The sequence below is a fragment of the Macrotis lagotis genome, chromosome X (assembly GCF_037893015.1).
Source record: "Macrotis lagotis isolate mMagLag1 chromosome X, bilby.v1.9.chrom.fasta, whole genome shotgun sequence".
NCBI classification, from domain to species: domain Eukaryota; kingdom Metazoa; phylum Chordata; class Mammalia; order Peramelemorphia; family Peramelidae; genus Macrotis; species Macrotis lagotis.
The window spans coordinates 85,981,550-86,125,728 of NC_133666.1; the positions used below are offsets into that span (position 1 = coordinate 85,981,550).

Consider the following 144,179-nt stretch of genomic DNA (forward strand, 5'->3'; position numbering starts at 1 on the left):
CTGTACCACCTAGCTGTCTGCATTCTGAGAAATTTGAAAAATCAGGATGAATATTTTGCCTGGGAGACCAATCCAATTTAATTTCTATTCTATATTCATATGTTACTTTCAAATAATAGAACTAAAAGATTCTGGTGACAGGACTGTTGAGTTTTGGGCAAGCCAAGAAAATGCCTCCAAACTTAAAACACTTGCATGCATTTTCTTGGCTGTTATTCCCTGTAGGTCCTCCTTTTTCAAGGCCATTATTGATATTACTATGAAGGAAAGATAGTTTATAGAATGTTTAAGTTACAAAAGGAAATTCTAGCATACTAAGGACAAAAGTTAGTTTTACACATTTCTATGTAGGTAAGATGTATATGCGTTATAACAAATATCCAATAAAAAGCCAAAAAGACCAACCTTAACAGTCCATAGAAGGCTATGAATTAGAATCCAAAATATTGCTTCATAGTAGCTCCTTAGAACACTGAATATTTGGGCAGCTTATGTCTCTTAAATTTGCCATGTGGGGTTTTTGAAATAGGGGATCCTTGTCACAGGATTCAGATTAATAGTGAATAGTTTAGGGGCAGCTAGGTGGTGCAGTGGAAAGAGCAACAGCCCTGGAGTCAGAAGAACCGTAGTTCAATTTTGCCCTCAGACACTTAATAATTACCTAGCTCTGTGGCCTTGGGCAAGTCACTTAACCCCATTTGCCTTGCAAAAACTTTAAAAAAATGAGTGAATAACTGAGTACCTGAAGAAAAGTTGAGGATGGCTTGTGAAAAATGAAATGTATGGCATTTGAAGGAAATTTGGAATTCAGGATCATGAGGTGTATTAGGCTTTAGAATCTGCAAGGTCAGAATCGTCAGGGTCTATAGAAAAGAGAGCGGGCGATGTATGGAATCTGGGAATGGACCTTTTCAGAAACAGGAAGATTGGACCACACATAGTGTCAGGTGTGAGAGTAGCCCTGGAAATAAAAATGAGAGTTAATAGTGGTCACAGAAGAGGAAACCTCAGAGAAAAGAGAGCCCTCAGGTCAGAAAAGGTAGAATCTTTTAGTTTCTAGGGAAATACTACATATTATAGATGGTTTCAGGAAAAAGAAATCATCTGCTGGGGAAGGGATCTTTGAACAGAAAACCTCAGAAATATTAGATATGGTATGGCTCATGCATTATAGAATGTATTAGTTTGAAGGAAATTTGGAATTCAGCATCATCAGTTATAGAAGTGGAAAGTTTGTAATTGGGAGGACTTGAGAAGACACAGTGGAACCATATCTATGGTCTGGAAAGGGAATTTTTGAAAACAGCAGGATTTGAGAACATGGAGTACCAGGTCTGGGAGCTGCCATGGGAACAAAAGTGAAGGAACTAACCATGTCATTAAAAAATCAACAGGGGAGAAAAAGTCAGATTTTGCAGTGTTTTGCAAAACAGGATATGTAGCAGGTGGGAGGATTCAAAATACTTTACTCATCTTCTGAAAAAGGGGTCTTAGAAAGGAAAGTATCTGAAATGGGAAAGAATTATTTTTATCTGTATGTGTATGTGGCTCAAAATTGGGACCAGGTTTCACTAATGTAAAAAAAAATAAGTATGCAGATTTATCCAAGGAGATCATTCAGTAATTCCAATATTGTGCATCAGTGAAGGTCCTTAGAAAACTGAATGTCTAGGATTCTAATTATCCTAATAGAAGAAAAGGTTATAGTCTAGTCAAGCACACAGAATTTCCCAGTATTTAAGAAAGTCCTACCTTTGAATAAAAAACACTTAGGAATGGATTGTGAAGTGAGAATTCTTAAGCAGTTGTTTGACTTGGAAACCTAGATTATCTGAACTTCATGGACATAAGCAATCCTGAATTGATCATGACTATCGTCCTTAAATAATCAATCATAGGGGCAGCTACATGGCATAGTGCATAAAGCACCAGCCCTGGAGTCAGGAGTACCTGGGTTCAAATCCGATCTCAGACACTTAATAATTACCTAGCTGTTTGGCCTTAAGCAAGCCACTTAACCCTGTTTGCTTTGCAAAAATCTAAAAAAAATTAATCATAGAATCCTGAGATGGATGAGTCAAAAGGTGGTTGATTTTCTGAACATCATTTTTTGACTATAATAAAATACTTTAGGCACATTAGGGATATCTAAGCAAATTAGAGAAAAAACCAAATACAAAAAATAAAGGCCTGGTCGTTAGATAAAGGGAGATTTTTAGGGGTAAAAAGGGGAAAAATTACCTAAAGAAATAGGTGTCAACAAGATATACTTTCAGATCTAGGAGGTCCATCAGGAAAAGAAGAAAGACTGAAAAGAGACTGTAGAAGAAGGAATGCAGATAACCAGGCTGGAACAGTAAATTTCGGGATTGGAGTGGTTCCCAATTTTCCAGATGTCACAACTTTTGAGAATCTAAAATGATCTGCTGTGGAATGACCCTTCAACTACTAATGATAAAAATGTTATCCATTTATTATTTTAATTGATATTTTATTCTATTTTAACAATAGCATGTTAAGAAAGATTTTTAACATTCATCTGTTTGCATATTTAAAAGTTGCACATTTTTCTACCACCTTCCCTTGCCACCCTCCTCCCCTTAGAAGCAGTATAGTGACTGTTTTGTCTGTTCATTTGTGTTTAACAGTTTTATATATTAGCCATTTGGTGATATTTAACATTTTGTTAAATAATATGTAGCACACTAAACACCTAGAAAAGAAACTGGTTAGATTTAAACTTAAAAATAATCAATTAAGAAAAGGCAAACTTACAAATTCCTGGATGCTCTGGCTTTAGAATCTGAAATTCCATAATCTTAATGCCTTGGGTACTGTGGATTCTCATGACCTGTCAAGCATTTATGTTGTTAGAGTCCTAGAGCTGAGTATAATGAGTTTCTTGGCCAGTCCATAAGACGTGTTGGCAAATTCAGTTAGAAGGGGAAAAACAGATAATCTATGATATGTGTGATGACTGGTGGTCCTTTAGTTGTGCTATTAAGTCTTAATAATGGAGATTGTTGAATCTGCCAGGCCACAATTGACAAGCCCTAGACAAGATACAAGGGGAGATGTACTGTGTCAGGGAAGAGTCATTTTCATAAATAGCAAGATTTGTGCACACAGAGTTTCAGGCTTGGGAATTGCTATGGAAATGAAAATGAGAGAGCTAACAGTGCACATAAAAGAGAGAACCTCAGAGTAAAGAGAGCCCTTTGGGCAGAAAATATCAGTTTTGCAGCATCCTGGAGAACAGGAAGGGTTTAGAGAATGGAAATTATGAGTTTGGGAAGTAGCCTTCCAGGTGAACTATTTAACACACACACATACACAGGCACATATAATTGTTTATGTATTTATATGTATATATGTATGTGCTTATGGATATATGTATATGTATATATGTATTTGTTTGCATATATACATATATTTATGCATATATATAAACAGTTAAGTTTGATACATATATATATATATTCTGTTCAGTCAAACTATTGATGATTTTTTAGTAATTGAAAAAATTTAGAAGGTTGATTTATTTTGGAAGATAATTTTTATTCCAATAAAATTTTTTGGACAATGGTGATATATAAGAAAAATAAAGAATCTAAAATAAAATAAACAATAAATTTCTTCCATATTCAACCAGATATTTTGAAGCTTTCAAAGAAGATAATCAAAAGTAGATCAAATAAGATAATCAAAGGTAGATTACTGTCAGCATTTTGGATAGTCAATCATACACACTAAATCCATAATCCCTGTACAGGTAAACAAATGCAGTTTTATGTATTGCATCATTTAGTAAAGAGTTTTGCTTATATGATTTTTTTTTAAAATGACAATCTAGAATTTGTCAAAAGGAAAATTTTGTATCTGAGATAAAGACTTATATTTTGCAATCATATTTTTAGGACCCATGAATCTCTTAATCTAAATAAGGAAAAATAAATATATTGTCTTAACCCAACTAAGGAAAAATTATTTTAATTTATTTTAATATTATATTGATTAATGTAATCATATTAATATAATAATTTCATATTACACTAATTTATTTTAAATTTACTTTCATCCATTTGTACATGTATGTTTCCAAGTTACAAAGTTTAACTCCACCCTCCCTTCCCAACACCTCCCCTCAGTTGGGAGCTGCCAGGTTAGCATTTTACATATAGATTTTGCTAAACAGATTTGAAAATTAGTAGTTTTTAGTATGAGGAATTAGGATTAAGGGAGATACAGAAGAGATAATTTTTATAAAGGATTCATCAGATTCAGTAGTGGTGTTGTGGGATTTTTTTTTCGTTTGTTTTTCTTCCTCTGTTTAGGAATAATATAGTTCATAATCTGTCAAATAGAGTTGTCTTAGCTCTATACACTGCCGAGGGGTTGCTTTCATCAAGGTTATTCATCTCATAATGTTTATGTGTAAATAGTTCTCTTGGCTGTACTCCCTTCATTCAACATCAGATCCTGTAAGTCATTCCATGCTTCTCTAGAGTCTAACTGTTTATTGTTTCTTATAGAACAATAATATTCCATAGTATTCAAGTAACATAGTATGTTCGACCATTCCCCAATTGATGGACATCCCCTAAATTTCCAATTCTTTGCCACTTCAAAAATGACTGCTATGAATATTTTGGAATATGTAGAACTTTTGCCAATTTTTGCAATTTCTTCTGGATATAGTCCTAGAATTGGAATTGCTGAGTCAAAGAGTATGAACAGTTTTGTTCTTCTTTTGGCATAGTTCCATATTGCTCTCCAAAAAGGTTGGATTCATTCATAACTCCACAAGCAATGCCTCAATGTCCTAGTCCTCCCACAACCTCTCCTACATTTATCATCAACCCTTTTTCTCATCTTGGCTAATCAAATAGATGTGAAATGAGACCTCGTTGCTGTTTTAATTTGACTTTCCCTAATCAATAGTGATTTGGAACATTTTTTCAGCTGCTTATATATATAGCTTTAATTTCTTCATTTGAAAACTATCTGTTGATATCCTTTGACTACCAATTGGGGAATGACTTGTAACCTTTTAAATTTTATGCAATTCTCTATATGGTTTAGAAATGAGACCTTTAGTACACCTCCGCATTGTGAAGATGGTTTCCCAGCTTTCCACTTTTCTTCCAATGTTGGGAGTATTGATTTTATTAGTGAAGAAATCCTTTTTAATTCATTATAATCAAAATCATTCATTTTGCATTTTATAATGTGCTCAAATTCTTGTTTGGTCATAAATTTATCCCTTTTCCATAGATCAGATAGATAAGATTTTTTTTGTTCTATTAATTTATCTATGGTATTGCTCTTTATGTCTAAATCCTTTACCCATTTTGACCTTATTTTGGTAGAGGGTGTGAGAGGTGGATCTATGCCTAGTTTTTGCCAAACTGTTTTCCAGTTTTGCCAATAATTTTTTAACAAATAGTGAGTTCTTATCCAAGAGGTTGATGTCAAAATAGTAAATTGCTGTAGTCCTTTACTGGAATTTATTTTGAACCTATCCTAATCCACTGATCCATGATTCTGTTTCTTAACCAGTACGAGACAGTTGTGATGACTGCTGCTTTATGGTATAGTTTTAGATCTGGTAGAGCTACGATACCTTCCTTTACATTTTTTTTCATCAGCTACCTTGCTATTATTTCCCTTTTGTTGCTCCACATAAATTTTGTTACTATTTGTTCTAGCTCACTTGCTCTGGACCCAGCTCTGGACCTTGGCCACCTATGGGTTAGGAGACGCCTGGGGGTGTGAACCCGCCCACATGGGTGCTGGGAACGCCCCAGTAACAGGAGTGGCTCCGCCCATGAGGGCGGAACAGGGGAGGAGCTCGGGGGAGGAGGAGAAGACTATATAAGGGATGGGACTGGGGAAGAGAAGAGCCATTTTTTGCTGCTATGTAAGCAATAAAGACCTGCTTGTTAGACTGCAACCGGGTGTTCTGTCCAGTTATTGCCCTCCTTCCCCAAAGGAGGGTCCGTGCGTCCGAAGACCGTTGGGTCCGTGATGTCCGAAGACCGGGGAAAGGTATGTATCCAGGCGAAGGCTCGGGATAGGTCCCCGAGCAGCTGGCGCTCGAACAGGGACCAAGGGAATTTCCGCCTGGCCTCCCTTAACAGGGAGAAGAGCTGGACAGCCTCAGATTAACTTGAGATTAATCTGGGACGAAGTTATGGGGCAGGGAATGGGTTTTCCCCTGATTAGACCTGAAGAAAAGGCAGTTCTAGCTTGTCAGTTATATAAATGAGGCAAGCGGCATCAATTTAAGCCACATATTAAGCAGTGCCGTGAATTTGTAGATAAGGTGTGGGGGTTCTCCCCTTGGTTAGAACATTCAGGGATTACCAAAGAGAACTGGGAGACAGTTGGGCAACAGTTGGCTTCTTTTGATGAGTCATGCCCTGGAATCCTAACTGACCAGGACTTCTCCTTTTATTCTCTCATAAATTCAATGTTACAGGGGGGTCCTCGTCCCTGTGGGCGAGAAACAATTGGCACACAAGTGGGAGAATCATTAGGAGAATCTTCTGAGGAGGAGGGTTGTAATAATCCTCCTCTGATTTATCCTTGGGCAGAACTTAGAGAAACTTATAAGAAACATAATAAATATGGAGTTGGGGAAGAAGAAGGAGGAAGTAGCTATTTGGAGGACAGAGCAAGAGCTAGGAAGAATAGGGAGGAAGTTAGAATCAGGGTTGTGGCGCAGCAGAAATTAAGACCCAGGACTGTGGCGCAGCAAACATTGAGAAAGGAGGAAGTGTTTAGGCCACACCCACAGGCAGAGACAGATGAGGAAGAAGTCTCCACCTCTCTGTCTGCTATGACTCTGAAACACCGAGCCAGTTTCACCTTTGGCTCTTCTAGAGGTCCTGCTCCAGAAAGTCTCATAGCACGCAGTCTTAAAGTGGCTGCTGAAGAAGGGGAAATTGTAGATTGGGAAGATTGGGGTATTACTCCAACTCTTTGTCCTGTTTTTGATGATGGCCAGGGTGGCAATCGCTGTCATGAGCCAGTTCCTTTTAAAGTACTGAAAGAGCTCAAGGAAGCTGTTGCCAAGTACGGCCCCTCTTCACCATATGTGAATCATTTATTAACTAATGCCACTGCTGCATGGCCCTGGATCCCTTATGATTGGCAAGAGGTTGCTGGTGCAGTGCTCACCCCAGGACAAGCAGTTACTTTTACTGCCCTTGTAAAGAGAGAGGCAGAACAGTATATAGAGGAGAGAGGTATCACCAACCCTGATGAGGCTTATGAGATGATTACAGGGACAGGAAGATGGAAAAGACCTAGAGACCAAATACATTTACATTATGGTATTCGCAGCTATCCAACTCTGCCATGTCAGAGCCTTTGGGAAGCTAGAAGCCCAAGGGGCAGAAAGGGAGAAACTTATTGGTCTTAAACAACGAGCCAATGAAACCCCTACAGATTTTATCAGCAGGGTACAAGAAACAGTCGTACGTGTTTTAGGACACGCAGCTGGTTCCAAACTGCTTATTCCGCAGTTGGTGAAAGAGGGTCTTCGCCCTGAATATCAACAGCTCTTGACTGGTTTGGGCGCTAATCCCTCCATAAGTGATATAATCGAGCGCCTCTTAGAGGCCCCCCCAAAAGTAGAGAACACCAAGCCATGGCGATAGCCATAGCTCAGGGGATTAGTGAAGGCATTAAACAACGAAAGGGCGTTTGTTTTAATTGTGGAAAAGAAGGGCATTTTAAGGCACAGTGTCGTGCAGGTCAAAAGAGGGGCAATAAACAGCCCACCTGCTATTTCTGTGGAAAAGGTGGACATATGGCAAAGTTCTGTAGATCTAAGAAAACATTGGTTCCGGGAAACGGGAGGAGGGGCCCTCCCCGTGGGGGCCCCGACACCAGAGCCTATCCGATTACAGTAGCCTCAGAGATGCCCATGGGGCCAGACCCGGAACCAAAAGGGTTGCAGGAGCGATATCAGAGGGGACTACAGAACGAGAGGATCTAGGTCAAACTATTCTAACAGTTGCTGAGCAGGGAAAGGAAGAGGATTCATTAATAATCACCCCCTGGAGTACTGCCTCTATAGAAGTGGTCCCGGCCACATTTCCCCGACTAATAGTGGGTGCTACAGGATATTCTCCTGTACTTGTCCACACCCAACTACTGCCATCTGGTGACACTACTGTATACCTTACCAACCCACACTGCTACCCAGTAACACTTCCCCCTGGCATGGCTATTGGCCGAGGAATATCTTTGCCATGGATTGAATGTGAGATTGTCCCACAAGTAAATTGGTGCACTGAAGTCCGATTACAATGGCCTATTATACAGATAAATATAGAAGGTAAATTAGTGTCAGGAATGATCGACACTGGAGCTGATGTCTCTGTTATTGATTCAGCACAGTGGGATCCCTCTTGGCCACTTATGTCATCTACCACCCCTATTTTGGGGGTGGGAGGCCATCAAGGGGCTAGAAAAGCAGAACATCATTTAAGATGGAGTTATGAAGGACAAAGTGGTTTTATTCGTCCCTTAAAGATTACAGGACTAGGCTCTGCCCTGTGGGGTAGAGATTTGTTACATCAGTTACAATTGTATCTTACCACCCCTGAACATTTGGCAACAAACTCCTAGGGGCTACTGTTATGGTGAGCTGCCCCAAAGATTACTTGGAGGAGGGATAACCCTGTGTGGGTGGAACAGTGGCCCCTTTCTACGGAGAAGCTCACCGCATTAAAAGATATAGTTAAGGAATTATTGTTACAACACAGAATTGAGCCTACCACCAACCCTTATAATTCTCCAGTATTTGTAATAAAAAAGAAAGCTGGCACCTGGAGAATGCTTATTGACTTACGGGCGGTGAATAAAAGAATGGTCCCTATGGGCCCGCTACAGATGGGTCTTCCTTCTCCTGCCTTTATACCTAGAGAATTTGTTATAAAGATAATAGATATCAAGGATTGTTTTTATAGCATTCCCCTTCACCCTGAGGATAGGGATAAATTTGCATTCTTGGTACCATCAAAAAATTTTCAAAGCCCGTCAATCAGGTATCAGTTTACTGTATTACCTCAGGGAATGGCCAATAGTCCAACTATGTGTCAAGCATATGTTGCAGCTATTGTTCACCCGCTGCGCAGTAAGTACCCCAAGGCCATCATAATCCATTATATGGATGATATTCTCATGGCTACTAAGCAAGCCACGGAGCTAGAAGAATTAACAAAAGAAATGCTCCTTTCCTTGAGTAAATATGGGCTTCAAGTGGCTCCTCATAAGATACAAGATACTAGCCCTTATCAATACCTTGGTCACACCCTTAGTGAAGGGAGGGCATCTAGAATACCCCCAAAGGTGAATTTAGAGAAATGTAGTACCCTTAATGATTTCCAGAAACTTATTGGTTCCATACAATGGATACGTTCTACAGTTCCTATTCCTGATGATTTGATGTATCCTCTTTATGATATCCTGAAAGGAGATTCCACATTGACCTCCCCCCGGTATTGGACCCCAGAAGCCAAAGAGGCCATGACACAGATTTTGTCCAGGTGTCATGAGTCTATAGTTCAATTTGATCCTGAGCAACCTATATTTGCTACCATTTTAAATCAAAGGTCACATATTGGTTGTCTCTATCAAAAGCAAGGTGTCATAGAATGGCAATATTTCCAGAGAAGTAAAAGAAGCATGCCTTGTAAATTTACGATGCTGGCCAATTTATTCCTAGCTATGTCTGATCATTGTCTTTGTATGTTTGGAAAATATCCTGTTTTAAATATTTCTGCTTCTGAAGGTGCTCTTCGTTATTTTATTGACTCTAACCCTGAATGGGCTGCCCTACTCACTTCATGTGATGTCATCAATCTTCCATTACCCCCAAAGCTGCGTGGATGGGACAGTCTTCCATTACAACCCCCACCACGAATTATTTCCCCTACCCCTGTTGATGGACCAAATGTGTTCACAGACGCCACCAAAAATAAACGGGCAGCCTTTTACGTCCCACAAAAGCAAATATTGTGGGTTTTTACCACTGAGTATACCTCAGCCCAGAAAAATGAACTCCTTGCTGTTACACGTGCTCTTGCTTATCTTGCCAACATGCCTGTTAATCTTATCACTGACAGTCTATATTGTGCTACAGCACTTCGAGAACTCCCTACAGCTTTTATCAATCCTTGTGTTAGTACTATTGCTTCTTTGTTAGCAGACCTTCAAAATCTTCTCCTCTCTCGTCATTGTCCTGTGTTTGTGCTGCATGTCCGTTCCCATGTCTCTACTATTGGGACCATCTACAGTGGTAATGATACGGTAGATCGAGCATTGCTATGCCCTTTACTTTCAGAAGCCCATCAGGCACATGATAAGTACCATCTTTCAGCTCGTTCTCTTCGTCATCTGTATGGCATCATTAAAGATCAAGCCAGGGATATAGTGAAACGATGCCTTGGCTGTGCTCCATTTCGTCCCCCACCCATTGATTGTGCTATTAATCCCCACGGAGACCGTCCTAATGCTTTATGGCAGAAGGATGTTACCCACTATGGGAAAACCCTTATTCATGTCTCCATAGACACCTTTTCTAATTTTGTCATGGCGTCAAATCAACCTGGTGAGGCAGCCCGCCATGTTATAGCACATCTTTTAATCTGTTTTTCCACTTGTGGAGTTCCTACAGCCATAAAAACAGATAATGGCCCTGCATATTCTTCCAAGGCGTTTGCAAACTTTTGTCAAGAATTTTCCATTTTACACAAAACTGGAATTCCATACAATCCCACTGGTCAGGCCATAGTTGAACGTGCTAACCGCACCCTTAAAACCCTCCTCATTAAACAAAAAGGGGAGTCAGTGGTCATGGCCGCCTTATATATACACAATTAGCACAGGCCGTATACACCATGAATTTTCTTCAATTGAGAGATGATGGTACCTCCCCAGCTTTGCGTTTTTTCGCAGGAACTTCACGAACACTCCACACACACTCAACTAGCCATCCCTCTCCCTGCCCAATAGGCAACCGAGTACTGTGGAAAAGCCCAGATGGCCAATGGCATGGCCCAGGCTCGGTAATTATAAATGGACAAGGGTATCTTTGTATTCAACCAGATCCAAATCCGGATGGCAAAGAAAAGGAGAAACCAGTCTGGGCTCCAACCAAGTGGGTCAGAGACTTCAGAGAAGATAAAAATAAGGAAGAGAAGACGGAGATGGAGAGGAGAGCGACACCCAAGGAAAGAAAAGAGAATGAAGACCTTAACTCTTGCCCTCCTTGCCCTGAGTCTGCTACCCGGGACACAAGCTCTCAACAGTAAATGGTATAATCTTACTGAGTCACATAGAGTGCAGGAAGATCAACAAGGTGCATGGTTCTGGGACACGACACCTCCATTTAAGATAAAAGGGAATGCCACCAAGCTAGTAGGGGACACTGAACACCAAGATATACAGAACGTACAGGAAACTGAGATAACTAAGTACAATTTTACAGTATATGCTTCTAATCCACCGATATGTCTTTATACAGACACCATACTCTCGGATGATACAAGCTTAGATAACACATGTATCAAATTAGAAAGTAAACTTTTTTCATCCTTTTTTTCATCATACACAAGAACTGAAGAATCATATCACCCGTCTAAACATAACCATGTTATCCATCCCACATTCCCTGAATTGCACCCAAGAAACATCACAGGCATACATGCAGCTTGCCTCTTATTATAATGGTACAGTGTCTTTCACTGCCTGCCCTGAAGGAGATGGAGATACCTGGGTTCCAATACATGCTTGCTCTACTGGGGTTCCAACATGTGGCCCTACAATATACGATTCTTCTGTGCACCTACGATTTTGGGATTATATCTCCTCTACGAAGAAATACAAACAAATAGCAGCTCCTGCACCAGTTGCCTTTCCCCTGGGGACTGCCCATCCACATTTGTGGCGATTGGGTCTACCATTTGCACCAATAAATGCTTCCATCCGCATATTCCCCTGTAAACAAGGTACATCCTGCTCAGATTTTACATTTGGAACATGGCGTACTATTTTTGGCAATTTGAATTCGACCTGCCATGATACTCAAGGACATACTGACAAGTTATGTTATCGATTCATAGCTGAGACTCGTGCACCTCCCGACTATGCTTTCCTCCTTTGTCATACCAAAAACGCATCCATTGAAAAACATGATCAACAACATGCAGGTCTTCAACCTTACCGCATTTCTTGTCCTAATGCCATAGTCACTGACACTTTAACTTCTCGGCATCATGGTCGTGCAATATTTATCTTGAAATGCCAAAAATATCAACTTGTACCGGTAAAAGCTAACAACCATGGGCACAACATCCTATAGATGAGTTGTGGAATGAACTTCGTGGGAATCTTCCTTCAATTCCATTGCAAAAGCGTGAGGTGATTGATCTTGCTTTCAATATCATAAACTTTGCTTTCTCACTTTATGAGGAATTCCGAATTCAGGATCTTTACCAACGACAAGGATATTTGGCATCTGTATTGCAGAACTTCTTGGCCCAGCAATCATCCATGTGGACCACCCAAAATCATATAAATTGGGCACTTCAAAAGGAAATAGATGCTTTGGCCCCTGTAGTAGTTTACATTGGGAATGAGCTTGCTTACCATGAATTGATAACCCAAATTCCTTGTCACTATAGATATAAACCATTGTGTGTCACTCCATTACAGGTAAATCTTACCAACTCTTCTTTTGTTGGTTCATGGCTTCGGATACAGGCTGCATTACAGGGTGCACTACTATCTCATAATGCTTCATCAGACATTCATCAGTTAGCCTTATTGCTTCAAGAACTGAGAAATATTTCGACTGATTTTTCGAATCATCAAACTGCTGCCTTTAATATTGCTAATTATCTCAAGCATTGACAATTTTTACAGTGGTTATTCAGCTGGATAGGTCCTGTTGCCATATTATTTCTCCTTTGTATTTTTGGCCCCTGCTTGATACGGTTTTTAATATCCCTAATGAAGACTGCCTTGATCAACATCAAGGCAGATACCATGTCTCTTATTCATCGCACTCCTCGTTCAGCACCAATATAAATATTTATTATCCACCATTTTGCATCTCCTCTTTCCTGGTGAAAGCGACTGCAGGCAGCGCTTTCTCTAAGGATTGAGGCCTTCTGCCAGAACTGCCCTATGTTACTGCAAAATAGAAAGAAGAATGCACATCACCAGTGCTTGTACTTATAACTACATTTTTTGTGTGCTAGAATAGTTAAAATTATATTTTATAGAGTTATTTAAGAATACATTCAAATTTTAAATTAATTGGTTACTTAAAAATTCTTAATAAATTTATATAAGAGGTTGCTCAAGACATTCTAATTGATTCTAAAAGTTATTTTTTCTTGACTGGTCTTAATTGGTTCATTAAAAAACATAATAATATGTGTAGTTAAACTTCAATGAGACATTTTCACATCTCTCTACTGGCCTGGAGGGATAGGAAAATGTTCCTATATTCTGGGATTGATGCCGGCCAGGGCATCAATCACAGCTTGGTTAAAAATGATTGTTTTCTGTGAGTTCATACATATGTCTGTGTATGTATGCTTAATTCAGATCTGAAATAATTTTATTATTATAGGATATTAAGACTATGATTATTTCTATCCTGCCTCTTTTGCTACATATGCTTGCTGCAAAAATATGCTATCAAAGGCTGATCCTCGTGCTCTTCTCCAGAATCCCAGAGAACGACCAAAGATGGACACTACCCCTGTCTAAACAAAAAGGGGGAATTGCTCTGGACCCAGCTCTGGACCTTGGCCACCTATGGGTTAGGAGATGCCTGGGGGTGTGAACCCGCCCACATGGGTGCTGGGAACGCCCCAGTAACAGGAGTGGCTCCGCCCATGAGGGAGGAACAGGGGAGGAGCTCGGGGGAGGAGCAGAAGACTATATAAGGGATGGGACTGGGGAAGAGGAGAGCCATTTTTTGCTGCTATGTAAGCAATAAAGACCTGCTTGTTAGACTGCAACCGGGTGTTCTGTCCAGTTATTGCCCTCCTTCCCCAAAGGAGGGTCCGTGCATCCGAAGACCGACGGGTCCGTGACGTCCGAAGACCGGGGAAAGGTATGTATCCAGGCGAAGGCTCGGGATAGGTCCCCGAGCACTCACTGATGTAGTTTTTTTAGTAGTTTGATTGGTATGGCAATGACTGAATAAGTAATTTAATTTGAGTAGAATTGCCATTTTTATTGTATTAGGTTGACATAACCATAGGCATTTGTCATTGTTCCAATTATATAGAACTGACTTTATTTGGGTGAAGAGAGCTTAACAATTATGGTCATACAATTTTGGGATTTGTCTGGGGAGGTAGATTCCTAGGTATTTAGTGCTATTTACAGTTAATTTAAATGGAATTTCTCTTTCTATCTTTTGTTCTTGGGCTTTGTTGTTCATATATAGAAATGCTGATGAATTATGTGGGGTTTATTATATATGCTGCTACTTTGATGAATTTCTTAATTGTTTCAAGGAGTTTTTTACATGATTTTCTTGGGTTCTCTAGGAATACCATAAAATCATCTTCAAAGAGTGAAAGTTTTGCTTCCTTATTACCTATTCTGATTCCTTCAGTTTCTTTTTCTTCTCTTATTGCTACTGCTAGAGTTTCTAATACTATATTGACTATTAATGGGGATAGCAGGCATCCTTTTTTCATCCATTAATTTAATGGAAACACTACAAATTTATTCCCATTAAATATAATATTTGTTGATGTTTTAGATAGCTAATATTTTTTATTTTAAGGAAAACTCCATTTATTGCAATACTTTCTAGTGTTTTTAAAAGGAATAGATGTTGCATTTATCAAAGACTTTTTCAGTATCTATTGAGATTATCATATAGTTAGTGTTGCTTGTACTGCTGATATGTTTAATTATTTTGAGTGGTTTCCTAATGTTGAACCAAACCTGCCTGCCTGATCCAACATGACCATGGTGTATTATCCTGGTAATAACTTGCTGTAGTCTCATTGCAAAAATTTCATTTAACATTTTTTCATCAATATTCATTAGGTAGATTTGTCTATAATTTTCTTTTTCTGTTTTTGTTCTTCATGGTTCAGGTATCAGCACCATGTTGGTGTCATAAAAGGAGGTTGGTAGAACTCCTTCCTCTTCTACTTTTTAAAAATAATTTATGTAGAGTAAGAATTAATTGTTCCTTAATGTTTGGTATAGTTCACTTGTAAATCCATCTGGACCTGGAGACATTTTGTTAGGGAGTTTATTGATGGTTTCTTCAGTTTCTTTTTCTGAAATGAGGTTATTTAAGTAATTTATTTCCTCTTCTGTTAATCTACTCTGCATTCAGAATCCATAGGTTCTTCTCTGGAGGTGGATGTCATTTTGTTTAACAGGTCTCTCAGGATAGTCCTTGATCACTGAACTGTTGAGAGAAGTTGCTTCTATAATAGTTGATAACATCACAATGTTGCTGTTAATGTGTACAATGTAATATCTTGGTTCAACTCAAGCATTATCAATTCATGCAAGTCTTTTCATGCCTTTATTTTTGGTTAATTTTTCCCCTCATATGAAAAGGTAATTTATATTATATGAAAAGGTAATTTTCATCATTCATCCATGTGCAAGTTGGTCAGTTCTACATTTTCTCACCACTCTGTCATCCTTCTGCCATCCCCATAAAACTCAACAATGTGGTTGTAGATGTACATTGTTTTCAAGGTATAGCCATAACAGTCATGTGGTGAAAGAGGAATTAGAACTAAGGGAAAAACAGCCAAGAGAAAGAAAGAAAAGTTATCCAATTCACATTTATAGTTATGATCACTGACTCTGCATTTCCCTCCATGCTCTCTTTCCCTATTCATGCTTTTCTCTTTTCTTTTCCCTTATTCCTCCTTATCAGTGTTTTGTTTCTGATTGCTGCCTCTAAATTAGCCCTTTTATTCTATCAGTTCTTTTTCACATTCCAATTTCTTTTCTTTTTAAAATTAACTTTTTACCCTCCCTTTTATCTGTCCCATCTTTTCCTTTCTTTCCCATTACTCCCTATTTTTAAGTTTTAAAAACCATTTAGGAATGCATGTATACTCTACTATTCCTTTACTATAATATGTACTCTGTGCTTCATTATGTGGTGTTATTTATTCCCTAATGCTTTTGTCTCCTTGAATAATCCTCTTTTCCATGTCTGAATTTCTGTCTTGTACTCATGCCTTCTATCAAAGCATATTCCTTTTTTTAATTATTATTTTTTCTTTAAGAGAGACTTTAATTATTTTGAGTTTTAAATTTTTCCCCTATTCTTGCTTCCCCTCCCAGAGAAGGCAGTCTGTTAGTCTTTACATTGTTTCCATAGTAGACATTGATCTAAGTTGAATGTGATTCAGAGAGATATCATATCCTTAATGTAGAAAAATAAAGCATAAGAGATAGCAAAATTACATAATAAGATAAAGCTATTTTTTTCTAAATTGAAGGTAATAGTCTTTGGTCTTTGTTCAAACCCCACAATTCCTTCTTTGCATGCAGATAAGCATATTCATTTTATCTATCCTGATAGAAGTATATTTCTCAAGGTTTGATTGATTAATAACTTTCATCACATCTAAATCATAATCAGTGACACAGCTGTCCATGTAACTTCCCCTCAACTGTACCATTAGAAATAAAATTCTCAAGACCCATAAACATTATCAAATTTTAATCATTATATAATCATGTCCTCTTTCCATGTACCCTCCTTCTAACTGTCCAATAGAAATACAAACCTCAAGATTTCAATGTGTGATCATAGCACTGTCAAATTGTACCCACACTCTCTAAGTAAGTTCCTTTTAACTCTCCTAAGGGAAATACACTTTTTCAAGAGTCACAGCTATTCTCTATTCTTGTAGGAATATAGACAGTTTAGTCCTATTGACTAATGTTTTTCTTCTCTCTGTATAGATTTTTACATATCTCTTCAGTCTTGAATTTGAAGATCAATTTTGTTGATCTTTTTATAAGGTAAATTTGAAAGTCCTCTGTTTCATTGAAAATCTATAAGATTTAATGAACAAGATGCTCTCAGTAAAAAAAAAATAAATTTAAATGAGCAGATGCAATGGGAAATGTACTATATACAGCAATATCAATGTTTTGGGATGATCATCTGTGAAGGACTTACTTTTTCTCCACAATGCTGTGACTCAAGACAACTCTGAAGGACTTATGATAAAGATTACCATTCATCTCAAAGACAGAACTGATGATCAATGAATACAGACTGAGGCATGCTTTTTTATGCTTTATTTTTCTTGAAATTTATCTTTTGGGGAGGAAGAAATGTTTAATTTTACATGACACTGTGGTTATGATTTTGTTGAGTACATTTATACCTACATCTAATAAGGTACTTTTTCAATGAATGGATTTGGATTGTGAGGGAGAGAATTCTGAACTCAAGTTTTTAAAGGTGATTGAAACTTGTTTTGGCTTGTAACCTGGGGAAAAAAGGAAAATAGAATCTAAAAGAATCTCCTGAGAAATGGACTTCAAATGGCAAATATCCTAGAATCCATAACTTATTTTAGAGATATTCTGAGCTGGCAATAATATTTTTATACATGAAATTAAAAAATGCATGGTTTGCTAAGCACTTAGAAGAGAAATTGGTTAGTTTCAGAACCTTTCTTTTGATAAGATTCTTTTAATAATGAACCAATAAAAAGCACACATGTTGTTTCTAGATCCAAGTAGCTTTTGACTTTAGATTTTTAAATCCCAACTTCTTGGGTCCTTGACTATTTTGGATTCCCAAGACCTGGCAAGCATTAGAGTGAATCTGAGAACAATTTATTTCCTAGTTAGGGCATAAGTCCTGCCCTGCTCTGTCCAGGTAATCTGTGGAATGTCTTGTGACCCATAACTTGTGCTAGCTTGAAAAGAAATTGAAATTAAGTTTTATCAGCTAGCTGAGGCTATTGAATTTGCCAGGTCAGAATTGTCAGGACCTTAAGAAGAGAGAAAGGCAGAAGGACAGGGTATGGGAAGGGACATTTTCAGAAACAGGAAGATTTTTGCACTCAAAATATCAGGCCTCAGAGTTGTCATGGAGATGAAAATGAGAGAGCTAGCAGTGTCCATAGAAGAATGAACATCATAGCAAAAAGAATCCTTTGGGCAGAAATCATTAAATTTTGTGGTGTCCTGGAAAATAGGATCAGAAATCATTTGGATGGCAGAGGGTCTCCCAGTAGAAAATCTTGCAACTCAAAATAATTTATTTTCATATATAATATATATACATACATACATATATATATATATAATTTGTGAGAACAAATATTGTCTAATTTTGGTACTAATTTTAAAAACAGTAGGTAGAATTTTTTTGAAGATCAATTACTTTTTCTAATATCATTTTAATTTGACATATGTGATGGATAAGAAAAATAAAGAACCTAAAACAAAACAATAGAAAAAAATACCTTCTGTTTTCAATGAACTTTTAAAGAACTTAAGGAAATTACTGTTAATATTTTGGATAACCAATCACCATCTCCCAAAATCAATATCCCCAATATGGCTAAAGAAATGTAATTCCAAATACTTTTTTCCTTTAGCAAAGAATTCTGTTTCTATGAATATTAATAAAAATGACAATCTAAAATTTTTACAGTAAAGAATCAAGTTTAGGACAAAGTGCTTACAAGTGAGAAGACTTCTGTTTTAAAATCACCATGTCTTTAAGATCCAAGTCTGTTCTAATAATAATCTATTAATTAATAAAAATGACCCCCTGATTCAATTCAGCATATTTAACTATAGAGAAAAATGCTATTTGATTGTCCTAGCAGCACTCAAGAATAAGGGTTCAAGTGGCCTTAATGTAGTAATTTTGGAAATTGTTGATCACATGATCATATAATGACTGCTTAAGAAGATAAATTCTTTCTCTGAGAATACCAAGAGGGAGGGGAAACTTAAGCTGGAATACAGGATCATGGATGTCACTTAGAACCCAGAACATCTGACAGAACTGGACTGCGCATTCTAGAATGTAGGGATATTTAAGGTCCTCAATTTTGGAATATCAGTATTGAGAGTCACTAGAACAGAGCAAGTTGGAGGTGAGGGAGAGTGGATAAAGTACTGGCTCTGGGGTCATCAGAACTTGAGTTCAAATGCAACCTCAGACAATTATTAGAAATGTGATTCACCCTGATTGAGCACAAAATAAAACTATGCAAAACAAAATAATTTATAGGCATAGAATACAATTTTTAAAAGAGTCATATTTTGCTCAACAGAGTATCAGGCCTGAGAGCAATCATGGAAAAAAGGAGAAAAGTAGAAGTATTTGGAAGAAGCTAGATTAGAGGTGGTAGAAACTAAATGGACACACCTGTATTAACTTTAAAGCTTCCATATATCAAACAGAGGATGATCCTGAGAAAATCAATGATGTAGCCTGGAATGGTCCTTAGATTGGAACATAGCATTAATTTTATGATTGATGATCATTTTTACTCATACATAAAATATTGATCTCTTTGAAGGACATGAAGAATGGAGGCAATTTTAGATTTTTTCTCTTTTTTTCTTCATTTTTTAGATGAATTAATTTCTTTCTTCATTTTTTGTTGCACTTTTGTCTACCATTCTTCGTCCCCTCCTCTCTTCCATTCAAAGCAAAAAGTCTGATGAAATGTGTAGATGTTATTTTAAATAATGGGTGGATCAAACAGCAAATAATATAAATGATCAATAATTATATCCAAGAAAATGATAATATCAAGACATCTTACCAAACTTCATGGGATGCAACCAAGGCAGTTTTGAGGGGAAACTTTAAAATCTCTAAATGCCTATATGAATAAAATAGAGAAAGAAGAGCTCAGTGAATTGGGTATGCAACTAAAAAAAGCTAGAAAAAGAATGAATTAATCATCCCCAATTAAATACCAAATTATAAATTCAGAAAACCAAGGGAGAGATTAATAAAATTGAAAGCAAGAAAAATATTGACCTGATCTCATAAATAAAACTAAGAGTTGGTTTTATGAAAAAGTCAATAAAATAGACAAACCTTTATTTAATCTGATTTAAAAAAAACAGACAGAAGATAACCAAATTACCAGTATCAAAAATGAAAAGGGTGAACTAATGACCAAAAGAGGTGGAAATTGAAGAGATAATTCAGAGCTACTTGGCCAAACTGTATGCCAATATGTGAAATGGATAAATATTTACAAAAATACAAAATTCCCAGATTAACAGAAGAGGAAATAAATTACTTACATAACCCCATTTCAGAAAAAGAAATTGAAGAAACCATCAATAAAATCCCTAAGAAAAAAGTCTACAGATCCAGATGGATTTAGAAGTGAATTCTACCAAACATTCAAGGAGAAATTAATTCCTATTCTATATAGAGTATTTTTCAAAATGTTAGAGGATAGAGTTCTGCCAAACTCCTTTTATGACACCAACTGGTGCTGATACCTAAAACAGAAAGAATCAAAAACAAAGAAAATTATAAAACAATCTCCCTAATGAATATTGATGCAAAAAATCTGAATTAAAATTTTAGCAATGAGACTACAGCAAGTTATTACCAGGATAATACACCATGATCAGGTTGGATTTATATCAGGAAGGCGGGGATGTTTCAACAGTGAAAAAACATATCAATAGAAAAACCAACTGAAATCATATCTCAATAGATGCTGAAAAAGCCTTTGATTAATACAACATCCATTCCTTTTAAAAACACTAGAAAGTTTAGGAGTAAATGGAATTTTCCTTAAAAATATTGAATAGTATCTATCTAAAAACCATCAACAAATAATTATATTTGATCAGAATAATGTCAGAGTATTTTCAATAAAATCAGGAGTGAAACAAAGATGCCACCATTACTATCCAATATAGTATTAGAAATGCTAGCAGAAGCAATAAAAGAAGAAAAAGAAATTAAAGGAATCAGCATTGATAATGAGGAAGTAAAACATTTACTCTTTGCAGATGATATGATGGTATACCTAGAGAATCTGTGAAAATCATCTAAACAAATCCTTGAAACAATTAACAAATTCAACAAGGTGTCAGGATATAAAATAAACCCACATAAATCATCAACATTTCGATATATGAAGAATAAAACTCAAGAGCAAGAGATAGAAAGAGAAATTCAATTTAAAATAACTATAGACAACTTTAAATTCCTGGGAATCTCCCTCCTAAGACAAATGCAGAAACTGAATGAACACAATTATAAAGCACTCCTCACCCAAATAAAGTCAGATCTAAATAATTTGGAAAATGTCAAATCTCATGTTTGGATTGAGCTAATATAATAAAAATGACAATTCTACTCAGAAGGATTGAGAATTGACAATGAGGAAGCAAAACGTTTACTCTTTGCAGGTGATATGATGGTATCTCAAGAGAACCTGTGAAAATCATTTAAAAAATACTTGAAACAATGAAAAAATTCATTAAAGTAGAAGGATATGAAATTAATCCACATAAATCATCAGTATTTCTATATATGTATAACAAAGCCCAAGAGCAAGAGAAATTCCATTTAAAATAACTAGAGACAACATTAAATTCCTGGTAATCTCCCTCCTGTTTGTGAAGATTCTTTCTCAGCTTTCTGCTTTTTCTTCTAATTTTAGCAACATTGATTTTATTAGTGCAAAACCTTTTTAACTTAATATAGTCAAAATCACTTATTTTGCATTTTATAATCTGCCCTAATTCCTGTTTGGTCTTAAATTTATCCCTTTTCCATAGATCAGATAGAGTATTTTTAGGCTTATTAATTTATCTTTATGCAGAAACTGTGTGAACACAATTATAAAGCACTCTTCTCCCAAAAAAAGTCAGTTCTAAATAATTGGAAAAATGTCAATGCTCATGTTTGGTCAAGCTAATATAATAAAAATGACAATTCTACCCAAATTAAATGGCTTATTCAGTCAGTGCCATACCAATCAAACTACGAAATAACTACTTTACCAAACTAGAAAAAATCGCAACAAAATTCATCTGGAGCAACAAAATGGCAAGCATAGCAATGGAACTGATAAAAAAATGTAAAGGTACATGGCCTAGCTCTATGAGATCTAAGACTATACTATAAAGTAGTAAATATCAACACTTCTTGGTACTCTGGTATTGGTTAAGAAATAGAATAATGGATCAGAGAATGTGGGAGAGGTTTAAAAGATCTGCACTAAATGACTACAGCAATCTTCTATTTGACAAACCCAAAGACATCAGCCTCTGGGATAAGAACTCACCATTTGAAAAAAATTGTAGGGAAAAGTGGAAAATGGTATGGTAAAAACTAGGCATAGATCCCCATCTCACACTGTATACCAAAATAAGGTCAAAATTGAGTAGAAGATTTAGACATAAAGAGCAATACCAAAGATAAATTAATAGACCAAAAAATACTCTGTCTATCTGATGTATGGAAAAGGGATAAATTTATGACCAAACAGGAATTAGGGCAGATTATAAAATGCAAAATAAGTGATTTTGACTATATTAAGGTAAAAAGCTTTTGCACTTATAAAAGCAATGCTGTCAAAGTTAGAAGAAAAGCAAAAAGTTGAGAAACAATCTTCACAAACAGGAGTTTTGATAAACATCTCATTTCTATAATATATAGAGATTTGCATCAAATGTATAATAACACAAATCATTCCCCCATTCATAATTGATGAAAGGATATGAACAGACAGTTTTCAAATGAAGAAATTAAAGTTATACATAACATATGAAAAAATGCTCCAAATCACTACTGATTAGAGAAATGCAAATTAAAACAATAAGGTATCATCTCATACCTATTAGATTAGCCACCATGAAAAATGGGAAGATGATCAGTGTTGGAGAGGTTGTGGGAGGATTAGGACATTGATGCATTGCTGGTGGAGTTTTGAATAGATTGAACCTTTCTGGAGAGCAATATGGAACTATGTATAAAGAACAATTATATTAGTCATACTCTTTGACCCAGAAATTCCAATTATAAGTCTATATCCAGAAGAAATTTTTAAAAATGGGAAAAGTTTTTATGGTCCAAAATATCCATAGCAGCGCTTTTTATTGTGGCAAAAAATTGGAAATTGAGGGGCTGTCCATCAATTGGGGAATGGCTAAAAAAGTTATGGTACATAAATATTATGGAATACTATTGTTATATAAGAAACCATAAATTGTCAGCTCTATGGAAGCATGGAATAATATATGGGTTCCGATGCTGAGAGAAGGGAGTAGATCCAAGAGAACAACGTATACATCAACAGCAACAATATGAGATGAATAAACTTGTTGGAAGCAGCTCCTCCCAGCAGCCCAGAGAGCTAGGACAGCTGTATTTGACTGGTTATGGACTAAATTATCCCTAACCAGAGGAAGAAAAGCAAAACAAAAGTAAAACACACAGAAAAAACAGAAACCCTTCCAAATCTGATGAACTTTATAAAAATATCTTTTATGTATTTCCTTCCCTTAATCTTAATTCCTCATGCCAAAAATTACTAATTTGTAATCAAGTTTTAAAAAATATGTATGTAAAATGCTAACCTGACAGTTCCCTGCTGAGGGGGAGGGAGGTGGACAGGGAGGGTGGAGGAAAATTTTGAAACTTGGAAATATACATGTATATTTGATTGAAAATAAATAAATTATTAAAAAGAAATTTGTAGATGTACATTTGTTTGTAACATTTTTACTTGTTAATCATTTTGTGTAAGAGGCATTTGGACTAAGGGAAATGAAAGAAACCCACAAAGGAAAAGAATAAGAAAAAGTTTTTGAGAATGTGAACATAGTATAAATTCAGATTCTGTAAATTTCCATGCCTTTTTTAATTTAGTGAAGAAAGATACTGATATGAAGATTTATTCTATTGAATGTAGGGTCTCATCCTCCCATGCCCCACAAGAAAAATTATAATATGAGTGATGAACTTTATGTTTTAAAATCAGGATTTCTGTAATATAAAAACAGGATATCCTGTTCAATGTCATAAAAATGATAACAACTGTTTAAAAATTAAAAAAATACTTTATAGTTCATTGAATAGTAAAACTTTAAAATAGATAATGTCCTAACTTGGAAGGGCCTTAGAACATTGAAGATTTTGGCTTTCAGGGTGGCTAGGTTGCTCAGTGGATAGAGCACCAGTCCTGGAGTCAGGAGTACCTGAGTTCATATCTGGTCTCAGACATTTAATAATTACCTAGCTGTGTGGCCTTGGACAAGCCACTTAACCCCATTGCCTTGAAAAAACCTTAAAAACAGATTATGGCTTTCACTTATATTTCAGGGAGCTATGCTGGAGGTGACGGAGTTTAAATTCTAGAATTTTCTTGTTCAGAATCAATTCCTCTTTCTGCAGGTCCTGATTTTGTATGGAAAGTGAAGTCAAAGTAGTAGATCAAGGAAGACCCTTACAACCTTGCAGATATAAGCTAGAAGGAAATAGTTAACCCAGGATCATGAAGAAGATGAAGTGAGGAAGCCAGAAAATCAGTTACTAGAAGAAAGAGAGAAGTTGTTCTAAGGGTAATAAAGGAAATTAACAGAAGCAGTGGAATTTGACCACAGAGAATATCAGCAATTAGAAGAGCCATGGTGAAGAGAATGAGAGGGGCAGGAGAACATGGGGAAGGGTATTATTGGAGACAGATGACATCTCTTAGAAGAGCAAAGGACAGAACATGAAGTGTCCTGGAAACTACTGAATGGGACATTGGAAATGACTCTAAGATTAGGCATATTCTATAAATAGTCCTGATAGGGAAAAATCTCAACTATGCCAAGAATTGATTTTCATCTGTAGTCTTAACTCATTAGAAAGTAAGGAGATATAATCAGTGAATACTTATAGTAAACTATTCAGGCTATTAAGTGGGAAGTCAAATACTGAAACTAAAGCTTCAATACTTTGGTGACTCACTGAGAATATGGGACTCATTGGTAAAGACTGATATTGGGAAAGACTGAAGTAAAAAGCAGATAATAGAGGAAGAGATGAATATATAGTATAATGGAACCAATGAAAAGAACTTGAACAGACTTTGATAGAGAGTTGAGGATAGAAGGGAAGTCACTGGAAATACTATTGCCTAAGCTGTCCAGAAGATTGAGAGAAGAGTAAATGATGAAAAAAGAATAAATACTCTTAGTAAGTTCAAATACTGGATATCACAACTTAACTTAGAAAATAATAGCATGGTACATTTATCATCTGATATCATTCAATGATTTAAGTATAAATTATATATTCATAGTTCATTAATAAAGCAAAGAGCAAAAAAAAAATAGAAGAAATCAGGTTAAAAACTGTGAACCAAATTGAAATAGATCTGCTAATAAGTTTTGGTGGCATTATTGTGTATTTTTTGCCTAGCAGAAAACAAAATACAAAAAACAAATTTCACAAAATGTGGACATGAGAACAGATGCAATTGAATGTATTCTTCTGTGAATACTCAGAAAAATTGGCTTAATAAAATATTTTGTGACATAAATGGTGTTAATCATAGAGAACACATTATGCAAAAAATGTTTATTTTGAACACTTCATCTCACTGGTATGACCCAAATATGATGTGAAAATTATTCAATTATTCAAAAATTGAAATAAATCTTAGCACTAATTAAGAATGATATAGTTTATAACCAAAAACATCGTATCTTAGCAAGTCCCTTTAGCCCTCATGGCTTATGATTTCTGGTACATTTAAGGCAGAAATATTGTAATCAGTAGAAAGCAGAGATACAGAATGTCTGGACTAGCAGTCAAATCATCCCTCAAAATACAGCATTGGGGACTGCCAAGGAAAATCAAAAAATGTTATCATTGAGGGTACTATGTCAAAGTCTTTGTGTGGGTCAAGGTACATTTGAAGAAAAGATCATACAAATATAGATATCCACATCCCTTTATTTCCATAACTAAGGAGGAAAATGAAAACAGACTAAGGACTAAATAGAACCATGGATTTGTATAGCAAATTAGCATATATGAAGTGTGTGTGCACTGTATTAGTTACGCAATGAAACAAAGAAAAATCCTAAAAGGTACAAGGTGGATACAGCCTTCAAATGCAAAATATCAGTTCTTGGTGGTCCCTTTAGACAACTGAAGATCTTTGCTTCCTAAATATTTAAATGGTATGGGGGCTGGGGGGGGCGAGGACATAGGTATGAGAATGGAGAATATACTATCGAAGAGTCTATGTCTAAATGTCCATCTATTGAGTGTATAACTTTGAAAGAATATTTAAAGAGGAATGCCTTATGAAATATAGAATATATGAACTCAAAGGAAATTTTAACCTAGGATCATCAGCTGGATGAGCTTGCAGAATCTTCCAAGCTAGAGAAAGGCATAGAAGTCATAGAGAAGAAAAAGGGGGGAGATGTTCAATATCTAGGAATGTAGATTTTCAGATATAGAAAGGCTTGGGCACAGAGTGCCAGGCTGGGGGGGTGCAATAGAATTGAAAATGAGAGAATTTTAACTGTTCATACAAGACAAGACGTCATAGCAAAGAGAGCCCTTAGGACAGTAAAGGTCAGATCTAGCAATGTCCAGTTTATGCTATAATGAGTAGTTGAAAGAACAGAAATTAACTGCTGAGAAAGGACCTTCCAATACAAAATATTATATACATTTCAAGGATTTCTTCATATATATTATTAGCAAACAAAATATTATTTTCCATTTCTAGATAATGAAAAGAAGAGGATTCATTTGCATTTAAATCCCTCATTTCTTTCAATTACATAGAATTAATTCTTGGGAAACTTTTCTTGTCTTTTTTTTTTGCTAGGCAATAGGGTTCAGAGACTTGCCCAGGGTCACACAATGAAGTAAATATCATTGTCTGAGGAAAGATTTGAATTCAGTTTCTCCTGACAAGATATCTCATCTTCTCTCCAGTGTGCCACCTAGTTGCTCTCTTGTGAATCATAAAAAGAAAAAATAAACACTTCTCTTACTACATGTGTAAATATGTTTAGTGAAAGCACATCATTTTTTCGGGTTATATAAGAATTTCTCTGATAAGATAAAAAAATAACACTTTGAAACAAATGAAAGCCAATGACTGATATGATGGTGTCTGTCCTTCTTTCTCAAAGTATACCATCAGCGATGATTCCATGATAAGCATATGCATTCGATTTGAGTCGGGAGGGGGATTGTGCTAAGTCACCGATCTCATTTACTCCTCCAGTGCCATCTGGAACCAGTGATCAGATACAAATCAGGATAACTAGAGAAAGCCCTGAATGCCAGTCAATCAGGGTTAAGTGACTTGCTAGTGAGTACCAAGTGTCTGAGACTGGATACAAATTCCTGTCCTCCTGACTCCGAGGCCAGTGCTGTATCCACGGTGGATTTTCCTTATTCAAGACTGTTATTTGTTTCTTATGATGAATTGAGCAATGCCACCAACGAAGGAGTCAAAAATCAGTTATTTTGGACTTGAACAACTCAGGAATGACCCTGGAGGTGTAAAAGTTCAGAATTATATTTATGATTTCCAAGCTTGGAAAACTGACAGATTAAAATATCTGGAGAGACAGTATCCTCTTCATTTAACCTGGGCAACTTATATTTTTGTAAATATTATTCCATTTTACTTAGCTTGACAAATTTATTGGCATAGAGTTCGGCAAAGTAATTCTGAATTATTACTTTAATTTCCTCCTCATTGTTGGTAAGTTCACTATTTTCATTTATAATGCTAGCAATTTGGTTTTCTTCTTCCTTTGTAAAATCAAATTGACAAGAGGTTTATCAATTTTATTTTTTTATAAAAACAATTCTTTTTTTGCTATTTCAATAGTTTTTTTGCTTTTGCTTTTATTAATTTCACTTTTAATTTTTAGAATTTCTAATTTGTTATTTAATTGGGGGTTTTTAATTTCATCTTTCTCTAATTTTTAGTTGCCTATTTAGTTCATTGATTTCTTCTTTCTCTAATTTATTCACATAAGCATTTAAAGATATATTATTTCTCCTGACAGCCACTTTGATTGAATCCCATAGATCTGAGTTTGTTTAATTATTATCATCAACTAGGATGAAATCATTAATTCTTTCTATAATTTGTTGTTTGATCCACTAATTTTTAAAAAAACCTAAGGTTATTTAATTTCCAATTAGTTTGGGGTCTATATCTCATGGGCCCAATATTGCATATGATTTTTATTGTATTATGGACTGAGAAAGATGTATTCAATATTTCTGCCTTTCTGCAATTGTTCATTGGGATTTTATGCCCTAGTACAAGGTCATTTTTTGTGTAAGTGCCATGTACTGCAGAAAAAAGTATATTCCTTTCTATCCCCATTCAATTTCCTCTATAAGTCTATCAAATCTAGGTTTTCTAACAATCTATTTACCTCCTTAACTTCCTTCTTGTTTAATTTATGATTAGATTTATTGAAATCTAAGAGTGGGAAGTTGAGGTCTCCCACTAGAAGTGTTTTTCTGCCTATGTGTTCCTGTAACTCTTTCAACTTCTCTAAGAATTTGGATGCTATACTATTGAGTTCATACATATTTAGTATTGAAATTACTTTATTGTCTCTAATACCTTTTAGGAGGATGTAGATTCCAAACTTATCTCCTTTAATGATATCTAATTTTGCAGCTCATTTGTCTGAGAGAAGGATTGCTAGGCCTGCTTTTTTTCACATCAGTTGAAGCAAAATATATTTTGCTCCAGCCTTTTACCTTTACTCTATATGCATCTTTCTGCTTCAAATGAGTTTCTTGTAAGCAGCATATTATAGGATTCTGTTTTTTTAATCCACTCTGCTTTTCATTTACATTTTAAGGGAGAGGTCCCCCTATTCACATTCAAAGTTATAATTACTAACCCTTTATTGCTCAACATGCTATCTTCCCTCTGTTTGTTTTTTTCCCTTTTTTCCCCTTTAGCCCTGTTCCCCAGCATTTTGTTTCTGAATACCACCCCCTTCAGTGTGTTTGGCCTTCCATATCAACCCCTCCTTTCTTTTCCCTTTCCCTCTTCCTCTTCTTCCCTTATTTCCTTCTGTTTGTTCCCCTTTTTCTCCCACTCCCTGTCCCCTCCCTCCCCTTTTCCCCTTTTGATACTTGAAAGGTAAGATAAGTTTCTTAACTTACCTCAGTGTTTGTGTAAGTTAACTTTAAGCCAAGTCTGATGAGAGGAAGATTCAAGTGGATTTCAGTACCTCCCTTCTTCCCCTCTATTGAAATAGGTTTTTGTACCTCTTAATGTAATGAGATTTACCACATTCAATCTCCTATATCTGCCCATCTCCTTACTGTCCCTCTTTTTAAAGAGGTATTGTTTTTAAATCATTCTAACTGATTCACAGAAAATTCATGAATGCCCATCACTTCAGGCTAAATATATTCTGTCTAGTAAAGCTACAGTTCTCAAGAATTATGTTAATTTTTCTTCCAAGAGCAGATATAGTCAGTTTCACCTTATTGAATAGCAGTGTTTTAAACCTTTTAAGATGTCTCTTGAGCTGTTTGATGCACAAATTTTCTGATAAACTCTATTTTTTTCATCATGATATGTTGGAAATCTCCCATTTTGTTACATGTCCATCTTTTCCCTTGGAAGAAAAGGCTCAGCTTTGCCAGACAGTGAATTCTTGACTGCATTCCAAGCTCATTTGCTCTTTGCAATATCTCATTCCAAACCCTTTCATCCCTTAATGTTGATGTAACTAGCTCTGGTGCATTACTTACTGTAGCTCATTGGTATCAAATGTTTTTCTTTCTGACTGCTTGCAGGATTTTCTCTTTTATCTGATAGTTCTGGAATTTGCCCACAACATTCTTCAGTGTTTTCATTTTAGGATGTCTTTCCAGACAGGAATGATGTATTTTTTTGATAACTCTTTTGCCCTCTCATTCCATGATATCAGGGCAATTTTCCATCACTAAATCCTGTAATATTAAATACAGGCTTTTTTCCTCTTTAGTGTTTTCAGGAAGACCCATAATTCTCAGGTTGTCCCTTACCAATAGGTTCTCAATTTCAGTGCTTTTGCTCATGTGGTATTTTACTTTCCTTCTGTTGTTTCAATTTTCTGGTTTTGATTAACTGATTCTCGCTGTCTCATCAAGTCATTAGTTTCCACATACTCCATTCTTTTTTTGAAAAGAATTTTCTTCATTTACCTTTTTGCAACTCCTTTTGCAATTGGGGAATTCTATTTTTGAAAGAGTTTTCCATTTCACCAATTGGGGTTTTGAGAGAATTGTTTTTTTTGCATTTGTCCAATTGTATTTTGCACTGATTTCTTTTTTCTTTTTCAACTTGTTAATGTTCTTTCCCAAATTTTCCAATTGATTTTTAAACTCTTTCCTGATCTTCAAGGGAGTGATTTTGTACTGGAGACCAGATCATATTCTCTTCAGAGGTTCTAGGTATCTCTGAGTTAGGGTCTTTTCCTTCTAGGAATTTTTCTATGGACCCTCCTTTGTACTGGCCTTTCTTCATTTTCTTAAGACCTTGTATTTGGGCAGGGCTCATTGACTGAATAATTGGTGTTGAGATTCCTAGAGGCATTACTCACTGGGTTTAGTAATTCCAAGTGGGTTGACCCTGTTGGTTCCTTTCTTTGGAGTGTCTGTGACCTTGATTTGAGTCCTTCTCTCTTGGCCTGGAGGGGATGGTTGAAGCTGTTGAATGTAATTGCTCTCCCTATTCACAGTTGAGGGAGGTCTGCTGCTCACACCTGAGCCTGGGGCAGAGATTGTCTGTAATTGTGTTTGTCTGGGAAGAGGCTTCAGCCAAAATGAACTTATGGACTCTGAGTTCCTCCAGACCCTATGGTCCCAGGTATTGATGTCTGCAACTCTCCTGTACTAGAATTTGCCTTCTGGTCCTGCTGATAAGCTCCACAACCAATGTCTCTGCTCCCCAGTTGTCCCATAAGTCCATGATTGATCAGGGCAATCCCTCTTTCAGCCTCTTAGGCTCTCGCCCTGTCCTGTGCTCCCAGCAGAGTCTGCCCTCTGAGCCTGGGCTCACCGACGATCCCAGAAGACAAAGCTTGAGGTAGATGTTCTTCTCTTAGCATCTCTTTCTGTGTTTTGTCAATCAAATTTCTGTTAAGAGGTTTGTTTCATATTATATAAGAGGGAAAATCAGGAGACTTTAGCACAATGCCTGTCTTCTCCCTGCCATCTTCCCAAAAATGTCATCTTTAGTTATAACAAAATAGTATTTCATTTTAATCACATAAAACAACTTTTTTCAACTGTTCCCCAATGGATGGACATTCCCTTAATTTACATTTCATTGCTCTCAGAAAAGAGTCATTATAAGTACCAGAGATATACAGGTATTCTTGCGCTATCATGGAATCATTGGCAGACCAGTGAACCATAACTTAAATATCTACAGAACTAGAAGTATGTGGGAAAATTTTCTGATAAGGAAGTCCATGGACTTCAAAGGATACATACAGTAAATTTAACCAGGGAAGCTATGCAGCTGGGATCCATCTGAATTGTCATGTCTGAGATAAGTTTTATTATGAAAGTCTGGATTGGGGTGGCTAGGTGGATTGGGATGGCTAGGTGGCGCAGTGCATAGAGCACTGGACATGGAGTCAGCAGTACCTGAGTTCAAATCTGGCCTCAGACCCTTAATAATTACCTAGATGTGTGGCCTTGGGCAAGCCACTTAACCCCATTTGCCTTGCAAAAATCTAAAAAACAAGTCTGGATATTCAACAATAAAATCAAGAGATGACTTTCATGACATTATTGTATGTGTGTGTGTGTGTGTGTGTGTGTGTGTGTGTGTGTGTGTGATTTGTCTCTTCATCCTGGCCCTCAATTAATGTTCAGATGAATACCTCAGTTGTTGTGGGTTATAACTGGTGCTGAAACAGAGGAGGACCTGGAGGGGAATTATTCTTGAAAGGAAAGACACTGTCTGGATATCCTGAAAGTGAGAGAGTGCACTACAAGACAGCAGGTATTGGGGATATATATACAGAGAGTATTAATATGGCACAGGGACAATCTAAGGATAGAGGATATTATTTAAGAGAACTAAAGCAGATGGTCAAAGAAAGAGGTTTGTTGATAACAACAAAGCAAAAGGAAGAATTTATTAAATGTGTACAAAATGGTTGTTCATGCTTTCCAGAAGGAGGAGTGCTGAAAAATGGGAGAATGTGGAAAGATAGATGAGCAAACATTTTTGACAGGAAGGTCAGGAGACATTTCTTTTAGGAGTCTTTTCATTGTTCAATATTTAAAAAACCTGTATGACCACCTTGAGATTTTCTTTTGGCTCAGATTATATTAAAAGTTGATGTAGATGTTCAAACTATTCAGCAGGAATATAAGAGTAAAAAAGAAAAAGAGGAAGAAGAATGGTGCCCTTTACCCCCAACGTCACTTCCTTCTAACCTTAACATCCCACTTTCTACTCCATTATGGTCTAAAGAAGAAAGTGCTTACAAAGATAAGGGGCATATGAATGTTGTTGAAAACACTGCTCAAAAAGTAGTGGATGAAGGAGAGAAGATTCCATAGGACATGAAAGAGTTATTGTTCTCCTTTCCCATATTTGAGAGACATGATCCAAAGAATCCAGGGAATGTTTCTAGAGAATATGATAATCTTAAGGAATTAAAATCAGTAACAAACATGTAAGGCAATACTAGCTCATTTGTTTTAACTGTGATAGAAATATTAGCCAGACAAACATTAGCCCCAGAAAATTGAACTACAATAGCAAAAACTGCTCTTACACTAGAAGATGATTTAATATGGAAAACTAATTTTTTTGAGAATTGTACTAAAATAAATGAAGCAGAAGGGTTAGGAATAACATTTGAAATGCTCACTGGCACTGGTCCATAGGCAAGAGTAAATAAAGAAATTGGGTATAGCTTACAAGCATACCAACAATTAGCCATTGCTGCAAAACAGGCATGGCTGAAACTACATGAAAAGTAAAGAAGCAATACTTCATCTACAAAAATAAAATAAGGAGCTAATGAAGATTTTGCACAAATGCTTGCTAGGCTGCAACAGGCAGTTCAAAAGAATGTGAGAGATCAGACAGTTTGCTTGCTTATGGCTCATTTATGTCAAGGAATTAAGAAAAAGGACTAGCTAAGAGAGAGTGAAGACTTGGCAAAATGAATAAACAAATAAACAAATAAGTAAGTAAAAATAAAAACAAATGTTAAAAAGGAAATTTATTTGAAGTTGTAGAAATAGATCAAGAGACATTGAGCATTCACAGATGAGAAAGGAATGTGTTAAATAAACAATCACAAAAGAAATGTTATTTGACATTGAGAAAGCTTTGAGGAAGTAAAATCCAGAAAGACAAGAGAAGCAGGTCCATTCTTAAATATGGAAAATAATGAGTCAATTGAGTATTTTAAAATAGAAGACTCCTTCTCCCCCCCAAAATGATTTCAAGATGTCCCCTTAAAAAGAAGTCATTTGGTTTACTCTAGGTGAAGAGGCACAGGGGATATTCCAATTAGACTGAGGGATTTTTGAGTGACTGTTTGCCTTCTGAAAAGTTATACCAGCTAAAATAAAGAAGTGTTAAATATCAAAACCTTTGAATGGAAAAATGTATTGTGAGAAATGATATGTTCTCTGGATTTTTCCTCTGGTTTGTTGGAAATTTGTCACCTTTAGGGGTGTTTGTTTTTGTTTTCTATCGGGAGTGGGTATTGGAGATTTGTTCCAAGAAAGTACATGTTTATCTAGCACCCTGTGTAGCATTTAGGGGACCCTCTAGTGTGAGATCAAGGTGGAGTTTGGGGACCTCTGGTTTGAAATGCTTTGACTCCGTTCATGTGTTTGTTTTAAATTAAAGGCAGAGGGAAGCTCTCTGCTGTCTCTGCATGGTGAGGCCTGTTGTCATGTTTCTATGTTATGACTGGCCAATCTTCTTTCTAGTTTCTCTTTTCAAAATTGGATCTTTTTTTTTTTTAAATCTCACAATTTTGTGCCCCAGGACAGATTTTCCAAATTTTAGCAAATTTAGCCAGGGAAGTTATGCAGCTGGGTTTCATCTGACTTGTCATGACTGACGTAAGTTTTGTTATAAAAATATGGATATTTAACAATAAAGTTAAGAGATGACTTTCATGATATTAAGTGTTCATGTCATTTGTCTCTTCAACGTTCCTCTCAATCAATGTTCAGATGCACACCTGAGTTGTTGCAAGTGATATTTATGTATATAGGACTTTTTCCTTCATATTTCATATCTCTTCTGCAATATAGATCTGGTAGTGGCATTGATAGGCCAAAGAATATGTCTTGTTTTAGAGCCCTTGAACTTTACCAAATTCTATAGAATTGTTGAATCATTTCCAACTCTACCAACCATTAATTAATGTGCAATTTTTCTTATATCCCATCCCATTCCTCAAAATTGTTGCAACTCATATTTGTGCTGCCAATATTGAGTTATAAGATTTTAAAATGTTTTAAATGGTTAGCATTGATATTCTCATTGGAAAACTGCCCATATCTTTTGATCATTTATCAATTGGGAAATAGTTCATAGTTCTATGACTTTGTTCTCTATAATTGATAAGTGAAGACTTGATCAGAGAAACATTTTTCAATATTTTTCCCACATTTGCTTTGGTAACTATATTTCCCTTCATTCTATTTCCCCACAGTCATTTATTCTATTCTCTCTCCTTTAATATTTTTGCACAACAGAAGTTTTTTTTTAATCTGACTACCTCCTTCCACAATCTTCCCTCCTTTCTATTACCTACCTATCCACCCCCTTTCTCCTATCCCTTTCTTCTCGTACTTTCTCTGGGGTAAGATAGATTTCTAGAAGAGGATGCTGTAAAGCTAATGTGTTCCCAGAGCTTTTCCCTACAAAATATATATGAAGCCTCTGAACTGACATTCAAGCTACAGATCCCACAAAGAAGAGAGAAGATCCAAAGAAGGTTTTCCTGTTAGACATCATGGAGAGCCTTCAGTGAATGTCTGTCTTTGGGGGAAAGGGGGAAGCAAAGCCCAGGAGATGAGAAGGGAAAAGCAGTAGAAGGCTTTTAGTCACAGTGCAGTCCAGGTCCCAGGAGCTTGACAACAGAAAAGGGCCCAGCAAATAGATAGCAATCCAGCAGGGAGGATCCCAAACAATTTCTGAACCCTGGAAAAACCAGGGCAGAAGGCAGGATTGAGTTAGTAACAAACCACTGCTAAGTCAGAAGTAGGACACAAAGGAGGAAATAAACCTCTGCAAAGGTAAGGCCTGGACTACCTAGGCAACATCTTAGCCAACAACAAGCCAGGGATCAGATCCCAGTCCCAGGGAAAAAAAAAAAAACTTGGATCTACTTCCTCTTCCCACTCATAACCCAGGAGCAGAGCTAAGACTACAAAGATGAGCAGAAAAGCTAAAGGAGCACTCATCATAGAAAACCACTTTGTAGATAAAGATGATAACAATGTCATGTCAGAAGAAGAAGTCAGTGAAAAATCACACGCAGTGGAAGTCTTACAACAGTCTATGAATTGGAATCAAATCCAAAAGCCCATAGTAGAGCTTAAAAAAGAATTAATAAAACCAAAGAAAAGAAGAAGTAAAATGGAAAAAAGAAATGAGAGTTATCCAGGAAAATTATGAAAAATTGCCTAGAGAATTCAATACCTTTAAAAAGAACACACAAAAGATAACTGAAGAAAATAAAACTCTAAAAATTAGAATTTAGCAAAGAGAAGCCATGAATCTAGGAGACTACAAGATTCCATCAAACAGAAAAAAATTGAAGAAAACATAAAGTACGTTTAGGGAAAGTGAACAATCTGGAAAATAGTTCTAGGAAAGATAATATATGAATAACTGGACTATTAGATCAATAAAAGAATCTCATCATTCAGTAAATTATTAGGGAAAATTGTCCAAATCTGCTCTCCTTTAATATTTTCCCTCAACAGAATATAACAATTGAAAGAAAACACAGAAACCCTCCAAAAGGAGACCCCAGGATAAAAACTCCAAGGGCTGTTACAGTCATATTCCAGAAGTCTCAAATAAAGGAGAAAATGCTGCAAGCAGCACAAAAGAAACAATTTAAATACAAAAGAAGCACAATCAGGCTCATATAGGACCTATCAACCTCAACAATGTAGGACTGGAGGACCCAGAACACCATATATCAGAGGGCAAAGGATTTAGGATTATAATCAAGAATTTACCACTCTACAAAATTCAGCATATAATGTCAGAGGAAAAGATGGATGTTCAACGAAATAGAGGATTTCCATAATTTCCTTACACAAAGACCAAACTGAACAGAGAATTCAATTGCCAAACACACAACTAAATAATTCATAAAAAAGCGAAATGAAAAGGGAAAAAATGTAAATCAAGGACATGGAATTGTATGGAACCTTGAAAAGGATTATATAACATTTCCAACTATTTGGAATTTTATATCTTTTAGAATAATTAAAGTGTCAAATGTAATTGAAGAGATTATATTTAGAAGACATGGGTATAGCTGGCTCTTGTCTCTCCATTGAACAGTTCCAAGCTGACATCACTATGTTTGAGAAAGTCCTGATGAAAAACATGAGTGTTAACTCTAAACTCAAGTTTCACATTATCATTTCACTCACTTTAATTCTGCTGTGCTGTCAAATCTTAACACTTTCTCTGATGAGGGCATCAAAAACTGGCAGTCCTGAGTCAGAGTCTCCCATAATTTACAGTCAATTGTAAAGTTCTCAAGTGAGACCTTTTCCACCTCCTAGTGCTCAGAGCCCTTTAAGGTTCTTATGCTTAAATAAATCAGGGTTTGAGTTAATCCCTACTTCACTTAACAAGGGAATAATTACCCTAAGTGCAGAGAGGGGAATGAAATGTAAGAGAACATAGGCTTGGGGTAAGGGGTACACGTAGTTCATGAAATGATTAGATGTTCAATGATACATAAGCTCATGAGGATTGCCTGTCCTTGGAAGATACTTGAAAAGGGGGTAACGAAAAAAATGATTATAATTTGGTGTAATTCAAGACTCTTGAACAGTGTACCTTTAAAGAGACAGAAGAGCAGAAGGTACTTAGTGATTTTGAGGCAATGCTGCTTATCAATAAAACAATTAATCAATCTGTGATGGTACTTTGATAATACATTGAGATTATCAAGTAATCAATTATCAATTGATTAAGGTGTGATTGATGATATATGATTAATAATACTTGAGTGATAAATAGTAACAGGTAAAGAGGGACAAAGATTTACAATATTAGAGGGAAAGAAGGGAGGGTATGAACACTAAGTAAATGTTATTCAATAGCTTTTGTTGAGAGGCAATAAAGATGTATTCTAACTTAGATTTAAAAAATCTATCCTACTCTACAGGGAAATGGGAGCAGAGGCAAGGGAAGTGAAAGATAAGTAAGAACTGACTGATAAAAGGGAAGGCAAAGGCATAAGTAAAAGTAAATGGAAAGTTAAATTTTAAAAATAAAATTAAATTGGAAAGGGAGTAAAACTTTGGTGAGGAAGAATAAGAGGAAAGTAAAGAGAAAAATTCAAAGGTGAATAATAGCCTGGAAGGAAATATAGAATTAGTAAACTTTTTTTAGGTTTTTTTTGCAAGGCAATGGAGTTAAGTGACTTACCCAAGGCCACACAACTAGGTAATTAGAAAGTGTCTGAGGCCAGATTTGAACTCAGGTACTCCTGACTCCAAGGCTGGTCACCTAGCCTCCCTGAATTAGTAATCTTAACTGTAAATGTGAATTGAATGAATTGTCCCATAAAATGGAATATGGTTGAATAGATTAAAAACCATAAACTTACAATATATTGTTTGCAAGAAATACATTTGAAGTAGAGAGTTTCATACAGGGTAAAGATAAATGGATGGAGCAAAAATACTATGCTTCAACTGAAGTAAAAAAAAATCAGGGATAACAATCCTGATCTCAGATAAAGCAAAAGCAAAAATAGATCTCACTAGAAAGGAAAATGTATGTCCTTAAAAGGCACCATAGGTCATGGAGTTATATCATTATAGAGCATGTATGCACCTAGTGGTATAACATATAAATTACTAGAGGAAAAGTTGAATGAATTACAAGGAGACATAGATATCAAAGTTTAATAATTGGGGACCTCAACCTCCCTCTCTCAGAACTAGATAAATCTAAACACAAAATAAGCAAGGAAGACAAGTAGGTGAATGAAATCCTAGAAAACTTAGATATGAAAGATCTGGCACCTGTCCCAACAACCAAACATGTGCTAGAGCATAAAAACCTCTCAATCAAATGCAGAAAGACAGAAATAATAAATGAATAATATTCAGACCATGATAAAAGAAAAATTGCATGCAGAAAAAGGTCAGGAAAGAGAGGTTAAAACCTAACTGGAAACTAAATAAATTAAATTTAAATAATGAGTGGATCAAACAACAAATCACAGAAATAATAAATAATTATATCCAAGAAAATGATACTAGTGAGACATCATACCAATATTTATGGGATGCAGTCAAGGTAGTTTTGAGGAGATACTTTATATCTTTAAATGCTTATATGCGAGAAAGAAATGATCAATGAATTGCATTTGCAACTAAAAAAAAGTTTTAAAAAGAGCAAATTAAAGATCCTCAGGGGTGCCTAGGTGGCACAGCAGATAGAGCACTGGCCTTGGAGTCAGGAGCACCTGAGTTCAAATCCTGCCTCAGACACTTAATAATTACCTAGGTGTCTGGCCTTGGGCAAGACACTTAATCCCATTGCCTTGAACAATCTTAAAAAAAATTAAAGATCCTCAATTAAATACCAAATTTGAAATTCTGAAAATAAAGGGAGAGATTAATAAAATTGGAAGCAAGGAAACCATTGCTGTAATAAATAAAACTAAGATTTGGTTTAATGGAAAAAGTCAATAAAATAGATGAACAAAAATGTACATCAAATAATGAAAAAAGAAAGAAGCGAAATAAATTACCAGTATCAAAAATGAAAATGGTGAACTAACTATGAATGATACAGAAATTAAAGGGATATTTTTGAGCTAATTTAGCAAACTGTATGCCAATAAACTTGATAACCTGAATAAAAATGGGAGAGCATTTGAAAAAAATACCTGAGTTCAGATCCAACCTCAAACACTTAGTGATTACCTGACCATGTGGCCTTGGGCAGGTCACATAGCTTCATTATCTTGCAAAAAACCCTTAAAATAAATAGTAGAAGAAGGAGTTCTACCAAATTCCTTTTTTTGACACTAACATGGTGCTGATATCTAAACCAGGAAAAACAAAAACAGTCAAAGAAAAATATAGTCCAATTTCCATAGTTAATATTGAGGCAAAACTCTTAAACAAAATTTTAGCAGTGATATTACAGTAAGTTATTACTAGGAAAATACACCCTGATCAGGTAGGATTTATGCTAGGTAGTCAGGGATGGTGCAATATTAGGAAAACACGCAACATAATTGAACATATCAAAAGCAAAACCAAGAGAAATCTTGTGATTATTTCAATAGATGCTGAAAAATCCATTGATAAAATACAACATCCAATTCTGTTAAAAACACTACAAAGTTTAGGAATAAGTGGAGTTTTCCTTAAAATAATAAGTAGTATCTATCTAAAACCATAAACAAATATAATATGCAATGGGGATAAACTTGGATCATTTCCAATAAGATCATGGGTGAAACAAGGTTGCCCATTATCATTGTTACTATTCAATATAGTTTTAGAAATGTTAGTTCTATCAATAAGGGAAGAAAAAGAAATTGAAGGAATCAGAATTGGCAATGAGGAAACAAAGCTTTCACCCTATGCAGATGATATGATGGTATAATTAGAGAAGTCAAATTAGTCATCTGAAAAGCTATTTGAAATAATTAACAACTTCAGAAAAGTTGCAAGATATAAAATAAACCCATATAAATCATCAGCATCTCTACATATGAACAACAATGTCCAAAACAAGAGATAGAAAGAGCAATTCCATTTAAAGAAAATGTAGACAACATGAAATACTTGGCAATCCACCTTCCAAGACAAATTTGGAAACTGTATGGACACAATTTTAAACCACTTTTCTCCCAAATAAATACAGATCTAAATAATTAGAAAATGTCAACTGTTCATGGATAAGTCAAGCTATTATAATAAAAATGACAATTCTACCCATGTTAAATTGCTTATACAGTGCCATGCCAATCAAACTACTAAATGATTATTTTACTGAACTAGGAAAAAATAGTAACAAAATTCACCTGTGGCAACAAAAGATCAACAATAGTAAGGAAACTGATAAAAAAAAAATTAAAGGAAAGTGGCCTCACTCTACCAGATCTAAAACTATACTATAAGGCAGAAATCATGAAAATTGTCTGGTACTGGTTGAGAAAGATGATGGTGTGGGGGAAGGAATTCCCAGAAACTCGTCTCATCAAAAAAACTCCAAAACTCATCAAATTATAATTCTAACCAAAGTTTAGAGAGGCAGTAATACAATTTCCCAGTCTAAGACAACTTAGTAGCTTCACAGGAAAGGTCTGTTTCACTGGGCCAGAACAAACCAAATCCAACTTTCCAGGAACAGCCTGCAAGGTTGCCTGGGTCCCTGGGGGCACCTGTGGTAGAGAGGACAGTTTCCAGAGCTCTTGGTCCAAGGATGACTGGGGATGGCTTAAAGGGAAAATGAGAGAACTCTGCAACACCAGAGTGAGCGAAGAGCCCAGGTCAGTGCCAGGCCCAGAGTAACCTTGCAGTGGGAATTCTTCAGTGGTTAATGATGCAGTAGGAATCTGTGGAGTCACTCAGCACTTCCAGAGCACTTAGCCCACAGACAATAAGGGTTGGGGAGAGACTGCAGAGGTTTCTTTGATATCCCTGGGATAGTTTGCCTACACTAAGTACCAGGTCACAGTCTATCATGCTACCCCACATTGCCATAGAGGAACAGGAAACCTCCTCAAGCTCCAGGGCAGATAGGAGAACCTATGATCATCCACAGTCTAGAGCACAGACAAAATAATGATCAGAGCCTCTCATAAGACCTTGGAGTAATTAAGGTCCCTGTGGGGTGTCCGCAAAACCCCCAATGTCTTGGGAGTGTGTTAAATCAGTTGTGTGCTGAAGAAATAAACAAACAACAGAAAAATAAGAACCTGACCAAAATTACTTGGGTCCCATGGAGGATCAAAATACACACTCAGAAGATGACAAAGGAAAGCCTTCTGTATCCAAAGCCTCCAAGAGAAATAGGAAATGGACTCAGGTTATGGATGAGTTCAGAAAAGACTTGGAAAACAAAGTAAGGGAAATAGAGGAATAATTGGGAAGAGAAATGAGAGTGATGTAGGTAATCATGAAAACCAAGTAAGTAATTTAGTGAAAGAAGTACCAAACAATACTGAATAAAATAACATGTTACAAACCAGTTTAGACCAAATGAAAAAAGTAACCCAAAAGGAAAATGAGGACAAGAAAGCTTTAAAAAGCAGAATTGGCCAGCTGGAAAAGGAGATAAAAAGGCTCTCTGAAGAAAATAAATCCTTCACATGTAAAATGGAGGTAAACTGATGATTTTGCAAGAAAGCAAGAAACAATAAAACAATACCAAAAGAATGAAAAATTAGAAGAAAATGTGAAATAACTCATTAGGAAAACAACAGACCTAGAAAACAGATCCAGAAAAGATAATTCAAAAATTATTGGGCTACCTGAAAGTCATGATCGTAAAAAGAGCTTGAACTTCAGTTTTAAAGAAATTCTCCAGGAAAATTGTCCTGAGATCCTAGAAGCAGAAGATAAAATAGAAATTGAGAGAATCCACTTATCACCTCCTAAAGAGATCACATGGAAAGTTTGAAAGTCCCCTGGCTTAATTAAAATAACATCTTTTGCCCTGTAATTAGATGCATAGTTTTGCTGGGTAATCAATTCTCAGTTGTAAACCAAGCTCTTTTGCCTTCCTGAAATGTCATACTACAAGCCCTACAAGCCCTTAATGTAGACACAGCCAATTCTTATGTAATCTTGACTGTAGAACCATGATAGTTGAATTGTTTGTTTCTGGCACCATGTAATATTTTCTCTTTGCCTTGGGATTTTGAAATTTGACTGTAATATTCATGGGAGTTTTTCTTTTGTGATCAATAAAAAATTAAAAATAATATTTCTATACCCAATTATGCTTTTTATTCCTTCTCTGAGACAATTCCAATGAAACTAAGGCTCACTTGCCTCCCATTTGCCTGCAAAAACTTTTTCTTGCCACTTTTATGCAAAATAATTTACCCTATTCTACCATCCTTTTCCCCTTTCTCCAGTACATTTCTCTCTTATTCATTTACTTGATCTTTTTAATATATTATCCCTTTAAATTCAGCTCCCAGAATTCAGGAGTAAGAAGCAAAATGTCTGGCCCAGTGGTTGTAATGGCAGTTTTAAGACTTCTCAGTCAGTAAAAGTATGTCACACCAGTGGAGCACAGTCCACCGTGGGCCTCAGCAGACCCAATACCAAGAGACCAAAAGTAAGACTGGGAGACAATGAGTCGACATAGTCACCTGATTCTGGAGCTCTCAAGAAACAGACAGTAAGGGCATCAGAAGGAGATTACATGAGTCACTTTTCTATCACTGTGGCAGTACTCTGTTCCTTTATTCATACTCAAATCTGGGTCACAATCTGGAGAGGAGGAGAAGCACAATAGAGTTTATTTCTGAATCAGAGCAGGGACACTCCTCACAGTTCCAGGGCATAAAGGATTGATTTTGATCACCAACAAACTAGAGCACAGACCAGGTGAATGGTACAAACCTCTGCATTGAGCATAATAACTGGGAAGAAATGAAAACTTCAAGAATTCTAGTAGTTCTGAAAACAACTGCAAAAACCATCAAAAGCTATCTTAACAAAGAGTTAAAATCAAGTCATAGATAGGTGAAATGAACAAGCAACAGAAGGGAAAAAATCCAACTAGAGACATTTATTATGGTCATTTGGAAGGTCAAAATACACAGTCAGAGGAATATAACAAAGTCAAAGCTTCTATAGCCAAACTCACAAGAAATATATGAATTGCGCTCAGACTATGGAAGAGCTCAAAAATGATTTTGAAAATCAAGTAAGGGATGTAGAGAAAAAATTGGGAAGAGAAGTGAGAATGATGTGGGAAAATCATGAAAATAGAGTTAGCAGCTTGGTAAAGGAGATAAAAAAAATACTGAAGACAGTAACATCTTAAAAACGATACTGGATCAACTGGAAAAAGAGGTCCAAAAAGCCAGGAAAGAGAACAATGCATTAAAAAGCACAATTGGCAAAATAAAAAAAAAAGATACAAAAACTCACTAAAATAATCATTCCCCTAAATATAGAATGAAGCAAAGGGAATACAACAACATTATGAAAAAAATCAAGAAGCAATAACATCAAACCAAAAGAATTAAAAACTAGAAGAAAATGTGAAATACCTCATTGGAAAAAAAAAAAAAACAACAACCCTGGAAAACAAATGCAGGAGAGATAAGTTAAAAATTATTGGATTATCTCAAAGTCAAAATCAATTGAGGAGCCTAAACATCATTTTCAAGATATAATTAAGGACAATTGCATTGATTTTTCAGAAGCATATGGTAAAATAGACATTGAAAGAATCCACTGATCATTTCCTGAACAAGGTACCAAAATGAAAACTGCCAAGCCTATTATAGTCAAATTTCAAAACACTCAAGTCAAGGAGAATATATTGCAAGTAGTCAGAAAGATACAAATCAAATATTGTAGAGCCACAGTCAAGATGACAAAAGATTTTACAGCTCCTAGATTAAGGGACTATAGGACTTGGAACAGGTTATTCTGCAAGGCAGTAGATCTTGGATTATAATCAAGTATCAACCACCATGTAAAATTGAACATACCTTTCAGGGAAAGACATGGAAATAAGTGACTATCAAACTGTCCTGATGAAATGACCAGAGGTGAACAGAAAATTTGATATTCAAATAAAAGACTCAAGTGAAGAATAAAAAGGTAATTAATTGCTTGTATTCCTGCATAGGATGATTATACTGGTAACTCAAATGAATTTTCTAATTTATTAGGGCAGTTCAAAGAGACATGTATGAGCAAGGTAGGAGTTGAATTGGAACAGGCAATATATTCAAAATATTAAGTTAATGGATGCAAGAAGAATTTCCTGTGAGAAGGGAAAGGGGAGGTAGAAATGGGTAAATTAAGTCACATAAAATATACAAGAAAAAACTTTTACAGTGGAATGAAAATGGGGAGATTTGAGGGGAAATGAGTGCACCATACTCTCATTGGAATTAGCTCAGAGAGGAGATAACATTACATATTCAAATGGGATAGAAATCTGTCTTACAATAGAGGAAAGTTGGAGAGGAAAGGTTTGGGAGAAAGAGGTCAGAATAAGGGGAGTAGGAGATACAAGGGAAGGAAAATTGTGGGAGGGAGTACTAAGATGCAAAACCTTTTGAGGAGGTAATGGGTGAAAGCAGAAAGAGAGTAGAGTTAATGAGTTTGGGTAAGTAGAATGGAGGGAAATGCAGTAAGAAATAATAACTGGAAAAAACATTGAAAGAAATTTGTCTGATAATGACTTCATTTCTCAAAAATAAAGAACTGAATCAAATTTATTAAAAAAAGAACCATTGACCAATAAATGATCAAAAGTTATTAAGAGTTTACAAATGTGGTTATTAATGCTTTCAATAGTCATATTAAAAATATGCTACCTCAATATTGACAGGAGAAATGTGGGTTGAAATAATTCTGAAGTTATTAGCTTATCTTTATTGGATTGGTTAATAGGATAGAAAGAGGAAATGACAAATGTTCAAGGGGATGTAGTAAAAGATTAAACATTAATGCACTGTTGGAGGACCTGTAAAAAGGTTAAAAAATTTTGAAGCACAATTTGTAACTATGCCCAAACGGCTACAAAACAAAGACTACCCTTTGACCCAGCAATGCCAGTAACAGGTCTTTAGTCCAGAAGAAATGAAAAGTAGGGAGAAAAAGGACCTATCTGTATAAACACATTCACCAGTAGATAAATAATCAAGAGATATGAACAGTTTCAAGATGAGGTTATCAATGGTCATGTTAAAAATATCCTAATTCACTATTGACAGGAGAAATGTGCATTGAATCAATCCTATGGATATTATCATATCATTGTTGGATTGGCTAGAAATGATAGGAAGAGAAAATGATAAATGTCTGAGGGGATATAGGAAAAAATGAGATGTTAATGCACTATTGAAGGAGTTGTGAAAAGATTGAAGAGTTCTGTAGAGCAATTTGGTACTAAGCCCAGAGTGCTATAAGACAAAGATTACCCTTTGACCAGCAATGCCAGTGACGGTTCTATATTCCAGAAGACATGAAAAGCAGGAAGAAAAAGGATCCATTTGTACAAAGATATTTATAGCATCACTTTTCTGGTGGAAAGGAACTTGAGTTTGAGGAGATGCTCATCAGTCAGGAAATGACTGAACAAATTGTGGTATATGATTAAGATAAAATGTTATTCTTTTATAAGAAATGATGAACAAGTTGCTCTCAGGGAAAAAAAACTCAAATGAGCAGATGCAATAGGAAATGTATTATATACAAAATAAGAGCAATGTGGTAGATTGATCAGCTATGAATGGTTTTCGTTTTATCCTCAATTCTGTGACTTAAAATGACGCTGAAGGATTTATGATAAAGAATACTATCAAAGACAGAGTTGATGGTGTCTGAATACAGATTGAATCATGTTTTTTTCCACTTAATGTTTTTGAGGTTTCTTTTTTGGGGGAGAAGTTCTATTTTCTTTTACATGACTACTGTGGCAATGATTTTCATGACTACACATTTTTAATCTATATCAAATAACTTTCCTTCTCAATGAGGGGAAATGGGTTGGGAAGGAGGGCGAGAATTCAGAACTAGATATTTTAAAAAGTGAATGTTGAAACTTGTTTTTACATGTAATGAGGGAAAAAGAAAAGGAAAAAATGGAATATAAAATGATCTCCCAAGGAATTTCCTTCAAATGTTAAATGTCTTAAAATACATGGTTTACTTTAAATATATTCTGAATGGTCAATAATATTTTTCCACTTGCAATTAAATAATGTTTAGCATACCAAGTACTCAGAAGAGAAATTAGGTAGTTTCAAATATTTTCATGTGATAAGATCCATTCTATAATGATCCAATAAAAAAGCAAAAACTTTGCTTCTAGATACTAGGAAGATCTGACCTTAGAAAGCAAAATCCTAACCCTTGGAACCTTGACTAATTTGGATTTCCAGGACTTGGCAAGCATCTATATTGTGGGGTCCTGGAACTGAGAACACTGAATTTCCTAGCTAGGGCAAAAGTCCTGACTCAGAAGGTCCAGATTTGGGGTGAAAAATTTAGATAACCAATGATATGTAGGATGGTTTGTGGCCCATAGTTGGTACTAGCTTGAAAGGAATCTGGAATTAAGGGTTATCAGCTATTTAAGACTACTGAATCTACCAGGCCAGAATTGTGAGGACCTAGATAGGAGAGAAGGGGAAATGGATGAGGTCTGGAAAGGGCCATTTTCAGAAACAAGAAGATTTGGGCAAAGAGTTTCAGGCCTGAGAGGTGCCATGGTGAAGAAAATGAGACAGGTGTCAGTGCTCATAGAAGAGGGGATCTCAGAGTAAAGAGAGTCCTTGGGCAGAAGATGTTAGATTTTGTAGTGTCCTGAGAAACAGGATCTGTTATTGGTGGGGGGCATAAAAAGAATAGAAATCATCTGTGTGGGAAAGGATGTCCCAGTGAAAAATCTTAAAAATCACCAGAATTAATTTTCATATGTAAAAATGATGTACTTCCCCAAATATTGATCATTTTTATTGCTAATTTTAAAAACACTAAGCAGATTTTTTATATATCATTCAATTATTCCAGTATCATTTTTAATTGGCATCGGGGGTATATAAGAAAAATAATAAAAACAATTAAAACAAAACAAAACCAAATGTCCTTTTTTCTTCAACAGGATTTTTAAAGGATTTAGTGAAATTATTGTTAATGTTTCAGACAGTCAGTGTCCCACTCCCAGAAATCAATAAGTTCTACATAGTTAAAGAAATGCAATTCCATATATTTCTTTCTTTAGTAAAGAATGTTGTTTTTTATAGATATTAAAAAATGACAATGTAGAAATTTTTTACAGAGTTTACTATTTAGCTTATAATGGATATTACTTCAAATTTAAATCATCATTTTTAAGACTCATGTATACTTTAATCAAAATCCAATTAAAAATAAAAATAATACTTTGAATCAAATTACCATAATATGACTTTAGAAACAAAAATGTTGTGTCTTGTACTGTCCTGAGAACACTCAACATTCAGAGTAAGAAAATAAATTCTTCCTCTGAATTTACCAGGTGGGAGTGAAAATTTAAGCCAGAGTATAGGATCATGGAGGTCCTTTAGAACCTAGAGGAATTGATGGTGCTAGACTAGACATTCTAGAATGTGAGGCTTTTTTTAAGGCTCTCAACTTTGGAAGATGAGTATTGAGAGAAATGAGAATAGAGAAAATGGGAAATGAGGGAAAGTGGAGAAAGTACTGGCCCCAAACCCAGCAGGATTTGAATTCAAAGGTGACCTTTGTTATTAGCTGTGTTAATGTAGGGAATTACAGACATAGGAGATGTGATTAGAAACAAAGTTTGTGGAAGGAAAAATATTTTCTGTGCCTATCTGGGGAACTCTGATGATAATTTGTCAGGATGGGAGTGACCTTGGCTTGCTCCCCTTCTTCCAGCTTCTGTTCCCCTTCCTACAACTTCCAGTTTTCAGCTACCTGACCTTGATGGTTCAAGTTTTCACTGGTATAACAGGAAATGACATGTTGGACTTAGAGGTCACATACCTTGGGACAGGAAGGACCAGCACATAGCTTGCCTATTGGAGAATACCTGAGTAAGATGCTACACCACTCTCCAAGCACCACCCTCGTCCAAACCACTATAGAAGTGCATTTAAGGGGCAGCTAGGTGGCGTAGTGGATAGAGCACTGGCTCTGGAGTCAGGAGTCCCTGAGTTCAAATCTGGCCCCACACACTTAATAATTATCTAGCTGTGTGGCCTTGGGGAAGCCACTTAACCCCATTGCCTTGCAACAAAACCTAAAAAAAAGTGCATTTAAGAGAAGCACTGCCCCTTTTTTGCTGTCTTCCTCACCCTCCCTTCACACTGCTAGGATGACTTGTTCTCTCACTTTCTTAGGCCATGTGCTCCCGCCTAGGCTTGCTGGAGAACCTGGCTCCCTATGCCACGTAGCCAGAGTAGACCAGACCTTATGGTTCTCTGTCCTTTCTCTCTCTTGATCTCTGACTCAAACCTCACCCAGCCTGTCCTCAATTAGCTTGTTGCTTCTCCAGAATGAGAAAAGGTTTTAATCTGTACACTTTGTAGGTCTGTATAATAAATCATAAGAAGTTTTAAATCCCAGAGATGTGCATGAATTCTTTTCCCATTCAAAACTCTCTATCTTAAATTTGATGACACCAAATGCATGAAACTATGTGACCCTGGCTAAATCACTTCTCCCTGATTGCCTCCAAAACTAAACAAAACAAAACAAAAGTGTAAGATAATTTATAGACTGAGAATGTAATTTTATCAAGAGTTATATTTTACTCGACAGAAATTCAGGTTGGAGACTAGCCACTGAGAAAAGAAGAGAAGTAGAAATATATAGAAGAAGATAGATCAGAGCTGGTAGAACCTAAAAGGACAGACCTGCAGTATACTAAGAACTTCATATACCAAACCTAGGAGAGTCCTGAGAAGATCAACCACATGACCTGGAAGGACCCTAGAATCATACATATCACTAATTAAAGACTGATAATCATTTATATACTTAAAATATCGGTCAGTTTGAAGAATATCAAGATTGAAGTCAATTTTAGATTTTTATTTATTTATTTTTTAAAATAAATTCATTTCTTTTTTTTATTGATATGTAAGGATAGCTTTCAACAATCATTGTTTCATTATTTAAATGTTGCACAATTTTCTACTATACTCCCTTTATTCCAAGCTTTCCTTGGCAGCAAACAGTCTGGTAAATGTTGTAGATGCATATTTTTTTGTTTTATATATTTACATGTTAGTGATTTTATAAAAGAAGAATAAGGACTAAGGGAAAAGAAATAAAATCATGAGAGAGCAAGGGAAAATATAAGAGAAGTTTTAAAACCATAAACATAACATTCATTCAGATTTTGAGGGGATTTATTTACATACTTTTCCCTATTTCTTAAAGAAAGCTACTGATATTAAGATTTATTCTATTGCATTTTGGGTCTTTTCATCAAAGGCACCCACCCAAAAGAAGTTCAGATGTAAATAGAACTGATAAGGGGTAAACTTTATGTTTCAAAAACAGGATGTTTATAATGATCCTGTACATAGTAATCATAATGATAACAACTTTTTTTAAAATTAAAAAGTAGCTTAGAAATCATTGTACAGTAAAACATTAAAACTAACTATGTCAGGACTTTGACGGTCCTTCAAATACTGACTATCTAGGGTTCCACTTATATTTCAGGGAGTTATGTTGGAGGTGAATGAAAGCTTAGATTCTAGAATTCTTTTGTCTGGAATCAGTACCTCTTTCTGGAGTTCATGATTTTGAATGGAAAGTCAAGTCCAAGGATTAGAACAAGGAAGACCCTTACAACCTAGAATATTTAGACTAACAGGAAATACTGTCCCAGAATCCTGATGGAGATGAAGTATAGGAGTCTGAAAGGCAGTTACTAGAAGAGGGAGAGAAGTTATTCTGAGGGTGATAAAGGAAATTGTCAGAAGCAGGGGGATTTGTCCCCAGAGAATAAGAGGAATTAGAAGAGTTATGGAAAAGAATAAGAGAGGTAGCAGAACATGGGGAAGGGGGTGAGTAGTAAAGACAGACGTAATCTCTTACAAGAACAAATGTCAGAACTTGAAGTGTTCTGGAAACTATTGTATGGGATATTGGGGATGACTCCAAGAAGATTAGTTATCTTCTCAAAATGGTCCTGGAAGAGTAAAATCTCAACCATGCCAAGGACAGATTTTCATCTTTAATCTTAAAATCATTTAATAGCAAGAAAATCAAGTTGCTGAATACTGATAGAAAAGAATTCATGCTATTAACTGGAACGTCAATATTGAAAGTACAGCTAATACTCTGAACATACAATGACAAGACAGGTTCCATTGGTAAAGAAAGACACTGTTACTGGGAAAGATTGAAGGCAAAACAAAAGGTGTTGGTAGAGAAAGAACTGGATAGATAGGGTAATGGGAACAACAGAAAGAATTTGCACAGACTTTGAGAGTTGAGAACAGAAGCGAAGACTCTAGAAGAGTCAGACAAGAAAGAATGACTGAACACCAACAAATATTCTTAGTGAGCTCAAATTTTGGTTATGTCTTCTTAATTTAAGTAATAACAAGATAATACATTTATCATGTGAGAATATTTAGTGATTCCAATTTAAATTATATTTTGATCATACATTAAGGATAGAAAGTGTAAAAAATAAATGGGAAAAGTCACATTAAAATATTTAACCACATTGAAATATATCTCTCAAAATGTGTTAGTGAGATTATAGTGTATTTTTACCTAGTGGGAGAAAAAGTAAATTCCACAAAATTGTGGACATGAGGATAATTGGAATTGTATGCACTCCATTCTGAATAGTCCTAATAAAAGTGACTCAAATATTTCATGAGAAAATGGTGTTAAACAAAGAGTACTTGTTAAGGCAATAAACATTGTCAGAAAAAAGAGGGTTCTAGCACAGAACATGATGTGACCATGGACAGGAAGAATGAACATTTTGAAGAGTTATCAGAGCAGAGAGTGACCTGAGACTTGAAAGGGCAGATCCTGTACATCCTGAAAATCAGCAATTTTGATCGAGCACATTCTCTGAAAACAGAAATGATTAGCTCTTAATGGATCTTGACTGGGAGATATCATAAAGGGTCAAGATGTGTTCTCAGATATATTTGTAGTTGGCAAAGACATGAAGCAGTTGCTGGTCAATTTAAAAAAAATACATGAGGAAGGTAGATTTTTCTTATGAGATAAAAGTTAAATTCCAATGTAATGTTTATTATTCATTGGTGGTGATAGAAAAAGAAAAAAAAATATCCTGCATCCTTAATCTCAGAGCCTTAAGAATAATGTGAAAACTCCTATCATTTAAAGTCACCCAAATGAACATCTACAATCCTCAAATATTTGTATGGTAAAAACAATACAATTCTCTGTCAGTGCTTCAGTAATAAACACGCCTCTTAATAGTAGTATTTTTTGATAAAAAATATCAATATTTGAAATCATTGAGACATGGAGTTATATATATGTATATATATATATATATATATATATATATATATATATATATATAAAGGATAAAGATTTCAGTTTACAGGTAAAACTCTAATATGTTGCTAAAATAAACATAATGACTAAAATGTAAGAAAATATACACAAACCTCTCAGATGTGCTACTCTAAATCTGAGAATCTGATATTTGTGAAGGTCCTTAGGTAAATGAATATCTGTGCTACCAGGTCTAATGAAGTAATGAAACTGATGGTGAGCAAGAACTTTGAATACAAAATTTCTCTGCATGTTCCACCTCTGAGAGGAACAATCAATAAATTATTGTGAAACCAGATTTTTTGAACAGTTCTTACTTAGAACCCAGAATAGAAAAAGTTTGATAGAATTATATAATCTTGAATAGGGCAGCTAGGTGGCATTGTGGGTATAGCACTGACCTTGAAGTCAGGAGAACAGGAGTTTGAGTCCAGCCTCAGAAATTTGACTTTTACTAGTCATGTAACCTTAGGCAAGTAACATAACCCTGATTGCTTTGCATCCAGGGCCATCTTCAATCATTCTGATTCATATCTGGCTACTGGAGGAGAAAGTGAGGCTGGTGACTTAGCACAACTCCTCCTCACTTAAATCCAGTTTGTGAGCTTGATATGGCATCAATTCCTTGATGTTGTGGTCTTCTTCAAAATGGAAGGACAGACATTCTTATTAAAATCTAGATGATGCTATAGTAACAGGAATGTCAGCTGGGGGACTGACTGGAAGAGATATACTGAAAGATGTTCAGAGGCATATCAGGATAATTGTCTAAAAAATGGAATTTTAAAACTGACAATGTCAGGTCTGACAGAAGAAGAGAAGAAGAGATTGAGGAGAACCTTTACAAGCAGGTATTCAGGAAAGAGCCCCAATGGTCATGACTAGAGTGTCCCCAAGTGTTCCATATGTCATAGCTGGGAGTCATCTAAGGACATACATCATCTGCCCAGGAGTGCACCTTCTAATGTAACATGTCGTCAATTATATTAATTTCATCAATTACAGGGATTACTATGATACTAGCTATTCTAGGGTCATAAAGAAATGAGAATTTAGAATTTCTGGATGATATCAATCATTTATTTAGATTCAGTTTATATTTCAAACTTTTTAAATCAAAAAAAGAAATTCACATCTTCCTCCACAAAGACAGATTAGTTTGAGGAAATTACTGACAATTTTTTGGTTAACTTTAAAATCTGCAGACATGGTAATAAAAAAGCCCTGGAAACAAAGGAAATTAGTTGATCATTCTTTTATAAAGAATATCTGAATATATAATATTCTTGGAAAACAACAATATAAAGACCCCTAAGTGTTAATTCTCACAGTTTTATAGCAAACATAATATATTCCGATCATGATATTTTCAAGTTATTATTTACAGAGTTAAAAAAATTCACTTAAAAATTCTATAAAATAGCTTCATAGATCAAAGCATGGTACTTCTTGAGAACCCAAAATGGTGCATCTTGGAAATGTCTTTAGCACCTGGAATGACTGGAATTTCAGTTTCCATTCAAGGACAACTGTGAGTTGGCATTACTAATTTACAAGGTAAGCCTATGTCCCAACTCTTTGGAGTGGAGTCATGAGAGCAAAGAAAAATTTTATGGTGCAAAAGGTCAGATTATTGAATGGGAGACAAACCACTTAATGTGATAGATGGAAGCCCTCAGTAAATATGAATTAGAATTTGCTCTGATAAGTGACCTTATAATGAAAAATATAACAAGTGGCAAAGATTTAATTTCATGTATGTGCTAAGTGAGTCATTATATTGTTCATTTGTAGGTAATTTCAAAAACAAAAATAATGAAGATTATGCCAAGGTATCAATATTTTTCTTCAATTTAATTAATATTTGATAGTAAAGAAGCTTTGAATAAAATTGCCTATCCACAAGTACACAACTAAAAGAATCTGGTGAAAGTCTAACTGAACAAATTTTGACAATTAAACAAATGTTATTCCCTGGAGGTCTTCTTTTGGTCAAGAATGATATTGACATTATTTTTTATAAATATTGTAATTATATTAATAAAATATTAGGGATCATTGCAAGGACTAAAAATAATAACAATGGGATCAGTCAGGTGATGCAGTGGATAGAGCACTAGCCCTGGAGTCAGGAGGACCTGAGTTCAAACCTGGCCTCAGACAATTAATACTTATTTATCAGTTTGATTTTGGAAAAGCCACTTAGCACCACTGCCTTGAAAAACCAAAAAAGAAAAAGGAAAATAGTAACAATGAAACCTCAAAGTGACACTTTTCAAAGGCCTGAGAAAATTGAAATCAAAAATATTTACTGTTGGATTTTGGAAGAATAATTATATTTTAGTGGAAGTTTATATACACAGGCTTCACTAGAATTTTAAATAACAGTATTCATTTTATGAAACTAATTTTTCCCTCTGAATTTGAAAATGCAAAATAATTTGGGGTTAAAATTTAGTTTTAAAAGTTTTTAAATAGTTTTTTCATATTTATGAGAATGAATTAAAATGAATAGGATATATGCAAAAATCTTTGGACTTAGTGTCTGAAACACTGGGGTCAAGGAACATGGAAAGAAAATGTCAGCCACACCATTTTGTGTCAAGGGTCAGTCCCTAAGAGAGATTTAAACATATCTTTGGTGACCTTTGTCACCAGAAATGTGCATGTATTCTTGTTCATTAAATGGATTTGTTGGCTCACCAGCAAACCCTGACCTAAAACATATGTGGGGCCAGAGGTGTTTGGGAAGCTTTCTGATAAGGAAGTTTACAGACTTGGAAGGATAAATATCATAAATTTAATCAGGGAAGCTATGCAGCTGGGGTTTTTTTGATTTGTCATGTCTGAGATATGTTTTATGATAGAAGTCTGAGAATTCAAGAATAAAGTGAAGGGAGATTGTTTCATGACCTTAAGTGTTGGTGTTTTCTGTTCATGAGACATTTCCTTCAACCTGGCTCTTAAGTAAATGCCAGATCCGCACCAGAGCTATCACGGGTGATAACTTTGTTGCCATTAAATTAAGTAAAATGAATGCAGAACAAGTTTCAGGAAATAAAGTGAAGGTGTAGCAGGCTAAAGACTAAGATATGTGGGTTCGTTGATGAAATTAACATATATAAAATACATCTTTACTGTAATAATTATGCAAAAAAGAGAAAGAAATATCCTAAAAGAACCCAGGAGGATAAAGCCTTCAAATGTAAAATATCAGCTCTTAGTAGTCCCTTTGAGAATTGACCTTATTTGCTTCCCACAATATTTCAATGACATATGTTGGAGGGGTCATAGAGCTGAGAATAAAGAATATACTAGCTAAAAGATAATTCCTGTGTCTAAATGTTCATATACTGACTATGTAGTTTTGAAATAATATTAGAAGAGGAATGCCTCATGGAAAATAGAATTTATGAACTCAAAGGAAATTTTAATTCAGGATCATCAGTTGGAAGAGACAGCAGAATCTGCCAGGTCGGGATGGTGAGAACCTAGAAAAAGGAGATGGGGAGATGTGTGGGATCTGGGAAGGGACATTTTCAGAAACAGCAGGATTTGAGCACACAGAATGTCAGACTTGGGATTTGTCAGGGAGATGCAAAAGATAAAATTTAAAGTGACCTTAGAAGAGATGACCTGAGAACAAAGCGAGTCCTTAGGGCAGGAAAAGGTAGGTCTTTGCAGTGTCCAGGAAAGCAGCATATGCCATAGGATGAGTGGTTCAGAGAACAGATATCATTGCTGGAGAAGTGGCCTTCCGATACAAAATGTTGTATATTTCAAGGTTTTTTTTTAAAACATATGCTTAGTAAACAAAACAATATTTTCCATTTCTAGTTATGTAAAGAAAAGAAGAGGATTTAGAATTTATGGATGAAATCCTTAATTTATTTATTTGCTTAGAATTAAAATCTTGTGCAACTTAAAAAGAGAAATCAAATACATCTTCTATTGTGCATGCAAAAGTATTTGCAAATATAATTAAATATACTTAAATGATCCTCACATAAGGTAATATGCCATCAGCCTGCAACAAATGCAATCCCATGAAGATCATTTTCTACTAAAGATGGCTTCTGATTTGATTATTATTGATAATGAGTATAGATGAATTTTGAAAAAAGCAAGAAATCTGTTAAATCTTGAAGCCTTTTGAGAGAGAAAACAACTATTTCTAGATCCTGTATCTGTCAGTTATTAGATACAGTGCAATATAAATATATTATAAGGAACTTTAAAAATCAGCATTATGGATCAGATTTTGGCATATCTTTGGAAATCAAAATGTCATGCATTTGAAGGTCCTCCCCACCCTGGATACCTAAACTTTCATTTCCCATTTAAGGGTGATTGCTGGAGGCATGTGAAAATTAGCATATTGCATTTAGAACTAAGAATTACTTCTACTTTGAGGGGGATATATGAGCAAAGCAATCTTAGAACACAAAAGATCATACTTGTGAATGTGCTACAAATCACTTTATACAATAGTTTGAAGTTCTTTGAGAATATGGATTAGAATCTGCTCTGGTAGATGTCTTGGACTGGAAACTCCATAAATATCAAAGAATCCTTTTCTTTTTATTTCTTTCTTTTTATTTTTGCAAAGCAATTGGGTTAAGTGATGCCCAAAGTCACACAGCCGGTTAATTGTTAGGTGTCTGAATCCACATTAGAACTCAAGTCCTCCTGACTCCAGGGTCAGTGCTTTATTCACTGCACCACCTAGATGACCCTGAAGATTTCTTTTCATATATTTTCAAGAAGAGCCAAAATATTGGTTTTCTAGTAACTTTCAAATTAGGGGTAAAGATTATGCCTAGGAGATCAATCCCTTATTCGATTTCCATTTCCATTTTGTCATAGGGATGCTGCTAAACAATTTTTCCTTTCAAACAAAAATGTCTTATGAAAGTACTGTAGAGCTTTGAGTAAGCCCTTAAGTCAGAAATGGACAAATTCAAAAGCCTTGGACCCCAAAGTAATTTTCTCTAGGTTCTCTGTGTTCAAAATTGCTAATTATAATACGGATAATGGGGAAGTAGGAGACACCACAATGGTGAAAAACACACAACTGATCCCAGAGGTGTAAGGACCCAGACTTTTTTCAATTCACAAGTCTGTGAAGTTCACAGATTAAACTTTTTCAGGAGTGACAGTATGTTACTTAAGGACAGGCAGAATTGCAAAAGCTTAGATGAGAATACCTGAGGGGAAAAAAGGGAAAACATTCTACCAAATAAGTAAAGCATGAAGGAGAAAGTGGGCCAAACTGTTATAGTCTTGCCTACTTCCTGTACAAGGAAGAATCAGGAAAAAAGAGAGTTTCTTTTATTATTTTACTGTACCTGCTTGGGTTTAGTTATATACTTTGGAAGACTGAGAATCAGGAAGCTGTAGGAGCAGTGGAAGAATGCTTCCAGGTTGCTCTTATCTTGGTTAATTTACATTTACTAATGGAATTGCACTGAACAATTGAAGGGGATTTACATCTGAGAGGGCCTTATGCTGAACAATTTGGTTCAGATGAAGCCCTCAGACAACATCAGAATGGCACTAATAATATTTTCTTAATATTAAAAACACTAGACAGATATTTCTCTTTCAACTTTGCTATGAAGCAGAGTAAGTACAGAGTATGCTTGAGTTACAAAAGGAAATTCTAATATACTAAGGACTTAGAAAAAAAACAGGTTAGTTTTGCATATTTTTATATAGATAAGATGTTTGTGTATTGTAATAAGTATCCAATAAAAACCAAAAGGGCCAACCCTTAAAAGCCATGGGATAGTATAACCTGGGAATCCAAATTATCTGCTCTTGGTAGCCCCTTGTCACACTGACTATTAGGGCAGTTTATGAATCCTTTCAAGACTTTATTTTGCAAAGCTTCTGCAGCTTAGATGGAATTTCCCAAATAGGTCATATTCATGTCCTATAGCTAAGGATCCAGATTAGAAGTGAATAACTGAGTACTCAAAAAAAATGGGGATGGCTTGTGGAAAATAAAATGTATGAGTATGTAGGAAATTTAGAATTCAATATAATGAGATGTATTCTGCTATAAAATCTACACAACCAGAATCTTCATGGCCATTCAGAGAGAGAGAGATATACAGGGACTAGGAATGGACATTTTCAGAAACAGGAGGATTTTCTCACATAGATCTAAGGGAGCTACCATGAAGAACAAAACAAAACAGTTAGTATTCACAGAAGATGGAACCTCAGAGAAAAGAGAGCCCTTAAGTCATAAATGGTCAGATCTTACATTATATATGAAAATGCCATATGTTATTTGTGTTGGGGTTCAGGGAACAGAAATTGTCTGCTGGAGAAGGGGTCTTTGAGCTGAAAAGCTCCTAAATATTAGATGAAGGAAATCTCTTGCAATATAGAATGTATGAACTTGAAGGAAATTTGGAATTCAGCATTATGAGCTATAAAAGTTGCAAATTTAAAATTGGAAGAAGTGGAGAAGAGACAGTGAAACTATATGCATAGTCTGGAAATGGAAATTTCATGAAACAGCAGGATTTGAGAACATGGAGTGTCAGACCTTGGTGTTGTCATGGGGATGAAACTGAGAGAACTAACAGTGTCATTAGAAAAACAACAGGGAAGAAAATGTCAGATATTGCTATGTCTTGGAGATCAGGGTATATGACAGGAGGGAAGATTCAAAATACATTATTCATCTGCTTTGGAAAGGGACTTAGCATCAAAAATGGCAAGATTTGTTTTCATATTAATTCAGTGTAGGATGAAATGGAGACTGATTTTTACTAATTTAATCAGTGATGATTCTGTAAATTCATTATTATATTTATTTTACATCAGTGATTTAAAAAAATTAAAAGAGAAATCAGAAAATCCTGAAAACCAAAACCTTTTTAATCAACCATAATTATAAAGGTTTTGATGAGACTACTGTCATTTTTTTGGTTAATTGAAATTATCCATAAACCCACTTCTTCTGTATAACTAACAAAATGTAGTTCCATGTATTTCTTTCTTAGTAAAGACTTATTTTTGTTACAATTAGTAAAAATGAAAATCAAGTGAGTTTGGACAAAAAGCAAAGATGCTCACTTTAGAGAAGTTATTAGGGAACCGACATTTTTCTCAAAATCATATTTTTAAGACTCATGTACATTTAATCATAATTAAGTGAATAAAAATAAGAAAGAATACCTTGAACTGATTTAGTATGATATGACTTTAAAACTTAAAAATATAATGTCTTGGATGGTTCCTAGAACACTCACAATTTAGATTTCTCATTTGCCTTCATGCAGCAATGTTGGAATTTGTTGAGACCATGGATACAGGGTGTCTGAGCTAAGTGTTCAGTTTTGCCTCTGAATGTATCAATAGGGATTGGAAACTGAAGCCAGATTATATGATCATGGAGCACATTTAGAACCTGTAATATGTGATACTGATGGGCATCTCTAGTCTAGAATCTGGGCTTTTTTTAGGCTACAGTCTCTGAAATTTCAGTATGGAGAGACACTAAACCAGAGAAGGAGGGATGGATAGAGTATTGGCACTAAAGTGAGGAGGAAATAGTGTTCAAATGAGGCAGTTATTCAAATGAATCCTCAGTCACTTACAACATGTGGAATCCTGGACAAGTCAAATGCAGTGTGTTTTTATCAAAAAAAGTGGCATTTTAGTCCCTAGAAGCTCAGGCCATGTTCAAGAGGAAGGAAGTAGGAGAATGTGAATGTTAATAATAATCATGTGAATTGTAATAATTATAATAATATATAAAATGTGATATTTATGATTCATTGGAGGGTGTGGCCTTAGAGACCAAATATCAGAACTTAGAAGTTCTTTGAAGGACTTCCTGTCTGAGTTTCCAGCTATATTACAAGTAGAAATGGCTGAAGTAATTGAGAAATTAGACTCTAGGATATTCAAGGTCCGGGTCAGTTCCAATTTCCAGAGGTTGTGAATTTGAATAGAATGTAAGACCAACAGATAAAACTGGTAAAGAAACAAGGAACATAGAATAACTGAGCTAGAAGGAAATGTGATCATAGAATCCTGAAGCAGGAGAAATGGAGAATTATTGGGACTTACTAGGACAGAGAAGGGATTATTCCAGGGCCAATATAAACTTTGTCAAATGCAGTGTGTTTTTACTACACAGAATAACAGGAAGTGGAGGAGTCATGAAGAAGAGAATAATTGAGGGTAGGAGAACATTGAGAAGGAGGGACATTAGAGATAGAGGAGATCTCTCAGAGCACCAAATGTCAGAACTTAGAGTGTCAAAATCATCCATTTTATATTCTATAATGTGCTTTATTTCATGTTTGGTCATAACTTCTTCCCATGTCCATAGATCTGACAGAGAATTTCTTGATCTGTTAACTGGTCCATGGTATCAGGGTGTGAGACGTGGGGCTATGCCTAATTTTTGCCATTCTTTCTTTCATTTATCCAAACAACTTTTGTCAAATACTGAGTTCATAGTCCAGAAGCTAATGTCTTTGAGTTTATCAAACAGTATATTACTATAGTCGTTTACTATTGTTTCTATTTTTAACCTATCCTAGTCCATTGGTCCTTTATTCTACTTCTTAAGCAATACCAGAGAGTTTTGATGACTGTCGCATTATAGCATAGTTTTAGATCTAGTCGATCTAGGCCACCTTGCTTTGCACTTTTTTCCCATCACTTTCCTTGATATTCTTGGCTTTTCATTGTTCCATATGAATTTTGTTGTTATTTTTCTAGCCCCCTAAGATAGGTAGTTTGATTGGCATGGCACTAAATAAGCAATTTAATTTTGATAGAATTGTCATTTCTATTATATTATTTCAAGCCTACCATAACCCATTTACATTTTTTAATATGTTTGGATCTGACTTCATTTGTATGAAAAATGTTTTCTAATTATTTTTATACATTTTCTGGGTTTGTTTTGGAAGGTAGATTCACAAGTATTTTTAAGTTGTCTGAAGTTATTTAAATGACATTTCTCTTTCTATCTGTTGCTCTTGGACTTGGTTTCTCATAAACAGAAAAGTTGATGCTTTATGTGGGTTTATTTTATATCTTGCTACTTTGCTGAATTTGCTAATGTGATTCAAGTAGGTTTTTTTTTGGTGATTTTCTAGGGTTCTCTAAGTATACCAACATATCTTCAAAGAGTGACAATTATGCTTCCTCATTACCAATTTTAATCCCTTCAATTTCTTTTTTCTTCTCTAATTACTAAAGTTAAAATCTATAATACAATATTGAATAGTAATGGTGATAATAGTCATTCATGTTTAATCCTTCAGCTTATTGTAAATACCCCTAGATTATCCCCATAACACAAAACATTTCTGATGGTTTTAGATAGACACTACTTACTATTATAAGGAAAACTCCATTTATTACTATATTCTTTAGTATTTTTTATAGGAATGGATGTTGTATTTTGTCAGACATAATTATGTCTACCATAGGTCTATCAAATCTAAGTTTTGTTTTGTCATTTTTAGCAACCAAAATATTATTTTTTAAAATTTGAATACTTTATTTATTTGCATCTCCAAATACTTATAATAATAATTTTTAACAATCTTGTTTTGCAAGGATTTGAGTTTTTCAGTTTTTTTCTCACTTCCTTCCCTCCCCCCTCCCTTGACAGAAAGCAATCTGAGATAAACTGTATATTTATAACCACCTGAACATAGCTCAATATTGAACAGGTTGTGAGAGAGAATAAGATGAAAATGAAAGAAAGAAAAATTAGAAAGAAAAATTGGCCTAACATATAAGACAACTTTTAAAGATTGAAGATAATAATAAAGTATGAACTTCATTCAGACTTCACAGTCCCTTCACTGGATATGGATGGTAATTTCCAACACAAGTCTTATAAAATTTTCTTTGATTATTATACTGCTGAAATGAAAAAGTCCACATCATGGCTGATTATCACCCCTTGTTGTTGTTAAGGTGTATAATGTCCTTAGGGTTTTGTTTATTTCACTCAGTATCAATTCATGCAAGTCTTTTCAAACTTTTCTGAAATCCCATCTCTCATTATTTCTTCTAGAACAATAGTGTTCCAAAGCATACATATACCACAGTTTGCTTAGACATTCCCCAAATGATGGCTATCCCCTCAATTTCCAGTTTCCAATTCTTTGCCACTACAAAAAGAGTTGCCATGAATATTTTTGTTTATGTGGGACATTAACCTTTTTTCATGATCTCTTCAGACACTGTAGTGGTTTTGTTGGATCAAAAGGTTTTATTTGCCTTTTGAGCATAATTCCAAATTGCTCTCCAGAAAGTTTGGATCAATTCACAACTCCACCAAAAAGGCATTAGTAATTGATCATTATCCCTTCTGGTCAGGGTGACAATGTAAGAGGTATGAGGTGGTACCTCTGAAATATTTTAATTTGTATTTTTTAATTAATAATGATTTAGAGAAATTTCTCATATAACTATTAATAGCTTTGGTTTCTTTGCCTAAGAAGTGTCTTTCCATATCCTTTGAACATTTATCAATTGGGAAATTCATTTTTTATAAATTTTAAACAGTTCACTATACATTTCAGAAATAAGTCCTTCTTTTTTCAGAAGCACCAGTTGTAAAAATTGCTTCCCAAGTTACTACACTCCTTTTAATATTAGTTGCAGTGGTTCTATTGATGTAAAATCTTATTAATTTAATGCAATCAAAATTATCCAGTTTGTTTTGTATAATTTCTTTATTTCTTTTTTGGTCATAAGTTTTTCACCTTTCCATAAATCTGACCAATGAACTATTCCTTGTTCTCCTAATTGTTTTATAATATTATCTTTTACTTCTAAATCCTGCACTCATTTCAACCTCATCTTGCTATAGGATGTGAGATGTTGATCTATGCTTAGTTTTTCCATGTTAGTTTTTTCCAGTTTTCCCTGTAATTTTGGAAAAATAAAGAGTTCTTATGCCAGAAGGTAATCTTTGTCTTTGTCAATTATTAGATTACTATAGTCATTTACTATTGCTTCTTTTGTGTCTATCTTAATCTACTGGTTCATTACTTTATTTCTTAACCAGTCCAAGACAGTTTAACTTTTAGTTAAGTTTTAGCATAGTTTTTAGTCACTTTCTAGCATAGTTTTAGATCTGATACAACTAGACCACCTTGTATTGACCATGAATTAGGCATAAAAACCTCATAATCAAATGCAGAAAGGCAGAAGTTTTGAATGCATCCTTTTCAGATCATGATGCAATAAAAATCAAGTCTAATAAGGGATCATAAAGAAATGGACCTAAAACTAATTGGGACCTAAATAACCTAATTTTAAAGAATGAGTGGATCAAACAACAAATCATCAAAAGCATGATTTCTTCCATGAAATGGGATGATTTTCAGTGATTTTCTAGGGTTCTCTAAGTATACCAACATATCTGCAAAGAGTGAAAGTTATGCTTCCTCATTACCAATTTTACTCCCTTCAATCAAAACTTATGCTAAAGCAGCATGTCTAAATGCTTACGTGAGTAAAATAGGGAAATAGATCAATGAACTGAGCATGCAACTAAATAATTTAGGGAAGAACAAATTAAATATTCCCCAATTCAATAACACATTAGAAATTTTGAAAATTAAAAAGTGAAATTAATAAAATTGAAAGCAAGAAAACTATTGAACTAATAAATAAAATCAAGAGTTGTTTTTATGAAAAAAACAACAGAATACGTAAAACTTTGCTAAATTTTATTTAAAAAAAGAAAGAAGAAAACCAAATTACTAATATCAAAAATGAAAAAATGAATTCCTCACTATTGAGGAATTAAAGCAATAATTTGGAACTATTTTACCCATCTGTATGCCAATAAAATTGATAGTCTAAGTGAAATGGATGAATATTTACAAAATAAAATTGCCTAAGTTAAATGAAGAGGTAATTAAATACCCAAATAACCTTATCTCAGAAAAAGCAATTCAACTAGCCACCAATGAATTCCCTAAGAAAATATCTCCAGTGCCAGATGGATTCATAAATGAACTCTACTTAATATTCAAAGAACAAATGCTTCCAATTATATGTAAACTATGTGAAAAAATTGGTGGAAAAGGAGATCTACCAACTTCCTTCTGTGTCACCAATATGGTGCTGATAACTAAACCAGGAAGAGTCAAAACAGAGAAAGAAATTTATAGATCAGTTTCCCTAATAAATATGGATGCGAACATTTTAAGTAAAATATTAGTAAAGCAATTACAGCAAATTATCACCAGGACCAAACACTACGATCAAGCAGGATTTATACCAGGAAATTTACATTGGTTAAATATCAGGAATACTATCAGAATAATTGAACACATCAATAACGAACCTAATAGAAATCATATGATTATCTCAATAGATGCTGAGAAAGCTTTTTGACAAAATACAGCACCCATTCCCACTAAGAACTAGGAATAAATGGAATGTTCCTTAAAATGATAAACAGTATCTTTCTGAAATCAAGTAAATGCATCATATGTAGTGGAGATAAGCTAGAAGCATTCCCAATAAGATCAGGGGTGAAATACGGATGTCTGTTTTCACCAGTACTATTCAATATTGTATTTGAAGTGTTACCTTTAACAATAAGAGAAGGTATCAGAATCAATAATGAAGAAACAAAACTCTCACTCTTTGCAGATGATATGATGATATACCTAGAGAACCCCAGAAAATCCTCAAAAAAGCTACTGGAAACTATTAGAAACTTTAGCAAAGTAGTAGAATATAAAATAAACTTATAAATATTCAACATGTCTATATATTACTAACAAGATACAACATCAGCAAGAGATAGAAAGAGAAATTCTATTTAAAATAACTACATACCACATAAAATACTTGGGAATCTACCTTCCAAGGCGGACTCAGAAACTTTTTGAAAACAGCTATAAAAGACTTTTCACGCAAGTAAAATAATATCTAAATAACAAGACAAATGTTAATTGTTCATGGGTAGACTGAGATGATAAAATAGAAGTGACAATTCTACCTAAATTAAATTACATATTTAGTGTCATACTAATCAAACTTCCAAAAATTTACTTTCTCGAACTAGATATAATATTAACTAAATTCATATGGAAGAAAAAAGGATCAAGAATATGAAGGGAAATAATTTCAAACTTGGACAAGACACAGCAGTTCTGAAATTATATTCTAAAGTATCAGTTATAAAAACTTTTTAGTACTGGCTAATAAATAGAGTAATGCATCAGTGGAATAAATTAGGTGCAAAAGAGATAGCAGTAAATGACTATAGTATTTACTGTTTCAGAAACACAAAAATTCAAACATCTGAGATAAATATTCACTTCATGATAAAAACTGATGGGAAAACTGGAAGATTTTATGGTAGAAACTTGATATAGACTTATACCAATATAAGGTTGAAATGGGTGCAGGCTTTAGACATAAAAGGTAATATTATAAGTGAATTAGATCTATGACAAGGGGAATAAGTTTACTACCAAAGAAGATATATAGAACATAGTTAAAATCAAACCAGATAATTTTGATTACATCAAATGTAAATTTTCTAAGATGCTATATGCCTTCTTAACTTCTTGTTTATTTTATAGCTAGATTTATCTAGTTCTAATAAAGGGAGCTTGAGTTCCCTCACTCTTATAGTTTTCATATCTATATCTCCTTGTAATTCTTCCAGTTTCTCCTCTGAAATTGGATGCTATGCCACTAGGTTCATGTATATTTAATAATGATATAGTTTCATTGCCTATGGGGCCTTTTGAGAAGAACAAGTTTTTTCCTCTTATAATTTTACCTTTTTTCATTTTTCATTTATTGTTTTAATTCATATGCCATATACACATGTATATTTTTAAGTTGCAAAATTTCTTTTCACCATCCCTTCAGCAGCAAGCAATCAGGTTCCATTGTTCATACATATTTTTGATAAACATGTTTACAGATTAGTTATTTTCAGTATGAGGAATCAGCATTAGGGGAAAGAGATACATAAAAGTGTGTGTTTGTGTGTGTGTGTGTGTGTGTGTGTGTGTGTGTGTGTGTGTGCTCTGTTTTGTTTTGTTTTGTTTTATTTTTCTTCCTCTGAGGAGGATAACATTGTCCATGGCCAGTCTAATACAGTTGTCCTAGCTCTCTGAACTGCTTAGATCTATTTAATGAGATCTATTTTTGCTTTTTCTTTGTCTGAGATCAGGATCATTACCCCTAATGTTTTTCCTTCTACTGAAGCAAATTATATTTTGCTCCAAACATTTACCTTTACCACGTGTGTATCTCTCTACTTCAGATGTGTTTCTTGTAAACAACATATTGTAGGATTCTGGTTTTTAATCCAATCTGCTAAACTCTTTTGTTTTATGGGAGCATTTATCCCATTCAGATTTACAGTTTAGGTTACTATTTCTATATTTCCCTACATGCTATCTCTCCCCATTTATACTTTTCCCTTTCCTCTTATTCCTCCTCAACAATGTTTTGTTCCCTTTCCCGTTTAGATTTTCTTTTAAATTTTAACTCTAAGTTTACTCTCATTCATACTGTCACCTTCTCATTCATCAATCCTTTCTTCTCTTTTCTTTCCCTTTTCCTTCTTTCTTCCCTGTAGGGTAGGATTGATTTTTAAATCTAATTAGGAATGTAAGTTATTCACTATCTGTGCCAAATCTATTGAGTAGGATTAACTCAATGTTCACCCTCTCCCTTCATTCTCTTTACTAAAGTAGGTCTTTGTGCCTCTTCACCTATCCACCTAACCTTCTCCTTTTTTCCATTTTTATTATTTTAACCCTGTCTTGTACTTACATCCCCTTAGTCAAAATATTTTACTTTTGTTTGACTTGAGAGAAATTCTATTCTCAAAGATTGATTACTTGATTGTCCTATTAGAAATACACTTCTCAAGAGTCATAAGTCACATAAAATTATAATTGCTTATACCTACTCCCTTTCCAGTATTCTTTATGAACACACAATTCTCATGAGCCAATGCACAATGCAAAGTCAAATCACGTGAACCATTCACAACCCCCCTCCCAACTATACTACCTCCAAATGTAGCATTCTGAGCTTGAATTGGTCTAATCAGACATAGTCTGACACACTGTAAATTGTCTCAAACATATTGATGTCATTTTGGTCTTCTTCAATAGAAGGACACGAACCAACCAAACTCATATTCTCTAAGTACAGTCTCTTCAACAATGTTTAACCTGTTAACTATCCTAAGAGAAATACAATTCTCAAGAGTTTCAAGTATTATCTTCCCTTATAGGGTTTGTTCACTTTAATGTTCTTGACAAACATTTGACTTCTTTTCTTCTCTTTCTGTTTACCTTTTAATTCATCTCTTGTGTCTTGTATTTGGAGATCTAATTCTCTGTTCAGATCTGGTCTTTTTATCAGGAAATTTTGGAAGTCCTTTATTTCATTAAGCATCCATCTTTTCCCTTGACAGAATATGCTGAGTTTCGCAGGGTTGTAAGTTCTTGATTGTAATCTAAGAAAGGTAATCTAGCTTTACCAGATCTAAAACTTTGCTATAAAGCATCAGTCAACAAAACTGCCTGCTACTGGTTAATAAATAGAGTAATAGATCAGTGGATTAGCATAGGTACAAAAGGAACAGTATTAAATGACTATAGTAAAATATTATTTGACAAACCCCAAAGCATTAGCTTCTGGGATAAGAACTCACTTTTCAACAAAAACTGCTGGGAAAACTGGAAAACAGTATGGTAAAAACTAGGCATAGCCCCACATCTCACACCCTTTAACAAAATAAGTTCAAAATGGGTGCAGGATTTAACCAGAAAAGGTGAAACCCTAGACAGATTAATAGATAAAGAAATTCTGTCTGTCAGTTATATAAAAAGGGGAGAAATTTATGACCAAACATCCAGAGGAAGTAAACAAAACAAAAAGCAAACTACAGAATTTGAATGAACCCTTTCATTCAACTTTTTAAAATTTCTCTTATGTTTTTCCATCCTATTCTTTTCCTTTTATCCTAATTCCTCATATAGAAAATGTAGACATATTAAACACAAATGTACATTCACAGTATTCTCCTTTAGACTGCTTATTGCTGAGGGGAGGAGAGTGAGAAGGCTGGGTGGAAGAAAATTTTGACATAAATATCCATTCTTGAACAGGTCTTTGACTTGGAAGTTAGAATATGATTTTGTTGAAAATATGTACATTCCTGAATTGGTTGTGATTATAATCTTGAACTAGGCAATCCTTGAATCCTGAGGCAGAACAATGAAAGGGTTGATTTTTTGAATATTATTTATTCATTCCATTAAAATGCCTATTGAACTGCAGGGATAGCTGAGAAAAACAAAGAAGAAAAGTCAAGTATAAACTAGACTTGGTACTGAGAAAATGGGAGATATCTCATTTAAGAGTTACAGAGGATAATTCTTCAAAGAAATAGAGTGGACTTTGCAGTAGAGATACTTTTAGATAAGGAAGGACAGACTGAGGCAAGATTCTAGAAGGAATGCAGATGACCAAGACAAAACAACAAATATCAGGACAGAAATGTTACCCAATTTCCAGATGCTAGACTATGGTGGCTTTGAGAATTTACATGATCTCCTGGAATGGTCTATAAAAATTAAATGACCTAAAATCCATAGATTACTTAAGATATTCTGAGATGGCAATAATATTTTTCCACTTGCATTTAAATAATGCGTAGCATGCTAAGCACTTATAAGATAATTGGTTTGTTTTAAAACTTTGTTTGTAATAAGACCTTTTAATAATGACCTAATAAAACAAGTTAAAAATGTTGCTTATAGATTCTAGTGATGTTAGAAAAATACCTCCCAAGGAAAGGGGGAACTTATAGACAAGTTTCCCTTTGGGTAAAAAAAAACAAACTACCCATTCTGACTTAGATTTTATTTCACAAGTTGCATAAAGATTTACAGGTTATTACAAAGTGTACATATTTAGTTGTTAAAGTTCAAAAAGGTTGATAGCAAGACAATAGAGGATAGAATCAACCATACTATTGATGTTTGTCCTTTATTTTCTAAGAAGACCCCTGACATCAGGGAGGTGAGGCTATGACAAGTATATGAATTTGATTTGAGTGACGTGGAGCGGGTCTCAATGTCTCCCCTTGAGTCATCTAGGTCCAATGTCCAGATAAGGATCAGCACAACTGAAGATGGGCCTGCAGGAGAGGCAATTAGGGTTAAGTAACTTGCCCAAAGTCACACAGCTATTAAGTGTCCTAGGTCAGATTTGAACTCAGGTCCTTCTTTTTTATGGTTTATTTATTTTCATATCATTGCAATAATCTTGTTGTGAAAGTAAACATAAACCCCACTCCCCTAAAAATGATAGAGAAATCTAAAGAAAAATGAAGTGAGAGGAAAAAGTCTCCTTCAGTCTGTGTTCAGTTTCCATCTGCTCTTTCTCTGGGATGAGTTGCCTTCTTTATCATAAATTCATCAGAGAAGTTGCTTCAATATCTCTTCCCACAATCACTATTACTAGATGTATTTCACACCTTCCTATTCCTCCCCACTATCATTTATTCTATACTCTCTTTCCTTTCACCTTGTCCCTCCTCAGTATCTGTATCTGTATCTATCTGTATCTGTATCTGACTACCTCCTCTTACGATATTCTCTCTCTTCTATCACCTACTTTCCCCTTTCTCCCCCTTTCTCCCCCTATCCTATTCCTTTCCTCTCCTATTTTCCTCTAGGATAAGATATATATCTATACTCTATTGAGTGTGTAAGTAATTTATTTAGCTAGCCATTTCTGATGAGAATGAAAGCTCATTCTTAGCCACTCACCTTCCCCCCCTTCCACTCCATCACCAAAGCTTTTTCTAGACTGTTTTATGTGAAATGTCTTAGTCCATTCTACCTCTTTCCCTCTCTCCCTGTATTTTTCTTTATCAGCCAATGATGGTATCTTTATACTACATTATAGCATTATATTCACCTCCCTCCTATGCCTTGTCTATATATGTTCCTTCTAACAACTCTTATAAATGAGAAGGTTCAAATACTTCTCACCAAGATGGTGGAGAGAAACTAGGCATTGTTTTAAGTTCTCCATCTTTTCCCCCAAAAGAAGTTGTTCAGATTTGCTAGATAATTGATTCTTGTTTGTAAACCAAGCTCTTTTCCCTTCCAGAATATTATATTCCAAGTCTTAAGGGCTCTTCATGTAAAGGCTACTAAGTCTTGTGCTGTCCTGACTCAAGCACCACAGTAATTGAGTTGTTACTTTCTGGATGCTTGTAATATTTTCTCCTTGACTTGGGAGTTCTGGAATTTTGCTATGATATTCCTTGGAGTTTTAATTTTAGCATCTCTTTCAGAAGGTGATCAGTGGATTCTCTCAATTTCTATTTTACCCTCTGCTTCTAGAATCTCAGGGCAATTTACCTGGAGAATTTATTTTAAAATGAAGTCTGGGCTCTTTTACTGGTCATGACTTTCAGGAAGCCCAATAATTTTTAAATTGTCTCTTTTGGATCCATTTTCTAGGTCAATACTTTTCCCAATGAAGTATTTAGCATTTTCTTCTAATTTTTTGTTATTTTGGTATTGCTTTATTGTTTTTTATTTCTTGCAAAGTCATCAGCTTCATTTATCTCCATCTTGCATTTGAAGGAGTTATTTTCTTCAAAGGACTTTCTTATCTCCTTTTCCAGCTGTCTGGTTCTACCTTTTAATTAATTCTTCTGCACATTTGTATTTTGGATTGCTTTGTTCCAATTGGTTTAAACTTGTTTTTAACATGCTATTTTCTTCAATATTTTTTGTGTTTCTTTACCAAGCTGCTGACTTGATTTTATTGTTTTGTCTGCATCTCTCCCATTTTACTTCCCAATTTTTTCCTCTACCTCCTTTATTTGCTTTTCAAAGTGTTTTCTAAGCTTATTCATATCTTCAGCCCATTTCCTATTTCTTTTTGAGGCTTTGGATATAGAAACTTCAACTTTGTCAACTTCTGAGTGGATAGTTTGATCCTCCATGGGAAAAAAAGAAATTTTCTATGGTCAGGTTCTTCTTTTTCTGTTGTTTTCTTGTTTTCTCAGCCTATGACTGATTTACTGCACTTCCAAGGATTTGGGGTTTTGGGAGACACCACACAGGGCCTATAATATTTCCAAGGGCTTATGAAAGGCTCTGACTGCTCTCCTGTTCTCTGCTCTGGTCTGTGGATGACCACAATCACTCCCCTCTGTCCTGTAGCTATGAGGAGGTTTCCTGCTCCTCTATGGTAGTATGGGGACCAGACTGTGATCTGGATATGAGTGTGGGCAAAAAGTAGAGGCCTGCCCCTGGGAGAGCAGAGAGACCTCTACAGTCTCTCCCCTCTTCCCCTTACCATCTATGGATTGAGTGCCCTGGAAGTGCTGAGTGGCTCTGAAAATTCTCCCCTCAGTTCCCCACCTCAGGGCTGGTCTGAGGCCATTGCTGGCCAGGGCTCTTCTCTCACTCTGGTGCAGCAGAGTTCTCTCACCACTTCTTCAAGCTGTCCCAGGAGATCCCTGGGTCAAGAGGTCTGGAAACTGCCCCTCTGCCATGCCATGGACCCACATGCTCCCAGGGACCGAGGTGCCTTGTGGTCTGTTCCTGGGAGGGTGGAGCAGGTTTGCTTTGGCCTAACTGTACTGCAGCTCTTTCCAGCTCCCATTGGGGTGAAACAGACCTTTTCCCTTATCTTCTGAGTTGTTTTGGATGGGGTAATTATATCACTCAGTCTTTCTTTGGTTTCTTCCCCTCTACATTTTGGCTAGAATCATAATTTTATGGCTTAGGGAGTTTTGGAGGGACAAGTTTCTGGTAATTCATCCCTTCATGTTGTGATCTTGGCTCTGCCCCTTCTCAGATCTTTCTGACTCCAGAATTAGTGCTCTAATATTATAGGGAGTCTGGACCACCTCCTGTGCAGGGAAGAGTTGGGGGGAGAGAATCAAGGATTGACTCACTTGTACAGATAAGACTGAGATCCAGAATGGTGGAGGACGGAGGAAAGGAGATGGGCTGACATTGCTTTATATTATCTATTTAAAAAGGGAGTTTCATTGAACAAAGAAGAGACAGTTAGTATTTACATTTGAGAAGGGAATTACATTGAACAATGGAGCAGGAATCAAAGGCCCTTAGAAAATATCAGACAAGCATAATTGCTTAATATTAAGACTAGACAATTATTTCTCCTTTAACACTAGGAGGTCTGGCTTTAGAATCCAAAGTCTCAGCCCCTTGGGGCTTTTTTTGATTCCCAGCACTTGGCAGGTATCTATGTTATTGGATTTCTAGAACTAAAAACATTGAATTTCCTAGCTAAGGCATAAGTCCTACCTTAAAAGGCATAGGGAACCTATGATACGGCTTGTTGCCCATAGAGTATACTAGCTTGAAAAAACAATTTGGAATTAAATGTTATCACATGACTGAGAATGTCGAATCTGTCACACCTATCCTCAGGGGAGAGAAAAGAGAAGGAGAGATGGATGAGGCCTGGGAAGGAATATTTTAAGGAATTAGAGAATTTGAGTAAAGAGAGGGTCAGATATGGGAGTTGCCATGGAGATAAGAGTAAGAGAGCAGGCAGTGCCCATAGAAGAGCTCATTGCAAAGAGAGCATTTGGGGAGGAAAAAAGTCAGATTTTATTGTGTCCTAGAAAACAGGATATATTATTGTTCTAGGTTATAAATAGAATAGAATTCATATGTTTGGGACAGGACCTCCCAGAAGAAAATCTTCCTGTTGCCTGGTGCTACCAATTAAGATTTAAGGGTTCTCACAAGTGAAAAAATTAACTTATAGGCCTGGAGCTGAATGTTTAGGATTTATTACATAAGCTTGGAATGTTTACAGATTAAAACCTTTTCTTCTCCTGGAGGAACAACAGGCATCTTGAAAGCAGGATTGAATAACAAAAGGATAGGCAAAGTTTGAGAGAGAGACAGCCAGGAAAAGCTGTCTGGGGTCAAGGCTGGAGTGAGTCTATGCACCATGAGCTGATTTTAGACCACATTTTTATAGTCTTTGGGTACTGAAGAGTCTGGAGACCAAAGGTGAAGGAAAAATCCCTTCCTCTGTGACTGAAACCAGATAAAAGGTTGGAAACTGGGGAGTTGGGAATGTAGAGATGCTACAAATTTTACATTTAACAATGAATTAATAGGAATCAATTTACATCACAAGAGCAGATAACATTTTTACAAAGTTTAACAATATAAAGGATTAGAAATTCTGCTTTCAACTACAAATCTCCTATATGCATGACTTCTTGCATCAAATTTTCATATCTCCCTGCATCATATAGGCACAAATATTGGCCACATTTTACTAATTTTGAAAACAAGTTAGAATTTTTATAGATCATTCAGTTTTCAAAATAATTTTATTTGGTTTTGGTGAAGTATAAGAAAAATAGTGAAATTAAAAACAAAACAATACCAAAAAACCCTTCGATCTTCAACCAGAAGATTAACAGATTTTGGTGAAATTATTGTTAATGTTTTGAATATCCAACCTCCCACTTCCAAAATCAATAAACCCTACACAGCTAAAGAAATGCAGTTCCATATATTTCTTTCTTTCTTATTTTTAATTGCTATTTTATTTTTCCAAATAGATTTTTATAAATCTTTTTCAACATGAATCTATATGCATATATATTTTTAATTTTCATAATTTACTCCCACCCCACCTTCTTGTTCCCCTTCTTTCAACTTCCAACAGTCAGTAAGCACATGTTTACAGATAATCATTTTTGGTGTGAGGAATTAGGATTAAGGGAAGGAAGTACATAAAAGAATTTTTTTGAAAAGTGAATGAAGTGTTCATCAGACCCTGAAGGTGTTTTGTTTGTTTATTTGTTTGTTTTGTTTCCCTCTGCTTTTCTTCCTCAAGATGAGGATAGCATTGGCATTAGAATATCTAATAGCATTGTTCTAGCTCTCTGAACTTCTGAGAAGAGCTGCATCCATCAAGGTTGTTCAACTCACAATGTTGTAGAATGTTCTCTTAGTTCTACTCCTTTTGCTCAGCAACATATCCTGTAATTCATTCTGTGTTTTTCTAGAGTCCCACCATTTAAGTTTTCTTATAGAAAAATAATATTCTATAATATTCATATACCATAACTTGTTCAACCATTCCCCAATTGATGGGTATCTCATCAATTTCCAATTCTTTGTCACTACAAAAAGAGCTGCTATGAATATTTTGGAACATTTGGAATTTTCCCCATTTTTTATAATTTCTTCTGGATATAGATCTGCTTTAGAAATTGCTGGGTTAAAGGGTATGATCAGTTTTACTGTTCTTTGGGCATAGTTCCATATTGCTCTCCAGGATGGCTGGTTCAGTTCACAAAACCACAAACAATGCATTAAAGTCCCCATCCTCCCACAAACTTTCTAACATTGATCATTTTCCCTTTTTGTCATCTTAGCCAATCTGATAGGTGTGAGGTGATACCTCAGTTATTTTAATTTATATTTCTCTAATTAATAATGTTTGGCACATTTTTTCATAAGATTATATATAGCTATAATTTCTTTATTTGAACACCATCTCTTTATATCCTTTGACCACTTATCAATTGGGAAATGACTTATAACCTTATAAATTTGATGCAGCTATTTTTACATTTTAGAAATGAGACCTTTATCAGAAACCCTAGTTGTGAAGATTGTTTCCCAGTTTTCTGCTTTCTTTTTAATTTTAGCAGCATTGATTATATTAATGCAAAATCTTTTAAATTTAATATAATCAAAATCATTCATTTTGCATTTTATAACGTACTCTAATTCTTGCTTTGTCATAAATTTCTCCCCTTTCCATAGATCTGATAGAGTATTTCTTGGTCTATAAATTTATCTACAGCATTGCACTATATGTCTAAATCTTGTACTTATTTTTACCTTATATTGGTATATGGTATGAGATGTGTCTAATTTTTCCCATACTATTTTCTAGTTTTCCCAACACTTTTTGTCAAATAGTGAGGTTGATGTCTTTAGGTTTGTCAAACAGTAGATTGCTGAAGTCATTTACTATTATTTCTTTTGAACCTATCGTAATCCACTGTTGCATTACTCTATTTCTTAACTAGTACCAGGAATTTTTGATGACCTCTGCTTTATAGCATTGTTTTAGATCTGGTAGAGCTAGGTCACCTTCTTTTACATTGTTTTTCTTCAGTTCCTTTGATGTTCATGACCTTTTGTTGCTCCAGAGGAATTTTTATTATTTTTCTACCTTTGTAAAATAATTATTTGGTAGTTTGGTTGGAATGGTACTGAATTAGTAATTTAATTTGGGAAGAATTATTATATTAACTCTATCCAACCATGAACAATTGACATTTTATCGATTGTTTAGAACTCACTTTAGGTGAGAAATGCTTTGTAATTGTGCTTATACAATATCTGAGTTTGCCTTGCGAGCTAGATTCCCAAGTATTTAATGTTGTCTACAGTTACTTTAAAAGGAATTTCTCTTGCTATCTCTTGATCTTGGGTTTTGTTGGTCATCTATAGAAATGCTGTTGATTTATGTGGATTTAGTTTACATCCTACTATTTTGCTGAATTTGTTAATTGTTTCAAGTAGTTTTTAGATTATTTTCTCAGGTTCTCTAAATATACCATTATATCATCTGCAAAGCATGAAAACTTTGATTCTTTATTGCTGATTCTGATTCCTTCAATTTCTTTTTCTTCTCATTTCTAAAGCAAACTTTTTGAATACTATATTTAATAGTAATGGTAATGATTGGCATCATTGTTTCTCCCCTAATCTTACTAGAAATGCTCCTATTTTATCCCCATTACACGTAATATTTGGTGATAGTTTTAGATACTCTTTATTTTAAAGAAAACTCCATTTATTCCTATGCTTTCTGGTGTTTTTAGTAGGAATAGATGCATTTTATCAAAGATTTTTTCAGCATCTATTGAGATAATCATATGATTTCTGTTGGTTTTGCAATTTATATGTTCAATTATGTTGAATATTTTCCTAACATTGAACCAACCCTGCCTACCTGGTGTAAATACTACTTGACCATGGTATATCATCCTAGTAATAATTTACTGTAATCTTATTCCTAAAATTTTATTTAAAATTTTTGCATTAATGTTCATTAGAGAGATTGCTCTATAGTTTTCTTTGTTTTTTTTTCCTGCTTTAGATATCAGCAACATAATGGTGCCAGAAAAGGAATTTGGCAGAACTACTCTTATTTTTAATTTTTTATTTATTTTTATGAACATTTTATTTGTTTTCCAATTGTATAAAATCATAAATTACACCCATCATTTTTTTCAAGGCTCTGAATTCTACAATTCCCCCCTTCCCTCCTCCCCCACAGAAGGTTGTCTGACACTCTCTAAATTGTTTCCATGCCATACATTGACGTAAATTGAATGTTATAAGTGTAAACATAAGAATAAACATAAACCCCCTCCCCCAAGGAAGATGGAAAACCTCAAGAATAGAGAGAGAGAAAAAAAAATTGTACTTCAGTCTGTGTTCAGATTCCAATGGCTGTATCTCTGGGGTGAGTTCCTTTCTTTATCATAAATCCACCAGAGAAGTTGCTTCAATATTTTTCCCTCAGTTGCTATTACTAGCTGTACCTCCACTCTATTCCTCCCCATCTCATTTATTCTATTCTTTCTCTCCTTTCATCCAGGCCCTGTCCAAAACCATGTTGCATCTGAGTACCCTCTTCCTTGATCTTTCCTCTCTTCTGTCACCTATTTCCCCCTTCCCTCCCCCCATTTCCCCTCATCCTGTCCCTTTCCTCCAATCATTCTCCCTGGCAAGAAAGATTTCCTCATCCTATTAAGTGTGTATGCCATTTCCTCCTTGAGCCATTTCTGATGAGAATGAAGGCTCACTCATTCCCACTTGCCTCCCCCCACCACTGAAAAAGGGTTTTTTTGATGCTTATGTGAAATCTCTCAGCTTCTTCTTCATCTCCTTTTCCATCCTTCCAGTACTTTCCCCCATCACCCATTGACTCCATCCCTTTACTACATCATACCATTATATCCCACTGCTTCCTTTGTCCTGTCTATATATGCTCCTTCTAACAACTCTTATAAATGAGAAAGTTCATATGAGTTCTCATTCTCTTCATCCCATGTAGGAATACAAACAGTTCAACATCATCAAGTTCCTCATAGTTAGTCCCTCTCTTCCACTCCCTCTATGGTTCACCAGAGTCCTGTACTTGGAGATCAAACTTTCTGTTCAGCTCTGCTCATCTCATTAGGAAAGTTTGAATGTCCCCTGTTTCATTGAAGAATCTATCTTTTCCCCTGAAAGAGGATGTTCAGTTTTGCTGGGTAATTGATTCTCGGGTTGTAAACCAAGATCTTTTGCCTTCTGGAATATGATATTCTAATCCCTACGAGCCCTTAATGTAGATGCTGCCAGATCTTGTTTAATCCTGACTATGGAGCCTCAGTAGATGATTTGTCTGTTTCTGGCAGCTTTTAGAATTTTCTCTTTGATTTGGGAGTTTTGGAACTTGGCTATAATATTCCTGGAAGTTTTTCTTTTGAGATCCCTTTCAGGGGGTGACCAATGCATTCTCTCAATTTCTATTTTACCCTCAGCTTCTAGAATCTCAGGGCAATTTTGCTGTATCATTTCTTGAAAATTGAAGTTTAGGCTCTTTTCCTGGCCATGGCTACCAGATAGTCCAATAATTTTTTTTTAGGTTTTTGCAAGGCAAATGGGGTTAAGTGGCTTGCCCAAGGCCACATAGCTAGGTAATTATTAATTGTCTGAGACCAGATTTGAACCCAGGTACTCCTGACTCCAGGGCCGGTTTTTATCCACTACACCACCTAGCCGCCCCCAGTTCAATAATTTTCAAATTATTTCTTCTGGATTTATTTTCAACGTCTGTTGTTTTTCCAGTGAGATATTTCACATTTTCTTCTAATTTTTGGCTTTTTTTGGAAGAGTTTTATTTCTTCCTGATTTCTTGCAAAGTCATCAGCTTCCTTTAGTTTCATTTTGCATTTGAAAGAATTACTTTCTTCAGAAAGCATTTTTATCTCCTTTTCCAGCTGGCCAATTCTGCTTTTTAAGGCATTCTTCTCCTCATTTGCCTTTTGTTTTGCTTTTTCCATTAGGCCTAACCTGGTTTTTAACATATTATTTTCTTCAGTATTTTTTTTTTTGTATTTCTTTCACCAAGCTTTTGATTTGATTTTCATGATTCTTCTGCATTGCTCTCATTTCTCCTCCCAATTTTTCCTCCACCTCCCTGAATTGCTATTCAAAGTCTTTTTTGAGCTCATCTACAGTCTGAGCCCATTTTCTATTTCTCTTGGAGGTTTATTCCTATTTTTAAAAACAGATTATGTTGAATAGGAACTAATTTTTCCTTAAATGTTTGATAGAATAACTTGTAAATCCATCTGAATCTGGAATCTTTTTCCAAGGGCATTTATGGATGCTTTATTCAATTTCTTTTTCTAAAATGGGATTATTTAAATATTTTATTTCCTCTTCTGTTAATCTGGGCAGTTTGTATCTTTTGTAGATATGCATCTATTTCACTCAGTTTATCAAATTTATTTGCATTCAGTTTGGCAAGTAGTTCCAAATTATCTCAATTTTCTCCTTGGTGGTGGTTAGTTCACCCTTTTCATTTTTGATACCGGTAATTTGGTTATTTTCTTTCTTTTTTTTTTTAGGTTTTTGCAAGGCAAATGGGGTTAAGTGGCTTACCCAAGGCCACACAGCTAGGTAATTATTAAGTATCTGAGACCGAATTTGAACCCAGGTACTCCTGACTCTTTTCTTTCTTTTTTTAATCAGACTGACTAAAGGTTTATCTAATTTATTGGTTAAATTTTATTTATTAGCTCAATAGTTTTCATACTTTCAAATTTATTAATCTCTCGCTTGATTTTCAGAATTTGTAATTTGTTATTTAATTGGGGATCTTCAATCTATTGTTTTCTAGCTTTCTTTTAGTTGCATACTCAATTCATTGATCTCCTCTTTCCTCTATTTTATTCATATAAGCATTTAGTGATATAAAATTTTCCCTCAAAACTGCCTTCGCTGCATCCCATAAAGTTTGATAGATGTCTCATTGTTATCATTTTCTTGGATAAAGTATTCATTATTTCTACTATTTGCTATTTGATTATTTAAAATTAATTATTTAATTCCTAATTAATCTTTGATTTATCTTTCCACGACCCTTTATTACATGTGACTTTTATTGCGTCATGATCTGAAAAGTATGCATTTATTTATGTCTTTCTTCATTTGATTATGAGGTTTTCATATATTCATTTCTTTAGTATAGAATCTTGTTTTCATAAATATTAATAAAAATAAAATCTAGAATTTTTTTGACAGGAATATGTTCTAAATATAAGGAGTTTATGAGGAAGAAGACTTACATTTCAAAACCACCATATTTTTAAGTCTCATATATATTGTAATCCTAATCCAATTAAGAAAAATCAAAAATAATACATTGACCCAATTAAACATAATATCACTTTAGCAACAAGAATATCATGTCTTCAATGGTCCTAAGAACAATAACAGTTGAGGCTTCCAGGTGGCATTGGTGAATGCTCTTGATCAGCATGGTATATAATGTTTGAGCAAGAAGAGAAACCTTTCCTCTAAATGTAAAAGGAAGGAATGGAAATGTAATCCAGAATATGGAATCATGGAGACCATTTAGAACTGTATACTCAAGAATGTAGGTCCATTTTAGGCTCTTAATTTTGCAACATTCATTTTGAGAGAAATGAAAAGAGAAAATGTGATACGTGGGGCAATGAATAAAGTACTGGTCATGGATTTCAGCAGGACCTGAATTCAAATATGGTCTCAGATATTTATTAGCTGTGTGACCTTGGGCAAGTCACTTCACCCCAATTGTCTCCAAAAGAAATGAAACAAATAAAAACCTGCTAAATAATTTTTAGACTGAAAATTCAATTTATCAAAATATTGGTAAATTCCCAACAGAATGTCATGAATGACTAAAATATGTTCTTACATATATCCATAGTTGACATGTATATGGAACTGCTGTAGACAAATTAAAAAATGAGAGAAAGGTGGATTTTTTTCTTATGCAATACAGGTATAATTCAAATTTAAGGTTCAGTAATCATTGGCGGCACTAGAAAAAAATCTGACATCCTTCTTTTCAGAGGCTTAAGAATAATGACCACCCAAATTAAAACTTGCAATCCTTAAATATTTGTACAGGAAAAGAGTACAATTCTCTGCCAACATTTCATTGATTAAAAAACACTTCATGACTGTAATATTTTTGATATTGAATAATCAGCATTTCAGGTCCTTACTGCATGTAGTTATGCATAAAGGGGAAAGACTTCTGTTTGGAAAACGATAAATAGGAAAGACTCTGGTATGTTGTTTAAATAATTATTAAAAGAAATGTAAAGCAAATAAACACAAGCAGATTTCAGAAGAGAGTTTCTCCAGATATGAGAATCTGATATCTGTGCAGATCTTTAGGAGAACGAATACCTATCCTTCCAGGTTTAAGAAAAACAACCAAATTGATGGTGAGCAAGAGTACAGAATACAGAATTTCCACCTATGTCCCACTTAACTCATTGTGAAAGCAGATTTCTTGTTCTTTGACTTAGAACTTATAATATCTGTGTTTGATGGAAATGTAAAATCTAGAATCCTGAACTGGATGATACTAAAGAAATAGGATTGTCAGCTGGAGGACTGACTGGAAGGTATAGACTAGGATATATTGAGGCTGATCAAGGAAATTGAAGAAATGAAATTTTAGGGAAAAAAAAAGTCAGGTGTGGGAGGAAGCTTGGAGAAGCCAAAGAATGATTGAAGAGAGTCTTTGAAAAAGAGACTCAAGCATGAACTCCAAAGGAAAGAACTAATGTGACCTCCAATATTCCATAAAACATAGCTGTGAAATATCTGAGGACATATATTATCTTCCCCGAATTGGATCTTCAAATGCAAAATGCCATCAATTATCATGATTACAATAATATCATATATTTCATGCTAAAATAATATATACATAAAATATATTTTATGGTATATAATACATTTTATACCATAGTATTAAATATTTTAATGAGATATTATTATATCATGCATGTCAAAAATATTTTCCAATTCTACAGACATAAAGAAGCAAGGAGAACTTGGAATTTTTGAATGAGATCAATAATTTAGATCAATTTACTTTGTATTCCATGCTTGTTAAAGTAAAACAAAAATTCATATCTTCCACCAAAAAGACAAAATTTTTGAGGAAATGACTGAGAATTTTTTTGCTAGTTAAAAAATCTTTAGACATGGTCATAGAAAAGGCAAGGTAAATGCAATTTGGTGAAGATTTTTCATTTATAATGAATGCCACTTATGTGAATACTTTACATAATGAATATAGAATATTTTTGAACAACAAAAACACTTGATGTTAATTCTCAGCATCTCACAATAAACAATACTAATAAATCCAGATAATGATATTTATAAGTTGTTATGTATAATATAATATAAATTCATTAAAAAACTATAAAATAACTTTATAGACCAAAGTATGGTGTTTCATTGTAACCCAAAATGTTGCATTTTGAAATGTCTTTAGCACCTTGAGTGAATGGGCTTTCAGTTACCATTCAAGTACACTTGAGTGTTGGCATAACTAGTTTCCAAGCTGGGCCTGTGTCTTCTCTCTGAATGTCCCTATTTTGAGTGGAGACATGAGAGCAAACAAAATTTTATGATGCAAAATGTAAGACCTTTGAATGGAAGAAAAACCTCTCTTTATTATAACTGGAAGTCCTCTGGGAACATGAATTATAAGTTGCTCTAGAAGGATGCTGATAATGGAAATTATCATAAATGACAAAGATTTATTTTCATATATATTTAAGTGAACAACCATATGGTCCAGTGGTAGGTAATTTCAATAATGAAAAGGACAGAGATTTTGAAAAGATTATCAATCCTTTCCTGCAATTTCATTAATATTCTGTAGAAGAAATACTTAGAAACAAATCAGCCATTGAAAATGACTCATCTAAAAAACTGAGGTCAAAATATTATTTTTTGGCAAACCAAATAACACTCCTGACTTAAAGCATTTAGACACCAAAATAAATGTGATTCCCTGGACGTCTTCTTTTGGCCGAGAATGCTTTTGATATTACTTTCCCCCCATATCATATTGTTATGTTGTTAACAATTCATTTATTTCACTTGGAAAAAAATTGAACATAACAGTGAAACAACAAAGTGACATACTCCAAAGACCTGAGAAAAGTGTAAACAAGTAATTATCTGTTTGATTTTTGAATAAAAAGTATATTCAATTGGAACTTTATATATACAAGTTTCATTAGGAATATTACATAATGATCTTCCTTCTCTGAATCAATTTTTCCTTCTGAAATAGAAAATGAAAAACATTTTGAGGCTATAAATGAGTTTTTAAAAGTTATAAATATGGATAATTTAGCAATTTAGAACAAAAGAGAATAAATTAAAATGAATAGTAGACATGCTCTTGGTCTTTATCTAGAAAACACTGTGTATTGGAATATATTATATTGGAAGAAATAGTACAGACATTCACATTGCTTTTTTTTGATACTGCTATTAAGGAAAATGAAAGCAGAACAAATATAGGCAATAGATGAAGGTTTAGCATGCTAAGATCTAAAAAAATTTTGTAAATTCACATTATAAAATACTTGTTTACCATAATAATTATGAAATAAATAAGAAAAGGAATAATCTTGAAAGACCCCAGGAGTATATAAGCTTGAAATGTAAAATATCAATTTCTAGTAGGCCCTAGGAGAACTGAACATCCTTTTTTCCCAGGACCTTTCAATGATCTATGTTGGAGGGGTCCTAGAGCTGAGAAAAGAGAATGTCCTACCTAAGGGATAAGTCTTGTGACTAACTGTTCTGATACTGAGTTTATACTTTTGACAGAATGTTAGAAGAGAAATGGTTCAAGGAATATAGAATATATGAGTATAAAAGAAAGTTTAAATTTAGTATTATCAGCTAGATTAGACAACAGAATCTTCCAGGCCAAAATTGGGAGGACCTATAGTGGGGGGGGGGAATGTATGGGATTTGAAAATAGGCATTTTCAGAAACAGAAAGATTTGAGCACAGAGAGGGTCAGAACTGTGAATTACCCTGGAGAAAAAAAAAAAAAAACTTAAGGTGGGGAGTGTTTGCAAAAGAGAGAAGCTCAGAGAAAAGACAGCCCTTAGGCCAGAGAACATCATTATCTTCCAGTGTCTAGGGGAAACACTATGGGTTAAAGGTTCAGGGAACAGTAATCACTTGTGGAGGAAGGGTCTTTGAACACAAAACCTCAGAAATATTAGATGAGGCATGACTCATGTAATATAGAATGTATGAGCTTGAAGGAAATTTGGTATTCAACATCAGGTATAGAAGTGGCAAGTTAAAAGTTGGGAAGACTACAGAAGAGAAAGAGGGACCATTTACTTGTTCTGGAAATGGAAATTTTGAAAGAAAGCAGGTTTTAAAAACTGGGAATGTCAGATCTGAGAGTTGTCATGGAGACAAAAGTGAGGAAACTAATCATGTCATTAGAAAAACAACAAGGGAGAAAATGTCAGATCTTGGACTTTCTTGGAAAACAGGATATGCAGCATGTATGGGGATTCAAAATACTTTGATTATCTGTTGAAGAAAATACCTTTGAGTGGAAAACATCCAAAATGGCAAGGATTAATTTACATATATATATATATATATATATATATATATATGTATGTATATATAGTAGGCCCAAAGTGGTGCCAGTTTTAACTGATTTTTTAAAAAAGAAAAACATCAATTTATCTAAGGAGATCATTCAGTAATTCCGATATAGTTTTTATTTTGTATCAGTGATTTATTAAAAAAAACCTCAAGTCAAGTACCTATTCTAAAAAACTATATTTCCAGAAGAATTTGCTGAGATAAATTTCATTTTTTTTGGTTACAAAAACCTCAGAAACCCAAGAACCCTGCATACTTAAACAAAAGCAGTTTCATGTATTTCTTTCTTTAGGAAAGGCCTCATGTTGTTGTTATTATTAATAAAAACAAATATCATGTAATTTTGGACAAAACCAACATGGCTCAATATAGAGAAGCTATTAGGGAAATAAATTTCATTTCAATATCAGATTGTTAAGACCAATATATATTTTGGTCATAATCAAGTTAATTTAAAAAAAGCATGCCTTGACCTATTTTAGTATGACATGACTTTTAAAATAAAACATGTCATGTTTTGGATGGTCCTTAGAACATTCAGAGGTAATCTTTCAATTTACTCTTCATGAGGGAGTATTGGACATTGCTGATAACATGTATTCAGAATGTCTGAATTACAATCTCAACACTGCCTCTGAATGTACCAATAAGAGAGAGGTAGTAGCATTTGGATGAATCTATATCAAAGTGAAGAGAACTCTTAGAATATAAAGTTCTGTCTAGGAATGTCTTAAAGATTTCCCTGTGTCAAATATGGGAGGGCCCATTAATTCTGTAGTCTGGAAGGGGTCTCACAATGGAAATTATCATTAATTCAAGGATTTGTGTTCACATATATTGTTGGCTAAATCATTGGTCAGCTTTGAAGGAAAAGAAGAAACAAGAAATGTTTGATTTTTCATAAAAGATCAGTCTTTTATTCAGTTTTAATGAATATTATTTATAAAAACTCACATATTTAAACAAAAAAGAATATGATTAAAGTGCTATGCATTTTTTCATAACCATACATTGGCTTCTTACTTATACCATGTATATGCATTCAATCTTTTGTAATCAGAGGTGAGGCTCAGCTCAGTCTCACTTGTCACTCCTTCACCACTTCTTCCTTTAACTGTACATTATGATCAGGGAGAGCAATTGCTTGAGGTTTTGAGGGAAACTTGTTTTTCATGATATTTTATTTTATATTTCCAATTATATGCAAAGATAGCTTTCAATTTTCATTCTTTTGTAAGCTTTTGAGTTTCACAAAGAAGTATTTTTCTACCATACTTCTTTTCAATCCTCTTTTCATGGAAGCGAATAAACCAACATAGGTTGTCCATGTACAATAGTGTTTAACACATTTTGATATTTTTCATGTTGTGAAAAAATAATCAAAACTAAAGGGGAAAACATGAAAAAGGGAGAAGAAGAAGATTTAAATTGAGTATATAGTTCGCTTTTTTCTGCATACAGAGTCCACCATTTTTTTCAACATTCATCCATTTTCAGGTTCAGGACTTCCATATTTTTCTACTACTTTCCCTTCCTTGCCCCCTCTCCGTGGCAAAGAAGAATCTGATCTATATTGTACATGTATAGTCATGTTTAATATATTTCCATATTAGTCAGGTTGTAAAAGAGGAATTAGAACTAAGGGGGAAAACATGAGAACGAAAGAAAAAACTAAAAGAAGCTTTGAAAAGGGAATAACATATGCATTGATCTGAACTCAGAGTCCATAGATTTTCCTCTGGGTGTGAATGGCATTTTCATGACATGTCCTTAAGTATTTTCCTTGATCATTAAAGAAATGAGAAGAGCTGAGTCTATCACATAGTTGATCATGTCACAGTGTTGCTCTCAATGTGTGCAATGTTCCCCTGGGTCTGCACAAATCGCTCAGTATCAATTCATGCAAATATATGCTAGAATGAACAGCAATGTTCTGACATTCATATTTCATAATTTTTTTTCACCATTCTCCAGTTGATGAGCTTCCAATGAGGAAACCTTTGAATCCAGAAATTTAAGCTTGTTTCGATTGTGAGATCTCTAATGTCATTTTTCAGAGACTAGAAGTAGAAGGGTGGGAGTTGTTCAGGAGTTGAGCATGTACATAATCAGAACTGTGCTGTTCAAATGAACTCATAAGAGAAACTTAACCCACCACCAACAATAAAGGAACAAATATAAGTAGACTGTTAATTTATATATGAGAATTTCATCTCTATGAAGGTCCTTAGAAAACTGAATGTGTAGGTTTCTAATTATCCTGAAAGTAGACAAGTTGGTGGTAGTCTAAGTTAAGAACACAATTTTTCCCAGTATGTAAGTAATTCCTACATTTGAATAGAACACCTCAGAATGGGTTGTGAAACCAGAATACTTAAACAGGTCTTTGACTTGGAACATAAAATATCTGAGCTTCATGGAAATACACAATCCTGAACAAATCATGACTGTCATGCTGAAACAGTTAATCATGGAATCCTGAGATGAATGAGCCAAAAGATGAATGAACATCATTTCTTGATTCCAATAAAATACTTATTGGGCATTAGGTATATCTAAGTAAAACAGATTTCTTTCTTTCAGGAGGAGGGGGAGGGCAGGGAGGGATGGAGAAAAATGTAAAACTCAAAACCTTGCAAGAAAAATGATTGGGAAAAATTATCATCGTGTGTATAAAAACTATATATACAAATATAAAAATAAAAGAAATTTATCTTACCTGGTAGGAAGGTAGGAGAAGAAAGGGATGGGAGAAAGGGGGTAGAGTATAATTGATAGTAGGAAGGGAAAATTGTGGGAGGAGGTAGTGAGATGAAAAACACTTTTGAGGAGGGAAAGTGTGAAAGGAAAGAAACAATGGAATAATTGAGTATGGGGGAATAGGATGGAGGAAAATACAGTTAGCAATACTAAATATGGGAAAAACATATTAGAGACAAGTTTATCTGATAAAGAACCCATTTCTCAAACACAGAACGGAGTCAGATTTATAAAAAAAATAAGAGTCATTCCACAACTGATAATTGGTAAAAAGATATGAACAGTTTTCTGAAGAGATTATCAATGCTATCTATTTAAATCATTTTTCAAATGTCCTGAATCACTGTTGACAGGAGAAATGCAAAGGGGGACAATTTTGAAGTACTACCTTATACCTACTGGACTGATTAATAGGACAGAAAAATAAAATGACAAATATTGGTTAGGAGATAGGAGAAATGAGACATTAAGACATTGTTAGAGGAATTGTGAAAAGAATTAAAAAATTCTGTAGAACATTTTGGAACTATGCCAAAAGTGTTATACAACAAGGTCTGTCCTTTGACTTTACAATGTCACTACCAGGCCTATATTTCAGAAAAGAAGAAAAAGAAGAAGAAAAAAGACCTATATGCATAAAGATATTTATAACAGCTCTTTTTTTTTCTGGTAACAAAGAACTGGTCATTTGAGGGGATGCCCATGAATTGGGAAATGGCTGAACAAATTGTTTTATGTGATTAAGATGAAATTCTATTTGGTAAGAAGTGATGAACAGATGCTCTCAGTAAAAGAAAAAAACTTCCATGAGGAGATGCAATGGGGAATGTACTATATACAAAGTAACAGCAATTTGGACTTGCTCTGAATAGTCTTGGGCTCCTTCATTGCTTTCTCCCACTCTTTCCCTTTGAACTCTTCGATGACGATGCTTTGCACACTGCCTTCATCCAGGCAATAGGGAGCGATTCCATAACCATCAGGGCTGGACAAGTGTATAGAAACTCTGCACCCCACAGCTCTTGCAGAATATGTGCTGGGCCTTGTGAGTGTTGAAGGTGTACGTGGTGATGTTCTCAGCACCCTTCAGAAACTTGAATAGAAAAGCTGGAATGATGAAGTGTCGGTTCTGTTTCTTTTTTGCAGATGCTACAGTTGCAGTCAAAAACAGGCTGATCAGCCAAAGCACAGATTTCAAAACGAATCACACCACAATGGCAGCCTCCAGTTCGTTTCACCAGTCCTTGGTATTCTAAGATGTCCAGGAGGAGTTTGGCCACCCCCTCGCAAGTCAGGCTCTGGTGCTTTTTACCCAGCGTTCCCGCTTTGCCCCGAGCTCCAGGGGGAAGCTCCCCAGGGGGGAACGACACCTTGGCAGCCTTGGCAGGGCCGGAGCCCCTGCCCCCCCCACCCCCGCTCTCTGAGCTCAGCCTCTCCCAGGCTCCCGCTGGAAAAGATTTTTCAAAACCAAAGAAGAGAGTAAGAAGAAAAATGGGAAAAATGAGAATCATTCAGGAGAATTATGAAAAAAACTGAATGAAGAAAATATCTTTAAAAGTAAAAATGGTCAATTGGCAAGGGACACAACACATCAAAAAGAAAAATTAACCAATTGGAAAAGGAATGAACTCATCAAAAAGTAAAATTAATGAATTAGAAAAGGACACACAAAAAGGGAATGAAGAAAATAAATCCCCCAAAATAGAATTGGACAAGTGAAAAATAAAAACTCTATGGGAAAAGATATTCAGGAAGAGATGATTTATGCATTGTGGTCTGCCTGAACATCACAATCAGAAAAAGAACCTTGACAATAACTTGCAGGAAAGAGACCCCCTAATAAAAACTCCAAGGAATATTATAGCAAAATTTCAGAATTCGCACCTCAAAGAGAAGATACTGTAAACAGTGAAAAAGAAGCAATTTAATTTCCAAGGAGTCATAGTCAGGATCACACAGGATTTATTAACATTAAAAGATCAGAAGGTCTGGAATATGATATTCTAGAGGCTAAAGAAGTTTGAATTACAACCAAGAATCCACCGATATGCAATATTCTGCATATTCTCTCAGGGAAAGAGATGGATTTTAAAGGAAATAGAATTTTCCAACTTACATGATAAAAACAACAGAACTGAACAGAAAATTTGATCTTCAAATATAAGACTCAACAGATGTGTAAAAATTTCTATAGAAAGGGGAAAAATGTTGGTTAATAAGACTAAATTATCTTATATCCCTACATGGGTAGAGAATACCAATAACTTTTAAAAATCACATTTCTCTTAGCAGAGTTAAAAGGAACATAATTAGAGGGTATGGAAAAGTTAAAGGGAGGATAAAAGGAAATTAGGTGTTGGTATATATTGATGATAATTTGATGATGCTTATGGGTCTTGTGAATGGTATTTCTCATGGGATAGTAGAGGGGAGAATACTTAGACAGAGGGTGTCACGGATTATGAAGTGACAAAGCTTATAAATCAATCAATCACTTAATCCTTGATAATTGTACTTCTATCAGGAAAGATAAAAGAAGTATGCTTTGACAGAGAGTGTGGGTACAAGACAGATATCAAACAATTAAGACATGGAAAAGAGGATTGTACCAGGAGAAGAAGTCATTAGAGGATAAAGAACAACACATGATGAGGCACAAAGGACTTATAGGGACAGAAGAATAACATTCCTTTCTAATTGGGTTCAAAGATTGGCAGGAATGATCTAGTACATTATGATTAGTAAGGACCAGCAGTGCTGTCCAGGGTACACCAAAGCAAATGAGCCCCTACAATCCAGGTGAAGGAAGCAAGATGACTGGGTCATTGGTAGCCATGGTGTTTGCCAGACCTCTCAGTCCATAAAATATCAAGGACAACTTGAAAGGTCAGCAGGAAAAATCTGTCAGATCAGAGTGAGAGTAGAGCACAGTTCAGCACAGGCTTCAGCAGTGTAGACCCAACCCTAGTTGACCAGGAGCAGACCTCAGGAGTCACTTCTGGTGCTCTCAATTGATGAAAGGTACAGAGGTTGCAGGAGATTGTAGAGCTCTCTTTGCTATTACTGAAGCAGAACTCTGCTGCTTTGCCCATACTCAGATCAGGGTCAAAGTTTGGGGCCCCAGTCTTAGGAAAAGGTTTGGAAGAACAAAGGATCTTAAAGCCTTGGTAGAGTAGCCTCCTTCTCAAAGTTCCATGGAAGAGAGGAGTTCTTATGGTCACCATAAGATCTTGGAGGAAGATCATGGACTTGAGGTCCATAGAGGTACCTCTGAAAATAGCTACAAAAACCCTCAAAAGCTTGGAATAGTGTATAGAGAGCTAGCTTCACAGAGTTAAAATCAGTTCATGAACTGGGGAAAAGGGCAAGCCAAAGAAGAAAAAAAAATCTGATCACAGACTATTACTTTGACCATATGGAAGATCAAAATGCACACTAAGAACATAACAAAGTAATAGCTTGGGTCAGCCCCAGTAGAGCAGGAGCAGACTTCAAGACAACTAAGTCAGCAGAGGTAGCTGATTTAAATGCTCTCAGCCCACCAATAGTAAGGGAATCAGAAGGAGATTATAGGGATCACTTTGCTATCACTGAGGTAGGACACTTTTGCTTTGTGCACATTCAGATCTGGGTCACAGTCTGAGACCTCAGTTCCAGAAAGAGGAGAAGAAGCATAACAGAGATTACTGCAGTAGCAGAGCAGGGGGCCTCCTCACAGTTCTGGAGCAGAAAGGAGTATTTATGGTCACTCACAGACCACAGCACAGGCCAGGAGAGTGGTATAAACCTCTTCTTAGGTCATAAGACTTTGGAAGTCTGAAACCTTGAAAGTCCATCCAAGTACTTCTGAAAACAATTGCAAAACCCTCAAAACTTGGGATTGTGCATTATCCAACCTGGAAGCAGAGTGTCACGATAACAAAGATTTAAAATCAGTTCATAGACAGTGGAAATGAGCAAACAAAAGAATTAAAATCTGACTATAGACCCTTACTATGATCATATGGATGATCAAAATACACACTTAGATGAAGAAAACAAAGCCTAAGTTTTTACAACCCAAGAATCAAATAAAAATTTGAATTGGGATTACACTATAGAAAAGCTCAAAAAAGGATTTTGAAATTCAAATAATGGAGACAGAGAAAAAAATTTGGAAAAGAAATGAGAGCAAAGCTGGATAATCATGAAATTGGAGTTAGCAGGAGATATAAAAAATTACTGGAGAAAATAACTTCTTAAAAATGATACTGGGTTAAATTGTAAAAAATGTTTAAAAAGCCAATGATTATAATTGCTAAAAAAAACCAGAATTGGCCAAATGGAAAAAAGATGCAAAAGCTTACTTTAATGAGGTTTTGAGGGAAACTTGTTTAAGAAAATAATTTCTTAAATAGAAGAATGGAGAAGAGGAAAGCTGATGATTGTGAGAAATTAAGAAATAATAAAATGAAACCATAAAAATGATGAATTTGAAATAAATGTGAAATATCTCTTTGCAAATACAACTGATTTGGAAAACAGATCCAGAAGAGCTAATTTTACAATAATTTGACTAACCTAAAGCCATGACAAAAAAGAGCTTAGATGTCATTTTTCAAGGAATTATTAAGGATAACTTTCCTGGTATTCTAGAAGCATATGTTAAAATAGAAAAACGAAAGAATCCACCAATTACCTCCTACAAAGATCCCCAAATGAAAATTGTCAATAATATTATGGCCAAATTTCAGAACTCTCAATCCAGGAAAAAATATTGCAAGCAGCCATAAAGAAACAATTCAAATATTGTAGAGGTACAATCAGGATGTCACAAAATTTAGCAATTTCTACATTAAGGCATTGTGGAACTTGGAATAGGATATTCTGGAAGGCAAAAGAGGTTGAATTACAAGCAAGAATCAAACTATCCAACAAAACTGAACATGCTCTTTCAAGGGAAAAGATGGACATTCAATGAAATAGGAGACCTTTCAAAATGACCAGGGCTCAACAGAAAATTTGGTATTCAAATACAAGACTCAAACGGAGCAGATATGTATTCTGAACTGCTTTTATTCCTGCAAGAGAAGATGACACTGAAAACTCATAAGATTCTCTCATTTATTAGGGCAGTTAGTTGAATTTGAAAAGGAAATATATTAAAATGATTGAGTTAATTTATGGGATAAGAATGTCCTAGGAGCTAAATGGAAAGAGGGAGGTATAATGGGTAAGTTATTTCACATAAAAGAGTCAAGAAAGAGTTTTTTATGCAGTAGGGTGGAAGTGGGGGGGTAAGCTGAAGGGGAATGAGTGAACATTATTCTCACTGGAATTAGTTCATAGAGGGAAGAACATTTGTACTCAATGGTGTATAGATAGCTAATTCTAGAGAGAAGTAGCAGAGGAAAGGGTTAGGATGAAGGGGGTGAGGGAAGAGGGGAAATTGATAGAAAGGAGGGAAAAGTTGGGGAGGGAGTAGTGAGATGCAAAATACTTTTGAGGAATAGAGAGAGAGAATGCAATAAATGGGGGTTGGGGAATATGGTGGAGGGAAAGAAAGTTAACAATAGCAAATTTGGGAAGAAATATTGAAACGAATTTCACTGATAAAAAATCATTTCTCATATATGACAAGCTAAGTCAAATTTATGAAAAGTAAGAGTTATTTCCCCAATTGATACGTGAACAAAAGATGTGAACAGTTTTCAATTGAGGTTATCAAGATAAGGAAGATGAGGAACAGTGGATAAAGTACTAGCCCTGGGGTCCAGCAGCACTTGAGTTCAAATGTGGCATCAGACAATTATTAGCTGTGATACTCTAGCTAAGTCACTTCACCCTGATTACCTTCAAAACAAAGCAAAACAAACAAAACTGCAAGATTATTTACAAGCTGAGAATATGATTTATCAAGAGTCATATTTTACTCAACAGAATTTCAATCCTGAGAGTAGTCATGGAGAAAAGATGGAGAAAAGTAGGAGTACTTATAAGGAGCTAGATAAGAGTTGGGAAAACATAAAAGGGCAGACCTACAGAATTCTAAAAAATTTCATATCTCAAACATGAGAGGGCCCTGAGAATATCAATCATGTGACCTGGAAGGGTCTTTGGGATGGAACATATCTTAATTAAAGATCTGGTGATCATTTATAATCTTACCTAAAATTTGTCAGTTTGAAATATATGAAGAATAAAATCAATTTTAGATTTTTACATATTTATTTATTTTAAAAAAATTCATTCTTTATTTTTTTCAACTACATGTAAGGTAAATGTTCAACAATCATTTTTTATATTATATATTTTTCAACCACTCTTCCTTCCTTCCCCGCCTCCCTTTGATGGCAAATACTGGGGTAAAAATTTTAGATGCATATTTCTGTTTAATATATTTACATATCAGTCATTTTGAGTAACAGGTACTAGAACTAATAAAATAGAAAGAAAACCATGAGTTAGGAAGGAAAACCATAGGAGAATTTTTTTTAAACAGTGAACATTGTATACATTCAGATTCTGTGGGGTTATTCCCTATGCCTTTTGATATTTGCTAAAGAAAGCTACTGATACTAGGATTTATTATTTTGAATGTGGTCTTTCCCCCATAGCCCCCCCCCCATAAAGATGTGATATAATGAGCATTGATGAGGGATAAACTCAATGTTTAAAAATAAGGACATCTGTAATGCTCCTGTGCTTTGCAATAATAATAACATTTTTTTAAAAAAATTAAAACTTACCTTATAGCATCAGAGCAGATAATGTCAGGACTTGAAAGGTCCTTTGAACAACTAATATTTAGGCTTCCAATTAAATTTCAGGGTGCTATGCTGGAGTGGCCAAGAGCTTAGATTCTAGAATTCTCTTGTTCTGGACTTCATGATTTTCAATGGAAAGTGAAGTCCAAGGATTAGATCAAGGAAGACCATTAGAACCTAGAATATCTAAGCTAGAAAGAAATTCTGACCCAGAATCCTGAAGGAGATGAAGTTTAGAAGTCAGAAAGGCAGTTGCTAGGAGAGAGAGAAGTTGTTCTGATGGTGATAAAGGAAATAGTCAGAAGCCAGGGGATTTGACCACAGAGAATAAGAAAACTTAGAGGAGTCATGGGAAGAGAATTAGAGAAGTAGGAGAACATGGGGAAAGGGATATTAGAGATTGATGTAATCTCTTAGAAAAAAACTTGAATTATTCTGGAAACCATTGTATGGGATACTGGGGATGGCCCCAAAAAGATCAGTCATCTCCTCTAAATAGTCCTGAGAGTAGAAAATTCTTAATCATGTCAAGGATAGATTTTTATCTCTAGTCTTAATTCATTAGGAAGCAAGAAGATCAAATCAGTGAAACTGGAAAGTAACTGGCAAGTCAAAAACTGAAAGTAAAGCTTAAATACTTTGGCCACAGATCGAGAAGATGGTACTCATTGTAAAAGACATTGTTACTGGGAAAGATTGAAAGCAAAGCAAAAACAGATGGCAGAGGAAAAGATGAATAGATAGGATAAAGAAAGCTATGAAAAGAACTTGAATACACTATGACAATGTTAAGGAAGGCACTGGAATTTCTATGTCCTTCCTGTCCAGAAGAGTCAGATTAGAATGAATGACTGAACAATTGCATATATTGTTAGTGGGCTCAAATATTAGATATCTCTGCTTAATTTATACAACAACAAGATGATACTTTTATCATCTGAGATCATTCAATGATTCTGGTCTAAATACTATATTGATCATGCATTAAGGATGAAAAAAGCAAAAAATTTCGAAAAAACCCACATTTAAAAACATTTAACCATATTGAAAATATCTTCCAAAACGTTTTGGTGAGAATATTGTGTATTTTTTGTCTAGTGGAAAAAACAAAACAAAAACAACAAGCAAATTCCACAAATGGGGACATGAGAACCAGCGCAATTGCATGAATTCCTTTTTGAACAGTCACAATAAAAGTGACTCAAGAAAATTTTTCATAAGAAAAATGGTGTTAATTGTAATGAAATTGTTAAAAAAATGTTTATTTTGAAAACATCATCACATTGGTATGACCAAAATACATTGTGAAAATCAGCTATACAAAATTAAAATAATACTTAGACCCAATAAGAATGAGATGGTTAAAACTAAAAACACAATATCTTAGATGGTCTCTAGAGCCCAAATGACTGATGCTTCCAGGTACCTTTAATGTGAGAATATGGTGAACATTAGAAAGCAGAGGTAAAGGAGACCTGAGCTGGCAGTCAAATCATCCATCAAATATACCAACAGGAAGTGGAAAGTAAAGTCAGAATATGTGCACATTGAGGTCACCTGGAACCTAGTCTTTATGTACTTGATCAAAACTTTGGATCAAGAATCCTGAAAGTGATTTACTATGTTTCACAGTTAAGATGAACCCGAAGTGTTTTATTGGTTTAGAAAAGACATTGTCAAAAACCAGAAGGGTTTTAGTCCAGAGCATCATGTGACCATGGTCAAGAGAATGAAAGAGGGAAAAGAGCATTTTGAAGAGATATCAGAGCAGAGAGTGTCCTGAGACTTGGAAGGGCAGATCCTGTACATTCTTAAAAGCACCAGCTGTGATTGTGTTCTTTCCCTGAGAACAGAAATGATTAGCTCTTAATGGACCTTGGAATGAGAAATGTCATAAAAGGTCAAGATGTGTTCTCAGATATATTTTTAGTTGCCACAGATATGAAGCTATTGTAAGTCAATTCCAAACATGAGATAAAATCGAAATTCCAGTGTAAAGGTTGATATTCATTGTTCTTAATGGAAAAAGAAAATCTCTGACATCCTTACCCTCAGATTCTTAAGAGCAATATGAAAATCATATCAATTCTATCCACCCAAATTAATAGCTATTCTCAAATATTTGTACAGGAAAAAAAAACATTGCAATTCTCTGCCAGGGCTCCATTTATATCTGAAGGCAGTAATTTTGATAATAAATATCTAAGGTCATTACAACATGGAGTTATATATAAGGAAAAGGCTTCTGTTTGAAACCAGTATATAGGTAAAATTCTAGTATGTCAAAATAAAAATATTAACTGAAATATAAGCAAATAAATACAAAAAGAAATCATAGAGATGTTCCTCTAGATTTGAGAATCTGATATATGTATAGTTCCTTAGAAAAATGAATATCTGCTCTTCAAAGTCTAATGAAAGTCACCAAATTGATGGTGGGCATGATCTCAGAATGCAGAATTTCCCTGCATGCCCTACCTCTGAGCGTAACAATCAGTAACTCATTGTGAAACTGGATTTCTTGAACAGTTCTTCTTACTTAGAACCTCAAGTAGATGAGTTTGATAGAAATATGCAATCTAGAATCCTGATCTAGATGATGTGGTAGAAACAGCAATGTCAATTGGTCGCTGACTGGAAGAGACCAATTGGGAGATATTAAGAGACTGATAAGGAAAACTGTGCAAAAAATGGAACTTTAGAAATCAGATCTGGGAGGAGAAGAGGATAGATTGAAGAGAACATTTAGAAACAGGGATTCTGGAGAGAACTCCAAAGGTCAGGACTAGAGTGAGCCACCAATGTTCCACATGTCATAGCTGTGAGAGATCTGAGGAAATAGATCATCTGACCTGGAATGGAACTTCTAATGCAAAATGTCATCAATTATAATGATTCTCATAATGCAATTTATTAGAAATTGATGTTTTATAAATATATGTGTATATATGTATGTATATATATTAATATAGTAAGGTATTAGTTATGTATTACTATATCTTTTTTTTTACGTTTTTGCTAGGCAATGGGGTTAAGCAGCTTGCCCAAGGCCACACAGCTAGGCAATTATTAAGTGTCTGAGACTGGATTTGAACCAAGGTACTCCTGACTCCAGGGCCGGCACTTTATCCACTGCACCACCTAGCTGCCCATTAATATATCTTCTTGAGCAAAATTATTTTGCAATTCTAGGGTCATAAAGAAATGAGAATTTAGACTTTGTGGATGAGATCAATCATTTATTTCAACTCACTTTATATTTCTTCCTCATTAAAGTAAAAAAAAAAAAGAAATTCATATCTTCAACCACAAAGACAAAGGTTTGTGGAAACTACTGATAAGTTTTTGGCTGGCTAAAAAATAATCAGAAATGGTAATACAAAAACCCTAGAAGTAAATTTAATTTGATGAAGATTTTTACTTTATATTGAATATAATTTTGTGATTACTCTGGGTAATAAATGCAGAACATTTTTGAATAGCAACACAAAATAACCAACAAAACCCTTGGTGTTAATTTGCAAACCCTCATCATAAACAATACTAATATATCCTGATAATATGTATGTATGTACAGGGTAATAAAAACCCATTTAAAAAACTTTTTAAAATTAACTTTATAGATCAAAGCATGGTGTTTCTTTGGAATTCAAAATGTTCCATCTTGGAATGTATTTAATACCTTGTAGGGCTGGACTTTCAGTTCCCATTAAAGGACACTTGAGTGATGACATATCTAATTTCCAAGTTGAGTCTATGTCCCAACTCTGAATATACTTCTTTGGAGTGGACACATGAGAGCAAAGAAAAACTTTATGATGCAGAAGTTCAAACCTTTGAATGGAGGACAAATCAGTCAATGTGATAGCTATAAACACTCAGGAAACATGAATTAGAATTTGCTGTGGTAAGGGCCTTTTAATGAAAAATATCATAAGCAACAAAGATTCAGTTTCACATATGTTCTATGTTAGCTACCATATTGTCCAGTTGTACACAATTCCAAAAACTGAAAGGATGGAGATTTTGCTGAGGATATCAGTCTTTTTCCCACAATTTAAATAATATTACATTGCAGAGGTGCTTTGAAACAAATCATCTTTTCACAACAAACCAACTAAAAGCATGAGGTGAAAACATTATTTTTGGCAAACAATAAAACAGAAACACTCCTGACTGAAATCTCTTTGACATCTAAAGAAATGTTATTACTTGAAGTCCTTCTTTTGGTCAAGAATGCTTTTGATATTATTTTTAAAAACTATTAGTTATATTGATAACAGAAATTAGGTACAATTGCAAGAAATTAAAATTAACACTGAAGTCTCAAAACTGTACTCTCCAAAGCCCTGAGAAAATTACAAGTAAAAATAGTAGCTATTGGATTTTGAAAGAAAAAGCACATTAAATTTGATCTTTATACAAGTTTCATTAAGAATTTTATATAACAATATTATTTCTATGAAAGTAATTTTTCTCTCAGAAAATGTAAAATAGTTTATGGCTATATTTGAGTTTTAGAAGTTTATAAATGTGCAGAATTTTTAAAAATCTTGAAAAAAATGAGGATAGATTAAAAAGAATAGTATATATTCACAGATCTTTGGACTTTTTTGGTCTGGGAATGGACATTTTCAGAACCAGGAGGATTTAAGGACACAGAGGTTCAGGCCTGTGAGTTGCCATGGAGACAAAATGAGAGAAATTGAAGTGACCATAGAAAAGAGGACCTCAGAGCAAAGAGAGCCTCTAGAACAAAAAAAAGGTCAGATTTTGCAATGTCCAGGAAAGCACTATATGCTATAGGATGAGTCGTTCAAAGAAGAGAAATCATTGCTGGAGAAGTGACCTTCTAATACAGTTATATATGTCAAGGATTTCTTTAAATATATACTTACTAAGCAAAGTAATATTTTCAATTTCTATGTAAGAAAAGAAAAGAAGCAGATTTAGAACTTATGGATGAAATTCATCATTTATTACAACGACTTAGAATTAAATCCTAAGGGGGAAAAACACATCTACCATGCATGAATATCATGCATGAATATCTAGTAAGTTTGGACAAAAAAGCAAAAATGCTTAGTATGGAGAAGTTATTTGGAAAATGACATTTATTTCAAAATCATCATATTTTAAGACCCATGTACATTTTAGTCATAATAAAGTAAATTCCAAATCAAAAGAATACCTTGACCTAATTTAGTAAAATATGACTTTAAAAATTAAAAGAAAAATTATGTCTTGGTTAGGGAAATGTTGGAAGTTGTTTATATCATTGATACAGGGTGTTTGAGTTACATATCCAGTCCTGCCTTTGACTGTACCAATAGGGAATGAAGCCAGGTGAAGCCACATTATATTTTCATGGAGGGCAATTAGAATCTAAAACAATTGATATTGATGGATATCTGTATATTGAAATCTGGGCCATTTTTTTTAGGTTGAAACCTGGGCTGTTTTTTCAGGTTGAAACATCTAGAATGTTAGCATAGAAAGACACTTAACCAGAAAAGGAAGGAGTTGTGAGGCACAAAAGTAAGGAGGATATAGTGTTCAAATGAGGACAGTTGCTCAAATAAGACCTCAGACACTTACAAGTTGTGGTACTCTGAGCAAGTCCTATCACACTGATATCTCTGATAAAATGAAAATATTCAGAGATGGAGAATGCAATTTATCCAAGCAATTGGATTTTTTGTCCACAGAAATTTATACCTAAGATTAGGCATAGAGAAGGGAGAACAGTAGCTTCATTTGGATGGAGCTACAGCAGAGCAAAGAGAATTCTTAAAACAACATGGTTCAGTCCTGGAGTATCTTGAAAAATTAACTGTATCGAATATGGAAGGGTCTTGAGATCATTAATTCTGTGGTCTAGAAGGGGTCTCATAATGGAAAATATCATTAATTCAAGGATTTATATTCACATATAATTTTAACTAAAATATAGGCCAGTTTTGAAGGAAATGAACAAGGCAATTTTAGACTTTTCACAGCAGATCAGACTTTTATTCAGTTATGATTTATAATATCTTAAAAAAACATTCATATTTAGACACAATGCAAAAAGATGTACAAGGAACTCTAAATTTTTGACTATCCCCCAGAATCCACTGACTATTATAATCTGTACATCAAAGCAAATACAATACCATGCTCTTTTTTATTTGGGAAAAATTGATATTTATATAAGATTTTCCCCCCACAACAATCATGTAAAAACACTAGGACTAGGTAGCTAGGTGATGCAGTGCATAGTGCACTGGCCTGGAGTTAGGAGGACCTGAGTTCAAATATGACCTCAGATACTTAATAATTACCTAGTTGTGTGACTTTGGGCAAGTCACTTAACTCCTTTGCCTACAAAAAACAAAAAAAAAACACTAGGAATGATAAGGGACAAGACTTTTGATTCAAAATCAGGATATTAATAATGATCCTGTGAATTGAAGTAATCATGATATAACATATAAAAATGTTTTATTTTATATATATATATATATATGAATGAAACCTTACCTAGCTATATGACCTTAGGCAAGTTACTTAACTGCATTGTCTTGGAAAAAATGTAAAAACCATAGGGATCATGGGAAGTTGTGGCCTTAGAAACAAATGTCAGAACTTGAAAGGTCTTAAAAGGACTTCCTATCTGGGTTTCCACTTATATTTCATGTAGTAGGTGTGAAGTAACTGAGAACTTAGAAACTAAGATATTCAAGGTCAGGATCAGTTTCTCTTTCTGGCAGTTGTGATTTTGAATGGAGAATTAGACCAATGGATTCAACTAAGAAAGACAAATGGAAATATCTGAGCTAGAAGGAAAGATTGACTGCAGATTCCTGAAGCAGAAGAGGTGTAGACTTACCAAACTTATTTGGACTTCCCAGAAAAGAAAGAAAAGGATTGTTTTGGGCCTAATAAAGAAACAGTCAGAAGCAGTGCATTTAATCACACAGAATGAAAGGAGGGAGAGGAGCCATGTAGAAGAGAATGATTGACAGTCGGAGAACATTGAAGAAGAGGAATATAAGAGAAAAAGAATACCTCTTAGAGTAGCAATGTCAGAACTTAGAGTGTCCTAAAAACTATTAATCATTTGCTCTGGTATGGGCCTGAGAGTGGAAAGTCTCACTCATGCAAAGAATTGATATTTATCTCTAATTTTAGTTCATTGGATGAGTAGATCAAACCAGTCAGTACTCAAAGAAGTTAATTATGGATATATACTGGAAGATCAAATATTCAAGTAAAAGCTTCAAAACTTTGGTCACTTACTGAGAACATGGGACTCATCAGTAAAGATCCAGATATTGCAAAAGATTGAAGACAAAAGCAAAAGCAGATAGCGAAAGAAGTGGTGGATTGAAAGTATCATGGGACCAGCAAACATAACTCTGACAGACTCTGAGTGAATGAAAAGGCTAACAAGGAATGTCCTGGCATGCTTGGGTCATGGAGTTACAACAAATTAAATAGGACAAGACAATTGAACGACAACAAGTATTTTCAGTAGGCTTTAGTTTTTGGGACATCTAATTTAAAAAATAAGAAGGTAGATATTTCAGTTGATGTGATTCAATTATACCAATATTAAATATATTTTTTCATAGGTGATGCATATTAGAAACAAAATACAAAGAGTGAAAGCAGGAAAACACCACAGATAGATATATAGAAATCAGATGCTAAGAAATTTAGATGTGATTACTGTGCATATTTTGCACAGTCAAAAATAAAAATAACAAATAAACCAAATCCCGCAAAGCTTCAGCACCACAAAAGAAGCAACTGTATTTCTACCTTACTTTAGTAAAAACCTTTGTTTCCATAACTATTAAAAGTTTATCTTCAGCAATCTTTGATACAAAAGTAGATAATCAGTATGGTGAGCTTTATTGAAAAACTCTTCCATTTGGATTTCATCATATTGTCAAATCAAAGTACACTATAATAATGATCCAATTAATAATATAAAATTTTGAATTGTCCAGGTACCTTTCATGTAGGAGTTTGGGAAGCAGTGGAAATTAGTAATTGAGAAGATTTTAACTTAGAATTAAGTTCTGCTTCTAAATGTCCCAATGGGAACTTGAAGGAGAAACCAGAATAGTGGATCAAGGAGAGTACTGGAACCAAGATAATCTGGGCTTGATGGAAACTTTTAATCCTGAATACTAAGCTTCATTGATCTGTGGAATCTATAATGACATGGTTCAGGACCAAAAGTGGGAGAGTGAGAGATGTTCAGGAATTGAGAAGGGAAATTGCAAGCAATAGATGGGTTTTATCTCACTGCATTGTATAGTCACAGTGAAGAGATGGAAGTAGATAAATTAAGTCTAAGAAAGGAGTCGATAAATTTTAAAACTTTATGTTAACATTCATGTGCATTGTAATGCTTATCCAATATTAAAGTAAAAAAAGTTGATATGGATGACAGATGGGTCATAAAAATTTAAAATATTAACCTTTTGAATATTGACTCTCTCTGGGATTCTTGGTAACTTTCAAAAACCTATGTCATAGGGGTCCTGGTACTGAGAATACAGAATGTTCTAGCTAGAGGATAAGTCCCACTTCAGATGATCCAGATTTCCAACAAATGCATTAGAGAATCTATGGGATGTTCAATGACTTATGGCAAAGCAGAAGTACAAGCTTGATGGATATTTGGAATCATCAGCTGGATGAGATTATAGAATCTGCAAGGCCAAAATTGTGAGAAACTAAAGAAGAGATTTGGGGAGATAGAGGGTCTTGGAGGGACATTTTCAGAAACTGAAGGGCTTGAGCACAGAATGCCAGGTCTGGGAAATTCCATACAAATGAAAATAAATAAACATTATGAAAACCCTTTTTTTCTTTAACCTCATTTTTCAGAGTTTAATAATATTACTGTCAATTATTGGCTACACACCTACACAAATACAATTCCATGTATTTCTTGTTTAATAAATACTGCAGTTTCTATTACTATTAATTTAAATGAATATCATATTTTTTAATAGAATCCAAGATGTGAATTAAGGAGAAGACATTATAGGGAGCATTTCTATTTTAAAATAATCACATCGATAAGCCATATCTACTTTATAATATTAATTAAATTAATAAATGTAAATAAAATAATCTGACCCAATAAAAAGTGATGTGGAATTTTTAAAAAAAGATCCTATTTTGGATGGTCCATAGATCAAAAAATGTTAAGGGTACTAAGCATTTTTCGTGTTGGAATGCTGGAAATAGCTTATAGCAGAGACAGAGAATGTCTGAGCTAAAAGTTATAACCTGTCTATGACTGTACCATTGTAAAAAGGAACAAGAAGCTAAGGGTATGAGATCTTAGAGGGCACCTTGAAGCAAGACTATATGACTTGATGGAAGCTTTGACTCCAGAATACTGAGCTTGATTCTCCTATGAATTTTTGTGATAGTAAAATAAAAATAGATGTTGCTTTCTTTATGAAATGAAATACATGATTAGCTTTGATATCTACATAAGATATGAAAAACTGAGGTCTATATCTTATAGAGAAACAACTGGGGAGGATGAAGAAAAAAATTACAAAGTGAATTGATGTATAATCAGAAGCATGAAGTGAGGAATGTAGGTTTACAGGATGTATAACAAGTTAATTTATGTCTGACTGAATAAAAGGAATCCTCTATAAGCAAGTAGATAAACTTGCAACAGAAAAGCAAAAGATCATAGAATTGGCATACTGGGTGAATTAGTGAATAAACTGTCACTAATCCAAGTGTCAGATTCATATCTCTATGTTATATTTCAAGGACCTTGTTATCAATTGTGAGGAAGGAGGGGTTTGACAAGGAATTGGGACCCACATGGGGAGAAAATTGGATTCTTCAGATAGGTCTTTGTCCTCTGCAATACCTAGCCAATTGGAGAGATGGAAGGGACTTGTGTCTCTAGAAAGGAGATGAAAGGTTATGATTTTGTGACTCAACTGAGTCCATTTCTTTTTGGGGGGATACCCATTCTTAAGAGTATTTCAATAAAGGATACTCTTTGCTTCACAAATGATTGTTCTGAGTTCTTTGTAAGGAGCTTATTTCCTACAAATGGGGGGCTCTCTGGATCCAGACATCTTGAGTAAGGGGATCATCACCAAAGAAAGGAAGTCACAACCCACTGCTTTCAATGGTTCTGTGTATTGCCAGTGGGTGTCCCTGCTTCAAGAGTGTTAAAGTCTACTAGGACCACATTAAATAATCCAGCTGTAAATGAACACATAACTAAGGGAAGAAAAAAAGGAAGTAATAATATTTGTGCACAAAATCAAAGATAAGACCAGAGAACTAACGAGTATTATTTGGATGGTTAACAACAAGATAGGAAAGGTGGACGAACAAGCATTATCTGGCTGGTTAAGAATCTTGCAGGGATTTGGGACTGGGCGTTTGTGTCTGAGGACAAGACCATGAGGAGTCTTTTACCAAAAAAAAAAAAAAAAGCAGGATGGGGATGAAGAATTCAGAGCTGGGGAATTTGGGGATAGTGCCAGCTGAACTAGGAAAAAGAAGAAAGAGAAAATTCATAAGATAGGAGGATGAAGTGAAGAATCATTGAAGGGATGACTGAGCTGGGTTTGACTGGTGTGTTTCAGGTAAAATCTAAGTTGCTACTCTCCACCAATTTTAGCTTCCTAGTTTTCCAGGTTCCTGAGACTGGAGAATTTTCTGTCCCCCTTGTCTTTCTCTTCTTTTCCTAAGGTAAAATTAGATTAAACCTTAAACTTTGTGAACATGGGCAGAGAAGAGAGAGAATCCACCCATTCCACGGGAAGGGAAGAAAAGTAAGCTTTTTTTTTTCTTCCTTTCAGATCTGTAGCTCTGAGCTTTGCTGGGTTTGGGTGTGTAGGGAAGACTTTTCCCTTCCACCTGTCTCTGTGTCTCCCTTCCTACCTCAGATTTGGGAGTGGGTTGCAGGAGCTCAATTTAGTCTTCCCACTCTGGGGAAGTCTATTACATTTCAGCCTGGACAGCTATTCCTCCTTATTCTTCTGTGCTAGAAGCTAGGGTTTTATGAGTTGCCGTTTCGCAAAGTTAAAATGCTTTTTAACTGAAAAAAATGGGCAGTGAAGTGTAAAATTCTTGAAAGTATTTGGAAATGTTTGGTTCCTGGGTTGTGAGTAGTTTAAGGGGTTAAATATATATTTATTGGTTGATGATTTTATCTTATCTTTTAAAGGGAATATTTTAATTGTGGCAAATTAAGAGAAAGATGTGGGTGCTATGAGAAGTAAATACACACATTGGTAGTATGGTTTATAAAGCTGTACAAGCAAAGTTTCAATAAATCATTGGATCTGATTGAAGAATAATATGTACTAAAGTTTTCTCTGAACTATAAGAAAGGCATATGTGGGAAAAAAAGAGGAGATGGTTTTTGGGTATGTGAAAAAGCTATGAGGAAGTGAAAAATTATGAGAGAAAAAGTTATGTAATCTTTCTAGGATCATGGAATTCAGAATTGAACTGAATTAAATTGGGCTTAGTTGTGATCATTGTGGTAAAATTAAATCTCTAGTACTGAATTATCTGGGAAATAATGAATCCCAGAAATACTGGAAGCTTGAAAGAAGTTAAGTTCAATTTTGAAACTAACGCTCTGTGTTTGAATTTAGGTGTGATTTTGACTTGTCCTGGTTTCTATCCTTTTATTCTTGTAGACTTTTAAGAGACTGATGTGAAATTGATAATGAGGTGTATATTATCATCTCATCTTAAGATTTTAGGGTCTAGATCATGCTAGACTATTGATTCTCAGCAAGATATAGTCGAAAGAAGGTTTATGTAGTCAGTCTGTTAGTCTGTAAGTCTGTAGTCAGATCGTTTAAGAAAAATAATGCTAGTAAAGGTTTGCAAATAGTTGGGTAACAAGGTGCGATTTTTTTAAACTGTTCTTGTGAAGAAGAGAGGAATATTATTTATCAGGAGTTAAGGATAGTATTTAGATCAGGAATAATGTGAAACAGCAGAAATTCATTTGAAGATCTCTTAAGGAGAATAGGATGAATTGAAAACAAAGACGAGAATCTAATTCTCATTTATGGACTAGTCTGTGGATGTGGCAGGAACTTAGATAAGGAAGGGCATCTACAACTGTGCAGGGGCAAGTAGGAATTTTCTCAGGATTGTGTCTTAGAAATTCTTTACTCTTGTATCCTCTCTCAGGATTAAGCTCTAACACCAAATTATAGTTATCCCTATCAGAGCTATCTAGAATGTGAGACTTGGCATTAGGGAAATTTACATACCAAACAAAGAAAGGACATTTAGCTTATTATTCTGGATGGAGAAAACAAAGACTCATATTTTTAAGTCATATGACTATGAGATGATGGCATGAAAGCAACTGAACATTTTATTATCTCTTCAATTGAATGACTCCATATGAGCTGATCCTCTGTGTAACTGGAAAAACCTTAAGTTGAGGAGGTATTCAAGTTCATATAATGAATATTTTTGATTATGATATAAAATTAAATATTGGTAAGTATAACAGCAAGAATTAGTAATAGAAAATCTCAAATAAACTAAACATTTGTGGATTTAAAATTGTGGTGTTGATCACAAAAATCTGTATCTGGCCCTAAAGTTATGACCCCTTATTGGTTTTTGGCAGATCAAACTTAAATGACTTAATTTCAAAGAAATTAAAACAGTCTAGTTTTCTCAGGATATCCAGGGTGGTGTACCAATTTGTGTATTTCTATAGAAGCAAAGGCTGCTGCATATATCTTAGAAGCTCCGTAGTGAAATTAGGGGGATAAGAGACTTGAAACTCTATGAAATGAAAAATCCTTCTCCCTGCCAGTTTAAAAAGAATAAAATGCTAAATTGAAATTTAGTAACATTTATGCTATCTTTCTATTATTCTTTTAATTAAATTGAGACCATATCTATAAGTTTAGATGAACATTTAATTAAATTTATGCTTACTAATTTTGGTAATCTTAATTAACTTAATTGCTAATGAATGGGTTAATCATGTGATGTCACTTTTAAAGTCAGTACTTGAAAAAAATTTAATCTAAAGTTATGGGTTTATATGAAAAAAATGTAAATTTGTTAACATACGTTAATTGGGAGTAGAATGGAAAATCTAACAGTGTTTCAATAGTATCCATTTTGTCAGATTCTGGCAAAATCCTTGCACAGAATGGGCAGTAATTATGCATTTTAAATTGTCAAACTTATTTCATCTGACAATATACTTATATAAGTAGAGGTGCAAATATGGAATTATTTTTAGTGCCAAAGAAAAACTGTATTTGAATAAATGTTAAGGTCTTGGGAAACTTGGTCATTTGTAATAAGAGAAACTTAGTTATGGAAAAAAACAACAATAACTAATAGATTTTATTGACTGAAACAGATAGGTTTCCTGTCTTAAACCAACAGACCCTTCTTTTTTTAAGCACCCTTGAGTTCAAGGAAAGTAGTACTTAGATGTTGTTTGGTCATTGGAATTTATAGCATGTCAAGAAATTCAGGAAATGTATGTAAAATACTTAAAATAATTTTATACTTACTTAAGGTTGATTGATTCCAGTTTTAAAGACTTATTTTTCCTTTAAGTTTAAAAAATAAGATGTATTATTTTACAAATTCCTAATCAATGGATTGTTCAAGGTTTTGGGATTGTCCTTTTAACAGAAGGAGCATTTGTTGTTGTTTTAAAGATTTTATTTATTTTCAGTTTTATAATTGTTCCCTTAATCATACTTCCTACCCCTCCACTCTCCCACAGACAACAATTTGCCAGTCTTTACATTGCTTCCATGGTATACAGTTATCCAAATTGAATGTGATGAAAGAGAGAACATTTCCTTAAGGAAGAAACATAAAGTTTGAGAGATAGCAAGATCAGACAATAAGCTATCAGGTTTTTTTTTTTCTAAATTGAAGGTAATAGTCCTTGGCCTTTGTTCAAACTCCACAGTTCTTTCTCTGGAAACAGATGGTGTTCTCCATTGCAGACAGCCCCACATTGTCCCTGATTGTTGCACTGATAGAATGGGCAAGTCCATCAAGATTGATCATAACCCCAATGTTGCTGTTAGGATGTACAATGTTACTCTGGTTCTGCTCATCTCACTCAGCATCAGTTCATGAAAATCCTTCCAGCCTTCCCTGAATTCCAAACCCTCCTGGTTTCTAATAGAACAATAGTGTTCCATGACATACATATACCACAGTTTGCTATGCCATTCCCCCATAGAAGGACATTTACTTAATTTCCAACTCTTTACCACCACAAACAGGACTGTTAAGGATATTTTTGTGCAAATGATATTTTTACTTTTTTTCATCATTTCTACAGGGTATAAACACAGTAGTGGTATTACAAGACCAAAGGGTATGCACATTTTTGTTGCCCTTTGGGCATAGTTCCAGACTGCTCTCCAGAAAGTTTGGATGAGTTCACAGCTCCATCAACAATGTATTAATGTCCCAGATTTCCCACAACCATTCCAACAATGATCATTGTCCTTTCTGGTCATATTGGCAATTGCGAGAGGTGTAAGGTAGTACCTCAGATATGCTTTAATTTGCATTTCTGTAATAAGTAATGATTTAGAATGATTTTTCCTATGATTACAGATTGCTATGATCTCCACACCATTAAATTGCCTTTGCATAACCTTTGACCATTTTGGGAACTGTCAATTGAGGAATGGCTTCTTTTATTTAATTTGAGTCAGTTATCTGTGTATTTTAGAAATGAGTCCTTTGTCAGAAATAAAAGTTGCAAAGATTGTTTTCCATTTCACTACATTTCTTTTGATCTTGGTAACAGTGGTTGTCTGTGAAAAAGCTTTTTAATTTAATGTAATCAAAATCATTTAGTTTGCTTTTAGTGATGTTCTCCATCTCTTCCTTAGTCATAAACTGCTTCCCTTTCTATAGATCTGACAAGTCAACCAATCCTTGATCTTAAAGTTTGCTTATAATATTGTTTGTTATGTCTAAATCACGTATCCATTTAAATCTTATCTTGGCATAGGTTGTGAGGTGTTAATCTAATCTAAGTTTCTTCCATGCTAAACTTCCAATTTTCCCAGAAATTTTTACCAAAGAGAGAATTTTTATCCCAATAGCTGGACTCTTTGCGTTTATCAAACAGCAGATTACTATAATTTTTACCTGCTATTACACCTAGTCTATTCCACTGGTCCACCACTCTATTTCTTAGTCAATACCAGACAGTTTTTATGACTAATACTTTATAATATAATTTTAGATAAGATAGGGCTAAGCCCCCTTCTTTTGCACTTCTTTTCATTAAATCCCTAGAAATTCATGAATTTTATTTATCCATATGAATTTACTTATCATTTATTCTAACTCACTAAAGGATTTTTTTGGAATTTTGATTGGTAGGACACCAAAGAGGTAGTTTAGTTTTGGTAGAAGTGTCATTTTTATTATATTAGCTCGGCCTGTCCATGAGCAATTGATGTTTGTCCAGTTATTGAAAACTGATTTAATTTGTGTGAGAAGTGTTTTATAATTGTTTTCAAATAGTTTCTGAGTCTATCTTGGCAAATATACTCCCAGGTATTTTAAATTGTCTGAGGTTACTTTGAATGGGATTTCTCTTTCTAGCTCTTCCTGCTGTATCTTGCTAGTCATATAATGAAAAGCTGAGGATTTATGAGGGTTTATTTTACAACCTGCAACTTTGTTAAAATTGCTAATTGTTTCCAGTACTTTTTTGGTTGTTTTCTTGGGATTCTCTAGGTATACCATCATGTCATCTGCAAAGAATGAGAGTTTTTTCTCTTCCTTCCCAATTCTAATTCCTTCAATTTATTTTTCTTCTCTTATTGCTGAAGCTAATATTTCTAATACAATGTTGAATAGTATTAGTGAAAGTGGGTATCCTTGTTTCACCCATGATCTTACTGGGAATGCCTCTAGCCACTCTCTATTGAATATAATGCTTGTTGATGGTTTAAGATAGATACTGCTAATTATTTTAAGGAACAGTTCATTTATTCCTACACTCTCTAGTGTTTTTAATAGGAATGGGTGCTGTACTTTGTCAAAAGCTTTTTAAGCATGTATTGATAAGATCATATAATTTCTGCTAGGTTTGTTGTTGATATAATTGATGATACTAACAGTTTTCCTAATACTGAACCAACCCTACATTCCTGGGAAAAATCCTACTTGATCATAATGTATTATCCCAGTGATAACATGTTGTAATCATTTTGCTAAGATTTTATTTAAATTTTTGCATCTATATTCATCAGGGAGATACATCTATAATTTTCTTTTTCTGTTTTAACTCTTCCTGGGTTAGGTATCAGCACCATATTGGTGTTATAGAAAGGGTTAGGCAGAGTTCTGTCTTTCCCTACTTGTTCAAAGAATTAATATAGAATTGGAACCAATTGGTCCTTAAATGTTTGGTAGAATTCACTTGTGAAACCATCAGGCCCTGGAGGTTTTTTATAAGGGAGTTCAATAATGGCTTGTTGAATAGCTTTTTCTGAGATAGGGTTGTTTAGGTATTTAAACTCCTCTTCATTTAACCTGAGTAACTTATATTTTTGTAAATATTTGTCCATTTCACATGGATTGTCAAATTTATAGGCATAGAGTTGGTCAAAATAATTCTGAATTATTACTTTAATTTCCTCCTCATTGGTGGTGAGTTCACCTTTTTCATTTCTGATCCTAGCAATTTGGTTTTCTTTCTGTTTTTCAATCAAATTGACTGGAGGTTTATCAATTTTATTGTTTTTTCCATAACACCAACTCTTGGATTTATTTATTAATTCAATTTTTTTTTGCTTTTGATTTCATACATTTCTCCTTTAATTTTTAGAATTTCTAATTTGGTATTTAACAGGGGGGTTTTACTTTGTTCTTTCTCGACTTTTTTTAGTTGCATATTTAGTTCATTGAATTCCTCTTTCTCTAATTTATTCATATAAGCATTTAAAGATAGAATGTAGCCCCTGACAGCTTCTTTGAGTGAGTCCCATAGGTTTTAGTATGTTGTTTCATTATTGTCATTATCTAGGATAAAATATTTAATTCTTTCTATAATTTTTTTGTTTGATCCACCCATTCTTTAAAATGAGCTTATTCAGTTTCCAATTAGTTCTGGCTCTATATCTCCCTGACCCAATATAGCATATGGTTTTTATTGCATTACAATCTGAGAAAGATGTATTCACTACTTTTGCCTTTATGTAAATGATTATTAGGTTTTCATGCCCTAGTATGTGGTCAATTTTTATGTAAGTGCCATGTACTGCAGAAAAAAGGTATATTCCTTTCTATCCCCTTTCAATTTCCTCCATAAGTCTATCATATCTAGGTTTTCTAACAATCTACATTCTAACAATTTACATCTTTAACTTCTTTCTTGTTTATTTTATGATTCAATTTATGTAACTCTGAGAGAAGGAGGTTGAAGTCTTTGACTTCCTGTAGTTCTTTCTGCTTCTCTTCTAAAAATTTGGATACTATCCAATTGGGTGCATACATATCTGGCATAGAAATCATTTCATTGTCTATATCATTTTAGGAGGATATGGTTTCCTCCTTTATCTCTTTTAACACTGTCTATTTTTGCAGCTGCTTTGTCTGAGATAAGGACTGCTAGCCCTGCTTTTTTTTTTTTTTACTGCAGCTGAAGCAAAATATATTTTGATCAAACCTTTTTCCTTTACTTTATATGTATCTTTCTGCTTCAAATGAGTTTCTTGAAAGCAGCATATTGTAGGATTCTGGTTTTTAATCCACTCTGCCATATGTTTACCTTTTAAGGGAGAGTTCATCCCCTTCAAATTCAAAGTTTTAATTACTAACTCTTTATTATCTTCCATGCTATCTTAACTCTGTATGTATGTATGTATATCCCCACCCCCTGCTTTATCCATAATCCCCAGTATTTTGTTTCTGAATACCACAAACTTCAATGTGTTTGGCCTTCTATGTCCACTCCTCCCCTTTCTTTCCCTTTCCCTTTTCCCCTTTTCCCTTCTATTCCTTTTGTTAGTTGCTTTTTTTTCTCTCTCCCTGTTTCCATCACCCCCTCCCCTTTTCTGCTTTTGATACTTGAAAGGTAAGATGTTTTTCAAGTTAACTGAGTGTGTGTGTGTGTAATTTACCTTTAAGCCAAGTCTGATTAGAGGAAGATTCATGTGTTTCTCATCTCCTTCCTTCTTCCCCTCTATTTCAATTGGTCTTTTTTACTTCTTTTTTTTTCACTGTTTGAGGAATTTTTATTAAAGCAATAATTTTATAATCCAAATTACATTTCCTTGCTCAGCTATCAGTTCTGTTATCTAAAACATTGGTGATATTCTGAGCTTTTCCACAGTAAAGAATTACAAAATTAAAGAATGGAATGCTTTAAATTTTTGTACTGTGCTGAAAATTCTTTCCCCCCCGTGTCTATAAAACATTAATTTGTTTTTATATATTTTACTATTTTGGGTTTTTTTTTTGTTTTTTCTTGTTTTTTGTTTTTAAATCAATAAGTAAGCTAGGACTAGCATTAATTTTTGCTAGACCTGGCATTTGCTCGGTACATCAGGTTCAAAGTTTCCTTTCCTTTTTTTTATTCATTTTATATTTTGCAATGTTTTTTCACAATATTTAAGTTTTTCAATGTTTAGATATTTTTCTTCTGTGAATCAGAGGTTCCATTTCATGGTCCCTGATCTTTTCTTTTAAACAGTTGGAATGCCAGTGGCACTGTTAACTGCTTTCTGGGCAGCTTCTTTAGCTTGGTGAGCTTGCAGTACAGCTACAGCTTCATCAACCTTAGAGTGGAAAGACTCAGGAGACTCAAGCATATGAAGAAGCTCAGAGTTGTCAATTTCTTAATTTTACTTCTTAATGTAATGAGATTTACCACCATTCAATTCCCTCCCTTCTCCATCTCCTTCCTGTCCCCCTTTTTAAGGAGGAAGTGTTTTTAAATCATTCTATTTAAGTCAAAGAAAATCCTGAGTATCCATCACTTCTGGCTAAGTATATTCTTTCTAATAGAGTTTCAATTCTTTTTTTTTAGGTTTTTACAAGGCAAATGGAGTTAAGTGGCTTGCCCAAGGCCACTATGCAATTATTAAGTGTCTGAGGCTGGATTTGAACTCAGGTACTCCTGACTCGAGGGCTCTATCCACTGCATTACCTAGCCTCCCTAGAGTTACAATTCTTGAGAGTTATTAGAGACTTTCTCCGAAGTAGGGATATAGCCTGTTTCATCCCATTGCGTAGTAGTGTCATGGCTAAATCATGAGTGTACATCATTTCTGATTAAGTATATTCTCTCTGTTATAGCTACAAATTTCAAGAGCTATGAGAATCTTTTCCCCATGCTGGGATATAGCCAGTTTCATCTTATTGGATAGTAGTTTTTTTCTACACCCCCTTTTTTACCTTTTTATGTGTCTCTTGAACCTCCTGTTTGATGTTCAGATTTTCTATTTACCTCAGGTGTTTTCATCAGGAATTGTTGGAAGTCGTCCATTTCATTAAATGTCCAAATTTTTCCCTGAAAGAGAAGGCTCGGTATTGCTGCATAGTGGATTCTTGGCTGCATTCCAAGTTCTATTGCTCTTTGTAATATTTCATCCCAGGTCCTTCAATCCCTTAATGTTGATGCAAGTAGGTCCTACACAATCCTTACTCTAGCTCCTTGGTATTTAAACTGTTTCTTTGTTACTGCTTGCAGGATTTTCTCTTTTATCTGACAGTTCTGGAATTTGGCCACAATATTCCTTGGTGTTTACATTTTAGGAACTCTTTCTGTATAGGATCAATACATTCTTTCAATAATTATTTTGTCCTCTGGTTCCATGATATCAGGGAAATTTTCTTTCACTAAATCCTGTAATATGAGGTGTAGCTGCTTTTTTCTCTTCAATGTTTTCAGGAAGGCCTATAATTCTCATCTTGTCCCTTCTCCAGTGGTTGTCAAATGAGGTGTGTTATATTTGTCTTCTATCAATAGTGGGCTCTATCTTGGGGTGAGGTAATCACTCTCTCCATTGTCACCTGAGGTGGTTCTGCTGCTAGGCCTTAGCCTGGGCCAGAGGTAACCTGTAATTGTGTTTGTTCTGAAAAGAGACTTCAGAACTCTGAGTTCCTCCTGACCAGAGGGGCTCAGGGATTGATGTCTGCTATTCTCCTGCTCAGGAACTCTCCCTCTGGCCCTGACCTGAGGGTCAGTGCCAATACCAATGGCTCTGTTCTCTAGTTGACCCAAGTCCGCTCAGTTGACCAGGCTTTAACCCCACTGCTGATCAAGTCAGTTGTGTTCTCAGGTCTTCAGGCTCCCAGGCTCCAACCCCATCACTAATCAGGCTAATCCACACCTTATCCAGGCTCCCAAGCTCTCACTGGTCCTGTACTCCCAGTAGAGTCCACCCCTCTGTGCCCAGACTTACACATAATCTTGGAAGACAGAGCTTGAGGTAAATGTTTTTCTTCTGACTTTTCTTTCTAGGTTTTGCTGATTGGATTTTTGTTACGAAGTTTATTTATAAGGGAAGATAAGGAGACTTTAGAACTGTGCCTTTCTTCTCTTGGTCATCTTGGCCAGAACTCCATTTGTTGTTTTTAAGAAAGAAAAACATTCTCAGAAGAGAAATGATTTGTAAAAGTATTTATATAATAATAGTACCTACTAAAATTTTAAACCTGTAAGTTAATTCATTATAATAATGTGACAGCACTACTTATATTTAATATGGAACAGTTTTTATTTTTAAGATTACTTTTTGTTAAAGCATTTAAATTGAAAGTAGAAAGGATCTTGATGTTCTGATCTGTTTGATCTATGGCATAAATAATAGTTGCAGTAGGATTTTGAAATTATCATATTATAAATTGAAATTCCTGAAGAATTTTATTTTCTATTTGAGTAAAATAAGCTTATGAAACAAAAATGTAAAAAATATTAACTTACATTTTTAGCCTTAGTTAAGAAATCCTTTTTGTGATTTATTTTAAGAGAATAATATTTCAGTATGGAAACTATGTTTAGTGAAGGTTAATAATTTATTTTGTCATCTTTGAAGCCACTAAGTTTGTGGAGTTTTTCACTGTTTGTTAATGGCAAACTCAGAATGACTATAGTTAGAATGTTGATGACATATCCTGCCCTCAAGATGTTTTTAAAAGTCCAGGAGGAGGCAACAATTAAACAGACATTATTGGAAAAGTTTGAAGGGCCTTGAAGAATATCTGGGCAATTTAAAAATGCCCAATAATAATCCCCAGTATAATCCCCAGAAAGGTTACTTAGATATTGAGAATTTTTATCATTTGTGTTATCAACTTTTATAACTGCCTTAACTTCCCTTTACTTTATTTAATATTCAGAGATATGGTACATACAATTATTTGGTTATCTCTTGTTAAAATATAAGCTATTTGAGGTTATTCTCATAATTTCGAAGCCTGAAATCAGCAATTGATTACTCTAGAGGGATAATGAAGGGAAGTATCAAAGGTCATGATCCCTTTCACAGGGATCCCTGAAATTTCTAAGCAAGGTACTGAACTTACTTCAGATTGATATGCTTATGTATAATATATCATATTTCCCCATTTATAAGATGCACCTTTTTTCAGAAAACTTCAGGTCTAAAAACTGAGAATGCCTTATACAGTGGTTGTAGATTTTTTTACTTGCATTTCCTGCTTTTTTGTATGTGTTTTTGCTCTCATTAGTATAGATTTTTTACTTGTATTTCCTGCTTTTTCATGACTGTTGTCTTTGCACTCACTGTTTCATGTTTGTTCACAATATATTAGTTTATGTTTTATCATGTTCTGCCTAAAAATAGCTTAGAAAAGGTTTTTGTATAGTGCTGAATTCAAGTTAAAAGTGAACCAGTTTGCAAAAGTGAATGTAAATCGTGTGGTTGAATGTCAGTTTGGTCCTTCTCCAACTGAGAATACTATCTGAGATGGGTTAGAGGAAGAGGAAGCCCTCCTGAATACAATCAGGCAGAAGAAGGCCACAAGAGGCAAGTTTACCAGCTAGCCTGAGTTAGAGAGAATCTAAGAGATGGATTAAAGAGCAAAGGGCAATTGGAATTCCTATATCCACAGAGATGATTCAGCATAAGGCAAGAAGAATTGCTGATGAAAAAGAAATTACTGATTTCAAAGGAGGACACAATATGAGCTTCAGGTTTGGGAAATGGAGTGGACTAAGCATGAGTACATGCATCAGACTTACCCAAAAGATTCCTAAAAGCTTTGAGCAGGACATCCTTGAATTTCATGATGAATAAACCTCGAAATTCAATACCTTTATATAATATTTTGTTGTCAAATTCCAGGTCCCAAAATTAAGGTATGTCTTATACATGGGGAAATATGGTACTAATGAAAATATTATGTTTAGTAAACCTGGTCATTCCAACTACTGTTATTCTACATTTGAAATTAATAACACATGTTAAAAATTTAAAGTTATCTCAAATTTTCTGATGGTTTGAAAGAATTCTGAATGTGATGGTTTTTAATTTAACCAGAGTTAATAATTAAACTCTCCTACTTTATAAAGAGTTATTTTTTGAAAAAATTATCTAGTGCTATATGCAAATTGAGATTATGATGGTTATACATCTTAAATCTGTTGATGTTTTCTTTGAAATAAAATCACCTGTGTGAAATGAAAGAATATGTACACATGCATACATGTATATGTATATATATATGTATGCATATATAATTTTAGATTTTTCTTTGATAATGTCCTGATTTTTTGATGTGAGATTATAGTTGGTATTTAGTTAATACAAATGAATTCACTTTAAAATTTAAGATCTGATGGTACTGTTGAATTGGCCTTCCATACTGTGTCTTACACCAGACACAATAAGCAAAGGAAATGCTATTGAGTCAATGTTCTTCTGAGGTGAGAAAATCCAATGGAGGTTTGAGGACTACAGGTGACACGATCATTGGGATAGAAGCTGAAAGGATGTTTTTTCAGTGTGGTCTGAGATCATATCCTTTCTGACTCAGTTTCCCAAAGGTGACATTTGGAAAATTTCCCACCTAGCAGATTTAAAGTTTGGCTCAAGGCATTTGGCTACCCAGTTGACCTATGCCTGGAAACTGACCTTTAAAATTATATATATATATATATATATATATATATATATATACACATATATATATACATATATATGTATATGAATATACATATAGATGTATGTGTATATATATATGTATGTACATATATATAAATTGGCATTTAAAATTATAATTATACATACATTTATTTATTTATATGAAAGAATTTTTCTTTGATGTCCCTGATTGCTATAGATAACTGCTATAATCAAGCCAGGTGGTAAGTTTTGTGATGTCAAGATATGATTTGGCATAATAACAATTTCAAATTCTGTTGTAAGGAAAGGAATGTGAGTTAAGTAATTATATTAGGAAGATAATCTATGGTATATTTAGAAATATTTGGAACAGAAAATTTTATTTTAGTTAAAGATGTTTGAGTCATTATTTTAATAATAGCAAAAGGGTAAGACTGTTTTATTTGTAAATCATTTAGTAGACACTTTTTTCTCTGCAATGATTCAGAAATGTATATGTTACAGTTTCAAGTTAACTGATAATTTTCAGTGAATTCATTTTTGCAGTGAAACAATTATGGAAGTTCATTTTGCTAGAGTGGAGAAGCATGCTCCAAATGGATGATTAAAAGAAATAAAATAAAACAAAACTAAGTTACTTCCTATTTGTAATTAAATTTTCTGTGTATATTAGCATGACAGTGCACAAGTCAGAATTGCCATGATCTAAAAAGGTCCAAGATTTTATTTTCTAGTGATGAAAATATGAGTTTTAATCTTATTAAAATGTTAAGAAGTTCTACAACAGAAAAGAGGAAATCTACAAGGCATTTGACCTGTACAAAACTTTTTGGGAGCAGACTCTAAAGGTATAGGAGATGTCTCTAGAAAAAAAGAAAATTGGATGAAGTGGAGGGAAGATGGCAGAGTGTAGGCAGGAAATCCCAGGAGGTCTCCCTTAGACCACTCCAAAGCCTTCAAATGCCTTTAAACAATGACATTAACCAACTTCTAGAGTGGTAGAACTCACCAAAAGCCTGAATGAAACAATTTTCAGTCCAAGACAACTTGAAAGATTCATGGAGAAGTTTGGTTACACTGGGGTTAGAAAGGGTTGCAGCACAGCAATATGGGAAGAAACAAGCTGCAGTCATTCAGGAACTTTACCTGCGGTGTTCCTGGCAGCCATGGGACTGTCAAGGATGACTTGCTCTGCAAAACCAAAGTTTGTGCCAAGACCAGTGCAGCACAAGCCTTGTTGCAGCTCAGGCCCCAGGAATCAGAAACAGGTGTGCGGAATCACCCGAAAGCTGTTTCCAGAGCACTCAGCCCATGGACAGGAAGGGAGAAGGAGACTGAAGAGGTCTAGAGTGTGTTCTCTGCTGCTTTATTCACATTCAGATTCCAGTCTCAGAAAGGAGAGCTTTACTATGAGCAGAACCAGAAAAACATTGTACACCATAATAGCAACATGGAGTTGATGATCAAACTTGATGGGACTGCTCATTCTATCAGTGCAACAATCAGACAATTTTGGGCTATCTGTGATGGAAAATACCATCTGTATCCAGAGAATGAATTGTGGAGTTTGAACAAAGTCCAAAGACTATTACCTATAATTTAAAAAAAAAACTGTTATCTTATTATGTAATTTTGCTATCTTTTATACTTTATTTTTGTTTCTTAAGGATGTGATTTCTCTCTCATCACATGCAACTTAGATCAGTGTATACCAAGGAAACAATATAAAGACTAACAGACTGTCTTCTGTGGGGGGTGGGGGTAGGGAAGCATGATTAGGGGAAAATTGTAAAACTCAAAATAAATAAAATACTTCTTTTAAAGAAAGGACAGCTTCACTGCCTAGTGGAACAGAGCTCATCTTTGCAAGTCCAAGACAGAGGAGAGTGCTTGTGTGTATCCACAGATCAGAACACAGGTCAGGAGAGCAATCAGAGGTACTCATAAGATCCCAGGAGGGGGTGACCTGAAAACAACTGCAAAGACTCTCAAAAGCTTTGGGACACTGTACCATCCAACCTGGAAGCAGAGCAGCACTTTAACAAGAGTTAAAATCAACTTCCAACCAAGATGGAGGAGAGAAGGCAGGCATTGAGCTAAGGTCTCCTGGCTTCCTTCAGAACTAATATGAATCATACCTCTTAACAGAGATTTATTCTCCAAAGCCCAGAAAGAAAAGATAGGAAAAGAGACATAATAACACCCCCCCACCCCCAGACTCAGGTATAGGGAGCAGAGCTCCCTCAGATGAATAAGATTAATTACCTAGCCCCAGAGCTCAGCCCACAGTTTCACCCCCACTTCCAGGCTTAGGGTGTAGGCCTCAAATCAAGGTTACAGACACTCCAGAGACAGCACCAGGCACCCCCCTACTGGTTGACCCCCTTGGAGTTACTAAACACAGTGAGCAAATCCTCTAGGATTTTCAAAACCAAAGATGTGTGAACCAGTCCCTCGGCCTACACAAGAACTTAGGAAAATGAAAAAAAAAGCCAGCAGAAAGGACGGTCCATAGAAAACTACCCTGAAGTCAAAGATCCTAACTCAGAGAGATCTAAAACTTCTAAGGAGAAATGAATTGGTCTCCAGCCCAGAAAGACTTCCTAGAAGAACCCAAGAATGAGTTTAAAAATCAACTGGAAAAATTGGGAAATAAACTTGAGAAAACTCAACACTTTGCAAAAGAAAATTAACATCTCAAAAGAAGAAAACAACTCTCTCAAAACCACAATTAGGCAAATAGAAAACTCATTCAGAAATAGAATTGACCAATTGGAAAAGGAATTGCAAAAGTTAAATGAAGAAAATTCTTCTGTAAAAAACAGAATGGAATGTGTGGAAGCTAATGACTTCATGGGACAAGAGGAATCTACTAAACAAAACCAAAAAATTTAAAAAATAGAAGGAAATATAAAATACCTCATCAGCAAACCTCTGACCTTGAGAATAGAAACAGAAGAGACAACTTAAGAATCACTGGGTTTCTAGGAAACATTGAGGAGGGGAAAAAAAGCTGAGACACAATATTAAAGGATTTAGGGGTAGAAAATTGTGCTGCTATCATGAAACAAGAGGGCAAAATTGTTATTGAAAGAATAGATCAATTCTCTACTGAAAGAGATCCTAAAATGAAAACACCAAGGAATATTGTTGCCAAATTCCAGAATTATCAGATAAAAGAGAAAAACCTGCAAGCAACCAAAGAAAAATAATTTAGATACCAAGGAGTGACAGTAAGGATTACACAGAACCTGGCTGCATCAATAGTAAGGCATCAAAGGGCCTGGAATGTGATATTCCAAAGAGCAAGGGAGTTTGCAATGCAGCCAAGAATTCACTATCTGGCAAAACTGTACCTTCTCTTCCAAGGGAAAAGATGGACATTTAATAAAATAGGAAACTTCCAACTTTTTCTGATGAAAAGACCAGAGCTAAATATAAAATCTGGGCTTCAAACAGGAGACTGAAGAGACCCAAGAAAAAGTTAAAAAAAAAAAAGAGTAAAGAAAAAACTCTTATCCAATGAGAGGAAACTGGCTATATCCCCACTTGGGAGAACGATTCTCATATCTCTCAAAAATTGTAATTTTATTAGAGAGTATATGCTTAGCCAGAAGTAATAGACACTCATGATTTAGAATTATTTAAAAAACAATAACTTTTTAAAAAGGGGGACAGTAAATAGATGTGAGTATTGAGGAGATTGAATGGGTTAAACTATATTATCTAAAGAAGTACAAAGGACCTATTGCAATAGAGGAGAAGAAGGGGGGAGTTGAGAACCACCTGAATATTACACTCATTAGATTTGGCTCAAAGTTAACATAGACTCACTTAGTTAAGAAAGTTATCTTAACTTTCGAGGGTTAAAATGAGAAAGGAGGGGTCAGCTAGGTGGCTCAGTGGATAAAGCACCAGTCCTGGAGTCAGGAGTACCTGGATTCAAATCCTGTCTGAGACACTTAATAATGACCTAACTGTGTGGCTTTGGGCAAGCCACTTAACCCCATTTGCCTTGCAAAAAATCTAAAAACAAATGAGAAAGGAGGAAGGGTAGGAAAGAAGGTAAAGACAGAAGGAAGGGAAGGAAGGAGAGGCAAAGTGAAAGGGAGGGAGTTAGATAGGAGGGGTAAATAGGTGGTATTTGGAAGCAAAATAGTGGGGCCTTGGGAAAAGGGGGAAAATAGAAGATAGCATGGGAGGAAAAAACGAGTCAATAATTGTAATTTTAGGTGGTGGCTAGATGGCACAGTGAATAGAGCACTGGCCCTGGAGTCAGGAGTACCTGATTTCAAATTTGGCCTCAGTCACTTAATAGTTACCTCACTATGTGGCCTTGGGCAAGCCACCTAATCCCATTTGCCTTGCAAACATCTAAAAACAAAAAAAAACAAAAAAAATTATTTGTAACTTTGAATGAGAATGTGATGAACTCTCCCATAAAACTTAAACTAATAGCAGAGTGGTTTAAAAACCTGAATCCTACAATATGCCGATAGCAAGAAACTCATTTGAAGCAGAGACATACATATAGAGTAAAGGTAAAAGGTTGGAGCAAAATATATTTTGCTTCAGCTGAAGTCAGAAAAGGAGGGGTAGCAATCCTTATCTCTGACAAAGCAACTGCAAAAATAGATGACATTAAAAGAAATAAGGAAGGAAACTATATACCATAGACAATGAAGCAATTTCAATACTAAATATGTATGCACCCAGTGGTATAGCATCCAAATTCTTAGAGAATTTCAATGAATTCCAAGAAGACATAACCAGCAAAGACAACTGGTAGAAGATTTCAACTTCCTGCTCTCAGATTTAGATAAATCTTACCATAAAATGAACATGAATGAAGTAAAGGAGGGAAATAGAATATTAGAAAACCTAGAAATTATAGACATTTGGAGAAAACTGAAAGGGTATAGAAAGGGATATACCTTTTTTCTGCAGTACATGGCACTCAAATCAAAATTGACCATGTACTAAGGCATTATAATCAAATCCAGAAGGGCAGAAATATTGACTAAAGCCTTCTTAGATCATAATGCAAATAAAACTCACATGAAACAAAAGGCAATGGAAAGATAGACATAAAAATAATTAGAAACTAAATAACCTCATTATAAAGAATGAGTGGCTCAACCAACAATTTATAGAAGGAATTAATTATTTTATCCTAGATAATGACAATAATGAGACAACATATCAAAGCTTATGGGATACAGTTCAGGCCATTGGCAGGCTATATATTATATCTTTAAATGCTTAAATGAATAAATAAGGGAAAAGAGGAATTCAATAAACAAAATATGACAGTAAAAAATTGGGGAAAGAACAAATTAAAAGAGCCAGTTAAATACCAAATCACAAATTCTAAAAAATAAACATCTAATTAATAAAATCAAAAGCAAAGAACTATAGAGCAAATAAATAAAACCAAAAGTTGGTTTTGTGAAAAAAACAAATAAAATTGAAAATCCTCTAGTAAATTTGATTTAATAAAATTAAAGAAGAAAACCAAATTGCTAGTATCATAAATGCAAAAGGTGTGCTCCCCACCAATGAGGATGAAATTAAAGTAATAATTCATAATTATTTTGCACTACTCTATGCCAATAAATTATATTAATCTAAGTGAAATGGTTATTTACAAAATTTTAAGTTGCCCAGCGAAATGAGGAGGAAATTAAATACCTAAATAACTCCATGTCAGAAAAAAGAAATTCGACAAGTCATTATTGAACTCCCTAAGAAGAAATCTCTAGGACCAGATGGATTCATACTTGAATTCTATCAAACATTTAAGGAACAATTGGTTCCAATTCTGTATAAACTCTTTGGAAAATAAATGAAGACGGAACTCAGCGTAACTCTTGCTATGACATCAATGTGGTGCTGATACCTAACCCAGGAAAAGGCAAAACAAAGAAAGAAAATTAGAGATATATCTCCCTAATGAATCTTAAATATAACCTTAAGTATAACATTAGCAAAGTGATTACAGCAAGTTATCACTAGGATAATACACTATGACCAAGCAAGATTTATCCCAGGATTGCAGGGTTGGTCTAATATGAGGAAAACTGTTAGTATAATCAACTAAATCAATAACAATCAGAAATCATGTGATTATATCCTTTGACAAAATACAGCACCCATTCCTACTAAAAACATTAGAGGATGTAGGAATAAATGGTTTGTTCCTTAGTATGATAAGCAGTATCTATCTGAAACCATCAACAAGCACTATGTGCAACTCAGATAAGTCAGAGGCATTCCCAATAAGAGCAGATGTGAAACAAGGATGCTCATTATCACAAGTACTATTTAATATTGTGTTAGAAATGTTAGCTTCAGCAACAGAAGAAAAAGAAATTGAAGGAATTAAAATTGGGAATGAAGAAACAAAACTCTCACTTTTTGCAGATGGCATGATGGCATACCTAGAGAATCCTAAAAAATCTTCTAAAAAACTTTTAGAAACAATTAGCAACTTTAGCAAAAGAGAGATTGCATTTAAAGAACTTTCAGACCATGTAAAATACGTGGGAGTCTACCTGCCAATGCAGAATAAGAAACTCTATGAAAACACTTCTCACACAAATAAAATCTTATTTAAATAACTAGGAAAATATCAGCTTCTCATTGATAGGTCTAGCTAATATAATAAAAATGGCAATTCTGTCTAAATTAAACTACCTATTCAATGCCTTACTAATCAAACTTCTAAAAAATTACTTTAATGAATTAGGAAAAAATGTAAGTAAATTCATATAGAGATATAAAAAGTCAAGAATATTGAGGGATTTAAATAAAAAAAATGCAATATACGGTGACTTTGGCTTACCAGATCTAATATCATATTATAAACAACAGTCATCAAAACTGTCTGGTATTAGTTAAGAAATAGAGTGGTGAAACAGTGAAATAGACTAGGTGCAAAAGAGAAGTGATTATAGTAATTTGTTGTTTGATAAACCCAAAGAGTCTACCTTCTGAGATAAAATCTCTGTCTTAGATAAAAATTCTTGGAAAAATTGGAAGTTATGTCAAAAATTTGGACGAAAGTAATATCTCTCACCTTATACAAAGTTAAGATCAAAATGGGTACAGGATTTAAAAATAAAAGACAATATTAATAGCAAACTAGGAAATGAAGGAATAGTTTACCTTACAGATCAATGGAAAGGGAAGCTGTTTATGACCAAGGAAGTAATGGTAAACATCATTAAAAATAAACTAGATTATTTTGATTACATTAAATTCAAAAGCTTTTGCACAAACAAAACTGCTGTGATCAAAATCAAAAGAAATATACTAAATTGGAAAATAATTTTTACAACTAGTATTTCTGACAAATGACTTATTTCTAAAATATATAGTCAAGTTTATAAAAAACCAAGCCATCACTCAATTGATAAATGGACAAAGGATATGCAGGGACAATTTTTAGATGAGAAAATCAAAGCTATCCATAGTCCTATGAAAAATTGCTTCAAATCATTACTGAATAGAGAAAGGAAAATAAGTTCTGTTTTTTTCAAATGAGATCTCTTATTTATTTAAGGCAATAGGGCTAAGGGTGTATTGCCTAAGGACACACAGGCAATTATCCATTTCTGAGCCCATATTTGAACTCAGGTCCTCTTGACTCCAGGCCTGTTGCTCCATCTCCTGCACCACCTAGCTGCCCCCCAAGAAACACAATTTAAGCATCTCTGAGGTACCACCTCACAACTCTCAGATGGGTCAATATGACCAGAATAAACAATGATCAATGTTGGAAGGGATGTAGGAAATCTGCTATACTAATACACTGTTGATGGAGCTGTGAACTCATACAACTTTTTTGGAGAGCAATATGTAATTTTGTCCAAATGGAAATAAAAATGTGCATACCCTTTGATCCAGAAATACCACTACTTGATCCATACCCTGAAGAGATCACAGAAAAGGGTAAAAACATAGCACTTCTCTTTGTGGTGGAAAGAATTGGAAATTGAGTGAATGTCCATCAATTGGGGAATGGCTGGACAAATTGTGTCATATGTAGGTTATGGAACACTATTGTTGTATTAGAAACCAGGAGCAATGGGAATTCAGAGAAACATGGAGGGATTTGTATGAACTGATGCTGAGTGAGATGAGCAGAAACAGAAGATCAATGTATACCCTAACAGTGAAATGTGGGTGATGATCAGTCTTAATGGACTTGCTAATTTCATCAGTGCAACAACCAGGGAGAATTTTATGGCATTTGTGATGAAGAATACAATCTGTATCCAAAGAAAAATTTTTGCTATCTCTAATTTTTTTTCCTTAAGGTTATGATTTCTCTCTCAACACATTCAATTTTGATCAATATATAGCATGAAAACAATGTAAAGACCATCAAACTGCCTTCTGTGTGTGGTGCGAGGAGGAAAGTGAGATTGGGGAAAATTGTAGAATTCACAAAAACAATAAAAAAGGAGTTAAAATCAAATTGAGAAAATTGAGCAAACAACAAAAGAAAAATAATCTTAACTTAATTACTTCAGTCCTGTGGAGGATCAAAATACAAATCAGAAGATGATAAAAAAAAAAACAAAACAATGCTTCTGTATCCAAAGCCTTCAAGAGGAATTAGTTTCAGCTATGGAAGAGCACAAAACAGTTCTTGAAAATCAAGTAAGGGAAGTAGAGGAAATGAGAGCAATGCAGTAAAATCATAAGGATCAAGTCAGCAGCTTGGTGAAGGAGATGCAAAAATAAATGCTTAAGTTTAAGTCAAAATAAAAAAGCAGTCCAAAAGGTCAATGAGAAAAATGCATTTAAAAGCAGAATCAGACAGATGGAAAAGGAGATTAAAAAGCTCTCTGAAGAAAAGATTTCCTTCAAATGTACAATGGAGCTTTATTTTTTATTTTACTTACTAGCACAAAGAAACTTCAACAAGCCAAAAGGATTGTATGTGGACTTTTTGAAAGATCAATAAAAATAAAACAAAATCAAAAGTATGAAAAACCAGAAGAAAATGTGAAATATCTCATTGGAAAACAACTGATCTGAAATAAGATCCAGGAAATATTATTTAAAAATTATAGGAGTACTTGAAATTCATGACTGAAAAGGAGCCTAGATTTCATTTTTACAGAAATTCTCTCAGAAAATTGCCCTGAAATCCTAGAATTAGAGAGGAAAATAGAAACTGAGGGAATACACTCATCACCTCCCCAAAGAGATCGCAAAATAAAAACTCCTAGGAATGATAGTCAAATTCAAGACTCCCAAGTCAAGGATAAAATATTTCAGGCAGCCTGAAAGAAACAATTCAAATATCATGAACCTACAGTGAGGATTAAACAGGATTTAACAGCATCTATATTTAGGACTTGTAATATGATATTCCACAAGTCAAAAGACCTTGGATTTCACCTGAAAATCTATCCAGCAAAACTGAACATCCTCTTTCCAGGTAAAAGGTGGACATTCGATGAAATAGGGATCTTTCAAATTTTCCTGTTGAAATGATGACAACTGAATGAGAAAGTTTGTTCTTCAAGTATAGAACTCAGATGAAACATAGAGAGAATAGTTGGGAAGGGCAAATTATGAGGGATTTACAGATGTTGAACTGCTTGTATTCCTGCATGAAATGAAGATACTAATAACTCAAATGAACCTTCTTGTTTAATATGGCCTTACGAGCATATATAAATAAGTTATGGGAGGGAGCTGAATTTGAAAGTTCAATATATTAAAAAGATGGCATTAAAGAACAAGAAAGGAATGTACTGGTACAAAGGGAAAGTAGAGATAGAATGGGTTAAGTTATTTCACATAAAAGAAGCAAGAAAAGTTTTATGCAATGGAATGGAAGGGGGGAAGATGAAGGGGAATGAGTAAATCTTCATTCTTACAAGAAGCGGCTCAGAAAAGAAGTAACATATACACTAGATAGGATACAGAAATCTATCTTATCCTAGAGGAAAAAAGGAGAGTAAATGGATGGAAAAAGTGAAAGGGGGAGCAGAGGGGGTGTAGGTGATAGAAGAGAGGGAAGATCATGGGACAGGGTAGTCAAATGCAACACACTTTTCAGGAGGGACAGGGTGAAAGGAGAAAGAGAATAGAATAAATGGGAGTGGGGAGGAATAGAATGGAGGGAAATACAGCTAGCAATAGCAACTGTGGGGAAAATATTGAAGCATTTTTGCTGATGGCCATCTGATAAAGAATGTGATCCATCCCAAAGACAAAGCTGATGGTAACCTTAATAGAGATTTTAGTACACATTTTTCTTTTTCCCTTCCCCCTCCCCTCCCCTTCCTTTCCCTCCCCTTCCCTTCCCTTCCCTTCCCTCCCCTTCCCTCCCCTTCCCTCCCCTCCCCTCCCCTCCCCTCCCCTCCCCTCCCCTTCCCTTCCCTTCCCTTCCCTTCCCTCCCCTTCCCTCCCCTCCCCTTCCCTTCCCTTCCCTTCCCTTCCCTTCCTTTCCCTTCCCTTCCCTTCCCTTCCCTTCCCTTCCCTTCCCTTCCCTTCCCTTCCCTTCTTCCCTTCCCTTCCCTTCCCTTCCCTTCCCCTCCCCTCCCCTCCCCTCCCCTCCCCTCCCCTCCCCTCCCCTCCCTTCCCCTCCCTTCCCTTCCCTTCCCTTCCCTTCCCTTCCCTTCCCTTCCCTTCCCTTCCCTTCCCTTCCCTTCAACATTTTTTTCTGGGTTTTTAGGTATCGGGAAAGCAGAAAAGTTAGTGGTAGTCTAGAGCTTAGAACACAATTTTCCCCAGCATTTAAGTAAGTCCCACCTTTGAATAGAACAATTAGAAATGGATTGTGAAGCAAGAACTCTTGAACAGATCTTTGACTTGGAACCTAGAATAATTGAAGTGCCCAAGGGACATGGACCACCCTCAGGATATAAAACCTCCAGGGGCCACAGTGCCAAAACACCTTTGATTGCAAGCATACACTGACAGAGGAACCGCTGCGCATTGGATAGAGCACTGACCTTTGAATCAGGAGGATGGGAGTTCGAATCTAGCCTCTGACAGTAGCCATGAGACCTTGGACAAGTCAATTAACCCCAATTGTTTCACATTTAGGAGCATCTCCAGTAATCCTGATTCATATCTGGCCACTGGTCCCAGATGGCTCTGCAGGAGAAAGTGAGACTAGTGACTTAGCACAGCCCCTCTTCCAACTCACATCCAATTTATGAAATTGTCATGGTATCACCTCCCTGAGGTCAGGTTCTTCTTTGTAAATGAAGGACACAGTAGATGACTACAGCAATCTACCATTTGACAAACCCAAAGACATCAGTCTCTGGGATAAGAACTCCCTATTTGACAAAAATCATTGGGAAAACCTAGAACATGATTTTGCAAAAACTAGGAAAGTATCCACATCTCACACCATATACCAAAATAAGGTCAAAATGTGTACAGGATTTAGACGTAAAGAGTGATACTATAGATAAATTAATAGATTAAAATACTCTATCTATCTGATCTATGGAAAGGGAATAGATTTATGACCAAACAAGAATTAGAGTCCATTTTCAATTGCAAAATGTTTGATTTGGACTATATTTAAACTAAAATGTATTGTGCTAATAAAATTCATGATGTCAAATTTAAAAGGAAAGCAGAAAGATGGTAAACATTCTTCACAAATAAAAATTCTGATAAATGTCTCATTTCTAAAATATTTAGAGAATTGCATCAAATTTATAAGGTTGCATGATATTCCCCAATTGATAAACAGTCAAAGGTTATGAATGCACAATTTTCAAAAAAAGAAATTAAAACTATATATAATCATATGAAAAAATGCTCCACATCATTATTGATTAGAAAAATGCAAAGAGAAAAAACAATGAGGTATCACCTCAAACCTATTAGAATAGCCAAGATGAGAAATACAGAAGATGATCAATGTTAGAGAGGTCCTGGAAGAATTGGGACATTGATGCATTGCTGGTGGAGTTGTGAATGGATCCAACCTTTCTGGAGAGCAATATGGATCTATGTCCAAAGAACAATAAAATACCATTTGTTCCAGCAATTCCAATTCTAAGACCATATCCAGAAGAAATTGTAAAAAAATTGGAAAAATTCCTACATGTTCCTAAAATATTCATAGCAGCACTTCTTGAAGTGGCAAAGACTTAGAAATTGAGGGGATGCCCTCCACTTGGGGAATGGCTAAACAAGTTATGGTACATGAATGCTATGGAATACTATTATTCAGTATGAAACCATAAAGGGTCAGACTCTACAGAAGCATGGAATGACTTGTGGGATCTGATGCTGAGCAAAGGGAGTAGAACCAAGAGAAGAATGTACGTACTCATGAAAAACTGAACAACCATGATGGAAGCAGCTCCTCTGGACAGTCCAGAGAGCTACGACAACTGTGTTTGACTGGTAATGGACTATACTATACACATTCAGAGGAAGAAAAAGAAAACAAAATAATACACACAGAAAAAGAAAACAACCCTTCCAAAACTGATGAACACTTTATAAAAATTATGACTTCTTTATCTTTCCCTTAATTCTAATTCCTGATGTGAAAAATTAGTAATTTGGAAACATTGTTTTATTTGAGTTTTACAATATTCAACCCCTATCTTGCTTCCCTCACCCCACCCCTGCACAGAAAGTACTCTGTCAGTCTTTACTCTATTTCTATGTTGCAACTTGACCTAAATTGGATGTGATGAGAGAGAAATCATATCCTTAAAGAAGAGAAGAGAAGTCTAAGGGGTGACAAGATCAGACAATAAGATATCTGTTTTTTTCTAAATTAAAGGGAATAGTCCTTGAACTTTGTTCAAATTCCACAGCTCCTTATCTTGATACAGATGGCACTCTCCTTTGCAGACAGCCCAAAATTGTTCCTGATTGTTGCACTGATGGAATGGGCAAGTCATTCAAGGTTGAACATCACTCCCATGTTGCTGTTAGGGTGTACAGTGTTTTTCTGGTTCTGCTCATCTCACTCAGCATCAGTGCATGCATATCCCTGCAGGCTTGCCTGAAATCCTGTCCCTCCTGGTTTCTAATACAAGAATAGTGTCCATGACATGCATATACCACAGTTTGCTAAGCTATTCCCCAATTGAAGGACATTTACTTGATTTCCAATACTTTGACACCACAAACAGGGCTGCTATAAATATTTTTGTACAAGTAATGTTTTTACACTTTTTCCTCATCTCTTCAGGGTATAGACCCAGTAGTGGTATTGCTGGGTCAAAGGGTATGTACATTTTTGTTGCCCTTTGGGCATAGTTCCAAATAGCTCTCCGGAAGGGTTGGATGAGTTCACAGATAACCAACAGTGTAATAGTGTAAGAGATTTCCCACAACCCTTCCAACAATGATCATTATCCTTCCTGGTCATATTGGCCAATTTGAGAGCTGTGAGGTGGTACCTCAGAGAAGCTTTAATTTGCATTTCTCTAATAATTAATGTTTTAGAGCATTTTTTCATATGGCTATGGATTGCTTTATAAATTGCTTTTGAATATCCGTTAACCATTTGTCAATTGGGGAATGGCTTTGTGTTTTAAAAATATGACTCAGTTCTCTGAATATTTTAGAAATGAGTCCTTTGTCAGAATCATTAGTTGGAAAGATTGTTTCCCAATTTACTACATTTCTTTTGATCTTGGTTATATTGGTTTTATCTGTGCAAAAGCTTTTTAATTTAATGTTATCTAAATCATCTAATTGGTTTTTAATGATGTTCTCCAACTTGTCCTTAGTCATAAACTGCGCCTCGTTCCATAGATCTGACAGGTAAATTAATCCTTGATCTTCTAATTTGCTTATAGTATTTTTTATGTCTAAGTCCTGTAACCATTTGGATCTTATCTTTGTAAAGGGTGTGAGGTGTTGGTCTAATCTATCTTTCTTCCATACTAATTTCCAATTATCCCAGCAGGCTTTATCAAATAGGGAGTTTTTATCCCAATGTCTGGACTCTTTGTTTTATAATATAATTTTATATCAGGTAGGGCTAAGCCAACTTCTTTTGCACTTTTCCTCATTAAGTTCCTGGCAATTCCAGGCTTTTTATTTCTCCATATGAATTTATATACATTTTTTCTAACTCTAAACTCATTTTTTGGAATTTTGATTGGTAGGGCACTAAACAGATAGTTTACTTTTGGTAGAATTGTCGTTTTTATTATATTAGCTCTACCTATCCATGAGCAGTTGATATTTGCCCAGTTATTTAAATTTGATTTAATTTGTGTGAGAAGTGTTTTATAATTGTTTTCAAAAGGATTCTGAGTCTGTCTTGGCAAATAGACTCCCAAGTATTTTATATTGCCTGAGGTTACTTTGAATGGTATTTCTCTTTCTAGCTATTCCTGCTGTATCTTGCGAGACATATATAGAAAAGTTGAGGATTTATGAGAGTTTATTTTATAACCTGCAACTTTGCTAAAATTGCTAATTGTTTCCAGTAGTTTTTTGCTTGATTTCTTGGGATTCTCTAGGTAGACCATCATGTCCTCTTCAAAGAGTGAGAATTTTGTCTCTTCCTTCACAATTCTAATTCCTTCAATTTCTTATTCTTCTCTAATTACAGATGCTAGCATTTCTAATACAATATTGAATAGTAGTGGTGATAATGGGCACCCTTGTTTGAACCCTGATCTTATTGGGAATGCCGCTAGCCTCTCCCCATTGAATATAATGCTTGTTGATGGTTTCAGATAGATACTGATAATTATTTTAAGGAACAGTCCATTTATTCCTACACTCTCTAGTGTTTTTAATAGGAATGGATGCTGTATTTTCTCAAAAGCTTTTTCAGCATCTATTGACATGATCATATGATTTCTGATTGGTTTGTTGTTGATATAATTGAGTATACTAACAGTTTTCCTAATATTGAACCAACCCTGCATTCCTGGAATAAATCCTACTTGATCATAATGTATTATCCTAGTGATAACTTGTAATCATTTTGCTAAGATTTTATTTAGGATTTTTGCATCTATATTCATCAGGGAAATAGGTCTATAATTTTCTTTCTTTGTTTTAACTCTTCCTAGTTTAGATAACAGCACCTTATTGGTTTCATAGAAAGAGTTAGGCAGAGTTCCATCTTTCCCTATTTTTCCAAAGAGTTTATATAGGATTGGAACAAATTGTTCCTTAAATGTATGGTAAAATTCACTTGTGAATCCATCAGTCCCTGGAGATTTTTTTTTAGGGAGTTCAATAATGGCTTGTTGAATTTCTTTTTCTGAGATACAGTTGTTTAGGTATTTAATCTCTTCTTCATTTAACCTGGGCAATTTATATTTTTGTCAATACTCATCCATTTCACTTAGATTATCAAATTTATTGGCATAGAGTTGGGCAAAATAATTTCCAGTTATTACTTTAATTTCCTCCTCATTGGTGGTGAGTTCCCCTTTTTCATTTATAATGCTAGCAATTTGGTTTTCTTCTTTCTTTTTTTAAATCAAATTGACCAGAGGTTTATCAATTTTATTGCTTTTTCATGATAACAACTTTTTGTTTTATTTATTAATTCAATAGTTTTTTTTCCCTTTTCAATTTTATTAATTTCTCCTTTAATTTTTAGAATTTCTAATTTAGTATTTAATTGGGGATTTTTGATTTGTTTTTTCTTTAATGTTTTTAGTTGTATGTTTTGTTCATTGATTTCCTCTTTCGCCAATTCATTCATGTAAGCATTTAGAGTTATAATATATCCCCTCGAAAGTTGCTTTGAATGAATCCCATAGGTTTTGGTATGTTGTTTCATTATTATCATTCTCTAGGACAAAATATTTAATTCTTTCTATAATTTGTTTTTTGGCCCACTCATTTTTTAAAATGAAGTTATTCAGTTTCCAATTTGTTCTGGGTCTACATCTCCTTGGCCCAGTATTGCATATGTCTTTTATTGTATTGTGATCTGAGAAAGATGTATTCACTATTTCCGCCTTTCTGCAGTTGATCATTAGGTTTTTATGTCCTAGTATATGGTCAATTTTTATATAAGTTCCATGTACTGCAGCGAAAAAGGTATATTCCTTTCTATCCCCACTCAGTTTCCTCCATAAGTCTACCATATCTAATTTTTCTAGCAATTTGTTTACCTCCTTAACTTCTTTCTTTTTTTATTTTATGATTCAATTTATCTAGAACTGATAGCGGGAAGTTGAGGTCTCCCACTAGTAGAGTTTTGCTCTCTATGTCTTCCTGTAGTTCTTTCAGCTTCTCCTCTAAGAATTTTAGTGCTGTCCCACTGGGTGCATATATATTCAAGAATGAAATGACTTTATTGTCTATGGTGCCTTTTAGGAGGATAAAGTTTCCTTCCTTATCTCATTTAACACTATCTATTTTTGCTGCTTTGTCTGAGTTAAGGATTGCTACCACTGCTTTTTTTTACTTCGGCTGAAACAAAATATATTTTGCTCCAACCTTTTACCTTTACTCTATATGTATCTCTCTGCTTCAAATGAGTTTCTTGTACGCAGCATATTGTAGGATTCTGGTTTTTAATCTACTCTGCTATTTGTGTACATTTTAAGGGGGAGTTCATCCTATTCACATTCAAGGTTATGATTATTAATTCTTTATTGCCCTCCATGCTATCATACTTCTGTTTGTATTTTTCCCCCTTTCTCTCCCCTTCATCCATATTCCCCAGTATTTTGTTTCTGAATACCACCCCCTTCAGTGTGTTTGTCCTCCTATATCACACCTTCCCCTTTCTTTGCCCTTTCCCTTTTTCCCTTTTCCCTTCCCTTCCTTTTGCTATTTCCCCCTTTTTCCCCATTTCCCTTCGCTTTCTCCATCCCCTCCCCGTTTCCCCTTTTAATACTTGAAAGGTTAGATGTTTTATAAGTTAAATGAGTATGTGTAGGTTTGCTTTAAGCCAAGTCTGATGAGAAGAAGATTCAGGCATTTCTCATCTGCTCCCTTCTTCCCCTATATTACCATGGGTATTTTTGTACCTCTTAGTGTAATGAGATTTACCCCATTTACTCCCCTCCCTCCTCCAGTCTCTTTCCTGTCCCCCTTTTATTAGGAGGTAGTGTTTTTAGATCATTCTATCTAAGTTATAGAAAATTCTGAGTGTCTGTCCCTTCAAATTCAGTGTATTCTATCGAATAGAGTCAAAATTCCTGAGAGTCATTAGGGTCTTTCTCCCAAGTGGGGTTAAAGCCAGTTACATCTCTTTAGATAGCAGTCTCATGGATAGGTCATGAATGTCCATCATTTCTGGCTAGGACTTTTCTCTCTGTTAGAGTAACAATTCTCAAGATTTATGAGAATCTTTTTCCCCCATCCTGGGATATAACCAGTTTCATCTTACTGGATTGCATTTTTTTTTCTTTACCACCACCCTTTTTGTTTTAACCTTTTCATGTGTCTCTTGAACCTCCTGCTTGATGTCCAAATTTTCTGTTTAGCTCTGGTCTTTTCATCAGAAATTTTTGGAATTCTTCCATTTTGTTAAATGTCCATCTTTTTCCCTGGAAGAGAAGGCCCAGCTTTGCAGGAAAGTAGATTCTTGGCTGCATTCCAAGCTCCCGTGCTCTTCGAAATATCTCATTCCTGGCCCTTCGATCCCTTAAAGTTGATGCTGCAGCCAGGTACTGCATGATCCTTACTGTGGCTTCTTGATATTTAAATTCTTTCTTTCTGGCTGCTTGCAGGAATGTCTCTTTTATCTGATAGTTCTGGAGTTTGGCCACAACATTCTTTGGTATTTTCATTTTAGGATCTTTTTCTGGTGGGGAATCAATGTACTCTTTCAATAACTACTTTGCCCTCTGATTCCATGATATCAGGGCAGTTTTCCATGACTAGATCCTGTAATATTAAGCCCAGGCTTTTTTCCTCTTCAATGTTTTCAGGAAGTCCTATAATTTTCAGGTTGCCCCTCCTTGATCTGTTCTTGAGGTCAGAGGTTTTGTTGATTAGTTATTTTACATTTGCTTCTATTTTTTTCTATTTTTTGATTTTGTTTAACTGACTCTTGTTGTCTCATGGAGTCATTAGTTTCTGGAGACTCCATTATTTTTTGGGGAGGAGTTTTCTTCATTACCCTTTTGCAACTCCTTTTCCAATTGGTCAATTCTACTTTTGAAAGAGCTTTCCATTTGACCAATTGAGGTTTTGATAGAATTAATTTCTTTTTGCATTTGCCCATTTGAAGATCTGAGAGATTTATTCTCGTTTTGTATTTGTCCAATTGTACTGTCTAAGGTTTTGCTTTCTTTTTTCAAGGTATTAATTGTATCTCCCAAATTTTTAAGCTCCTTCCTTATTTCTTCAAGGAAGTCCTTCTGTGCTGAAGACCAGATTGTATTTTCCTCAGAGGTTTCAGGTTTCTCTTTCCCTTTTGAGAATTTTTCTATGTATCCACTTTTCCGCTGACCCTTCTGCATTTTGCTAAGTCCTGAGTTGGGGAGGGGCAGGTTCACAGGGGCTTAGGATCGCTAAAGGCTTTACTCACTGAGTGCAGTTCCTCCGGTTGGCCAGTAGGAGGTGTTGGTTGCTTTCTCTGGAGTGTCTGTGACCTTGCTTGAGGCTTTCTCCCTTTGCTTGAAGGGAGGGTTTGGAGCTATTGAATTATTTTGCCTTCAATCATTGGTGGGCTTTACCCTGGCCTGTGGTCATTTCTCAGCTCAGCTGGTTCTTCTGCTTACACACCTGGGTCTAAGGCAGAAGTAGTTTGCATTTGTTTGATAGGGAAGAAGTCTGAATTGTAATGGGTCTCAGACCAGAGGAGCCCAGAGATGGTGTCTGAAGCCTTCCTGCTCCAGAACTCTCCCCTCAGCCCTGTCTGGGATCTCCTGGGGGACAACTCCAACCTCAGCACCTCCACTCCCCCACCCACTCACGCCCCCACAGTCCAGCCCCACCACTGATACAGCAGCTTTGGCTCTCAGGCCCTCAGACTCCCAGTTCCAATTCAGCTGTTAATCTGCTTGATCCAGGGCTGATCCTCCCTCTAAGCCCAGACTCACCCACCCGAATTTGGCCCAAGCTGCTGCCAGTGACAAATCCTCGAGATAGATGTTCATTCTCTGGTCTTTTCTTTCTGGGTTTTGTGGGTCAGATTTCTTTTAAGAGGTTTGTTTCTTGTGATATATGGGGAAGAGACCAGGAGACTTTAGAACTGTGCCTGTCTTCTCTCTGCCTTCTTGGCCCCGAAACATTTTTAACAAAATATTTATGTAAAATGCTAACCTGACTGTTCCTTGCAGTGGGGAGTGAGGTGGGAAGGGAGGATGTAGGGAAATTTTGTAACTTGGAATTATATCTGTACATATGGATGAAAATAAATAAATTAAAACAAAAGAAATGAAAGACAAACCTGACTTTTTGCCCCTTAGAGAAGGGGAGTGGGAAGGGAGAGTGGAAGAAAATTTTGTAACTTAAAAATATACATGAATAAGTAAATAAATAAATGAATTTTAAAAAAGAAAATAGAGGACAAACATTAGAACATCTGAGTCATCTAAAAATAGATAGTCTTGAACTGATTGTGACTATAAACCTCAATCAGCTATTCTAGAATCCTGACATAGATGAATCAAAAGGTTAATTTTTTTATTTTACTATCATTTCTTTATTCCAATAAAGTACCTATTGAGATTCAAGGATATCTGAGGGAAAACTAACAAGAAAATTCAAATGAAAAACTAGATGTGCGACTGAGAGTATGGGAGATGTTTCAATGTTAATTATGAAAATTCTCTAAAGAAGAAGAGACATTGTTATATTAGGAAGGAGCCATGAAGAGGAGGAGAGACCAAGGTGAGGCACTAGAAGAAGGGATGCAGATGACCAAGACAAAAGAATAAATATCAGGATTATTGTGTTCCCCAGTTTTCTAGATGTCGGAGCTGGGGTGGCTTTGAGAATCTAAAATTATCACCTGAAGAATGATCTTCAAAAATTAAATGACCTAAAATCCATGGTTTATTTTAAAAATATTCAGAGGTGTTAAGAATAGTTATCTACCTATAGTTAAGAAAATTTGTTAGATTTTAAAACTTTGTATGTAAGACCCTTATAATAATGATCCAGGAAAAAACAGCTTAAACATTGCTTATAGAGCCTCATGATGTTGGGGAAATGCATCCAGATAAATGGAGAACTTGAAGACCAGATTCCCCTTTGGAGGTGAAAAAACATTCTGACTCAGGAGGGTAAGAAAGATTTAGATTTTAATTTACAAGTTTCACAACTGCTTACAAGTTATTACAAAGTGTTCATGTGTCACTAAAGGTTCACAAAGGCAAACAGCAAAGATATTTTAAAAAGGGAAAAGAGTAGTCACAGATGTGACTAGGCCTAAACTCATGTGGATCCTCAGTAGAAGACAGGAGCAGTCAAACTTTTAATATTTGTCCTTTATTCTCAAAGAAGACCCTAAAATCAGGGAGGTAAGGCCATTACATGGATATGAATTGTATTAGAAGTGCTTGATTCAGTACCCAGTCTCACTTTCTTCTCTGGAGTCATCTAGGGCCAGTGGTCAAATATAGATCAGGACAAGATAGACCTGGATGTGAGGTAATTAGGGCTAATTAAATTGCCAGAGGTAATGCAGTTAGTATTTTATTGAGACCAGATATTAACCTCCTGACTCCAAGATTGGTCTTCTATGTTGAGGGGTAGTATAGCCCATCTCAGGTGAGGGAGGATTCAGGGGGAGGGGTTTAAGGATTAATCCACTGTACATGACTGGAATCAGATAAGGTCAAGAACCAGAATGATGTAGGAATGGGAGAGAAGATGGGTTGAGGTTGCTTTCCATTATCTTGGTGAACTTTCATTTGAGAAGTGTATTGCCTTAAACAATGGAGAAAGTCAGAGACTCTCAGAAAATATCAGGCAAAGATAATAGTTCCTTAATATAACAAGGCTAGACAAATGTTTCTCCTCCAAAACTAAGAGGGTCTGACTTTAGAATCCAAAGTCACAGTCCCTTGGGACTTTAACTACTGTGAATTCCCAGGACTTGACAAGCATCTATGTTGTTGGGGATGCTGAGAACACTGAATTTCATAGCTAAGACATAAGTCCTGCCTTGGAACGTTCAGATTTGGAGTGAAAAACTTAGATAATCAATGATATATGGGATGCCTAGTGGTGCAATATTTTTACTAGCTTGAAAAAAAATTGGATTTAAGAGCTATCAGTTGACTAAAACTGTCAAATTTGCTACTCTAGAGTCTACAGGGACTACTAAAGAGAGAAGGGGAGATTTTCTGGGTCTGGGAAGGGGCATTTTCAGAAATAAGATTATTTGAGCAGAGAGCAAGAGAGAGTGTCAGGCATGGGAGTTGTCATGGGGGAAAAATGAGAGAACTGGCAGTGCCCATAGAAGAGGGGACCTCAAAGCAAATATAGTTCTTAGCCAGAAAATGTCAGATTTTACAGTGTCCACGAAAACAGAATATGTTATTGGGTTGAGTGATGAATAGAACAAAATTCATCTCCTTTGCAAGGGTCCTCCCAAGGTAACATCTTACAACTCACAAGGATTTATTTTCATAACCATAGATATGAATATCTAAATCATTATATACATATATATATATATATATATATATGTGCATTTGTGCATATATGGGCCCAAATATAGGTTATTTTTTTACTAATCTTGAAAAGAAGAACATAGATTTTTAATAAAGATCATTTCATTCTTCCAATATAGTTTTTCTTGCGTTGATGATGTGTAAGAAAAATAACAAAACTGGGGGGGGGGGTGGAGCCAAGATGGCAAAAAGAAGGGATCTAGTCTTAGGAGCTCTCTGATAAAACTCATAAGCTAAGGACTCTAACTAAACTTTCCAGAGACAGAACCCACAAAGGCACCCAGTGAGGCAGTTCTCCTATTCAAGGTAACCTGGAAAAGAGCAGAAAGGCTCTGCATCCCAGGGTCCTAGGGGCGTCCTGCCAGAGGGGTGGCCCACCAGAGTGAAAGAACCTCAGCCTCCCGGAGGCAGCCCCAGGGTGCTGGGAGCCACAGCTCACAGCAGCGGGGGAGTCTCCTGAGTTGCACCCTGGGGAGCACCAGGCACAAAGTGGGGGAACAGTGGGGGACCTCTGCCATAGCAAGCACGTGGAGCCCAGCCCTCAGGGCACACAGTGAGCAGCTTGCTCTTTCTGTGGCCCAGATCCGGAAACAGAAGCAGGCAGGATCCTCCAGGGCATGAGCCCATTGAGTTGAGGGAGGGGAGTGAAGAGAGACTGCAGAGCTCTGTCCTCTGCCTCTGGAACAGGACTTTGGGGCTCTGACCACATTCAGATCCTGATCGCAGTCTAGGCCCTCTTATAGAACAGCAGGCCCCCCCCCACCTCAGCCCCGTTGCAGAGGGGGGTGCTTATGGTCATTCACAAACCAGGAGGGAGGACAGAGCCTCACACACTGAGACCCTTGTGGGAGTGTCCCAAAAGCTCAGGAAGCAACCCAAAACCAGGCCCAGGCTGGGAAAATGAGCAAGCAGAGAAACAAAAGGAAGACTATTGAGAAATATTTTGCAAGTGAGCCCAAGAAGGATCAAAATACTCAGTCTGAAGATGAGGAAGGACAGGCTCCTGTATCTAAAGACTCCAAGAAAAACAGAAATTGGGCTCAGGCTATGATAGACCTCAAAAAGGACTTTGAAAATCAAATGAGGGAGTTGGAAGAAAAACTGGGAAAAGAAAGGAGAGAGATGCAGGAAAAACATGAAAATGAAGTCAGCAGCTTAGTCAAGGAAATCCAAAAAAAAATGCTGAAGAAAATAGCATGCTAAAAACCAGGTTAGGTCAAATGGATAAAACAGTTCAAAAAGTTATTGAGGAGAAGAATGCTTTAAAAAGAAAAATTAGCCAAATGGAAAAAGAGATAAGAAAACTCTCTGAGGAAAAGAAATCCTTCACACAAAGAATAGAATTCAAGGGAGATTGAGGAATTTACCAGAAATAAAGAATCAATACTTCAAAACCAAAAAGAAAAAAAGAAAAATTAGAAGAAAATGTGAAATATCTCATTTTAAAAACAACTGATATGGAAAACGGACTTAGGAAAGATAATTTAAAAATTATTGGAATACCTGAAAGTCATGATCAGGAAAAGAGCCTTGACATCATTTTCAAAGAATTACTACAGGAAAATTGCCCTGATATTCTAGAAGCAGAGGGCAAAATAGAAATGGAGAGAATCCACCGATCCCCCAGAGAAACAGATGCCAAAAAACCTAGGAATATTATAGACAAGTTCCAGAACTCCCAAGTCAAAGAAAAAATACTACAAACAGCCAGAAGGACACAGTTCAAATATCGTGGAGCTGCAGTCAGGATCACACAGGACTTATCAGCAACTACATTGGAAGCGCATAGGGCTTGGAATACAATATACCAGAAGGCAAAAAAGCTTAGGATGCAGCCAAGAATGAACTATCCAGCAAGATTGAATGTCCTCTTCCAGGGAAAAAGGTGGACTTTCAATGAACCAGGGAAATTTCAAATCTTCCTTTTGAAATGGCCAGAGCTGAACAGAAGGTTTGATTTTCAGATACAGGACTCAGGTGAAGCATGGAGATTGGAGGAGAGGGGCGAAATATGAGGGACTTAATGAGGATGAACTTCATGTATTCCTGCATAGAAAAATGACACTGATAATACTCATATGAACCTTCTCAGTTAATAGAGCAGGTAGAGGGAGCTTTTATAGTTGAAGCACAAGAAAAAGCTGAATTCGAAGATAAAATATGGTGTAAAAATGGACTCAATAGAAAAACAGGGAAATGGAATGGGAGAAAGAAAAAAGAGGGCAAATAGTCCAAAATATTTCACATAATAAGATTTTTTTTATTACAATATGCTATTGCAATGATATGGAAGGGGGGAGGCAAGGGGGAATGAGGGAACCTTTGCTCTCATAAGAGATGGCTAGGAGAGGAAACAGCATATATCCTCAACTGGGTATAGACCTCTGGAGTAAGAAGGAGGGGGGGAGCAGGTGGAAGGAGTTGGGATGTGAATAAAGGACGAGAGGATGGACCATGGGGGGACAGTGGTCAGATATAACGCATTTTCTTTTTTACTTCTTACTAGGGGCTGTGATTGGATGGCCTGCCCAGGACCATAGGGCCAGGTGGATTCTGGGCCTAAGGGGTGGTATGGGGGCTCAAGGCTTCTTGGCCCCAGGACCAGGGATCTGTCTGCTGTGCCACTCAGCAACCCTACAGCAGAGTCAGAGTGAAAGGAGGGAGAAAATATAGTACCTGGTATTGGAGAAATAAGAAAGGAGGGAGTTGCGATGAGCAATGGTAACGTTGGAAAAAATATGGAAGTAACTTTTGTGATGGACTTATCATAAAGAATGTGATCCACTCATGACAGAGTTGATGGTGTTGGAACAAAGACTGAAACACATTTTTTGTTATTATTATTTGGGGGAGGGTGCAGGGCAAGTGGGGCTGGGTGGCCTGCCTGGGGCCACATAGCAGGGTGATCATTCGGTGTCTGGGGCCAGATTTGGACCCAGGTGCTCTTGGCTCAAGGGCCAATGCTCTGTCTGCCACCCCTATTATTATTACTATTTTATTTTATTTTGGATCTTTTTTTTTTCTTCTTTTTGGTTTTTGCAGGGCAGTAGGGATCTGGTGGCTTGCATGTCACACAGCTGGGTGATTGTTGGGTTTACGCGGCTGGATGTGGGCTCAGGTGCTCGTGGCTCCAGGGCTAGTGCTTTGTCCATTGCGTCACCTGGCCATACCTACAATTATTACTATTATTTTTATTAATGTAATTTTTTTCTCTCCCCTTTACTTTTTTCGCCCAAGCAATTCTATCTATATTCATGGGGGGAAGGGTATTTTGTTTACTTGTAAACAAGAATATTTTATTAATGTAAAAAAAATTTCTACAAAATGAGAATAAAAAAATAAATTAAAAAAAGAAAAATAACAAAACTAAAACAAAAGAATAACACAAAACCCTTCTATGATTAATCAGAAATGTCAGAGATTTTACTGAACTTATTGTTAAAGTTTTGAATAGCCAATCACCTAATTCCAAAAACAATAACTGCTATACAACTAAAGAAATACTGCTCATATATTTCTTTCTAGTAAAAATGGTGTTTCTGTGAATATTAATAAATGTAACAATCTAGAATGTTTTTTTTTTGCTTTTTGCCAGGCAATGGGGTTATGTGACTTGCCCAAGGTAACAGAGCTAAGTAAATATTAAGTACCTGAATTCAAATTTGAACTCAGGTCCTCCTGACTCTAGAACCAATGCTCTATCCACTGCACCATCTAACTGCTCCTCAAATTTTTTGACCTGAAAACATCGTATTTAATATAAAGAGTTTATAAGGTAGAAAACTTCTATTTCAAAATCAATACATTTTAAATTTATTTATTTATTTTGAATTTTACAATTTTTCCCCTAATCTAGCTTCCTCTCCCCCAGCCCCCTCAGGAAGAAGTCTGTTAGTCTTTACATTGTTTCCATGGTATACCTTAATCTAAGTTGAATGTGATGAGAGAGAAATCATATCCTTAAGGAAGAAATCTAAAGTATGAGAGATAGCAAAATTGCATAATAAGATAGCATTTTTAAAATTAACATTATTAATCTTTGGTCTTTGCTTAAACTCCACAACTCTTTCTCTGGATACAGATGCTATTCTCCATTGCAGATGGGCCCAAATTGTGCCTGGTTGTTGCAGTGATGGAATGAGCAAGTCCATTAAGTTTAATCATCACCCCCTTGTTTCTGGTAGGGTGTACAGTATTCTTTCAGTTCTGCTCATCTCACTCAGCATCAGTTCATGCAAGTCCTTCCAGGGTTCCCTGAATTCCTATACCTCCTGTTTTATAATAGAATAATAGTTTTTCCATCACATACATATATACCAAAGTTTATTAAGCCATTCCATAATTGATGGACATTCACTCAATTTCCAATTCTTTTTCACCACAAACAGGGCTGCTATCAATATTTTTTAGCGTTTTCATGATCTCTTCAGGGTATAGACCAAGTAGTGGTATTGTTGGATCAAAGGGTATGCACATTCTTTTTTACCCTTTGGGCGTAATTCCAAATTTCTCTCCAGAAACCTTGGATGAGTTCACAGCTCCACCAACTATGTATTAGTATCCCAGGTTTCCCACCCACATCCCTTCCAGCTTTGATCATTTCTGATCATATTGGCCAGTCTGAGAATTGTGAAGTAGTACCTCACAGATGCTTTAATTTGCATTTCTCTAATGCTAGTGCTTTAAAGTGATTTTTCTTATGACTATGGAGCACTTTGAATTCCTCATTTGTAAATTACCTTTGCATAGCCTTTGACCATTTGTCAATTGAGGCATGACTTGCTTTCACAATCAGCATAATTTAAAGACCCATGTTTATTGTAATCATAATCCAATTAAGAAAAATAAAAATAATATCTTGACCACATTTAGCATAGTAAGACTTTAGAAGCAAAAATATGTCTTTGATGGTCCTGAGAACACTAACGGTTTAGGCTTTCAGGTACCTTTCATGTTGCAATGTTGAAAGTTTCTGATCAGCGAGATATACAATGTTTGAGTAAGAAGAGAAATCATTCCTTTAAATGCAAAAAAGAAGGAGTGGAAACTTAAGACAAAATATGGAATCATGCAAATCACTTTGAAACTAGAATATTTTAGAGTAATGGACTATAAGGCCTAGAATGTGAGGCTATTCTAGGCTTTCAATTTTCTAACATTAATTGTTAGATATACTAGAAGAAGAAGAAAATAGAAGGTGTGGGGCAATGAATAAAGTACTAGGTCTGGATTTCATCAGGACCTGAATTCAAATATAATCTCAGAAATGTATTAGCTTTGTGACCCTAGACAAGTCACTTCATCCTCATTTGCTCCAAAAACCAACCAAAAAAGACTGTTAGAAAATTTGTGGACTCAAAGTACAATTTATCAATCATTGATATTTTATTCAGCAGATTATTAGGCCTGAGAGTTGCCATGGAAAAAAAGGAGAAAACTAGGAGCACTTGGAAGAAGTTAGATGAGAATTGATAGAATCAGAATGGTCAGACCTGCTGCATGTTAAATGTTTCCATATACCAAACATGGGAGGGTCCTGAAAACAATTATTTGGCCTAGAAGGGTTAGGAAGGACGATATCAGTAATTTATTGATCGATGATCTTTTCTAATCTTGCCTGAAACAGTGAAGAATGAAGACAATTTTAGATTTTTAATAGATCATCCTTTTTATGATTAAATTTATATTATGCTTAAAAGAAAAACTCAGGGGGCAGCTAGGTCGTGCAGTGGATAGAGCACTGGCCCTGGATTCAGGAGGACCTGAGTTCAAATATGGCCTCAAACACTTAATGATTAACTGTGTGATCTTAGGCAAGTCACTTAACCCCATTGCCTTGCAAAAAAAAGAAAGAAAAGCACAAATCTTTAAACATAATACAAATGAATATCATGAAATTACTGTCTTTTGTCTGCCTCTAATTGTTTACCAAATCCTGAAAGACCTAAAATTCTGCATATGTGAACAAATGTAATTTCATGTCCCTTGTTCTTTGGTAAAGAAACCTGAATATATAATCGGATTTATTCTATTGAATGTGGGGGTCTTTCCCACCTACCCCCCAAAAAGAAGCTGAGATATAATGACGACTGACAAGGGGTAAAACTTAATTTTCAAAATCTGAATATCTTTACTGCTCCTGTGCATTGTAATAAAAATGATAACATTTTTCCCAAAATTAATGTTACCTTATAGATCATTGGACACTAAAGCCTTAAAACAGAGAATGCAATGACTTGCAAAATTCTTAGAGCACTGAATATCTGGTAAGAGCAATGTTGGCTATCAGGGAGGAGTACTATGGCTGTTGTGTCTATGTGCAGGTATGTAAGTGTAACACAGAAAAAGTGTAAGACAATTAGATTGCAATCTAATCAATATGCCCACCCCATACCACTGATGATTCAGACCAATGGCTGGTTCACAGGCAGAGGAGAAAACCTTTAAAACTACATCTAAGACCAGACACAATTTGGGGCCTTTCGCACTAGGAGAAACAGTTCTTTCCTGTAGAAAAGTTGATTAATAAAAGCTACTTTAATCATTCTAGACAATGTTTTTATAATTGTGAGCCA

The 144,179-nt window shown here is 35.1% G+C and overlaps 1 pseudogene; it reads right to left on the minus strand.

Annotated features, from left to right (window-relative positions):
- Positions 1-13,073: 13,073 nt before the first annotated feature.
- On the minus strand, positions 13,074-89,405 carry LOC141498731 (uncharacterized; annotated as a pseudogene).
- Positions 89,406-144,179: the final 54,774 nt, after the last annotated feature.